General features: G+C 36.2%; 6 protein-coding genes, 3 long non-coding RNA genes and 1 pseudogene across 13 annotated transcripts; 8 read left to right on the forward strand and 2 right to left on the reverse strand.

Moving 5' to 3' along the window:
* The first annotated feature begins 15,871 nt into the window (after positions 1 to 15,871).
* Positions 15,872 to 19,456, forward strand: LOC125680111 (IgGFc-binding protein-like; annotated as a pseudogene).
* Positions 19,457 to 23,762: 4,306 nt separating this feature from the next.
* On the forward strand, positions 23,763 to 30,609 carry LOC125678355 (uncharacterized). The gene is made up of 5 exons (XM_048916778.2): positions 23,763 to 23,857; positions 24,573 to 25,870; positions 29,373 to 29,460; positions 29,752 to 29,802; positions 30,552 to 30,609. The coding sequence occupies exons 1-5, from the start codon at positions 23,806 to 23,808 to the stop codon at positions 30,572 to 30,574; spliced, it is 1,512 nt and encodes a 503-aa protein (XP_048772735.1). The 5' UTR covers positions 23,763 to 23,805; the 3' UTR covers positions 30,575 to 30,609.
* A 2,006-nt stretch (positions 30,610 to 32,615) lies between these two features.
* Positions 32,616 to 38,429, reverse strand: LOC125678363 (uncharacterized). Its single transcript, XR_007371473.2, has 2 exons — positions 38,106 to 38,429; positions 32,616 to 32,872 (listed from the first exon to the last, which is right to left on the reverse strand). It is a non-coding gene; the product is annotated as an uncharacterized LOC125678363 (long non-coding RNA).
* A 15,863-nt stretch (positions 38,430 to 54,292) lies between these two features.
* LOC125678354 (uncharacterized) lies at positions 54,293 to 58,786 on the forward strand. The gene is made up of 5 exons (XM_048916776.2): positions 54,293 to 54,368; positions 55,335 to 56,632; positions 57,082 to 57,169; positions 58,013 to 58,063; positions 58,729 to 58,786. Exons 1-5 carry the CDS (start codon positions 54,317 to 54,319, stop codon positions 58,749 to 58,751), a joined length of 1,512 nt encoding a protein of 503 aa, XP_048772733.1. The 5' UTR covers positions 54,293 to 54,316; the 3' UTR covers positions 58,752 to 58,786.
* Positions 58,787 to 65,892: 7,106 nt separating this feature from the next.
* Positions 65,893 to 72,025, forward strand: LOC125678356 (IgGFc-binding protein-like). Its single transcript, XM_048916779.2, has 5 exons — positions 65,893 to 66,012; positions 68,267 to 69,558; positions 70,578 to 70,665; positions 71,581 to 71,631; positions 71,852 to 72,025. Exons 1-5 carry the CDS (start codon positions 65,967 to 65,969, stop codon positions 71,863 to 71,865), a joined length of 1,491 nt encoding a protein of 496 aa, XP_048772736.2. The 5' UTR covers positions 65,893 to 65,966; the 3' UTR covers positions 71,866 to 72,025.
* A 6,791-nt stretch (positions 72,026 to 78,816) lies between these two features.
* LOC125678364 (uncharacterized) lies at positions 78,817 to 85,703 on the reverse strand. Its single transcript, XR_007371474.2, has 2 exons — positions 83,833 to 85,703; positions 78,817 to 79,153 (listed from the first exon to the last, which is right to left on the reverse strand). It is a non-coding gene; the product is annotated as an uncharacterized LOC125678364 (long non-coding RNA).
* LOC125678358 (innexin unc-9-like) lies at positions 83,226 to 88,512 on the forward strand. The gene is made up of 2 exons (XM_048916785.2): positions 83,226 to 83,774; positions 86,245 to 88,512. The coding sequence occupies exon 2, from the start codon at positions 86,246 to 86,248 to the stop codon at positions 87,476 to 87,478; it is 1,233 nt and encodes a 410-aa protein (XP_048772742.1). The 5' UTR covers positions 83,226 to 83,774; position 86,245; the 3' UTR covers positions 87,479 to 88,512.
* Positions 88,513 to 88,930: 418 nt separating this feature from the next.
* On the forward strand, positions 88,931 to 101,245 carry LOC125678357 (innexin unc-9-like). 5 transcript variants are annotated; one of them, XM_048916780.2, is made up of 3 exons: positions 88,931 to 88,963; positions 98,110 to 98,136; positions 99,241 to 101,245. In XM_048916780.2, exons 1-3 carry the CDS (start codon positions 88,953 to 88,955, stop codon positions 100,487 to 100,489), a joined length of 1,287 nt encoding a protein of 428 aa, XP_048772737.1. In that variant the 5' UTR covers positions 88,931 to 88,952; the 3' UTR covers positions 100,490 to 101,245. The 5 variants fall into 5 exon arrangements, with proteins under 5 accessions (XP_048772737.1, XP_048772741.1, XP_048772739.1 ...); XM_048916784.2 differs by lacking the exons at positions 88,931 to 88,963; positions 98,110 to 98,136 and adding an exon at positions 92,570 to 93,033; XM_048916782.2 differs by lacking the exons at positions 88,931 to 88,963; positions 98,110 to 98,136 and adding an exon at positions 94,916 to 97,676.
* Positions 101,246 to 106,129: 4,884 nt separating this feature from the next.
* On the forward strand, positions 106,130 to 114,175 carry LOC125678367 (uncharacterized). Its single transcript, XR_007371478.2, has 3 exons — positions 106,130 to 107,875; positions 108,738 to 108,863; positions 111,475 to 114,175. It is a non-coding gene; the product is annotated as an uncharacterized LOC125678367 (long non-coding RNA).
* A 20,539-nt stretch (positions 114,176 to 134,714) lies between these two features.
* LOC125678360 (innexin unc-9-like) lies at positions 134,715 to 140,838 on the forward strand. Its single transcript, XM_048916788.2, has 2 exons — positions 134,715 to 135,680; positions 138,299 to 140,838. The coding sequence occupies exons 1-2, from the start codon at positions 135,676 to 135,678 to the stop codon at positions 139,503 to 139,505; spliced, it is 1,212 nt and encodes a 403-aa protein (XP_048772745.1). The 5' UTR covers positions 134,715 to 135,675; the 3' UTR covers positions 139,506 to 140,838.
* Positions 140,839 to 144,179: the final 3,341 nt, after the last annotated feature.

Genomic DNA, 144,179 nt, shown 5'->3' on the forward strand with positions numbered 1-144,179 from the left:
ATTGGATGTACAGTAACATTCAAATCAACATCAAAATGTTGCAACGCTTATAACCAAGTAAGACACTATCTTTCAATGGTTGAATAATTCTGTTGACATTTTGTAAGTTTCTTTGAAAAATACGAAACAACTCCATCTACATTGTCACTTGTTCTTGAAACAAAGCAGCACCGATTGCTACATCACTAGCATCTACAGTAAGCTTAAATTGCTTAGAAAAAACAGGAGCTGAAAGAACTGGACTACTCATGAAAACAAATTTAATTTTACAGAATGATTCATCGCAGTCCTTTCTCTATACAAATCTAGTCCTCTTTCGCAATAAGTTGGTAAATGGACCAACATTTGAAGAAAAACTTGGACAAAATGGGGCTAAATCATATCCAAGCTTTGGCTTCTTTATGATAAGGATCCCAGACGTGACAAACACAAAATTTCAATGTGTTTCGTAAACACAGACTCGGAGATAGAAAGCACAGAACTCGTTGGATAAATGTAACTTCTTGCCAATAACAGGGGATGCTTACTCCTCCTAGGCACCTGATCCCACCTCTGGTGTGTCCAGGGGTCCGTGTTTGCCCAACTATCTATTTTGTTATTCCTTATAGGAGTTATGAGATTGATCACTGTTCGTTATCTTCACCTTGCATTCATACCCAACCACAAACCATGGGCTATTCTTTTTCTCACATATTTTATCCTAACAGACCATTAAATTTGCATTTCCAAGACATTCTGTTTTGTTTGCCTCAATCCCAACTACATTCGTAACGTTAACAAATAGTTCGTTAGGAAATATAAATAATCAAATGCCAAAAAAATCTCATTAACTCTTACTTGTTTGTAGGAATCGGGAACTTTGCAATACCCTCCACTTCAGCCATAATAGGTGTAACATAACCCTGACCTACTTTATGCCTTACATACTCTACAGTAGCATGACAAAAGTCACTCTTTGCAAGGTTCACTTTTAAATTTGCTTTTGTCAGAATGTCGAAGAATGCACGCATGATTTGAAGATGCTCCTTCCTTTGTGTTGCTGTAGATGATAGCATCATCAATGTAGACTTCACTTCGTTGAAGGTCATGTAAAAGGGAATGAATCATCAGCTAAAAGGTCGCTGGAGCATTTTTCATGCATGCCAAACGGCATCAATTGGTATTGAAAGAGGCCATCGGGGTTCACAAATGCAGATATTTCTTTGGTTCTCTCAGTCAATGGCTCTTGCCAGTAACAATTCAAAATGTCAAATTTACTGACAAAGGGATTCCCGATTTCGTCAATACAGTGATCAATTTAAGGAATTGGACAAGAGTCTGTTTTCGTGACATAATTCACTGTTCTAAAGTCAGTACATAATCGGTAGGTGCCATCGGGTTCGGCACTAAATTGCAAGGTGAGCTCCAGTCACTTTTACTTGGTTCGATAATGTCCTTGTCCACCATGTACTGTACTTCTTTCTTAAGTACTGTAATTCTAATGAATTTTAACGATAGGGATGCTGCTTGATGGGCAAAGCGTCACCAACCATAGCATCATGACAAGTAGCATTGGTCTTTGTGGAACATCCAAGAAGATTGAAGGATAATTAGGCATAAGACGTTGAACGTGTTCTCTTTGGTGAATATTCAAATGTCCAAGTTTGGTATCCAGATTGGCGAGTATTTTAGAGTTCTTTAAACGAATATTCTGGTTGAAGTCTTTTTTACAAGTTTCTACACTAATTTCATTCTACGTACAAATTTGTAATGTCTTAACATTGGCTAAAGTGGAAACTGGTTTTACAGAATTTCGGTCACATTTATAAAAAATACTCTTTCAACATGTTAATGTGACAAACTCGTTTTTCTTTACGCCGGCTAGGTGTCTTGACTACATAGTTCACATCACTAAGTTTGCTTTCAATTTCATAAGGACTTACCTGGACTGCAAAGAATGAACAGGAACAGGCAATTAAGGTAATTCCCCAGACCACATCAAATAACGTTAGAAACGTTATTCACGAGTCACGAACGTTATCACACATTCAACGAACCCGATGGCATTTTGGTGAATTTTGTAGACTATATTAAGACTGATTGTTTGAAAACAAACAACAAAATTAGAATTAAAAAACATTATACGAATCGCAATAATACAAACAAGCCGGTTTTATACAAGACAACGCTCGGGGGAGAAAATACTTATAGTTATATACATCGCGAAGTCGTAAACTCTCCATACACATTGCGTTATGACACACAGTCGTACAGTAATTCCCGTGAGATTTCTGCAAATATTACAGATTATGATGTTAAATCGTGTTGCCAACTTTCAATGTATCTATTGTAGCCCATTTGTTTTGTGTGGTTTCTGATCATTAATGATGGGTAGAAATATCGAATCTCCTATTCAACAAAATGCTAATTTTTGTGTGCTACATATACTGACAGTCACATATTTTTGTTATGTTTTTCCTATAATTTATTCAAACCTGAAAGAATACGATCGATGTTGTCATGATCTTAATAAAATATATGCACAATCTAAAGCTATACTGACATATTGTAACCCCCCTTGCAAATCATAGTTTTTATATTTATTTACACGACAAAAATCGCTTTCGAGGCCCTCCAAATTCATAATAAATGTGCATATACATGTACAATGTATATGTTTATATCTACTTGTGTCTAATGTATGTGCATGTCTTTGTTGTGTCTAATGATATCAGGGTGTTCAATTTAGATCATACGCTGACAGATTTGTCACATAGGCCTTGGTGTCGTATGTTTGTGTTCTTGTACTACAGTATGGATCATGGGTGTTGTAATGTTATTTTCTTTCATCTAAAACACTTTTCTGGCCGGACATGACCTTTACTGATGTTTTGATTAAAACGACTCGGAATGTACGAAGTATTTACATGTCGTTAAGACTCACATCGCATGGCTGTATCGTATTGTCAACAACTACCAGGAAATAAAAATTACAAAGGGGGCGGGTAATGCAGAAAAAATACATGTATTCGAATTTCCCAAAATTTGTAACTTGAGCATAGGTTAGCATTCTCTGATTGAGCGTTAAAATGTAAAAATCATTCTGATCTACATTACTTTGTTCCAACTAGATTTTATTTTTTTTTTCATCTATTGTGACGTCATGTCAGTGTTCATGTGACGTAGGCTATGGATTTAGTAAGCTCCATAAAGTTAGAATTTTTCTAACTTCAAGCCCGATCCCTAAAGCTTACGGCAATCAATGAAAGTGGTTTTTAGCTATTTGAAGCTTTAATGTTTTAAACTGTTTTTAAAAAACCACCTTGTAATATTTCTTGAAATGGTAATTTAGTAATGTAAATGATGAATGCAACATGTTTGCAGAGATAGGAATTTTAGACACCATTTTCCAATATGCGTTTTTTCAAGGTTTTTAACCTAAAGGGGGTCATTGGGCTCTCAAATTATCCGATACCCTATCTACTTCTTATGTCAAATGATTGCTGGAGTGTAAAGGTAAAACATATTGAAATGTTTCAAAAATCTGAAGGTTTTTGAAAACATAATTTTCGGATATGGTAGGCTATGATTAGTCAAAATTTGACTACTGCACGTGCATTTCATCACCTTGAAACCAAGAACATGGTTCAGTAGATGCAAAATTATTGAAAACAGTCAAATGTAATACATTTTCTTCAAATCATATGAAAGAAACATATTTCTATCGTTTAAATAAAGACAGTGCCTTAAAATGTATGTATATTAAAACTGCTTGTTTTAAAGTTATGTGTTCTATTTTTAGAAGTGGCTGTACTCTGTGAAAGGCCGCTAAACATATTTTTCTTCGGGAATTTGGTCAATACACATTCTCGACAAAATACATGCAAATTTTGATAGAAATCTGTCGGTTTTTCAATACTAAGATGTGGTATGGGGAATTACCTTAAAAACTCTGTTCCTAGCATCTTTGTCATACCAAACTTTCATTTTGGCTTGAGAACTCTTGACATTTTCTTCTGCAAAATTACTAGCAGTCGGTTGAGCATCACCGAAGAGACATTATTTGTCGAAATGTGCATCTGGTGCATCAAAATTGGTACCGTATAAGTTTTACATTATGAAGTATCTCTTTGAAATTAGATACATAGTCCAAAGGATTAAGAGCACTAGTTTCAGTTAGCCATTTCCCCCTCAACAATTTCCAAAGACCTCTAACTGTATGGCCAAACACTAATTCAATTGAACCGCCCCATTTAGTCGCCTCTGGCGACAAACATCCTAACGCGCCTCTCCACGGGATCCTATAATCGGATTGAGTCTACTTGAGATAGTTTTTCGATAACTCCAACATTCTATGAGTTTGAGAATTAGTGACTGAGAATTCCAGGACATCAGACAATTATTGAACAATGCGTCATTTCAAAACATTTTAAACACATAAAACCGATATCAAAATAAGACTAAGTCATGATTCATAATTTATTATCATACATGAGAGAAAATAAGATAAAAATTTACAGACAGTCAGGAACATACACCACTGAAATACAATGTGCTTTGACTGAGTCAAAATATTTTGAGAACATAAACATTCCTTTGCCGTTAAGATTATTTACTTTTCAGTAGTTTTAAGGTTTCTATGATTGAAACTATGCTTTAGAAAAGAAAATATATTTCATGAATTATTGAACAATTTGAGAGTTATTTGAACATATGAGAACTACATGTACTTGCAAATCCATGAACATGAAAAATATCTCAATGATTAAAGTAGTAGGAAATAATTTGAACCTATGAAAACTTTTGAGAGTTTGATAAATCTTGATTGAGATTACATGACTGAAATGTCATATGATTGAGAAGTAGATATCACATGTGTATGAAAGGTTAAGATAACGAACAGTGATCAATCTCATAACTCCTCCGAGCAATACAAAAGAGATAGTTGGGCAAACACGGACCCCTGGACACACCAGAGGTGTGATATATGAGATAATTTGATATCATATATACAGGAGCAAACATGACCAACACACTCTGACTGAGTCAAGATAACTTCTGAAAACTCGAGAATTCCATGAATGATTTTTCAAGGTGTAAGATTTTAAGATTGAGAATTCTAATACTTCAGTAATATTAGAATATACGAGATTTATTTTTTAACTTCATGATATTAATCAACATTTGAGAACTATTTCAACTATATGAGGTATATTTGAGATATCGTTTGAGAATTTCACGAATCTATCACAATTCATTTTGGAATAACATGACAGCTAGAGAACAATCCATGAGATTAAAAATCCATGTAAAAAAAATTGACCACACCATAAATGATCCATTTGAAATATCTTTTGAAAAACAGTATATAGATGTAATATTTGTTTGTCCACTCCATACATTTCGGTACACAATAAAATCCTACTTATCAGGTAATTAGATCATGAACAAACGTTTATTCTCTTGACCTGTGATAAGAAAAATTACATGTTTCTTCTGAGTTTAAAGTTTAAGTTTGGAGTGCCACATCATGCTAAAATGATATGGATATTTCCAAATAGAAAGGCCACAGACTAATGCCATTCTCCATTTTACACGGTAATCATTCTCAAAGTTCTGAAATATTCCCTATAAGCTCAACAGGAAAATAGTGCATGGATGAAAGATGAAGATAACAAACAGTGATCAATCTCATAACTCCTAAAATCAATACAAAATAGATAGTTGAGCAAACATGAACCCCTGTACACACCAGAGGTGGGATCAGGTGCCTAGGAGGAGTAAACATCCCCTGTCGACTGGTCACACCCGCCTTGAGCCCTATATCCTGATCAGGTAAACGGAGTTATCCGTAGTCAAAATCAGTGTGCCAAGAACGGCCTAAGAATCGGAATGAAACATGTCAGACAGCATTTGACCCAATGATAGGTTGTATTGACGAACTAAATCGTTATAACGACCATAGAATTTGCGAAATGCTCACTTAAATCGAAACTGTTGAAACCCCTGTACCATCAACTTGTTTGTCAGTAGCTTGCCTAAATTTAAAAACTGACTTTTCGCAGAACAAGCTCTTGTGTATCGAATCAGTTGAGATATAAACATCATATGCAGGTGATAATGGAATATTGCTACATAAATATGGGAAGTTGACGATGGAGAACCTGAAATCATCCCGTTTGTCAATATATATATAATTTATATATAATATGTAGTACAACCATACGGATGATAAATATTGTTAATCGTCATTTTTCTTTATACAATAGAATCAAACGGATGCTAAATCTTGGTGGTCGTCATTTTTTTTAATGAAAAAGTAAAGATAACGAAAAGTGATCTGTCTCATAATTCCTATAAAGAATATAAAATGAAGAGTAGGTAAAATACTTAGGACATCTGGCTTTGATTTCTCGGAAAAAAAATTATGTTTGAGATTTCTTTAATTTGTTCAGTAGACATTTAAGTAAATAATTCATTGTTTTATTGATTGAATATTGTTTTACGTCCCTCTCCAGAATATTTTACTCATATGGAGACGTCACCACTGCCGGTGAAGGGCTGCAAAATTTATGCCTATGCTCGGTTCTTATGATCATTGAACAGGGAGGGATCTTTATCGTGCCACACCTGCTGTGACACGGGAGCTCGGTTTTTGCGGTCTCATCCGAAGGACCGCCCCATTTAGTCGCCTCTTACGACAAGCAAAGGGGTGATCCCCACAATTAAGTAAAATACCAGACTTGGGTTCAAAGTTAGACTTAAGGAGGTCCTCTAAATAATCATTACGACAGACAACGCTTTGAAACATGAATGAAAATATAAATATCAGCAATATTTGTCTATCAAAGGTGAAGATGACAAATAATGATCAATCTCATAAATCCTATAAGCAATACAAAGTCGAGAGTTGGGCAAACACGGACCCCTTGATATCAAAGGTGGAATCAGGTGCCTAAGCGATGTAATCATCCCCTGTCGACCAGTCTTACCCATCATGAACCCTATATCACAACCAGGTAAACGGAATTATCTGTAGTCAAAATTAGTGTGCCAAGAAATATTTAACAACAGGTATGAAACAAGTCAAACAGTATTTCATCCAATGATAGGTTGTATTGGCAAACTAGATTGTTATATGAATCATAGGATGTGCGAAATGCTGACTTTAAATGGGACTGTTAAAACCCCAACAACATCAACTTATTAGTCATTAGCTTGCCTTCATTTAAAACCGATCATACGCAGATCAAACTCTAGCGTTTCGAATCACTTGATAATGGCATATTGCTACATAAATATGGGATATTGACAACGGAGAAGCTGAAATCATCCCGCTTATACATTTCAAATACCTTTGCCTAGCTGAATAGCTCAATAGGTTAGCACGTGAACTGCTGAACTATAGATCGCGGCTCGCATCCAGCGATGGTATTCAAATTTTCTGGATTCATTTCTACTAAAACTGCCATTTTTGACGAATTAAAGTGAATTTCAAAGTTTTCAATTCAAAATATTATTGTACATATCCTCCAAGTCTCATCCATATCAGATTTCTCTGATGTAGCATTTCTTCTTAAGTTTTTTATTCGTGAAATCCAGGCCTATATATACCAGAGGTGGGATCAGGTGCCTAGGACGAGTAAGCATCCCCTGTTACATGTAACCCGTCATACACTGTACTCGTCATGAGCCCTATATTTTCATCAGGTAAATGGAATAATCCGTAGTCAAAACCAGTGTGCCAAGAACGGTTGAACAATTGGTATAAAACAGGTTAGACAGTATTTGATCCAATGCCAGGTTCTATTTGTAAACTAGATTGTTATAACGACCATAGAATTTGCGAAATGCTGACTTTAAAATAGAGCGTAGAAACCCCTGTATATAAACTTATTTATAAATAACCTCCCTTGATTTAACAACTGATCATACACATTATTATTCTTTATTGCTGAAGACATACGTCTTATGGCATACACAGAATACCGGTATGATCTTGCGTATTTAATCAGTTGATACAATAAATACAAATGGATATTAAAAGTTGATCATCGTCATTTTTCTTCAAATTAAATAGGCTCCGTCCCATGTTTCTACCAGAAACACACACACACACACACACACACGGCAGGTCAAACCACTAGTCATGCACCTACTGATAGTGGAGTCTTTTCACGATAGATGATAAATTACTTGAGTTGCACTGAAGTTGTTTCGCATTGTCTTTACATTTGACGGAATCTGTCACACGTTGGAGCTTTGTATGCGGGTAAAACCATTTGACACGTTTACGTACCTGTATAGAGTACATTTAATAAAAGGGTGTGATTTTTGTTGTTGATAATTATTGTCATCAAATTTGTTTTTCTCATTTTCAGTATACATGAAATATTTGGCAAATGTCCGTCTACGCAATTTGAACAAATATAATGCATAGACATAAATCAATTTAATTAGAACTGCTACAAAACCCACATTTCGGTCTGGAAACTATAGTAACATAAATTTAGAAGATATTTAGGGGTATCATCTTAAACTTTGTCAAAAACATTCATTCTCTGCAATTACTGTTGGTCTTGAATTGCGTGAGTGTCTTAATGGGAATTGTGGCCAGATTTCAAAATGATTTATATATTTACATGACATGAGCACTAAATTAGTATAACAGCATATGAAATATGAGTATGTATGCTCAAATATAGTACTCAAGAACGGCTATGTAACATACATTTTTGTCTGGAAACTAAAGTAACAGAAATTTAGAACATCATTGGGGTATCATCACAAGCGTGGTCAAGAACATCGATTTTCTGCAATTACTGTTTGTATTAAATTTTGTGAATGCGTTAATGGAAAATATGGCCAGATTTAAACAAGATTCATATATTTTACGTGACATGACATGGATACTAAGTTTAAGGGAAAGGCAAACCTAACCACATTGTTGCCTTTATGAATAAAGTATTACTTACTGATATCGTTAATGACAGTCTTTAACAACAAAAATCCTTGCTTAAAGGGAAAGGCAACCCAAAAAAAGTTACAGGATAAATGATAGGATTAATTATATGATAAAAATTTGCCATACTATTCTGTTGGTATACGGCCTAGATAAGCTCCAGTACTAATTTGAATACGTTAAAAATTGAAATTCCCGCTATCTATACAGGCTACCACTTTAAGGTAGCCCCTATTGATGGCGGGGATTTCAATTTTTAACGTTTTAAAGTTAGTACTGAGGCTTATCTAGGTCATGTATCAACATAATAGTATGACAAATCGTTATCATATAATTAATCTTATTTATCATATAAAAATTTTTTGGTTGCCTATCCCTTTAATACGACAACATATGAAGTATGACAATGTATACTGGTACGTTTATGAGTCTTTGATCCAGTGAAGTGATATGAGGTTAAATTCTATAATTCTATCACAATCTATGTTTAATATTATTCCAAAAATAAATCAACCCTATCAATTCCTTTATCTTTAATTATTGTCCGCATCTCAATTTTGCTTTTACATCATTTTTAATAGTTGTAAGAAGAACTATTATCTACTTAGTATGTATGCAACACCGATTGAAAATATCTAAATCACTTCACAAACAGATGTGCTAACTACCAATGGTAAACACTGAGTAGATTGATCAATAAATTGGTACACCTTTCCTCTTCATTAATTTACACATACTACGCCTTCTTCTGTATTGTCAAACCATCACTTAGTGTGACATCAACTACTAAGTAGGTATAAATTCAAATCGGTTAGTTTTAATTTCATCCTTTGCTTCTTACCAGAAATTAGTTTTTATCTTCGAATGACTGCCTAAGTGACCATTCCTTTTTATTAAAGCGAGCGTTAACCAGATTTGAATCTAACGAGTTCAAATTTGCTAAAATTCTAGAACAGGAACGCAATTCTTCTTATCATGAATGGTAATGCAGAAAACGTTACCCTGGGTTCTTCTTCATCGCCCAGAACAGACATTCCTACTATTGTCATTGCCTTCACTTCACTACAGATGCTCATTTTCATGGTAGCCTGCACGGGAAATGGAATTGTTGCTGCAGTCTTTGTTCGTCATATCAAGCCTATGTCTACCACAACTAAGTTTATTCTTTGTCTTGTCGTAGCTGATTTCCGCGTGGGACTATCATCAGGGTCACAGGTCCTATACTTGTTCTTTCGAAAGTTGACCAAAAATGTGTACACTTGTTTATTGCGATATGAAGTTGTCCCCATGATGACTTTGGCATCCCAACTCGCTGCCGGCATCACCACTCTTGAACGATACATTGCTATTTGTCACAACGCGTACCACAGCCGTATTATGACACCTTCAGTTGTAAATTCCATAATTGCCTTTTTGTGGAGTTTTTCCTTCACATTTGCTGGACTACCCTTTATCTACTTTAACAATTGGGATCAAGGCGTTAGATGCAGCTATCCCTACCTTTTGCATGACTGGATTTATCTGGTATGTGGCACAATAGGATATTCATGCATGGCTTTCTCGATCTTTTTGTATGGTCTGATTTTGAAAACAGCTAGAAAAGTATATGCGAAATCTATAATGAGAGCCTCGGAGGGTTCCGACAACGAACGTAACAGAAAAAAAAGAACATCCAATCTATCACACACTGATGTAATTGTAAGAGTTATTACAACAGTGTGTTAGTATTCCATCTACTGCACTATAACCGAAAAGGGAAAACAGATACTGGATTATAAAGAAAAATTCTAAAGAACTTTTAATAAATTTTATATCGCAAAACGTTTCTCAAATCAACAACATCAAATTTTCAACACTTTACACGCCAATTCCTCACGAAAAATCAAAGACTAGATTTTCTGACATCATAGACAGTTGCTTCTTCAACAAAAATGGAAAAGCAAACATTCATATACAGTTATCAGTCATCCAAAAAATTACTTCCTTAAACGCCACTCTGATTCCACGCACATGTACTCTGAAGTTTAAATAAAATTAATATGCTGGAGTTCCTCATTGACAATATATTCGTGGTCTTTGGTGATCAGATCTTCCAACAGTCTGTTGGAATTTCCATGGGCACGAATTGTGTTCCTTTGTAATATGATCTGTGTTTAGAATCCTATGAAGCAGAATTTATTCAAAATTCTCTAAGTGAAAAGAAAACCTTTCAATTCGAAATTTAGATATTTCGACGGCGTATTATCTATTAACATTAACAATTTTTTTTCATATGTCGATTCGATATATCCCAGTGAACTCGAAATAAAAGACAGCACAGGGTTGTCCACTTCTGCTTCATACTTAGATATTTTATTGAAAGTAGATATTAACGGCAAACTAACAACACAACTTTATGACAAACGAGACGATTTCAGCTTCTCCATCGACAACTTCCAATATTTATGTAGCAATATTCCATTATCACCTACATGTGGTGTTTACATCTCTCAACTGATTCGATACACAAGAGCATCTTCTGCGTATGGTCAGTTTTTAAATAGCAGCACTCTACTGACAAACAAGTTGATGGCGCAGGGGTTCCAACAGTCTCCTTTAAAATCAGCATTTCGCAAATTCTATGGTCGTTATAACGATCTAGTTTGCAAATACAACCTATAATTGGGTCAAATGCAGTCTGATGGGTTCATTCCGATTGTTAGGCCGTTCTTGGCACACTGATTTTTACAACAGATAACTCCGTTTACCTGATCAATATATAGGGCTCACGACGGGTGTGACCGGTCGACAGGGGTGGTTTACTCATCCCAGGCACCTGATCCCACCTCAGGTATATCCAGGGGCCCGTGTTTGCCAAACTATCTATTTGTGTTGCTTAAAGAAGTTATGAGATTGATTACCGTTCGTTATCTTTCCCTTTCATTCATTCTCCCATTGACTGGGGTACTAAATGTGTTTAAAACTGAAGTATGATTTTGAAGAATTCCATCTCGTGAAAAGGTAGTTGAAGCATAAGTAGGATTACCACATGTCGAATTAATACCATGTTCGTTTAAAATATAGTTGTAATAATAAGCCTTACAAAGACAATGTTATTACAAGCTTTTTCAGCTGGAACCAAAACGTATTTCTGACCTCTGGCATGTCCAGATATCTGTATTTGTCCAACTCTTTATTTTGTATTCCTTGTGGTAGTTATGAGATTGATTAGTGTTTGGGTTTTTTTTTTTTTTTTTTTTTTTTGCCTTTCATGTAACCTATCTTATTCTTTTATCTACTTTGGTTTACTTAACACAGAAGGTCAGATGGTGCGCACTTTTGTTGGGATGTGTCTAATATTTTAAGATTTTAATAATCTCATACTTCTTCTCCATTCTGACAAGGTATCAAGTTCTCAGGTTTTGATATTTAACTCATCGTCTGTCATAGTTTGGCATAGTCTTCGACAGAAATCATAATAGAGATGAAGTTCTGTCGACAACTACAAGTTTTCTGAATTTAGAAGTTTTGAAAATATCCTCATTTTCAACTATATCAGAATTGCCAGTACTGACATGTCCAGCTGGACTATAATTGAAAGAAGACGAAAAACAAGAACAAGTAGATGGGTTATGTATAAGATGGTTGTATCTAGACACTGTATATGAAAGGTGAAGATAACGAACAGTGATCAATCTCATAACTCCTACATGCAATACAAAATAGATAGTTGGGCAAATATGAACCCCTGGACACACCAGAGGTGGGATCAGGTGCCTAGGAGGAGTAAGCATTCCCTGTCGACCAGTCACACCCGCCGTGAGCCCTATATCCTGTTCAGGTAAACGAAGTTATCCGCAGTCAAAATCAATGTGCCAAGAACGGCTTAACAATCAGTATGAAACACGTCAGACAGCATTTGACCCAATGATAGGTTGTATTGACGAACTAGATTGTTATAACGACCATAGAATTTGCGAAATGCTGACTTCAATCGAGACTGTTCAAACCCCTGTACCACCAACTTGTTTGTCAGTAGCTTACCTCGATTTAAAAAACTGACTATACGCAGAACAAGCTCTTGCATATAGAATCAGTTGAGATAGGGTTTATTTGTGATCAAAAACTTTTGATTCATGAGTAGAAGTATATTTGAAGGACATACAGGGTGTAGACTTGGACTTGAATTATGTTGCAATAAGACTTAACATTTTTATGTTACGAAGATTATATTGACGGAATTAATCCTTTTCTTCGTAAATTTAAGTTTAAGGAATTAACAGAATGATTGTCATCCATAACTCGGTTTAAAGAGTATGTGAGTGTTAACAACCATAATTATAAATTTCATTCTCTATTCTAGCTTCTTCAAGTAATGTGTTCAAAGTTCTCAATATCATTCTTCGAAAACGATTATTTAAAGTATATCAGCCTCAAACTGTCCATTCTGTGAGAGAAAGAACTGATCTCGGCCCTATGGACCTCGATCTGTTCTTTCTCTCACAGAATGGACAGTTTTTGGCTTATATACTAGCTCTTATCCTTGGACGAATTTGGCTACCCTTTTTTGGCACGCTGTTTTTGGCTATATTTAGTTCTAAAACTTCATAGTTATTTCGGATTTCAAACATTTCGGTTGAGCATCACTGAAGAGACATTATTTGTCGAAATGCGCATCTGGTGCATGAAAATTGGTACCGTATAAGTTTTACATACTTTACTTAAAACATTTTTGTTATGCAATCCTTTGTCTTTTATATACAAGAAAGTCCACTTGTAGTGAAAAGGTTACCTGTAGGTGTCCAATAAGTTGACAATTGCTGTCCATTATTTTTAAGAATGGGCAGATACTGTCTGTTCTTAAAAATAATGGACAGCAATTCTCAACTTATTGGACAGTGTCAGGTAAACCCAATAACTTACTACCGGTACACGTCTACAGGTAGGCTGAAAATAAGAGAAAGACAATACGTTTGTCAAGTAGATACAAATTCAATTTTAAATTCCCTACAAGTAAGAATCAAAACAGATATCGAAAAAATCACTGAAACACTTAAAACGATATTTTCCCCTAGTAGAATCTGTCCATTCTTAAAAATAATGGACAGCAATTGTCAATTTATTGGACACCTACAGGTAAACTTTTCACTACAAGTGGACTTTCTTGTATATAAAAGCCTAAAAAGACAAAGGATTGCATAACAAAAAAATTTTAAATAGAGTTACAAAATGCTCTAATTTATTAATGCACTAGTGCCTTTATGAAGGAAAACCGCGCTAAAACCATAACATTTTGTACAACATTAAATGCACATCTCGTGTTTTCAAAGTATACAAAATTATATGCATTTTGTCTTCCTTATGCTTATAGAAATTAATTGTAATAGTTCGTTTGCTGAAGTATTGCGATAATTAGCCACAATACGGACTTAAATCTAAGCCCTGATTTCAAAAAGCCTAGTTAATTAGATAGGTAGTCACGTGGTATAGTGATGTCATCTGCAACCTTCGTCGATCAAGTTGTTGTACAAGTAGTGTTAGATATTTTTAAAAACTCGGATTTTAGAGGCCTAATTAATTTACTATGGATAACATTTATTTCGATTTTGACAAATTCCCCAAGTCTTATATCTTTTAGCCGATCGTCTTTTTGTCAACGATTACGTATCATTGACAACTAGGCCTACTGTTACTGGTGCATTTCGGAAAAAAAATAATAATGAAAATTATCATATTTATACTAAATATCACAATACTTTTAAATTATTTTATTTGAGCAATTTTATTAATCATTATTTGTTATTAATCTACAGGTTGTTACTTGGGAAGTGGGACCGCGGCGTAGCCTACTGTTGTTGTTACGTACGCGTTCGTTTAAAAAAGGAAAGCATTATAATTCAATTCAAAGTTGGGAAATATCATATTTTATTATTCATAATTGAAAGTTCAATTATCTTTTATCTTTAAATTTCTTTTTTAAAACTACCAGTTGGTGGAATCTGCGAGCACAAGTTTTGCCTATATGTTGTTACAAAGTGAAGGTCAGTTGGTGCGAGTATGTATTGAATTTGAGAGCAGAACAGAAAGCATATGCCATAGGCCTATATGTAACAGTGCGTAGCTTCGATAGAACCATTTTCTCGCAGTTTATCTACGTCTTTATCCAAGTGCTTGTTTGAAAAAGTATTATAAAAATAATAAAAATAATGATTTTAAAACCACTAGACGAAGCAAAATCCGATACATTGGTAGCTCTAGAAGCAATTTGAACACGCTAAAGATATGATACATATCTCCGTATGTGTTGGTTTTGTTTACCTATATAGGAATATTTTATTTTGTTACACTTGTTTGAACACAATTCGTTTTTCAATAAAAATAGATTCATTAAAATTGTTTATCGGAACTGTCTGGATAATGCAAAGACCCACCTGTGTACTGCTAACGCTGCTATATTCTATGTAAATTCCAAGAATTTATTTTTACAACTACTGAGGTCTATTAATCCAAAAATTTGAAATTGACTGTTTTGACTTCTTATAGAAGGTGTGAAAATCGACCGGGGCAGTTTGAAAAATCACAAGAGCGGTGTTTATATTTCATGTCTTTCAAAACTGAATGCGTAATGTGCAAATAGTTTTCCTTAGGTTTAAAATTGAGTCAAATACAACAATGCCAGAAAGTACAATTACTAGAAATATGTTTTTAAAAACTGTATAAGGAATTAATTTTACGAGTTGTAAATAGCAATAGTAAATTAATCTGACTGATACTGCTCCAAAACATAGAAGTACGATTATATATACTAGCAGAAAAAAGAAACTGTGCATTATCAAATTTAGTATAATTTGCTATATTTATTGTTTATATTTATAAAATCTAAACAATCGATAAAGTTGATGTTTTTGAACAATATAGGATAGTATCCGATTCAGATGTACGGACGTTTTCATGGTTAGTGAACACATGTTGTTTATTGAAGTGTTCGTATGCACGAGTTTTACTGGCCAATACTGTTTGGAGTAAGAAGTGTAAACGGTTTGTTTGGACACTATTCTTAAGGAAAGCATTTTAGTTTTGACAAACTTTACCCTTCTGTCACGCCACGACTCAGCGAAAACCAACGTAATCGTGTTGTTGGGATGCTTCAAGCTGGAATAGCACAAAATATTGTAGCAAGACACTTTGGAGTTCATCGGAACACCAACCAGTCAATATGGAGACGTTTCCAACAATCAGGTAACACTCGGGATCGACCACGTTCTGGGCGTTCTCGTGTGACGTCGCGTCGACAGGACAACCACATTAGACTTGTGTACCTGAGAAATCGTTTCCAGACAGCAAGTTTGACTGCTCGTAGTATTCCTGGACTTCGACCAATCAGTCCAAGAATTGTGCGTAATCGTCTGTGCGGGCACATCAAACCAAAACGTCCAGCAGTACGCCCAATACTATTTCAACGTCATCGTATCGCTAGACTAGCGTGGTGCAGACGACATCTGCGATTCAGAATACAGGACTTGGCCAATATTCTGTTCACTGATGAATCCAGATTTCATTTGGATAGCAGTGACGGCCAATGTAGAGTATATCGTCGCGTTGGGGAGCGGTACCAGGACGCTTGTGTTGTGCAACGTCGACAATTCGGTGGATGTAGCGTTATAGTGTGGGGTGGAATAACAGCACGTGGAAGGACCCCTCTACAAATTGTCAATGAAAATCTCACCGGCGTACGCAATCGAGACGACATTTTTCAGCGCCATGTGATACCCTTCATACAGAGTCAGCAAAATCACATTACTCTGCAGCAAGACAACGCAAGGCCACATGTTGCACTTGTAGTCAGGGGCTTTTTTGTGCAACAGAATGTCGATGTCTTGCCTTGGTCAGCTGTTTCCCCCGATTTACCGCCAATCGAGCACGTCTGGGATGAAATGGAACGACGTCTACGCCGTTCACCAAATCAGCAAGTCACATTGGCTGATTTAGGCCAGGCTTTAACCAACATCAGGAACAACATCTCTCAAGCATTTCTGAACACTTTAGTGGCATCAATGAGGCGCCGTTGTCAAGCATGCGCGAATGCAAATGGTGGTCACACGCGTTATTAACTGTTAATTCAAGTTCGAATACCAGTGTCTTTCGAGTGTGCTGAAATTGACGTTATTTGACGTTAACATTAATGGACTATGAAATGTTACAACCAATCATTTGTTAACAGTATTACAAAAAATAAAATTTGTTCATTGTTATTTTTTTAATTATTTTTTCATATATTAAATAATGCACAGTTTCTTTTTTCCGCTAGTATATTTTAAATATTGTGTTTTGTTAAGAAAGTCCAAGGATTTCTATAACATCGTAGGATAATCTGTCGTACATAGATATTAGCGAACTGCAAGCAATGGATAAATGACTGACGAATAATCAAGGAAATTTCAGTAACATTAGATAGAAATTATATACTATCGTACGATAGAACGACTATCAGTATATCTTGTTGGATTCCAGGTGCCCCAGATAACAGAGGGACACACTTCCTCATTGCTTTCCTGGACAATCGAGCCATTAGGCTTCCACATATCAGTCCTGAGGTATTCATTACCACGGCCAGCAACAAACCGGTTCATGTCCACGTGACTTCACCCGGTACTTCTAAACCCCACGTCAACGAACTTTTTGTGATTACCCGTGGAGTGGTACATCGACTAGTGGTCAGCCCTGACTTCCGGTTAGATCACACGGATATGTCTCATAAGGCTATAGAGATAACGGCAGATGAGGAAATAGTTGTGTACGGGGTTAACAGAGAAGTCCATTCGGACAATGTCTACCTTGCTCTGCCTACTGACGTCATTGGGTTAGAATATTACACCATATCTTATGCTCCATCATATTACTATTGTGTCTTTGCCGTTATTGGTACCAAAACAACACTCGTGTCGCCTATAAGCTCCCAAATCATGAAAATGTCAGCGTTACTTACAGAAATCAAACCTATTATAAAAACCAGTGGATCAATGTCACCATGAATGCAAATGACACCTTTCAGATTAGTTCTGTTGGAGATCTAACCGGAAGTTACGTAATTTCTTATCATCCTGTAGGTGTCATCAGTGGGAATAAAACAAACAATAGTTGGTACTGGTAATATTGGAACTTCGTGTGATCATTTGACTGAGATGTTACTACCCGTTAGAGCGTGGGGCAAAAATTTGTCACTGTACCAATTCCTGAGAGAACCGTTGGAGATCTTTTCCAGTTCGTGGCCAGTCAAGACAACACTGAAGTCAATATCACTGGTAAAATTAACGGCACCATTTTCTCTGATCATTTTATCATCCCCCATGCTGGAAGTCACGTACAGAAGATGTACAGTTCGTTTCTATATTCCCACGTGGTCGCCAGTAAACCAATTGCCCTGTACGAATTCTCATTGACCCAGACGACGTACGAAATCGCTGACCCTTCCTTGATTACTGTCCCACCCATTGAGCAATACGCGACAAACTATACCTTCACTACTCCCAAATATTCCTTAGGACAGTATCAAAACTACTTCATGTTTGTCATTGACGCCAAACACAAAGGTGGTCTACTACTTGACGGACATCGATTGCCCCACAAACAGAAATACATACACATACCTGGAACCCATCTGGTGGGAGGGTATATCAATATTACCGTAGGGACTCACACCGTCACCCATATCAACCCTAACATCACCATAGGGGGGATCCTATTCGGCAAAGCCTATCTGGAATCTTATGGATTTCCCATCGGATTATTGGTGGCATCTATCAATTTTGTGAGGCTTTCTACATAACTATTTCACATTTGATCTAATCAATCAGGTGACAAAGAATATATCACTTCAACTCGCATGACGTTTAGAAGCAAAGTAACCATTGCACCAAGAAAGGAACACCAGTAATATGTAATTGAATTTTAACGAACCCATATTCTTGCTATGTTTTATTGATGATTATTCTCTCTGATCTTTATAATGAAGGGATGTGACGCTCCACGGATGATAAGAGGGGATGAAATCGACAATGATTGTGATGGGACGGTAGATGAAGAGGACTGCGACGGAAAAGGTAATAGAGTGTGACCTAATTAGAGTAACCGAGCTTGTGTGCTCTCTCAGAATTGTGTTTTCTGTTGGACATAACAAACTGAAGCAATCAATCAATGTGGGGTTTCAGATATTGTTTTCTCTTGGTTAAAGTAATAGGGGTGTGCTATGTATTGTATTCAATACGTGAGGAAATGTAACCTAAGTAGAAATTTCTGTTGTAAGTTTAAGCACATTATCATGATGATGATTATAATTTAAAGTGATAAAGTTTTCAAAGATTTCGTCACTGCTAGCAATGAAACGCAATAGTGGTGTTCCTGTAGTTTTGAATAGGAAACTAACCAATGAACATGTCTGTTACAGATAACGACGGCGATGGTGGAATAGATGAAGACTGCAGGGGTGATGAGATTAGTAAGGAAGAGTTGATCATGCTAGAATTCAGGAATTCTTAATGGAAAGAAAAATTAGATAGCCCTATCTCACAATATTAAATAATCTGTGTTCAGTCTGAAAAAGATAAGTCAATGATATTTCCGGTTCATTTTCTGTATATGTTCTTGATTGGTTTTGCTGATTATACATGACGCAAAGACGCAATCCGAAGGTTTAGTGCGAAAACCCATAACGTGAACTTACATATTGAATTAATCTATTTTCAGCTAGTAGTAAAATTGGATGAAGAGGACATTTTTACTTCTTTTCAAACAATATGAAATATGTAACTGTATTTGATGCAATGAAAACGCTGCCAATAATTTTTGTTTTTTGCAAATTTCACGAAAATACTCGTATGAACTGTATTGTGTTTGACAGTGTGAAAATAAATCATTATCAGATTGATCTATATGTACTTCCTTTGGAAATAAGTAACTTTTCATGGAAATTTTCAAAGGAAACCCCCCAATGTATGGAAGATCGTTTTGAAAATATATCTTCTGAATCATCGAGAGGTGACTCCTGCAATTTCCCACAATAGGTGTTGCTTGTCTAATTAGTCGTGTAATAAAAACTAAAACCGTTTTCCTAATTACAATTTTATATATAGTGAAATCAATAGGTATATCTAAGAAAGTATCTATAAATACTAATACACAAAAAACCCAGAAATGATTCGATTGTGACGTCGGTTGGTAGAAGTTGTATAACTCAACGACCCATTCATCTGACTTCCAGCGAAGTAAAGTGTAAATCATTCAACAAATATGACTGTTTTACGTGAAACATATGTCTCCCTCTAACGATGTCCCCATACTTTGTTGACGACTTCCGTCCACCGGCTTCCGGTAAAGTTAGAGAACATGAACTATAGTACATCCGGATACGTCATTACTGGTAAAGTTGATATAGTTGAAATGATGAAGTGAAGTCACTTATTTCAAAGGTCCTAAAAACATTGAGGCACCATATATTATCAACTACACCAGTTCAAAAATATGTACAGATAGGTATTTATTTGTTGAATTCAGTTTATTCATATTTGCAACTTACTTCAGAAATTATCTTTAGCTTTCGTTGAAAAATAAATAATTGCGTGTTATGATTTAATTATTTAAACGTCCGAATCTAACAAAACAATCCAATGTCAATTTTCAAATTTCAAAACCATACCTTAGCGATTTAGATACGAGAAAGTGTTCCCTGTCAGCTATAAGACGGTCTTCCTGTTACTTGGATAGTGCTTAAATCCACTATAACGCTCTTCGATGGTAAGAGATTTAATATGACCAACTCCTTTTCACTTCTCAATAAACTTATAGAAAATATTTTCTGATATCCCCCATCTTTGCTACTCAAAAAAATATCAACAGCTGTGAAGGAGAAACTTCATACCGAATAATACGTACTTTCCGACTACATATGCCAGACGTGTTGTAAATCAAATGTGGATTCTAAAGAAGTTTTAGTAAATTTGAAATCGTAAAACTTTTCTCAATTCAAGAACATCAAAACGTATGACTTTTCAACACTTTACACGACCATTTCTCACTATAAATTAAAGACCAGACTTTTTGACAGCATAGACAGCTGTTTCTTCAACAAAAATGGAAACTGCAAATATTCCTATCTAGAGATCAGTCATCAAAATTATTACTTTGTTAAACGCCACTCTCATTCCACGCACAAATACTCTGAAGTTGAAATAAAAAATATGCTGGAGTTCCTCATTGACAATATCATCGTGGTCTTTGGTGATCAGGTCTTCCAACAGTCTGTTGGAATTCCCATGGGCACGAATCATGCTCCTTTGCTACAATGTAGCAGACCTGTTATTTATATTCCTATGAAGCAGAATTTATTCAAAAACGTTTTAAGTGAGAAGAAAAAAATCTCTTGCTGTGGCCTTCAATTCAACATTTAGATATATCGACGATGTATTATCTATTAACAATAATAACTTTCATTCATATGTCGATTTAATATATCCCAGTGAATTCGAAATAAAAGACACCACAGAGTCGTCCACTTCTGCTTATTTTATTGAAAGTTGATATCAACGGCAAACCAACAACTCAAGATTTAGGTAGCAATATTCCATTATCACCTGAATAAGGTGTTTACATCTCTCAACTGATTCGATACGCATGAGCTTGTTCTGTGTATGGTCAGTTTTCAAATCGAAGCAGGCTACTGACAAACAAGTTGATGGTGCAATGGTTCCAGCAGTCTCGTTTAAAATCAGCATTTCGCAAATTCTATGGTCGTTATAACGATCTAGTTTGCCAATAAAACCTATCATTGGGTCAACTGCTGTCTGACGTGTTTGATGCCGATTGTTAGGCCGTTCTTGGCATACTGATTTTGATTATGGATAACTCCGTTTACCTGATCAAGATATAGGGCTTAAGGCGGGTGTCACCGGTCGACAGGGTATGTTTACTCATCCTAAGCACCTGACCCCACCTCTGGTATATCCAGGGGTCCGTGTTTGCCCAACTCTATATTTTGTATTGCTTACAGGAGATTGGTCACTGTTTGTTATTTTCGTCTTTCATACTAATGCTCTGGTTGCCATTTGCTCATCGCTAAGGGATTTGAGAACCCAACGGGCTGTTAGCTTGCGCATACCAAAACGATCATGTCAAATTGTGAAAACGCTACAATGTGAAATGCCTAATGCCTGCGCTATTTCATTCACCTGAATTCGCCTATCAGAGTATACCAGATCCCGAACTTTCTTACACATTTCTTCGTCGGTGGTTCTACCGCGTTTGAATTTAACCTGAGCATAAGATGGTGCAGAAGACCCATAAACATCAGCTAACTCGCCGTGTATTTCCTTGCCTGCTTTACCTTTTAAATAGAAGTACCGAATTATAGCAGTACGGTACTCAACGTTAGATGAATACCATGCCTTTGCATGACTAGCCATGTTTGACATTCAATATATTATCAAAGAATGACTTCATTCGCGTGCAATTTTGTACCAAGGTATAAAACATGTATTGAAACAAAGCATGAAAATCGTGACCGTCTCGGTCAATCGAAAATGAGATAGGTTTGTTACTTATTGACTCGCCCTCGTAGATATTTAGAAGGAATAGGAAGTCTTTTGAAAAAATTGTATTTTATGATCCTAGGGGTTAAGGGTTTGGTTCCATGGTGAAGACAAAATTATTGTAGTGATAATATTTTCTTTATCATTTGAAATCCTTCTTGAAGTTTGCTTATATGGTACGAAAACTAAATACATATTTAGGAAAAACTGAAAAGGATGTACTAAATTTGATTGTGAATTTCGCAACCCCAGGGTCGGGTTTAAAGTAGTTATATCATGTTAATGTTTCATATACTATATTTTGTGATACATTTGTATATACTAAATCATAATAATTAATTAATTAATTAATTAAATAATCTTCACTTTGAGAGCGGTATTCCCTTCAGTAATTGATTTTCTATAGTAATAAGCACAATTCTTGTGACACAGATTCTCATAGCATTTGTTAAAATCCGCTAGGCTTTTTTTCAGTGAAAACTTACGTGTCTGGCGAGAAAGAAAAATTGTAAATGATCGTCTGTTATCTTTAATTTTCCAGAGAAATAAAGGAAGGACGGGATGAAATTTGTTACATGAAATATTGCGGATTCGTCCGACATGTTGTATGTTTATCAATTGTTTTTACAACGATTTATCACCATTTGTAAGGAGAATCTAAGAAGTTTTGTAAATAAAAGTAAAATTAACACCTGCATATGGTGTTTATATCTCACAACTGATTCAATACCCGAGAGCTTTTGTGTATGTTCTGTTCTACGCATCATCAATATTTAAATAGAGAAGCGGCTACTAACAAATAAGTTGATTTTACAGGGGTTCAACAGTCTCGTTTAGAGTCTGTATTTGACTTTTTGTGTCCTTTAAATGATATATGCCATTAAGTCAAATGTTGTAAATGCGTTAGGTCATTCTTTTCACACCTATTTCAACAACATATTACTCCGTTTACCATCTATAGATATAGGGATCATGGCGGGTGTGAGCGGTCAATAGAAAATGTTTATTTCTACTAGATCCATGATTCTACCCCTTCTTCGTCCCGAGATCCGTGTTTCCATGCCGTGAACTTTGTATTCTTTATACGACTTATGAGATTGATCAATGTTCGCTATCTTCACTTTTCATGCACACCATTCAGTATACTAAACATGGTACATGGTTGGAAAGCAAGATCAAAATCTTCTAGAATAATGTCGCATGAATTAACTGTAGCGTCATAGCATGTTACCTAATTATGGTCGTTATCTATATAAGGCCCCAGAATGAGACAGCACCATTATCCATTATCTACTTTGTGCAGACATGACGAACAATATTGTGATCATTGGTTTGGTGTTGATTCCCCTTATCCACGGTAAGCTATTTTGTATCTGCGTTGGTGATTAATGTGAAACTCCTGCATCAAACCTATATCCCGCAGCACAGTTTAACGGTGCATTGGGGTGCCATAACAACATGTTTCGTAGCTCTACTATGTGGTTGTACGTCTATGTCTGGGTGATATGTTCCTCGAGCTTACTGATTTTTTCTGTTAGGCTACAGAAGTAGGCATCTATCCTGAAAATACGAAGCCCAGGTTACATGTCCTTTGTACTATATTAAGGATACGAATTTTGATGTTCAACAACTTTTTAATATAATAAGCAGCAAGCAGGGTTTCAAGCTGTCGATTTCGGTCAGATGAAGGATATTGGAATCTCTATTTTCAATCTATGTTTCGGGTAATATGTAAACGATAATATCTTCTAAAGTACAGGTTTTACTCTATATTTCTATTCTTATGCTGTCAAAACACGTTTGATTAGAAAGTACGTCCGAATTACGGTGTTCTTTATTGTCAATTGGAGAAACAAAGCTTGTTCACAAACTACTGTAAACATGCAGTAAATAGGTCTGAAAACAGTCGATCCTACATAGGATATCAGAATCTCCTTTTGTGTAAAACATGCCACAAGTAAATGTATTTGAAAAAAACACATTGCGATCAATAAATTGCTTTCTTTATATCAACATAAAGGGTCACATACAAACAAAATTATACTCATTTCAAATCAACTGCATATTTTCAGGAGCATTGGATAGTAAAGGGAAACACTTCATACTAACGTTCATGGAAAACAAGATACTGCAGCACACCGACATTAAGCCTGAGATCTTCATCACCACTCCTAGCACCAAGATTGTACACGTCAATGTGACGTCACCGGGTTCCCATAATCCAAACATAAATGAGCACTTTACCATTACACGCGGAACGGTTCATCGGGTTCAGGTGGATCCAAATTTCCGGTTGAGCCAAACTGAACTGAGCACCAAGGGGATATTGATCTCGGCAGATGAGGAGGTGGTGGTTTATGGAGTAAATAGGGAGGTTTGGTCAGACGATGCATACTTGGCACTACCCACAGACGTCCTGGGGAAGGAATATTACACCATATCCTACTCTCCGTCTTTCCTTTATTGTGAATTCGCTGTTATCGGTGTTCATGATCATACTCATGTCCACATCAAACTGGCCAATCATCCAAACATTTCTGTCAATTTTAGAGGTCACACTTACCACCAAAACCAGTGGATCAACGTGACTCTCAATCGTTTTAGTACACTTCAGATCAACTCCGTCGGAGATTTAACGGGGACTCACATCATATCCAGTAAAGAAGTAGGTGTTATCAGCGGAAACAAGAAGACTTCTGTGGGTGACACTGGAAAATCACGTGATCACCTCTCAGAAATGTTGTTGCCCGTCCAAGCTTGGGGTAAGAATTTTGCTACAGTACCGATCCCGGATAGGGGAGTTGGCGACATCTTCAGATTTGTCGCCAGTGAAGATAATACAAATGTCGACGTTAACGGAGTTATTGATGGTAAACCTTTCACGGACCACTTCGTAATGCGCCACGCTGGGGACTATGTCCAAAAGATGTACAGCTCTAAATTGTTCTCCCATGTGGTGTCAGATCATCCCATTGCTGTGTATCAATTCTCAATGACAGAAAATAAAGCATGGATGGATCTAGCAGACCCCTGCCTAATCATGATTCCTCCCATAGAACAATACGCAGCAGATTATACTTTCGCTACGCCGGAATACTCCCAGGGTCAGTATCAAAACTACTTCATGTTTGTGGTGGACTCCCGGCAGACGGGAGGAATAATTCTGGACGGAAAACCACTGCCACAAAACCAGACTTACGTACATATCCCAGGCACTAATCTAGCGGCAGGATACGTCCATATCTCTGTTGGGACTCACAGCGTTACGCACAGCAACCCGAACACGGTCATTGGCGGAATCATATTCGGTAAAGCGGCAATCGAGTCATATGGCTTCCCAATTGGATTGCTGACACAACCTGTCAATTCAGTAAGTATATACCGGGTACTCAAAATAATGAATCCTCAAGTCATCAGTACCCCCTTGCTTGTCGTAAGAGGCGACTATATGGGGCGGTCCTTCGGATGAGACCGCAAAAGCCGATGCCCCGTGTCACAGCAGGTGTGGCACGATAAAAATCCCACTCTGCTCAAAGGCCGTAAGCGACGAGTAAAGGCCTAAATTTTGCAGCCCTTCACAGGCAATGGTGACGCCTCCAGCTGAGTGAAAACTTCTCTCGAGGGCTGTTAAACAATATACAATCAATCAATCCAAAGGTTGATCACTCTTACTATTTAAGTCATAAGGTCAAAGACATGGAAAGGATGTAGAAACCTCATCATTTAGAGAGACTAGTAGGCAAGGACACGAGTCTTGAGAGCGGAATTTCTTTTTCAGTCATGATGGTTTTTGTGGATAGAAAACTTGTTTGTCTGAGCCTCAGTTAAAATACAGATACTCGTAGATAAATTACGTTGAATTCAGTTAGGATATTGCAGTGAGATTTCCCTGATATGGTTTGAGCGATTTAAGGTCACAAAGTTCGAATGTATAAATGAGCGTTCCGCGTAAAAATGGCCCTTGAATAATTTAGGGGCTAAAATATGAATTATAGAAAACATCCCCACAATATATTAGAGGAATATTGTTTGTCGGTAAGATATTACAGTTAATCAAAGATAACAACTAAATGGTATTTGGTAATCATGAAGTCATTCTTCACAAATATGCAAAAATGACGTCGCAGTTTTTTCTTTTAATTTCTTTTGAGGTATATGGCAAGCCCTTTTACTATTTATTCGTAAAATAAGATATCTCTTTAAATAAGAGAGATATCTTTATTGGTTAAAGAGATATCTCTGTAAGTTAGAGAGATATCTTTTTAAGCTAGGGAGATGTTTCTTTAAGCAAAAGAGATATCTCTTTAAACAAAAGAGATATCTCTTTTGTTTAAAGAGATATCTCTTTACACAAATGAGATATCTCTTTACGCTTGGGAGATATCTCTTTCTCTTTGAGGGATATCTCTCAAAGGTAGAGAGATATCTCTCATTGAGGAAGAGATATATCTCTAGCGTAAAGAGATATCTCTCTATCGATGTAAAAAGAGATATCTCTAAGTTAGAGAGATATCTCTTTAAATTTTCAAAAAGAGATATATCTTTAATTTAAAGAGATATCTCTTTAGATTTTCCCCCCGGTGATCATAATGACTTCTCCCTGTTGCATTGTCATTGAAATGATGTAACCTTACTTTTTAACCAAGCAAAATACTTCTAGTGTACAAATGGCGAGAAAGGTTGAAGAGGTGAATGGGGTAACATTGTCAAGTTAACGAGAGGCGAAATCTAGTCTAGCTCGCATATTTCATCAATTTATTGTCTTTGTTTTTTGTTACCTGTAAATGTATACATTTCACATGCAGTAAAAGGCAAAATCTTCCCACGGGATTGCAGCCATCAGGGTGTTGCTAAAACGCGGAACGGAAAACGAAATGGAATTTAAGAATTAGAATGATTAATGTAGATAAGATAACGGTAAAAATCGGAGGGGGGGGGTCATTTTGATTAAAATCAACAATTTGGGAATTGTTTACAAGCGATAAAACAACTTTATCTTAAAATTTTGCATCAGAAATTGATTAATCGAATTTAGTTAAACGTTAGTATAAGAATTTACAAGGCATTTTACAAGAATTTCGAAATTTCGGCAATGACAGGGGTGTTAGCGAGCAGTGACACCTATGGGTAGAGAATGAAAAGAACACACGTGGTTTATACCCCCCCCCCCCCACGGTGGCAAAAAAAAAACGTCATTAACGCACATGTACACGTATTTACACATAATACCTTGTATGTGTGTACTTACAACAAGGAGTGTGATTTGTATAAAACAATAATAATTCATTATCTTATTTAGTCAACAAGTTAAACATTTTTTGTTTGATTTATCATTTTTTAACTAACAGGAGAATTAGTAACCGCAACACTCCAATCCTAAATAGGGAGGACAACTGGCAGTTAATTTTTAAACTAAATACGTGTATAGCTTAACATTTGGATTAATAATGAGATGACTTTTAATTCCATTCAAGCATAAATTCTGTGTTAGCTATTTCATATATTATGAAATAAATCTGTTAATTCCTCTTACTACTGGTCGTAAACTTCACCCTAGTTAACATTGGTTTTGTTTCAATCTTTCTTTCCTGTTCTATCTCTTCAGTTTCAACACGACTCCGCAGGATATTGGTAAATGTACGAACATAATGATGCATTAGTATGAGGTATCAATATGAAATGGTGGATTCTGAGGATGACTTCCTGTTCTCTATGTAATTTCTGCATTCCTTATTCAAAATAAGCTCTTTGAATTTGCAAAATGTTGACCTGCTCATAACATTATTGCATAATATATTTTCCGTTCCGTCTTCCGTTCCATTATCCGTTCCGCGTTTTAGCAACACCCCAGCCATCATTGTAAGATTTGTTTTGGCGGGCTTCCGTTTTAGGGAGAATTACTTAAGTATTCAAACTAATAAAAATATTGGAAAGAGATATCTCTTTCTCTTTGAGAGATATATCTTTTTCAACGATTAAAGAGATATCTCTTATACTTTGAGAGATATCTCTCTAGGAATTCTTAGAGAGATGTCTCTTTAAGTGAAGGAGATATCTCTCAAAGTAAAAGAGATATCTCTTAAAGTGAAAGAGATATCTCTTTAAGTGTAAGAGATATCTCTAAAAGTAAAAGAGATATCTCTCTAAGTGAAAGAGATATCTCTCTAAGTGAAAGAGATATCTCTTATTTAGAGAGATATCTCTTAAGATTAAGAGATATATCTCATTGTAAAGACATATCTCTTTGAAATAAGAGATATCTCTTTAATCTAAAGAGATATCTTATTTTTCGAATAAATAGTAAAAGGGCTTGTCATAGAGGTAAATCGTTTTAAAACATTGTTGGACAAAATAATTGTCGTTTTCCTAGGAACGGCTCAAATGAAATATGTGAGAATCGGAGGCAATTGATTTAGTGGTTTGGTGTTTTCTCATTACAAGTTACCGCCGCATGCAAACGTTCGGGGTTCGAATATCGGCCGCGAGAGAGCTAAGTCGTTGAAACACGTAAGGACAGTTCCATCGACAAACGCTCGGCATCAGGTGTGAATGTCACAAGTCATCGGATATTACCTTAAAAACTTATGTCCCGTGTTACAGCAGGTGTGGCACGCTAAAGAACCCTCACTGCTCAATGGTCGTAAGCGTCGAGCATAGGCCTAAATTTGAAGCTGTTCTCCGATATTGGTGACGTCTCCATATGAGTGGAAAATTCTCGAGAGGGACGTGGAACAAGATACAATCAATCAATCTCATCACAAGTTTGTTACATAGCTCTTGTTTTGTTAGAAAAGGGTTGTCATGCATGTTAAACTTGGTATCCTTGACAAATGATCAGTTTTTATTCTAATGAAGATCATATGTTAATGAAGGGATGTCAGGCCAGGATGATGGCTCCAGGTGACGAAATCGACAACGACTGTGACGGCGAGGTGGATGAGGAGGACTGTGATGGACAAGGTTTAGTATACACTGAAATAATTCACCTCATGGTGTTAAATTTGTTATATCACTTGTACGCAATTTAATCAGAATTAGATGTTAGGCTAGCTCTCATCCATAGCATCCAACAACCACCCATAGAGGGTCATCTTAGCTATGCAAGTACATGTATGCGAGCGGATCTAACATCTGATTTTAATAATATTGACACACTGACATTGTGTTGAATTTGAAATCTCACTTGCGGTGTACTGTATAATACGTAGATAGTGAAGCAATAGTTGAAATCTTTTTTTAAAAATCCTTCAGATAACGATAATGATGGCAAGATAGACGAAGACTGCAGCGGGACACCCTTAAGTGAGTAGAATATAAAATCGGACATTATCTAGCTCTACTTCAGCCTAATGAATGCTATGTCTGCGAAATCCCTAATCATTTTCTATTGTAACTTTGTATTAATAATATAAATGTGTTTAGCTTACAGATGTGCAATAGGGGTTGGTTTTAGTAATTGCTCTATACTTTCCAGGTGCCCGAGTTAGATGTTTAAGGGCGGGTCCAATACTAAGTAACCATGTGTTCTAAAACAACGAAACTTACAAGATGTTTACATTTAAGGCTGTGCAATATGAAGCCTGATTCAGATGTTGTATCTAACTTATATTTTCCAGATGAGTGATCAATCTAATGTTTTGCTTGCAGGTTCAATTTCTAGTGCATGTAACCTGAATATTCTGCAATGATGTAACTTTTATGCATATTACTTGCATTGATACATTCAATCAGACTCTTTTCAGATGCTACGAGTGATCTAAATTCTTTAAATGAGCGACCCAGCTAAATCTTTTCGGACAACATCAATTCTCAGTAAATGTATATCCTTTACAAATTGAAACTTGCATGTATGACAAGTTGAAGCATAAATGCAATAAGACTTAGTACGAATATTGCGATTTACTAATATTTTACCAAGGAATGGTATTTCACGAAAAACATTTTTATACCTATGTAAGCAAACATTAGGGTGTTGTTATCAAGATGATATTATTTAATTTTCCTTGTCGTTGTTTGACAGTAAAACATTTTGTCTTTTTATTTATTTTCAGCTGTTATTGGAAGAAAAAAATAAATCCATATTATAAAAATAAATATCATAAAACTTTCCTTTGTTGTTTATAATTTTCAGCCAAAGGTCGAATGCTGTCTGACGTGTTTCATACCAGTAGTTAGACCGTTCTTTACATACTGATTTTGACTACGGATTACTCCGTTTACCTGAGCAAGATGTAGGGCTCACGGCGGGTGTTAACGGTCCTCCGGGGACTTACTCCTTCTAGGCACGTGATCCCACCTCAGGTGTTTCCGGGGGTACTTGTTTGCCCTACTCTCAATTTTGTATTCCTTTTAGGGTTTATAGATGGAAATGATTACTTTTCGTGATCTTTACTCTTTCATGGGTATTAGAGCAGATCTTTCTTGTGCTACAATGTAACAGCCCTGCATTTCCAGAGAATATAACGAAATAGCTTAAAACTTTGAAGGCAAAATTTTCTTGAAGCATGAATTGTTCTACGTGATGTAATAAGGGACCAGTGATTTGAACTGAAATTCATGCGTCTATGACCCTACAAATGGAGGCCCCGTGTCAAGGTAAGCATTGGCACGATAAAGATTCATCACTGATACATGTACGACTGTATGTGTCATATGTAAGTCAAAATTTGTGGTACTTCAACCTGTAGCAGATGACATACCGATATAAACATGAGTGAAGAAGTAATTCTCAAATGGAACATTAAACATGCACACACAATGCGAATTTCGTAGACATGGTTTCTTTTCCTGGATTCTACGCACTCCTGGTAATGTTAAGTATAATGCATCATTATTCAGCTGAGATGGCTCCACATATAAACGAACATCACAATAATCAATTAAGATATAAAAACCAAAACAAATTCTTTAAATGTGTAGTGGATGGACACCTGTTATAGAATGTAAAATCGTTAATTGTACACTTTTTCACATACACTTAATGAAAAACAAACGACTGACATTTCCGAAAGTGTCGTTTTACACATTTATAATGGAATTAAGATTTGCGTTGTATAACAGGGGTCTTCTTTCCTTAACCCAGAAGTGCTGTGTTCTCCTTTCTTGGATTTGTTTTCTTTTTTTCACCATTTTTTTTTTCTAATACTGGTTGCTATGGGGATTGAACTTAAATGATTTGTTATTCCATGAAGAGCGTTTTCAAAAACAAGAAACATTTTCAGCTTCTTTATTTTAGCAGTAATTATATTCTAGCGCTTTTCGTGTTAACCTTGTTATGCAAATTTATGTTTACTACTAATGACTAATTACATGCATGTGTTATTCTTAGAAGATGAATACATCAGGTTTCAAAATGCTCTAATTCATCAATGTGCTAATGTCGTTATAAAGGGGGAATGCGCTAAAATCATTATTATTAATTGCCAATTTAAAGACATGTAGGAGATTCGTCTTTCTGACATCTTTCTACTATGGATATATGTTAGGAATAACAAATCAGAATTTAATCATCAACCTTTTGTACTAAATAAACTACCAATTCCTGAAGTAGAAGTACACTCGAACACAGAGTTGACCTTTCTGATAGTGCAATCTTATCTTGTATCGGGTTCTTCATAGTGCCAACGACACGGTACCTCCGTTTCTAAGGTCAAATTCGAAAGAAACGAGATTTCTATGCACTTTTAAATACCAAGCGTTTGACGAAGGAGCAATTCTACCCATGTTTACATCTTAGATTTCGTGTGGACATGGCCCGAACTGGGCTCGAATTCACGACCTCCCAGTTATGAAACGAGGGTTCTACCACAGAGCTTCCGATCGGTCTCACCCAAAAGTTAACGCTCTGAAACTTATCTAAATAACGTCTGTGTATCTGGGTTCTGATGCATTGTAGATGTTGCGTGTATAGTTAAAAAAAACCCAAAGGGTTTCACTAACATTGTAGGTCATTTCTCGTACATATATATACCCGAACGGCAACCGGTGTATAATCAAGCATTGATGATTCATACCAGGGTCCCTCTTTCCTTAATCAAAGATACCTTGTGCTCCTTTCCTGGAATACTGTTACAAAATGATCTCATTTATCAATGCGCTAAAATCATGATTGCAACTGTTGATTAAAAACCATGTATGTTGTCCGTCTTACAACTACGAATAACAAATCAGAATTTTAAAATCAAAAACATATTGTATCAGATAAACAATGAATTCCTGCAAAACCAGTGGACTCCTACGCAGTGGTGACCCTTCTGATAGTGCCATCTTCTCTTGTAACAATATGATTGTATCATTCCTGCCATCAATTGTACGTCAAGGGTATTCACACTTCTTCCCCTGGCACACTGTAAGATGAATCTGTTTGTGATATCTGAAATATTACGTAAATTCTGAAGCACAGGCACTACTACAGTAGTAAAGTGTAAATAGAAAATTATACAGTTACATCCTTTAAACCTCAATTCAACTTAATTGTCTTTTTCTACAATGATTTTATACACATCTTTTATCATACATCTGCAATTAATGTCCTTACTGTCCTTGTCATAAACCCAATGATGGGCCTCGTATCGGCCCGAATTTTACGGAAAAGTCGGCATTCCTAAAGAATATCTAGCTATCCTGTGCACCGTAGGCTACATGCCGAATCGTATCTTCAGTTAACACAGAGTTGAAAGTATTCCGAATCAAATAGTCTTTGTTTTACGTCCCATCAAGATTTTATTTTTTCATTCACATTATTATACCCCCGAACGAAGTTCTGGGGGGGGGGGGGGGTATATAGGAATCACTCTGTCCGTCTGCCCGTCTCCAGATTCGTGTCCGAGCCATAACTTCTTTGTTCTTTGACATAGGCATACCATATTTGACACACAGGTGGATCACCATGAGACGATGTGTCGGGTACCTTCATGACCTCTATATGACCTTGACCTTAAGGTCAAAATTAAAAGGTTTTTTTACAATGGATTCGTGTCAGGGCCATAACTTCTTTGTTCTTTGACATAGGCATACTATATCTGACACATGAGTGTATCACCATGAGACGATGTGTCATGTACCTTCATGACCTCCATATGACCTTGACCTCAAGGTCAAAATTGAAGGTTTTTACAATGGATTCGTGTCAGGGCCATGACTTCTTTGTTCTTTGACATAGGCATACCATATTTGACACATGAGTGTATCACCATGAGACGATGTGTCAGGTACCTTCATTACCTCTATATGACATTGAACTTTGACCTCAAGGTCAAAATTGATTATAGAGTTTTGACATAGTCATACCATAAGACATGGGTGTATCACCATGAGACTATGTGTCATGTACATTCATGACCTCTTTATGACCATGACCTTTGATCTCAAGGTCAAAATTATAGGTTTATACCATGGATTTGTGTTCGGACTATATCTTCCATTTTCTTCTACAAAGGCATACTATATTTTTACACTTAGGAAAGAGGTCATTTATGCCTATTAACAACACCCTTTGGGATATTGGGGTAAGCGGGGGCTTTTCTTAGTGAGCATTGCTCACAGTACCTCTTGTTAATAATAATAATAATTGGTTTTACATAGCGCTTTTTCCAGCTGTTCAAAGGGCTTTACAATACATTATTACCTTGGCAGACCTTATATCAATCTAGAACTTTCTCAGCTTCATACAGTGTAAGCTGCCATTACAGGTGTTAGAGCACTAACATTCTAACAATATCTTTCACTGTCTGTAGCCAGGTCCCCTTTTACACTTGGGTAGAGTGAGGAAATTCATGTAAAGTGCCTTTCCCAAGGACACAACGTCGGTCCTGCCGCTGCCAGGACTCGGAACCCACGACCTTTCGATCGAGAGTCTGACAGCCTAACCAGTAGGCCATCGACACCACTATATTAAGATGTTACCAGTTGTAAAAATGAAGTACCACAAATTTAGACCTACGCTGAGCGCTCAGGGCTGTAGCCGTGAATGTTCTTTAACGTGCCAACACCTGTCGCGACATGGGATCTCCGTTTCTTAGGTCATATCCAAAAGACCCGCGATTCCCATGCACTTTAAAATACATGTACCGAGCGCTTGGCGAAGTTGTAATCGCTACCAATGTTTACATCTTAGATTTGATGTGGATATGGCACGAACTGGGCTCGAACTCACAACCTTCTGGTTACGAAGCGAACGCTCTCCCAGTGACATAAATATTGTGTTTCATAATTAAAATTAATTCAGTAAAGGGTCAAACAATATTTTGAAGCTTTGTTCGCGAAAGTTCCCCGGGAATGGAAGTCGGCAAAGAATATGAGATGCTGAGCAATATTGTATGTATATAGAAGGTCTTAAAATCACCTTTTAATACAATTGTTAATCTGTTTAATCGCGTTCTTTATTACATGCACTTTAGATCGTCGTGTATAACTTTATTCCGATGACTGTCACGGTTAAGTTACTCCCCTTTACGTGTACGGCGTGCCGTAAACACCACAAAATATCGATGGTTTACTAAAACATTTAAGTCTAAATTTGAAATATTTCCCATTGTCCGATTTTTTTTTATGTTGTTAACCACACTTTTGTTTATTAAATTCCATCGAGTCTGTTTCAATTGCAATTACTTTGAAGTGATTTGCTAGATTAACTAAACTATGAGCTACCGCGACCGGTCTCGGACAAAAGTTAACGTATAGTTATATCTAGCTATTGTCTGTGCATCTGGGTCCTAATGCATTTTGAAATTTGCCTGTGTAATAAAAAAAACAAACAAAGGGTTTCGCTAACATGGTAGGGTAATCAGCCATACATAAATATTACTGAACTGTAATCGGTGGATAAACGACCTGAAGTATAATCAGCATTGATTATGCATACCAGGGTTCCTCTTTGCTTAATGCAAATACATTCTGCTCCTTTCCTGGACATCGGCTTCTTTCAACCATTTTGTTCATGCTCTCATTTATTTTAAAATGCGCTAAAATAATTATTGCAATTGTTAATTAAAAGACATGTATGATATTCGTCAACCTCACATCTAACTACTACGAATCCATGTTAGGAATAACAGATCGAAATTTAATCATCAACATTTTGTACAACATAAACTACGAATTTCTTCAACAAAAGTGCCCTCCGACTCAGTGATGACCCTTCTGACTGTGCCATCTTATTTGGCATTGACATAATTGTGAATACGTATAAGTACACATGATATGTTATTCCTACCTCAAGTTTTCCGTCGAAGCGCCGTGATATTTGAAATATTACGTAAATTCTGAAGCACAGGCACAACTACAGTAGTAGAGTGTCAAGAGAAAAATATACAGTTACATCTTTTAAACCTCAATTCAACTTAATTGTCTTTTTATGCCCCCGAGATCGAAGATCGGGGGACATATTGTTTTTGTCCATTCTGTCTGAAACTTTAACCTTGCAAATAACTTATGAACAGTAAGTGATAAAGCTTTGATATTTCACATGAGTATTCCTTGTGACAAGACCTTTCCATGGGTACCAACATTTTTTTTCCCGTGACCTTGACCTTGGAGTTTGACCTACTTTTTGAAAACTTTAACCTTGCTAATAACTTTTGAACAATAAGTGATAGAGCTTTGATATTTCACATGAGTATTCCTTGTTACAAGACCTTTCCGTTGGTATTAATCCTTTTGACCTTGACATTTGACCTACTTTTAATAAATTTTTTTACATTGGTCACAACTTCTAAATGGTAAATATTAGAGCTTTCACATTGTACATGAGCATTTAATTTGACAAGATATTTCTACTGGTACCAAGATATTTGCCCTTGTGACCTTGGCCATCTTCGGAATTGGCCATTATCGGGGGCATTTGTGTTTCACAAACACATCTTTCTCTACAATGATTTTATACACATCTTTTATAATACATCCGAAATTATTGTCCTTAATGTCCTCGTCATAAACCCAATGATGGGCCTTGTATCGGCCCGATATTGACGTAGAATTGGTGAAGATTCCCAAAGAATACCTAGTTATTCTGTGCACCGTAGACTACATGCCGAATGGTGTCTTTAGTTAACACAGAGTTGGAAGTATTCCGAATCCTGTCGTACAAAAGTTGTTTCACGTCCCGTCGAGAATTTTTCACTCATATTAAGACGTTAGAGTTATACAAGTGAAGTACCACAAATTTAGACCTATGATTAGCATTTACCGCTGTAGTAGTGAGGGTTCCTTAACGTGCCAACGCCTGTCGCGACACGGGACCTCCGTTTGTTAGGTCATATCCGAAAAAAACGAGATTCCCATGAACTTCTAAATACCGAGCGTTTTGGCGACGGAGAAATCGTTACTATGTTTACATCTTAAATTTGATGTAAACATGGCTCGCACTCACGACCTCCCGGTTACGAAGCGAACGCTGTACCACTGAGCTACCACAACCGGTCTCGCTCCGAGACTATTAGTTATATTTCAAACTAACGTCTGTGCCTCTGGGTCCTGATGCACTGTAGATGTTTCATGTGTAGTTAAAAATTCTAAGGGTTTCACTAACATTGTAGGGTAATTCACCGTACATAGATATTACCGTACGGCAACAGGTTGATATGTGACTAAAGTATAATCAAGAATTGATGATGCATACCAGGATTTGCTTTTCTTGATAAAAGATACATTATGCTCCTTTCCTGGACCTGGGCTTCTTTCAACCATTTTGTTCAATACCGTTACAAAATGATCTCATATACTAATGCACTAGAATCATTTTTACAATTGCCAAGTTGACAAAACAGACATGCATCATAATCATCATCCTACAGATTGTTATTAGGAATAAGAAATCAAAATTTAATCATGACCATTGTGTACTATATCAACTACAAATTCCTCAAACAAAAGTACACACCTACACAGTGATGACCTACTCGATAACGCCATTTTATCTAACATTGACATCATTGTAAATACACGTAATGTACTTATTCCAGTCATGAATTTAGTCAATTTACTGTGGAAAGTGCTCATCTTTCTCCCCCTGACACACTGTAAGATGGGTCCACTTTCTGATATTTGAAATATTACGTAAATTCCGAACTACATAAACTACTACAGTAAATTCTCAGTTACGTGTCTTAAACCACGATTCAACATTATTATCTTTTTCTACAATTATTTTATACACAGGATCTCTTTTATCATGCATCCGAAATTATTGTCCTTCATGTCTTCGTCATATATCCACTGATTGTATCGAGTCGATTTTTATGAAGAATTGGTAAAATCTTTGGGCATCCCTAAAGAATATCTAGTTACCCTGTGCTTAGGCTACATGTCGAGTAGTAGGACGCATCGTTAGTTAACACATAGATTAAAGTATGCCAAATCCAATCTTACAAATGTTAACGCTTTAAAACTTTTAATTATATCTAACTAACGTCTGGACATCTGATGCATTGTTGATATTGTGTGTGATCTTAAAAACACATGGATTTCTTTAAACTCGTAGGGTAATAATCTCACGTACATAGATATTATTGTACTGCAATTGGTGGAAAAATGGCTGAAGCAACTTTTAGTTAACGGTAGATAGAGAGTATGTATATTTGTACGATAAAATGACTGTCAGTACATACGCTGTTGGATTTTATTTACGTGTCCTAGATAGCAGAGGGACACGCTTCCTCATTCCTTTCCTAGACAACTTCACTTAGCGTCCAGATATCAGTCCTGCGAATTCCATCACCACGGCCAGCAACACATCAGTTCATGTGCACATGACCTCATCCCGTACTTCCAAACTCCACGTCAACCAACGTTTTGTGGTTACCTGTGAAGTGGTACATCGACTAGCAGTCAACCCTGACTTCCGGTTAGATCACACTGAGATGTCTCACAAGGCTATAGAGATAACGGCAGATGAGGAAATAGTTGTGTACGGGGTTAACAGAGAAGTTCATTCGGACGATGGATACCTGGCTCTGCCTACTGACGTCCTAGGGTCAGAATATTACACCATATCTTATGCGCCATCATATTACTATTGTGTCTTTGCCGTTATTGCTACCAAAACAACACTCGTGTCGCCATTAAACTTCAAAATCATGAGAATATCAGCATCACTTAAAGATAGAGCACCTATTATAAATTAATTGATTGATTGTGTACTGTTTAATGTCCATATTGAGAATTTTTCACTCATATAGAGACGTCACCATTGCCGGTGAAGGGCTGCAAAATTTAAGCCTATGCTCGGTGCTTACGGACTTTAAGCAGGGAGGGATTTTTATCGTGCTACACCTGCTATGACACGGGGCCTCGGTTTATGCGGTCTCATCCGAAGGACCGTCCTATTTAGTCGCCTCTCACGACAAGCAAGGCATACTGGGGAAGACTATTCTAACTTGGATCCCCACGGGACATACCTATTATAAAAACCAGTGGCTTAATATCATCATGAATGCATATCATACCTTTGAAATTACTTCTGTTGACTATCTCACCGGAAGTCACGTCATTTCTAATAATCCGGAAGGTGTCATCAGCGGGAATAAAAAAAAGTTTACGTGACCATCTGACCGAGATATTACTATCCGTTCGAGCGTGGGGTTTGTCACTCTACAAATTCCTGAGAAAGCCGTTGGATATCTTTTCTGGTTGGTATCCAGTCAAGACAACACTGAAGTTAAATATCATGATCAGGGAATGGACGGCATTTTCATGCCTTGTATGGGACACAGAACGCGTACAAGGCAAATGGTTAACTGGCGACCACGTGGGAATACAGAAACGAACTGAACATCTTCTGTAAGTGACTTCCAGCATCAGGGATGATAAAGTGAGAAAAGGGTGGCGTTAAATTTACAAATGATATTGAAAGATAATGACTTGTGTTGTCTGTTTTACGTCGTAATTTGACGCAATCCAGGTGGAATCTTACAGATTGTTGTTGTTTTTTTCCTCGAACAATGTAATGGGAAAGGTGAAGATAACGAACAGTTAAGTGTTAAGTCGTATGTGTTTTTTAATCATTGTAGAAATATTTGTTGTAAATTTAAATACATTATCTTTTCAGTAATAATGGTATCGAGGATGTCGTCAATGCTAGCAATTTTAAAGAGAAGGCTAACGAATGAACAAACATGTTACAGATTACGACGGCGATGGTAGGATAGATGAAGACAGCAGGGGCGATGAAATTGGTGTGCAAGAGTTTATACTAGAATTTAAGAATTATTAATGGAAAGAAAATTATTTAGCCCAGTCTCACAATATTCATTAACCTGTCTGCAGTCTGAAGCATGTATTTCAATATTTGCGATTCAGTTTCCTTAAAAGATCTGTATTTGTTCTTGATTTATTATGCTGATTATACACGACGCAAAGACATAATCTGAAGGTTTAGTGCAAACACCCAAAACTCCAACTACACATTGCATTAATCTATTTTCAGCTAGTAGCATAATTGGATGAAGAGGACATTTTTTACGGCTGTTTAAACAATACAAAATATATTTCTCCATTCGATACAGTTAAACAATTGACAATAGCTGTAATATTTTGTTTGCTAATAAAACGAAAATATTAACTGTGTATTGTATTTGAGTGAAAATAAATCATTATCAGATTGATCTATATGTACTTTCTTAGTAAATGATTATTTTAGTGGAAATTGTTATAGAGGATAATATTTAATGAACGAAAGATGATTTTGAAAAAAAAATCATCGAGAGATGACTCCTCTGCAAGTTCCAACAATGGAGTATATGATGCTTGTACACTTATATACTTACGTAAAACTAATATATGCATTGATAGAAATATTTCTAAATACCAATACACAATAAAAAAAGACACGTTCATGAATCGATGGTGACCTCCGTCGCTACAAGTTGTAAAATTCAACGATGCCGCGTCCCGGTTCGCTAACTTCCAGCAAAGTAAAGTGTTGAACCATTCAGCAGACACAATTGTTTAATGTACAACACGGATCTCCCTCTAACTGTCCATCCATCTATCAGCTTCCTCTGAATTTAGAAAATATGAAGTAGGATATTTGAAAACGTCCAAATTAGTATGGATTTTCCAGCAGACGTTGTTGGAACCTTTAATTGATATAACATCTTGGATTTACTGTTACACATATAATCATAAAAATTGTTACTCTAGCTATAATGCTGGGGGAAATGAACTTGTCCTTCTGGAGATTGGCTACCGTAGAAATGAAAACTATCCACACATCATGCGGATCTTGAAAAACGCCGTGCTTTGGGAAGTCTTTCTGATTGGCCAGCACTACCTGCTTTAGAATAGACAATGAATGGAACAAGTGCTGTTATTGTCCAAAACATTGAGACACCTGATAAACTAAAAGAAGTAGCTTGCATGTTAAGAATATGTACACATCGGGAAAAGTTATATTTCATTCTATAGCTGTGCATTTAGCAACATCTATACTTATCTTTTATAACAAAACTTATACAGATTAAGGTAACAAACGTTTCACTGAAATTTATGCACTATCAGATTCCATCCATGTTTACGATCAGTGTGGTAGAATTGTGCAATTCACTATCAATCATAAGACATTCTTCCTGTTATTTGGGTAATGCTTAAATCCACTACAACGTAATTCGGTGTCAAGAGATTTGATAGCATGACCAACTGCTTTTCTCATTTCAAAAGAGATACAGAAAATATTTTCTTATACCTTAATTACTTCACACATGTATATATTACGTATAGAACTACGTTATCACCATTGCACGAGAGTTACATTTTCACCTCTGTGTGCTAGTTTTTTCCGCAAAATGTGAAGGTTCACTTCTACAAAAGATTAGCCTCTTTGGATGAGTAGTTTAAAGTACACTACTCACGGGTGTGTTTTCATTTTTTCATACAAATTTCAAATTCAAGAGAACTAATGAACTTGTCTTAGATGACACCCATTCAATTTCAACGTAGCTACTATTTCACAATAGCTGAAAAATTGAATTTTTATTCTAAATTTCAGAATCTACCATTTTATCCTCGTCTATAACTTTCGTTTCTTAGTAAAATCGCAAAGATATGGCAATTTTAAAAGCAACTAGTTCTAATTGTAACGGGGACCGTTACAGATGTTCCCCAAACCTCCCCCAATTAAAAAGTGATGTCCTTGTGAATATATAGCAAAAAATCATTTTATTTTAGCCTTTAATTACATGTAGTACGTTCAATATGGTCATTTCAATACCAAGAAATGAAAGAAAAAGTTGCACGTGCATACACGAGCACGCGTGTATGATTCCGAATTTTTGTTCATGTCGTTCAACAGGCATTTGTATCATATACCCACAGTATGAATTTCATAACCTGTCCACCAAATATAAGGAAGTTATAGCGATTTTAAAATCGTCCAATCAGAAATCAGCACACGTGCATGCACGTGCTGAGCAGTAATTCTAACCATAGCAATTTGTAAGGAGTACCAAGACACATCTAAACCCCTAATATCAATAGAATTTGATGAAAAACAAAAACGTTATTGTCCTTTAAAAATTTAACATTTGAAAAACGTTGCACGCGCATGCGCGTGTGCGTTGGTATTTTTTTGTTACACCAATATGTCGATAACCATATTGTCTACGTATGCTTTGAATAGCATCTCATTCGCTTCATAAATAAGATAGTTACAAACGTTTTAGTATTATCCAATCAAAATGAAGCGCACGTGCATGCGCGTGCAAATTGGTAATTTTGACCATGCAAATCAGTTAAGGGTCTCAATATCTACCTATGATATGAATATCAAGTCATTTCAATGAACAACAAAAAAGTTAGACTGATTCCAAAGTTAGTGTACAAATTTTGTAATGCACGTGCACGCGCATGCGTGCGCGTGCAGACAAAATAACTATTATTTTTCATATCTACAAATGATATACTACCATCCTATTTAGGTTTCATATCGATCCCTTTAATATTCTGAATTTCCATTTTTTGTACCAAAATTGCAGTGCACGTGCGCGCGCGTGCATGCACGTGCAGACAAAATGACTATCACTATGCACATCTACAAACGCTATACTATCATCCTGGAAAGTTTCATATCGATCCCTTTTGTAGTTTCTGAGAACACTACCGGACAAAATAGTACCGGAGAAAAAGAATAATAATAATAACTAGACACTCATTACTAGTAATGAGTAGGTCTTCCGTTAGACCACTTCCGGTAAAGAGCTTTCTGTTCCTACGAAAACCATTTAAATATATCAGAAAATGTGCCTTAACAATGAATGAGAAATGTATTATCGAATTTTTTACTCCTTTCTCGTAACTTCCGGTGACGACCGGAAGTACTATTCAGATGCTTTTTCCTATAAATGACAGCGACTCTTTACTGTCTATATTCCCTGAAAATTTCACGTCTCTATCTGAAAGAGTTCTCAAAAAAAGAAGTAAACCTAAGAAAGAAAAAGTAGTAGGTTACTACCGACCGGAAGTCAATTTTGAAAAACAAAATTATCAAAACTTTGGAAGTTTATACTTTTATTAAGACATGTGAAAATCATATGAAAGACTTCAAATATAAGCGAGATTTATAGAGACAAAGAGACGAAAATTAAAAAGGTATTTTATCAAGAAACCGGAAGTAGTCGTTTTGACTACCGACAGAGTCAATATTCTTTTGACACTTTGAAAGAGACTTAATAAACTAGTATAGGTTTCAATTTAAAGGAAAAAGTTTGAAATTTGCGATTCTTTTCATCACTTCCGGTGACGACAGGAAGTGACGGTCGACATGTTCAACCCACTACTGCACGCCTACAAACGGAGATTGATCATCCCTGAATGTTTGATGAACCTATATTTTACTTTTTCCAAGAAAAATGCTGGACAAAATTCCTTTTGAGAAACAGAAAATCGGCCATATTTTCCGACCGGAAGTGAATTTTGTAAAAACAAAAAGAATTATAGCAAGGTCATTTCATAAGACATTATACCTGAAAATTTCAGCCATCTCTGAGAAATCACTCGAAGAAATCGGTAAATCGACAATTATTCAAATACTTCCGGTATAGACCGGAAGTGACGGACAAAAAAATTGAATGTATGTGTACAATGGACTAATGTTAGTTGATCAACTCTACAAGTTTCAAGCCTCTATCTATATTCATTATTGAGAAACTGAAAAAACAAGGTTTGAATATGTCCACCCTATATCTCACGACCGGAAGTGAATTTTTTCAAAAATATTTAAATTTACTCTAGACATTTATAGTGTCTATAACATATGTAAAATTCAAATCATTGACTTGTTTTATGACCGAGATTTATGGCACTGAAAAATGAGAGAATGAATAGTCTTTCTTTGATATAACCGGAAGTTGGAGTTTCAACTTCCTGTGGGGTCAACATTTTTTTGAGAATTAGAACCAGACCTAGTAAACCGATATAGGTTTCAGTTTGAAAGAAAAAAGTTTGAAATATATGATTCATTTAATCACTTCCGGTGACAACCGGAAGTGACGGCCGACATTCTTAACCCTCTACTGCACGCCTACAAAGTGAGATCTATTAACTCTGAAAATTTGGTGACTCTATCTTTTACCGTTTCTGAGAAAAACGCTGGACAACAAAAACAGCTAATAAGCCGTATTTGCCGACCGGAAGTAAATTTTACAAAAATATTTGACGTTACTCTAGACATTTATAGTGACTATTATATATTTAAAACTCAAGTCATTAACTAGTTTCATGACCGAGATTTATGGCACTGAAAAATGAGAGAATGAATAGGCTTTCTTTGATATAACCGGAAGTTGAAGATTTAACTTCCGGTGGGGTCAACATTTTTCGAGAATTAGAACGAGATATAGTAAACCGAAATAGGTTTCAATTTGAAAGAAAAAAGTTTGAAATTCATGTTTCCTTTAATCACTTCCGGTGACGACCGGAAGTGACGGCCGACATTCTTAACCCCCTACTGCACGCCTACAAAGTGAGATCTATTAACTCTGAAAATTTGGTGACTCTATCTTTTACCGTTTCTGAGAAAAACGCTGGACAAAATATCTTGTAAAAAGAGGAAAATTGGACATATCTTGCGACCGGAAGTGAATTTTGAAAAAATGAAAAAAATGCCTCGAGGTACCATCGTTCTCTATAACCTGTGAAAGTTTCAGGAAAATCCACCCAACGGTCTCGGAGACGAAAGGGAAAAAAAAAAAAATAATAACTAGACACGATCTCGTTGCGAGCAACGAGTAGGTCTTCCGTCCGATTTGTTGATGCACTCGGAGTTAAAAAAAAAAAAAAAAAGACAAATGAGTCCCAATTTAGTTTCCGACTTTAAGACACTTTAGATATAATCAATTTTTCATATCATAAGCTTCTGAAGCAAAGTTGCGGTGAAATTCGTTTGAAATTCGACTCTCCAGGCGAGCCATAAGGCCCGCGGGCCTATTTCTTGATGTCATTTGTTAGCCCTCTATAGACTCAACAACTTTAGTTCTATATGTCTTTACAAAATATTTACCTGTAAAAAGTTATTGAGATCGACCGATATTGACAAAAAATCGACTCTACAGGCGAGCCATTAGGACCATAGACCTATTTCTTGATATCAATCGATAGATCTCGATAAACTGAACAACTTTTGTTCAATATGTCCTTACAAAATATTTACCAGTTACAAGTTTTTGAAATCGACTGATATCGACAAAAATCGACTTTACAGGCGAGCCATGAGGCCCACAGACCCATTTTTTGATATTGATCGATAGGTTATGACACATTGAACAACTTTTGTTCAATAATGCTTTTCAAAAAATATGTCGTTTTAAAGATATGAGGCGTCAAATATTTACGATTTTGGCCCTTAAAATCTCTAATTACGTAACATATGACCTACTTTTTGATTTGATAAGATCAAGCTCGTTGAGATGAACATTTCCGCTTCTACAACTTATTATAAAATATTAATAGTTTCTGAGATATTCTCAAAAACATTTGGACCCTTCTGAACCCCTAATATAAAGGGCCAGCCCGTTTTGCTTGATATCGTAAGAAAGGCCTTGTCATTTTAAACATTTTTTGCTCAACAATTATTTAGAAATTCTTTACCGTTCTCGAGTTATCTCTACAAGAAATATTTAGGGGCCAAACTGTAGCTCCCTAACGGGGCCACATAGGGAAAAAACGAAATGTACATATTGTTTAGATTATCATTCTGAACAACTTTTGTTCAATAATGCTTTTCAAAATATTTGTCGTTTTCAAGATATGAGGCGTCAATTATTTATGATTTTGGCCCTTAAAATCCCTTATTACGTAACATATGACCTACTTTTTGATTTCATAAGAACAAGCTCGTTTAGATGAACATTTCCGCTTCAATGACTTATTACAAAATATTAATAGTTTCTGAGATATTCTCATAAACCTTTGGACCCTTCTGGGCCCCTAATTTAAAGGGTCAGCCCCTTTTGCTTGATATCGTAAGAAAGGTCATGACATTTCAAACATTTTTTGTTCAACAAGTATTTAGAAATTCTTTACCGTTCTGGAGTTATTTCTAGAAGTAATTTTTAGGGGCCAAACTGTAGCTCCCTAACGGGGCCACATAGGGTAAAAACGAAATATGCATATTGTTCAGATCATCATTCTGAACAACTTTTGTTCTTTATTGCTTTTCAAAATATTTGTCGTTTTCGAGATACAAGGGGTAAAAAATTTATGGTTTTGGCCCTTAAAATCCCTTATTACGTAACATATGACCTAAATTTTTATATGAATAGATTTGGATAGTTGAGATGAACATTTTTTTTTCTTTGACTTATACCAAAATATTAACGATTTTTGAGATATTTGATCTAGAATTTGAGCCCTTCTAGATCCCTAATTTAAGGGGCTAGCCCCTAAATCTTGATATTTTCGAAAAGATCTTGTAAATGTGCACAACTTTTGTTCTACATGTCTTAACAAAATATTTGCAAGAAAAAAGATATTGGAGATGAAAGGTCAAAAATCGCCGAAATCGGCGAAAAATTTTGGCATCCATTTTTTCAGGTCCAGGCGAGCGTTTAGGCAAATCGCCTCCGGTAAAATCGAATCCCCCACAAATCTTCTAAAATGTTTACTCTATCTTGTGTAGAAATTTCAAGACTCTAGCTTCAAAACTAACGGAGGAGATGTGTGGACAACAAGGCCCTTCAAAAAGTCACTAAAAGAGAGATAACTCCTGACCGGAAGTGACGTCAAGCACGAAATTTTGCAAGCAAAGTCTCGTCACCAAAAGACATCTTTCCTGAAAATTTCGTGAAAATCGATCGAGAAATGGCTGAGAAAAACGCGTGTACTACCAAGGAAAATAATAATAATAATAATAATAATAAAAATAATAATAATAATGAAGAAGAAGAACGCGAACAATAATAGTAAGGTCTTCCGCAGGAGACGGAAGACCTTAATAATAATAACTAGAAACTCATTACTAGTAATGAGTAGGTCTTCCGTTAGATCACTTCCGGTAAAGAGCTTTCTGTTCCTACGAAAACCATTTAAATATATCAGAAAATGTGCCTTAACAATGAATGAGAAATGTATTATCGAATTTTTTACTCATTTCTCGTAACTTCCGGTGATGACCGGAAGTACTTTTATGATGCGTTTTCCTATAAATGACAGCGACTCTTTACTGTACTGTCTATATTCCCTGAAAATTTCAAGTCTCTATCTGAAAGAGTTCTCAACAAAAAGAAGTAGACTAAAGAAAGAAAAAGTAGTAGGTTACTACCGACCGGAAGTGACTGAGGAAAAAATTGAATGTATGTGTACAATGGACTAATGTTAGTTGATCAACTCTACAAGTTTCAAGCGTCTATCTATATTCATTATTGAGAAACTGAAAAAACAAGGTTTGAATATGTCCACCCCATATCTCACGACCGGAAGTGAATTTTACAAGAATATTTAAATTCACACTAGACATTTATAATGTCTATAACATATGTAAAATTCAAATCATTAACTTGTTTTATGACCGAGATTTATGGTACTGAAAAATGAGAGAATGAATAGGTTTTTTTCATATAACCGGAAGTTGGAGATTCAACTTCCGGTGGGGTCAATAGTTTTTTAGAATTAGAACGAGACCTAATAAACCGATATTGGTTTCAATTTGAATGAAAAAAGTTTGAAATTTATGATTTATTAATCACTTCCGGTGACGACTGGAAGTGACGGCCGACATTCTTACCCCCCTACTGCACCCCTACAAAGTGAGATCTATTAACTCTGAAATTTTGGTGACTCTATCTTTTACCGTTTCTGAGAAAAACGATTGACAACGAAAACAGCTCATAAGCCGTATTTGCCGACCGGAAGTGAGTTTTACAAAAATATTTGACGTTACTCTAGACATTTATAGTGACTATAATATATGTAAAACTCAACTCATTAACTAGTTTCATGACCGAGATTTATGGCACTGAAAAATGAGAGAATGAATAGTCTTTCTTTGATATAACCGGAAGTTGGAGATTCAACTTCCGGTGGGGTCAACATTTTTTGAGAATTAGAACGAGATATAGTAAACCAAAGTAGGTTTCAATTTGAAAGAAAAAAGTTTGAAATTGATGATTTATTTGATCACTTCCGGTGACGACCGGAAGTGACGGCGACAAAAAATATTACGTGCATGCACCATAGAGAAAATAGATCTATCATCCCTGAAAGTTTCATTCGATTATCTTTAGTGGTTTTCAAGTTTACCCCCGGACAAAGTTTCTTTCAAAAACCGGAAAATCGGACGTATCTGACGAACGGAAGTGAATTTTGAAAAAATGAAAAAAATGCCTCGAGGTACCATCGTTCCCTATAACCTGTGAAAGTTTCAGGAAAATCCACCCAACGGTCTCGGAGACGAAAGGGGAAAAAAATAATAATAATAATAACTAGACACGATCTCGTTGCGAGCAACGAGTAGGTCTTCCGTCCGATTTGTTGATGCACTCGGAGTTAAAAAAAAAAAAAGAAAAAAGACAAATGAGTCCCAATTTAGTTTCCGACTTTAAGACACTTTAGATATAATCAATTTTTCATATCATAAGCTTCTGAAACAAAGTTGCGGTGAAATTCGTTTGAAATTCGACTCTTCAGGCGAGCCATAAGGCCCGCGGGCCTATTTCTTGATGTCATTTGTTAGCCCTCTATAGACTCAACAACTTTAGTTCTATATGTCTTTACCAAATATTTACCTGTAAAAAGTTATTGAGATCGACCGATATGGACAAAAAATCGACTCTACAGGCGAGCCATTAGGACCATAGGCCTATTTCTTGATATCAATCGATAGATCTCGATAAACTGAACAACTTTTGTTCAATATGTCCTTACAAAATATTTACCAGTTACAAGTTTTTGAAATCGACTGATATCGACAAAAATCGACTCTACAGGCGAGCCATGAGGCCCACAGACCCATTTTTTGATATTGATCGATAGGTTATGACACATTGAACAACTTTTGTTCAATAATGCTTTTCAAAAAATATGTCGTTTTAAAGATATGAGGCATGAAATATTTACGATTTTGGCCCTTAAAATCTCTAATTACGTAACATATGACCTACTTTTTGATTTGATAAGATCAAGCTCGTTGAGATGAACATTTCCGCTTCTACAAGTTATTATGAAATATTAATAGTTTCTGAGATATTCTCAAAAACATTTGGACCCTTCTGAACCCCTAATTTAAAGGGCCAGCCCGTTTTGCTTGATATCGTAAGAAAGGCCTTGTCATTTTAAACATTTTTTGCTCAACAAGTATTTAGAAATTCTTTACCGTTCTCGAGTTATCTCTACAAGAAATATTTAGGGGCCAAACTGTAGCTCCCTAACGGGGCCACATAGGGAAAAAACGAAATGTACATATTGTTTAGATTATCATTCTGAACAACTTTTGTTCAATAATGCTTTTCAAAATATTTGTCGTTTTCAAGATATGAGGCGTCAATTATTTATGATTTTGGCCCTTAAAATCCCTTATTACGTAACATATGACCTACTTTTTGATTTCATAAGAACAAGCTCGTTTAGATGAACATTTCCGCTTCAATGACTTATTACAAAATATTAACAGTTTCTGAGATATTCTCATACACCTTTGGACCCTTCTGGGCCCCTAATTTAAAGGGTCAGCCCCTTTTGCTTGATATCGTAAGAAAGGTCATGACATTTCAAACATTTTTTGTTCAACAAGTATTTAGAAATTCTTTACCGTTCTCGAATTATTTCTAGAAGTAATTTTTAGGGGCCAAACTGTAGCTCCCTAACGGGGCCACATAGGGTAAAAACGAAATATGCATATTGTTCAGATCATCATTCTGAACAACTTTTGTTCTTTATTGCTTTTCAAAATATTTGTCGTTTTCGAGATACAAGGGGTAAAAAATTTATGGTTTTGGCCCTTAAAATCCCTTATTACGTAACATATGACCTAAATTTTTATATGAATAGATTTGGATTGTTGAGATGAACATTTTTTGTTCTTTGACTTATACCAAAATATTAACGATTTTTGAGATATTTGATCTAGACTTTGAGCCCTTCTAGATCCCTAATTTAAGGGGCTAGCCCCTAAATTTTGATATTTTCGAAAAGATCTCGTAAATGTGCACAACTTTTGTTCTACATGTCTTAACAAAATATTTGCAAGAAAAAAGATATTGGAGATGAAAGGTCAGAAATCGCCGAAATCGGCGAAAAATTTTGGCATCCATTTTTTCAGGTCCAGGCGAGCGTTTAGGCAAATCGCCTCCGGTAAAATCGAATCCCCCACAAATCTTCTAAAATGTTTACTCTATCTTGTGTAGAAATTTCAAGACTCTAGCTTCAAAACTAACGGAGGAGATGCGTGGACAACAAGGCCCTTCAAAAAGTCACTAAAAGAGAGATAACTCCTGACCGGAAGTGACGTCAAGCACGAAATTTTGCAAGCAAAGTCTCGTCACCAAAAGACATCTTTCCTGAAAATTTTGTGAAAATCGATCAAGAAATGGCTGAGAAAAACGCGTGTACTACCAAGGAAAATAATAATAATAATAATAATGAAGAAGAAGAACGCGAACAATAATAGTAAGGTCTTCCGCAGGAGACGAAAGACCTTAACTAGAAACTCATTACTAGTAATGAGTAGGTCTTCCGTTAGATCACTTCCGGTAAAGAGCTTTCTGTTCCTACGAAAACCATTTAAATATATCAGAAAATGTGCCTTAACAATGAATGAGAAATGTATTATCGAATTTTTTACTCATTTCTCGTAACTTCCGGTGATGACCTGAAGTACTTTTATGATGCGTTTTCCTATAAATGACAGCGACTCTTTACTGTCTATATTCCCTGAAAATTTCACGTCTCTATCTCAAAGAGTTCTCAACAAAAAGAAGTAGACTAAAGAAAGAAAAAGTAGTAGGTTACTACCGACCGGAAGTCAATTTTGAAAAACAAAATGATCCAAACTCTAGAAGTTGATACTTTTATTATGACATGTGAAAATCATATGAAAGACTTCAAATATACGCGAGATTTGGAGATTCAACTTCCGGTGGGGTCAACATTTTTTGAGAATTAGAACGAGATATAGTAAACCAAAGTAGGTTTCAATTTAAAAGAAAAAAGTTTGAAATTGATGATTTATTTGATCACTTCCGGTGACGACCGGAAGTGACGGCGACAAAAAATATTACGTGCATGCACCATAGAGAAAATAGATCTATCATCCCTGAAAGTTTCATTCGATTATCTTTAGTGGTTTTCAAGTTTACCCCCGGACAAAGTTTCTTTCAAAAACCGGAAAATCGGACGTATCTGACGAACGGAAGTGAATTTTGAAAAAATGAAAAAAATGCCTCGAGGTACCATCGTTCCCTATAACCTGTGAAAGTTTCAGGAAAATCCATCCAACGGTCTCGGAGACGAAAGGGAAAAAAAAAAATAATAATAATAATAATAATAAACAGTAGAATCACTAGAAGGTCTTCCGTTGGAGACGGAAGACCTTAATAATAAACAGTAGAATCACTAGAAGGTCTTCCGTTGGAAAACGGAAGACCTTAATAAGAAACAGAGTAAAAACAATATGTTCCCAAACTTTGTTTGGGGAACATAATAATAAGAAACAGAGTAAAAACAATATGTTCCCAAACTTTGTTTGGGGAACATAAAAATATCCATTTGTGTCGTTGAGGTCATTTTGGTGAAAAATATAATCGAAATTGGTCCCATGTTCTCTGATTTATTATGACAGAATAAAATAATATAGCCCCGAAAATATATCATAACGATAAACAACAAAATGTAACAATATAGCAAAAATATATACAAGCTGAGAAACATCAACAAAAAATGGGGGGGGGGGGGTCATTAAATTGCTGGATTTTCAATTTTCCTAGGATATGTTAAAGGGAAAGGCAACCCAAAAGATTTTTACATGATAAATGGTAGGATTAATTATATGATAAAGATTTGTCATACTATTCTGTTGATATACGGCCTAGATAAGCTTCAGTGCTAATTTGAAAACGCTAAAATTTGAAATTCCTGCTATTTATAGAGGCTGCCATGATGTGGAACTCTTTTGTATTCAAGACCACAAAAGTCAATGATTTTGACGTCACACCGTCTGTTCCGGTTTTGATGAGATTATAAAATCATCAAATATGCATGTGGTAGATTTTACGAATAAATAGGTTGATGCATTCCTGTCAAGCAGTTAATTACACTATTGTGAAGAGGAGGTGTGTGAAAAAAGGTGTTTTTTTTATCTCGAAATTCCCGACCAAACCAATTCATTTGAAAAGAAACGACTACGTAAACTGTGCATCCATCATTTCCGTAATGACAAAATGAGGTTCGTGACATTTGTATGAAGAAACGTTTACCGTCTGCCTGATCTGCGACTCGACTAAACGTCTTCTTTTCTTAATTTCTTCTTGCGAAAGAACGGACTCAAATCTATACGTCTCCAAACTTAACTGTTCGTGACTTGTCATGTTTACAGTTCAATTGATGAAATAAACCGGAACAGACGGTGTGACGTTATAAATTAAACATCAATGGCCACTCTCTTAGCGGCGGGTAATTCAAAATATTTGATAGATTAATATTGATTTAATCGTTAGGCAAGGATTTTTGTTGTTAAAGACTGTTATTTACGGTATCAGTAAGTAATACTTTATTCATAACAGCAACAATGTTGTTAGGGTTGCCTTTCCCCTTAAGGTGAAATGAGGTGCGTTGTGATATTTTTTCTGTACCTATAATTCCCCATAGAAACATCTATAGTAATCCCATATCAAAATTACGTCGTCATGTCGTTCATGTTTTACAATTTCTTTTAAAGAAAAATGAATTTCATCTATTTTCAATTACATTCTCTAGAACTCTTCAATATGTATTTTGGGATATTCCTGTTTACCATGTCTGAATTAAAATTCAACAAAACAAGACTTTTGTCGTCATCCTTTTGCGCTCAATGTAAAACTTATACGGTACCAATTTTGATGTACCAGATGCGCATTTCGACAAATAATGTCTCTTCAGTGATGCTCAACCGAAATGTTTGAAATCCGAAATAACAATGAAGTTTTAGAGCCAATATAGGGGAAAACAGTGTGTCAAAAAAGTGGAGTCAAATTCGTCTAAGGATAAGAGCTATGCGTGAGGGAGATAATCCTTAATTTTGAAATCAATTTCTAAATTTTATAACAGCAATTAAATATATAACAGCAATTAAATATACATCCGTATTTTCAAGCTAGTAACGAAGTACTTAGCTACTGGGCTGTAGAGACACTCGGGGACTAACAGTCCACCAGCAGAGGTCTCGATCCAGGGGTCATAATATCACACGGCCTCTCACCTCTGTCGTCGTGGGTTCGAATCCCGCTCGTGCCAGTAAGTGAGAAAGTTTCCCAGTTTACTTTCGGAAGGTCGGTGGTCTCTTCCCAGGTACATTGTATCTGGGTTCTCTCTTCCACCAATAAAATCTGGGTGCCACCATATAACTGAAAAATTGTTGAGTGTGGCGGAATACATCAATCAATCAATCAATTAATTTTTTTTAAATACCATTTGTATTTCTATAAAGTAGAGTTATAACATCAAACTCTAAATTCTTGAAAAATGGAGATTAAATTAGTACCAACATCTATAAATTGAAAATCCACACGTATGTTAATAATATTCAAAGGTTATATTGTAAAAAGTTTCTACACACCCGTATATTAAACATAAAAAGGTTGGTTCAGAAATTTCGGATGAAAGAGTTATCTTTCCTATCTCGGGAATACTCAAACAACCCGTTGCTTTTTGTGAGTAACTTGTTCAGCAATATTTTGAAATTGAAAACTTTTAAATTTACTTTATTTCGTCAAAAAATGCAGTTCTAGTAGAAAGCAATCGAGGGGGGGGGGATTAAAACCCCTGATGTTCTCGAACCCGCGATCTACAGTTCAGCAGTCGACGTGCTAACCTACTGAGCTACTCAGCTATGTGATGAATTTGAAAATGAATAGGCAAATATTGCTGATATTTATATTTTCATCCTTGTTTTAAAAGGAAGTCGGCCATTATGACGATGTAGAGTACTTCCTTAATTGGAATAATGAGATTACCTTGACTTTTTCATACACAACATCTAAGATAGTAAAAACTGTACAAGGTTCCAAAGCAAGATCGAAATCTTCTAGAATAATGTCGCATGAATTAACTGTAGCGTCATAGCATGTTACCTAATTATGGTCGTTATCTATAAAAGGCCCCTGAATGAGACACCATTATCCATTATCTGCTTTCTGCAGACATGACGAACAATATTGTGATCATTGGTTTGATGCTGATTCCCTTTGTCCACGGTAAGCTGTATTGTATCTGTGACTAATGGGAAACTGCTGCACCAAACCTATATCCCGCAGCACAGTTCCAGTTTAACTGTGCAGGGGAGTACCATCACAGCATATTTGGTGCTCTAGTCTGTAGTTATACGTCTACGTCTGGGGCAAATGTGATATGTTCCTGGAGTTTATAGTTTTTTCTGTTATGCTAAAACAGTAGGATTCTAATCCATAAGGAGTTTTCTGTCCCTTGTTGGTTGGTTAGTTTGTTTGTTTCGCGTCTTGTTAAGAATTTTTCACTTATATTTGGACTTCACCAGTTGAAGGTGATGTACCACAAATTCATACCTTCGTATATTTTTAGCTGTCAAGGCCGTAGCATTGAGGGATCTAACGCCAATCACTACACGAGATCACCGTTTTAGGTTATATCCGAAAGTGATTCTCACTTCTTAATGCCGAACGTTTGACGAAGGGACAATCACTGCCTATGTTTATGTCTAAGGTCATGGAAGAAGAGGGCCCGAACTCACGACCTCCTGGTCACGAAGCGAACGTTGTCACACTTAGCTACTGTGAGCGCTTTGTGTGTATAAGTAGTACAATTTCGATCAAATAAATGATATTGGAATCTCAATTTTCAATCTATGTCTTGCGAAATTTGTAAACAATATCTTGTGAGTTAATACCTCTTACTCTATTGTTTTCATTATGCTGTCAAAAAACGTTTAATTAGAAAGTACCTACACATTACTATCATTACTGTGTTCTTTATTGACTTTTGGAGAAACAAAGCTTGTTCAAAAGCAACATGGAGTGATTAGGTTTCAAACAGTCGATCCTACGGAGGATATCTTTATCTCCCTTTGTGTGAAGATGGCGTAAACAAAATACATTCGAAAGAAACATTACGATCAACCAATCGATTTGTTCAAATTCACATACACACGAAAATATACTAATTTGAGAGTAACTGCATATTTTCAGGAGCATTGGACAGTCAAGGGAAACGCTTCATAATAACATTCATGGATAACAAGATAATGCAGGACACCGACATCAAGCCCGAGATCTTCATCACCACTCCTAGCACCAAGATTGTACACGTCAATGTGACGTCACCGCGATCGCAAAATCCAAACATAAATGAGCACTTTACCATTACACGCGGAATGGTTCATCGGGTTCAGGTGGACCAAAACTTCCGGCTAAACCAAACTGAACTGAGCTACAAAGGGATAATGATCTCGGCAGATGAGGAGGTGGTGGTTTATGGAGTAAATAGGGAGGTTTGGTCAGACGATGCATACTTGGCACTACCCACGGACGTCTTGGGGAAGGAATATTACACCATATCCTACTCTCCATCTTATTATTACTGTGAATTTGCCGTTATCGGTGTTCAGAACCATACTCGTGTTCACATCAAACTGGCCAACCATCCAAACATTTCTGTCAATTTCAGAGGTCACACTTACCACAGAAACCAGTGGATCAATGTCACCCTCAATCGTTTTAGTACACTCCAGATCAGCTCCGTCGGAGACCTAACGGGGACTCACATTATATCGAGCAGACACGTAGGTGTTATCAGCGGGAACAAGAAGGCTGTAGTGGGTGACACTGGAAAATCACGTGATCATCTCACAGAAATGTTGTTGCCCGTCCAAGCTTGGGGTAAAAATTTTGCCACAGTACCGATCCCGGATAGGGTTGTAGGCGACATCTTCAAATTTGTCGCTAGTGAAGATAATACAAATGTCGACGTTAAAGGAGTTATTGATGGTAAACCTTTCACGGACCACTTCGTAATGCGCCACGCTGGGGACTATGTCCAAAAGATGTACAGCTCTAAATTGTTCTCCCATGTGGTGTCAGATCATCCCATTGCTGTGTATCAATTCTCAATGACACAAAATAAAACGATGGGTGACTATGCAGACCCCTCTCTTATTACGATTCCTCCCATTGAGCAGTATGCGGCAGACTATACTTTCGCTACGCCCGAATACTCCAAGGGTCAGTACCAAAACTACTTCATGTTTGTGGTGGACTCCCGGCAGACGGGAGGAATAATTCTGGACGGAAAACCACTGCCACAAAACCAGACTTATGTACATATCCCAGACACTAATCTGGCGGCAGGATACGTCCATATCTCTGTTGGGACTCACAGCGTTACGCACAGCAACCCGAACACGGTCATTGGCGGAATCATATTCGGTAAAGCGGCAATCGAGTCATATGGCTTCCCAATTGGGTTGCTGACACAACCTGTCAATTCAGTAAGTATATACCAGGTACTCCAAAGACTGATCACTATTGCCTTTTTATGTCAGAAGGTCAGACTTGACAGGATGTGGAACCTCCATCACTCATAGACACTAGTAATCAAGGACACATGATTGAACGTCGGGAATTTCTCGTCCAATGATGATTTCGTATGGAAAAAAATTTGTCTGGTTCAGCTTCATTTAAAATACAAATACCTAGATATAAATTACGTTGACTATCGTAAGGAATATGCAGTGGCATTTATCCTGATCCGGTTTGAGCGATTTAAGGTCACAAAATGAAATTCTCAGAATCAGATGCACATGCTCTCGTTGTTTGCTCATCAAATGTTTGTTACATAGCTCTTGTTTTGTTAGGAAGGGGTTGTCATGCATGTTAAACTTGGTATTCTTGACAAATGATCAGTTTTTATTCTAATGGAGATCATATGTTAATGAAGGGATGTCAGGCCAGGATGATGGCTCCCGGTGACGAAATCGACAACGACTGTGATGGCGAGGTTGATGAGGAGGACTGTGATGGACAAGGTTTAGTATACACTGAAATAATCCACCTCATGGTGTTAAATTTATTATATCACTTGTATGCAATTTAATTAAATTAGATGTTAGGTCCGCTCCGCTCTCATACATAGCATCTAACAGGGTCATTTTATCTATGTAAGTGCATTTATGCGAGCGGATTTAACACCTAATTCTAATTAGATTTGGCTCCACTTTTTTGGCACGATGTTTTTGGCTATATTTAGCTCTAAAACTTCATTGTTATTCGGATTTCACACATTTCGGTTGAGCATCACTGAAGAGACATTATTTGTCGAAATGCGCATCTGGTGCATCAAAATTGGTACCGTATAAGTTTTACACTGACACGCTAAGGACTTTGTGCTGAATTTGAAATCTCACTTATAGCGCATTATATAATATATAGATATATATAGAATACGGATGTATATTTAACTGCTGGGATAAATTTTAGAACTTCATTTCAAAATTAAGGATTATATCTTCCTCATGCATAGCTCTGATCCTTGGACTAATTTGGCTCCGGTTTTTGGCACTCTAGTTTTCCTTTTAGCTCTTACAAGTTTATTGTTATTTCGTTTTTCCAAAACAACACTGAAGAGACATTATTTGCCGAAATGCTATAATATATAGATATAGGGCTCACGGCGGGTGTGACCAGTCGACAGGGGATGCTTACTGCTCCTAGGCACATGATTCCACCTCTGGTATATCCATGGGTCCCTGTTTGTCCAACTCTCTCTCTTTTATATTGCTTATAGGGGGTTATGAGATTGATCACTGTTCGTTATCTTCATCTTTCATATTGAAGCGATAATCCAAATCTTAAAAAATACTTCGTTTCAGATAACGATGCTGATGGTAGGATAGATGAAGACTGCAGCGGGGTACCCTTGAGTGAGTAAAATATAAATCATTCTCTAGCACTATTTCATGTTATTGTACTACTAATAATGATAATAATAATAATAATAAGGGTTTGGTTGCTGCAATTGACATATACTTTCCAAGTGTCTGAGTTATATGTTTAAGGGCGGGTCCAATACTAAGTAGCCATGTGTTCTAAAACAACGAAACTTACAAGATGTTTACATTTAAGGCTGTGTCATATCGAGCTTGATTTAGATGTTGCATCTAACCTATATTTTCCAGAGTGATCAAGCTAATGTTTTGCAAGCAGGTTCAATTTCTAGTGCATATAACCTGAATATTCTAAAATGATGAAACTTTTATGCATATCACCTGCATTGATGCATACATTCAATTAGACTCTCTGCAGATGCTAGAAGGAATCTAACGTCTTTTGATGAGCGACCGAGTCAAATGTTTTGGGGCAGCATCAATTGTCAGTAATCTTAAAAAAGAAACTTGCATTGATGACACTTTTAAGAATAACAACACTAATAAGGCTTACTTTAGGTCTAGCGAGTTACCAATATTTTTCAATAAGTGACATTAAATCCCTAAGCAAACATCAGGGTATTGTTATAATAATGATATTATTCAATGTTCTCTTGAATTTATTTTACAATGAGACTTGTAATGATTTTGTCTATTTTCAGCTGTTATTGGAAGGAAAAGATAACTTTATAACGTAAAAATAAATACAATAAAAAAAATCTTCGTTTTTTAATACTTACCAGGTTAAGGTCGAATGCTATCTGACGTCATACCAATAGTTAGGGCGTTCTTTACATGATTTTTCGCTATTTACCTGAGCAAGACACAGGGCTCATGGCGGGTATAAACGTTCAAAAGGGGACCCTACTCTTCTTGCTAGGCACGTGATCCCACCTCTAGTGTTCCCAGGGGTCCGTTTTTGCCCTACTCTCAATTTTGCATATTTTATAGTTACTTATGGAATTGATTGCTTTTCGTTATCCTCACTCTTTCTTGTGCTACAATGTAACAGCCCTGTATTTCCAGAGAATATAAGGAAATAGCTTAAAACTTTGAAGGAAAAATATGCTTGAAGCGTGAATTGTTCTACATGATATAATAAGGGACCAGTGATTTGAATTGAAATCCATGCGTTTATGACCTTAAGAACGGAGGTCCCGTGTCAAGGCAAGCATTGGCACGATAAAGATTCCTCACTTATACAACGGTAAGCGCCATGTGTAAGTCAAAATTTGTGGCGCTTCAACCTGCAGCAGATGACATACCGATATAAACATGAGTGAACATTTTTCGAATGGAGCATAAAACATACAAACACACTTAGAATTTCGTATACACATGTACATGGTTTTGGATTTGAATTGACATTCATGGGTCTATAAAGATAAAGATTTCCCACTGATACGACCATAAGCGCCATTTGTAGGTCAAAATTTGTGGCACTTCAATCTGTAGCGGATGACGTTTGTGCATGAGTAAAACAATCTAGATTGGAGCCTAAAACATACAAACACAATGCGACTTTCGTTTATATGATTTGATTTCCAGCTTTATACTTTATTCCTCTTGCCGACGAAAACGGGGCGGAATGGGTAAGTAGTGACTTACTTCAAATCCTCCAGTCAAAAAGGTAAGAATTGCTATCTCTAGTGGGTTTTTTCCTGGCTGCATGTAAATGATAGTAGCCAGTCTTGATGTTCGATGGTCAATATTTTTTTGAAGTACAGAATAAGATAAGGGGTCCATCTAGCCCTCATATCCTTTTTATATATAGAAGTAAATCTATGAAAGCTAATAAACTTTTATTTAATTGGTTGATGCATCAGTTAAAATAATCATGGTCACGATCATTAATGTAAGTGTCTATAGCCACGTGATTGACACAGATTTGAGCAAATTTAGGGTTTCGAAAGATCTTTTTAACTTTACACACAGATTGCTTTTGAAAACATGGAGTATATCTTTGCCAATATGCCATTTCTATACCACAGTTGATACACGTGTACAAAATACGTAAGTTTGAGGTAGACAAGATATGCACTATATGTCCTGAAGCAATATATGCTTCAAAATTGACATTTTGTGCCAAAAATAAGGAAATTCGGATTTGGTTATCTTTCTGTCAACTTGGAATACGTCATATGTTAAAATTTAAGTAAACATTAACTGGGCTACAGAATAGTGACCTGCACTTCTGTCCATAATTACCTCTCATAATAGAGTCTGATATAACCCTCATCCTTCCTTTTCCTTTGAAAGAATAATTGTTCTTAAATTACATGAAGTAAGCTCTAGATTTAAATAATTAAAACATCATGGTTATTGATAAATTGAGAGAATTTAGCTTGATCCATATGTTTATTTATTGTAATCACAACATAGTAAATTCTATAGCAAATCTTCAGTATTACCAAATGTTCTTCATAGTATGCAGACTAGAGTTTTCATTTGTCAAAGTCCCTAACTATGACGATCCCTAACTATGACGATCCCTAACTATGACAATCCTTAACTGGGACTCGCCGCGACTATCAATTATATTTTTGAACTTTTGATAATTTGACTTGTAAATCTTCTAGCGTTGTCTACGCTATTGAGTGTAACCTATGTGGCTTAATTTATGTGGGAGAAACTAAGAATCCACTTAATAAAAGAATATCGGGGCACATATTTCAAATAAATAATGGTGGTAACCAACTTATTTACAAGCATTGTCCATGAAGGTAAATATTTTGGAAAAAAAATTACCATCACACAAACTACCTTAATTACCCCTTTTCGTAGACAACGAGAAGATCACTGGATATATACAAATTGACAACTAAAAACGGGATGTTGCTAAATACTGACTTTATATATATAAAATAATATAAAAACAATATTGGATGACAGGGTTTAAAAAAATATTCCTGAAATTATTGTACTGAAGGGGTGTTCTGGTCTTAAAGTCGAACCTCTTGGGAAAGGAATGGACAAGTTAGTGTTACGGAAATTTCGAGCAAAAGAATTATTTCCCTTCTCTTTAAAGCAATCATTCGTTATAGAGTAATGGCTGGACGTTGTAGAATACCTATTCCTTTAAGTAAATCATTCGTTATATAGAATAATGGCTGGGCGTTGTAGAATACCTATTCCTATAAGTAAATCATTCGTTATACATGTATAGTAATGGATGGGCGTTGTAGAATACCTATTCCTATAAGTAAATCATTCGTTATATAAAATAATGGCTGTGCGTTGTAGAATACCTATTCCTATAAGTAAATCATTCGTTATAGAGTAATGGCTGTGCGTTGTAGAATACCTATTCCTATAAGTAAATCATTCGTTATAGAGTAATGGCTGTGCGTTGTAGAATACCTATTCCTATAAGTAAATCATTCGTTATAGAGTAATGGCTGTGCGTTGTAGAATACCTATTCCTATAAGTAAATCATTCGTTATAGAGTAATGGCTGTGCGTTGTAGAATACCTACTCCTATAAGTAAATCATTCGTTATAGAGTAATGGCTGTGCGTTGTAGAATACCTACTCCTATAAGTAAATCATTCGTTATAGAGTAATGGCTGTGCGTTGTAGAATACCTATTCCTATAAGTAAATCATTCGTTATAGAGTAATGGCTGTGCGTTGTAGAATACCTATTCCTATAAGTAAATCATTCGTTATAGAGTAATGGCTGTGCGTTGTAGAATACCTATTCCTATAAGTAAATCATTCGTTATAGAGTAATGGCTGTGCGTTGTAGAATACCTATTCCTATAAGTAAATCATTCGTTATAGAGTAATGGCTGTGCGTTGTAGAATACCTATTCCTATAAGTAAGAGTCTCGGTTACTGTACATACGCGGATTATATACTTCTGATAAAAATTGTTCATTAGGTGGAAACAAAATATAAAATTGTCCCGAAAATAAAAAAAAAAACAACACGATAAAACAATACATGTATAGCAGCGAAACCTCTAGCTAGTAGCATCAAATAAAACAGCGTACTCGTGTGTAGCAGTTCCACAGCACTGTGTACAAGCCGATGACCAAGCTTTGTAGGATGATGACCGTAAGAAATATTTATGATGACCGTATATTCCGATTTTGAATTAGGATTCAAGATCATAATAACTCCTACGAAAAAGGTGCCGTTGCTGTTTGCTTCTCGGGGTTGTCATGATGCAAAACCTATTCAAAATGCATTTAAATTGATTTTGATACACAATAAGCAAATTCGTATGGCAAGCCCTTTTACTATTTATTCGTAAAATAAGATATCTCTTTAAATAAGAGAGATATCTTTATTGGTTAAAGAGATATCTCTGTAAGTTAGAGAGATATCTTTTTACGCTAGGGAGATATCTCTTTAAGCAAAAGAGACTACTCTTTAAACAAAAGAGATATCTCTTTTGTTGAAAGAGATATCTCTTTAAACAAATGAGATATCTCTTTACGCTTGGGAGATTTCTCTTTGAGAGATATCTCTCAAAGCTAGAGAGATATCTCTCAGAGAGAAAGAGATATCTCCCAAGCGTAAAGAGATATCTCTCTGTCGATGTTAAAAGAGATATCTCTTTAAGTTAGAGAGATGTCTCTTTAAATTTTCAAAAAGAGATATCTCTTTAATCTAAAGATATAGCTCTTTAGATCCCCCCCCCCCCCGGTGATCATAATGACTTCTCCCTGTTGCATTGTCATTGAAATGATGTAACCCTATTTTGTAACCAAGCAAAATACTTCTAGTGCACAAATGGCGGGAAAGGTTGAAGAGGTGGTTGGGGTAACATTGTCAAGTTGCCGAGAGGCGAAATCTAGTCTAGCTCGCATATTTCATCAATTTATTCACTTTGTTTTTTGTTACCTGTACATGTATACATTTCACATGCGGTAAAAGGCAAAATCTTCCCACGAGATTGCAGCCATCAGGGTGTTGATAAAACGCGGAACGGAAAACGAAACGGAACGGAATTTTAGAATTAGAATGATCAATATAGATAAGATATAAACAGTAAAAATCGGGGTGTGGGGGGTGATTCATTTTGATTAAAATCAACAATTTGGGAATGTTTACAAGCGATAAAACAACTTTATCTGAAAATGCATCATAAATTGATTAATCGAATTTAGTTAAACGTTAGTATAAGAATTTACAAGGCATTTTACAAGAATTTCGGCAACGACAGAGGTGTTAGCGAGCAGTGACACCTATGGGTAGAGAATAAAAAGAACACACTTGGTTTATACCCCCCCCCCCCCCCCCCCACAACCCCAGGTGGCAAAACGTCATTAACGCACATGTACACGTACACGTATTTACACATAATACCGTGTATGTGTGTACTTACAACAGGGAGTGTGATATGTATTAAACAATAATAATTCATGATCTTATTTAGTCAACAAGTTAAACATCTTTTGTTTGATTTATCATTTTTTAACTAACAAGAGACTTAGTAACCGCAGCACTCCAATCCTAAATAGGGAGGACTTCTGGCATGCAGTTAATTTTTAAACTAAATACTTGTAAAGCTTAACATTTGGATTAATAACGAGATGACTTATACAGCATAAATTCTGTGTTAGCTTTTTAGCTATTTCATATATTATGAAATAAATCTGTTAATTCCTCTTACTATTGGTCGTAAACTTCACCCTAGTTAACATTGGTTTTGTTTCAATCTTTCTTTCCTGCTGTATCTCTTCAGTTTCAACACTAATCCGCAGGATATCGGTAAATGTACGAACTTTCACATAGATTCATCACAAATAAGGCACTCGTTCGCTTTAAAATTTGATTTCATACATAAATGTATATTGTACCAGGTGTAGAACTAAATTCAAATTCAATTATTTTAAACATATGTAGTTCAATTAAAAGCACGCTCGATTTAAAAAGGCTATGTTTGGGGAAAATTTTTCAAAAAATTATTTTATCTTTTACAATGTTGTTTTCGGAGGGAGGAGGTGTGCCTTTTATTCATTGGATGGGCTCATAAAATCTTTTCTTACCATACCAGCCAGAATAAAGTAATAGAATTTGAAAGGGGTTGAATTATAATTCAAGTCTTTTTCAGTATGTTACCTTATTTATTTTTTCTTTATTTGTGAAACAACATACTGTCAAAATCGGGGGGGGGGGTGATGACAAAGCCAGGAAAAAAGATGGTGCCAACAGGAGCTTGCTTAATATTTTTATTAAAATTTACTATGCAAAATATTAAGCTAGCGCCTGTTGGTACATTCATCCACAAAACACACCGATTAAAAATACATAATAATGCATTAGTATGAGGTATCAATATGAAATGGTGGATTCTGAGGATGACTTCCTGTTCTATATGTAATTTCTGCATTCCTTGTTCAAAATAAGCCTTTTGATTTTGCAAAATGTTGACCTCCTCATAACATTATTGCATAATATATTTTCCGTTTTCCGTTCCGTCTTCTGTTCCATTTTCCGTTCCGCGTTTTAGCAACACCCCAGCCATCATGGTAAGATTTACTTTGGCGGGCTTCCGTTTTAGGGAGAATTAAGTATTCAAACTAATAAAAGTATTGGAAAGAGATATCTCTTTCTCTTTGAGAGATATCTCTTTTTCAACGATTAAAGAGATTTCTCTTATACTTTGAGAGATATCTCTCTAGGAATTCTTAGAGAGATATCTCTTTAAGTGAAGGAGATATCTCTCAAAGTAAAAGATATATATCTCCGAGTAAAAGAGATATCTCTTTAAGTGAAAGAGATATCTCTCTAAGTGAAAGAGATATCTCTTAAAGTATCAGGGATATATCTCTAAGTGAAAGAGATACCTCTTAAAGTGAAAGAGATATCTCTTTAAGTGTAAGAGATATCTATCTAAGTGTAAGAGATATCTATCTAAGTGTAAGAGATATCTAAGTGAAAGAGATATATCTCAAAGTAAAAGAGACATCTCTCTACATATGTAAGTGAAAGAGATATCTCTCTAAGTGAAAGAGATATCTCTTATTCAGAGAGATATATCTTAAGATTAAGAGATATCTCTCATTTAGAAGAGATATCTCTTTAAAATAAGAGATATCTCTTTGATTTAAAGGATGTCTTATTTTTCGAATAAATAGTAAAAGGGCTTACCATAAATTCGATATGTAGTATACGGTCATCAAATCCATAATTTACGGCCTTCGTTAAAACGATAAACATTGTTTGCTACGGTCATCACACTACAAAACTTGGAAGTCGTTTTATCGATAAATAAGCTCGCTTTGGAGAAAACTAACATTAATAATACTCCACTGGATTCTGATAATTATTGTAAAATTATGCAAATGAATAATCAATTGTTTAAAATCGTGATTATAAAATTCTTATCGATGAGGTCAGCTGCCATTTTTTGATGACCGTAATATATGATACGGTCATCGGCATGTACACAGTGCATAGGAACTATTTTCATTGGAAATAAAGTTCTTGCAAGCATGATCGGATTAGTATCTTTTAGCTATTTTGTAAACAAGATAAAGAAATACTGTGAGATTCCCTATTTTAGATATACATTAATTCCATTCTAGCATTTTTCGTACTAGTCTTCTTACACTAATTTCTGCTTCTCCTAGTGACTTTGCAAGTACCGAGTATTTCCTCTTTACAAAATATACAGTACCTTCTGACATGCTGTAATTTTCTGACGCGCAGTGTAACGCGCAGACTTATGATTCCAACAATAAAGAGTTCACATGCAAGTTGCTATGGATTAATGTCAATTGTTTATGAATTAACAAATCATACTTTGACCATAAACATTTTGTATTAGATAAACAACGGATTTCTCAAACACAAGCACACTCCTACGCAGTGGTGGCCCTTCTGATAGCGTCATTTTATCTTACATCGACGTGACTGTGAATAGAGGCAGTATATTTATTCCTACCATGAATTCATTGTGGAGGGTGATCATATTGCTGCCCCTGGCACACTGTAAGATGAGTTTAGTTTCTGATATTTGAAAGAACTATATATTCCGTTTGTTATGAAGATTCTGGGGTTATATGTACTACAGAAATAGTACAATGCTATCATACACATTTCAAACCTCGATTTGATGCTTTCCTCAATCATTTAATATCATCTTTTTCTACAATGATTTTATATACACTTTTTATGATGTATCCGAAGGTGTTGTTCTTAACGTCTCTGGTCAATATCCACTGATGGTCTCCGCATCCGTCCAAAGTTTAAGGAAAACTGGAAAAATCTTTGAGCACCCCTTGCACTTGTAGGCTACATACCGAGTCTTACGACGCATCGTTAGTTATAGCACGTTAAATGTAACATCGTTAGTTATAGCACGTTAAATGTAACATCGTTAGTTATAGCACAAAAGTTGGTTAAATGTAACATCGTTAGTTATAGCACGGACGTTGGTTAAATGTAACATCGTTAGTTATTACACGAACGTTGGTTAAATGTAACATCGTTAGTTATAGCACGAAAGTTGGTTAAATGTAACATCGTTAGTTATAGCACGTTACATGTAACATCGTTAGTTATTACACGAACGTTGGTTAAATGTAACATCGTTAGTTATTACACGAACGTTGGTTAAATGTAACATCGTTAGTTATAGCACGAAAGTTGGTTAAATGTAACATCGTTAGTTATAGCACGAAAGTTGGTTAAATGTAACATCGTTAGTTATAGCACGAAAGTTGGTTAAATGTAACATCGTTAGTTATAGCACGAAAGTTGGTTAAATGTAACATCGTTAGTTATAGCACGAAAGTTGGTTAAATGTAACAGCCATTTCTTACGATGCCATGTTGGTTTTTTTTATCTAACTAACATCTTTACAACTGGCTCCTTGTGTATTGCATTCAGCATTGAATGACTGCGGCTGTCATGTGGATGCCTTTAGACTTTTAGAACGGAAAGTCTGGTCGCTGAAGTTGTCCAGTACCCGAACTATTTCTAAGAACAACTCGAGTGTATTTCATCGACCTCACGAGTCACTCTTTAGTCCGTATCACGTAAAATTTCCTGTAAGTGTTTTGCGGTGTCACGTGAAAGGTGAAGATAACGAACAATGATCAATCTCAACTCCTATAAGCAAAACAAAATAGATAGTTGGGCAAACACGGATCTATGGATATACCAGAGGTGGGATCAGGTGTCAAAAAGGAGTAAGCATTCCCTGTCCGCCGGTCACACCCGCCGTGAGCCCTATATCATGATAAGGTAAACGGAGTTATCCGTAGTCAAAATCAGTTGCCATGAACGGCCTAACAATCGATATGAAACACGTCGGACAGAATTTGACCCAATGATATGTTGTATTGGCATACTAGATCGTTATACGACCATATAATTTGCGAAATGCTAAATTTAAACGAGGGTGTTGAAACCCTGCACCATCAACCTGTTTGACAGTAGCCTGCTTCGATTCAAAAACTGATCATACGCAGATCGAGTTCTTCCGTATCGAATCAGTTGAGATATATAGACACCATGTGTAGGTGATAATGGGATATTGCTACATGTACATAAATGTGGGAAGTTAACGATAGAGAAGCTGAAATCATCTCGTTTGTCATACAGTTGAGTTGTTAGTTTGCTGTTAATATATACTTTCAATAAAATATCTAAGTATGAAGCAGAAGTGAACGACTCTCAGGTTTATTTTATTTCGAGTTGCAAATAAAAAAAATCAATCACCTTGAGAGAAGCATCTTCATTGATATTTCATTGTAAAGGCTCCATACTCGAGTTTCAGAAAAGAAACCGTGCGGGATCCGTAGTACTTATCGTAGCTGTTGCCTAACCACCGGCACTTTATCATAAGAGTGGATATGTATATAAGAGGTACCACGTGTCTCAATATATGTAAGCAGTAGATGGTTGTAGCGGAAGAATTGTAATGTCAAGGGTTTCTCTAAAATAAGTATAGTTTTCTGTCGTAGACAGAAATTAGGGGACTGCAATCGTTGGATACATACATGACTGTGGCATAACCATGGTACTTTTAGGTAACATTGAATAGATATTATACTGAATGTCGGGTAATTTTCACGCATTATAAATCTTCGCTCTTTGGAGGATGAAGAAAATTCGCTAAAAATGAAAACACCTAAATTCTTAAATTGCTATTCAAAAGCAAAAAACGAAACTCCAATATTTCAAAATACATTTTTAGAAAAATCTGCTTAATATTACCCGATATCCTGTCGGATTTCAGGTGCCCTAGATAGCAGAGGGACACACTTCCTCATTGCTTTCCTAGACAACTTGGCCACCAAGCATCAAGATATCAGTCCTGAGATATTCATCACCACGGCCAGCAACACACCGGTTCATGTCCACGTGACTTCACCCGGTAGTTCCAATCCTCATGTCAACGAACGTTTTGTGATCATCCGCGGAGTGGTTCATCGACTAGCAGTCAACCCTGACTTCCGGTTAGATCACACTGAGATGTCTCACAAGGCTATAGAGATAACGGCAGATGAGGAAATAGTTGTGTACGGGGTTAACAGAGAAGTTCATTCGGACGATGGATACCTTGCTCTGCCTACTGACGTCCTAGGGTCAGAATATTACACCATATCTTATGCGCCATCATATTACTATTGTGTCTTTGCCGTTATTGCTACCAAAAACAACACTCATGTCGCCATTAAACTTCCAAATCACAAGAATGTCACCGTTCATTACAAACATCACACTTATCACAGAAACCAGTGGATTAATGTCACCATGAATAGATATGATACCTTTCAGATTAGTTCTGTTGGAGATCTAACCGGAAGTCACGTCATTTCCGATAATCCCATAGGTGTCATCAGCGGAAACAAAAAAGCAATCGTTGCCAATACTGGAAATTCGCGTGACCATCTGACTGAGATGTTGCTACCCGTTCGAGCGTGGGGCAAAAACTTTGCCACAGTACCAATTCCTGAGAGAACCGTGGGAGATCTTTTCCGGTTCGTAGCCAGTCAAGACAACACTGAAGTCAATATCACTGGTAAAATTAACGGTACCCTTTTCTCTGATCACTTTGTCATCCCCCATGCTGGAGGTCACGTACAGAAGATGTACAGTTCGTTTCTGTATTCCCACGTGGTCGCCAGTAAACCAATTGCCCTGTACGAATTCTCAGTGACCCAGACCAGGAATGAAAGTGCCGACCCTTCCCTGATCACTGTCCCACCCATTGAGCAATACGCGGCTGACTATACCTTCACTACTCCCAAATATTCCTTAGGACAGTATCAAAATTACCTCATGTTTGTTATTGACGCCAAACACAAAGGCGGTCTACTACTTGACGGACATCAATTACCCCACAACCAGAAATACGTACACATACCTGGAACCCATCTGGTCGGAGGGTACATCAATATCACCGTAGGTACTCACACCGTCACCCATACCAACCCTAACATCACCATAGGGGGAATCCTATTCGGCAAAGCCAAACTGGAATCTTATGGATTTCCCATCGGATTATTGGTGGAACCTGTCAATACTGTACGGCTTTCTACATTACTATTTCCCACTTGGTCTTATCAATCAGGTAACGAAGATATATCGCGTCAGCGCTCATGGTCGTTATGAACAACGTAACCACTACACCGGGGAAAATCCACCAACAATGTCTTATCAAATATTAACTAACCAATGATTTCGCTAGTTTAATTATTCTCTCTGATCGTTATACTCCCATGGGGATCCGGGTTAAAATAGGTCATCAATACCCCTTGCTTGTCGTAAGAGGGGACTTAATAGGGTGGTCCTTCGGATGAGACAGAAAAAACGAAGTCCCTTGTCACAGCAGGTGTAGCACGATGAAGACTCCGCCCTGCTTAAAGGCCATAAGCGCCGAACATAGGCCTAAATTTTACAGCCCTTCACCGGCAATGGTAACGTCTCCATATGAGGGAAAACTTTTCTTTCGGGACGTTAAGGAATATACAAGCAACCAAGCTTATCTTAAGGAAGGGATTGCTTTCTATATTACTATTTCACTTGTGGTAGCTCAGTTTTGAGAGCGTTTGCGTCATGACCGAGAGGTTGATGGTTCAAGCCTTGTTCGCATCTTGGCTGCATCAAACTTAAGCCATAGGAATGGACAATGTTTGTTCCTATGTAAAACGCTCGGAATCGCAGGTATTTTGGATGAGACCTTAAAATTTATATTCATTTTCTCGGCAGACGTTGCCACGTTAAGGAACGCTTACTGCTTCGGTCCTAGGAATCATACAATTACGGAGATATAAATTTTGTCGCTTCATCTGATGACGTCTTGATATGGGTGAAAAATTCTGAAGGGGACGTAAAGCAAAACCATTACTACTATTTCACACTTTACCATAACGACCAGACTGCAAAACTATAATTTTCTGAGAAATTTCAATACTCGTGACGTTGAGAAGCAAAGTAATCATTGCATCGAGAGAAAACACCAGTAATATGTAATCCAATTTTAACGAACCCATATTCTTGCTTTGTTGTATTGATGATTATTATGTCTGATCTTTATGATGAAGGGATGTGACGCCCCACCGATGATCAGAGGGGATGAAATCGACAATGACTGTGATGGGGAGGTAGATGAAGAGGACTGTGACGGAAAAGGTAATAGAGTGTGACCTAAGTAAAACGAAGATTGTGTCCTCTGTCGGAAAAGGTAACAGATTGTGTTTTCAGTGTAGAGCTTATCCTTTTTCTGTCTGACATGGCAATTTTTTAGAGATCCATGTGGTGCTTCACAAATGATTTCCTGCCGGATAAGATAATAGGGGTAGTTGATACGTGTTTTGTCAGACATGTACGAAAATATGATCTACTGCGTCATTATTTCAATTCGTGGGGACCCATCGTCGAAAACCCACGGTTGATTACACTTCGATCTTCTCTCAATCACCTGTGAGTCCATTCATTCCTACTCGCTCTTTCTCATGAATAAATATTTAAAGATATAGTCCAATCAAAGTAATCGTTATAGTAACGGAACTCTTCTGTTTTTAAAGGTAGCATAACTTAGCTTTGCTATCACAATGATTATATACTGAAATTGGGCTGAAAGCGTCTTGTTGATTGCACAAATTCGCTCAGGGTGTACTATGAACGCCCAATCAAATTGCCTTAATAATTATTCATGAGAACGAGCAAGTAGGAATGAATGAATCCACGGGTGATGGAGAGAGGAACCGAGCGTAATCAACCGTGGGTTTCCGACTATGGTTGGGACCAATCTACGTGAATTGTTGAGATTTTACAGTTTCGTTCGGATGCAGTATCGTGGATACGGCTTTTGTACATTGAAATATGAAATAAATTGTGTATTTTCGTTGTGTTTTGAAATTCGTGGGATGAAGTACCCACGAAATATGAGCCCCTAAGAATCTAATGATTCTACGTTGTATAAAAAATCACCTTCTAGGTTTTACATTACATTTTAAGCAATATCATTGTGCAAACTTTCGTTAATGTTCTGGTTAGATTTGATTTTATAAATGGAAGATTCACCAATGAAAATGTCTGTTACAGATAACGATGGCGACGGAAGGATAGATGAAGACTGCAGCGGCGAAGAACTAAGTAAGGTGGAGTTTGTTAATCTAACATTTTGAAATTCTGAATGGAAAGAAAAACATATCGCCCATACATCAGTAACTTGTATTCAGTCTGATGCAGATATCAATGATTCATGCATTTCATTATTATTTTCAAAGATCGTTACCACGATTACGTTTTTAAAACTATACATGACACAAAAATTCGAACCTTTATCCTACTCATTGCATCATTTTCTTTTCAGCTATAATTGGATGAAATGGATATCATGTCAAACGAAACAATGCAAGATAATAATATGGACTTCATTTTGTTTAAAATAAATTCACAATAATTGAAAAAAAAAATGCTGTAAATTTTACGAAGATATTAAGTGTATAGTATTTTTACACTAACAAAGTAAAGAATCGTTAAGGTGTTCTGCTTATTCTTACTCGGGAAGTTATTTCCTGGTTATTGATATTGTTGGAGAATAACCCTCAATCTTCAACAATATTTTCCATATCACGAAATTGAGTAGTGACTCGTTGACAATTTGCGACAACGTGGTAAGATTTCATATTTTATTCCAAACGGTAAATTTAGTAACATTCGTACAAACATTCTGTACAAGATTCATAAAATTATGACGTCATAGTCTCTATTACAATTGTGTTCCTTTAGCTCTTTGGGGGTTTTTTTTTGGGGGGGGGTGCAATAAGAGTGGTGGAATAGTGTATCTTACGTTAAAACATATGTACCATCTATCCTTCTAGGAGTAGTAATCCAGAAGTGAATAAAGAATTTACACGAAGAATATGTACTGGTTCCAGCCGACAAAGCTTGTCACAACGTGTATACGACTCATTAACTCAACTGTACAGAAGAACTTCGCTTTAATTCCTATTTTGGTAATCTACCTAGTTCTCCATTTTAAAACACGAATTTTTCAAAATCACGTTTCAATTTTCAACATATTTACTGTAATGGGCTTTAATTTCACGGGATTAAAATTTCGTGGTTTTCATCGCTCGGTATTTCGCTATGGTTTAATTTTCGCTGACAAACTTCTTCGAATATTTTGTGCTTCATATATTTAATTGAGGTTTCCCCGTAAGCTATTAAAATAAATACTGCCACTTAATCGCAAAAAGAGCGAAAATAATACCCACACGATTTTCCCCTTTACAGTATTATTCCAGTTAACGAGACGACCTTAGCCATACTGAATTCCAAAACCTCACAAAAAACAAAGATACACGGCAGGATCAGTAAATGTTCTACCAAGCACCTAATTTACTCATCGCGAAGGCATTATCTGCTGTGAAGGAGAAGATTTAGGCGTATTGTGCCACAACATATGCGAAAAGCGGTGTAAATTAAATGTGATATTTCAAAATTAACTTTTAGTAAATTTGAACTTTTAAAACTTTTCTAAAAATGAACAGCATGAAAATGTACAATATTTAAACACTGTACACTGATTTTGACTACGGATTGCTCCGTTTAAGTGATCAAGATATAGTGATCACGGCGGGTGTGACCGGTTGACAGGGGATACTTACCTGATCCCACTTCTGATATATCCAGGGTCCGTGTTTACCCAACTTTTTATTTTGTATTCCTTAAGGAGTTATGAGATTGATCGCTAATCGTTATCTTCGCCTTTCATTTACACCACCGTTCCTCAAGATAAACGATGTTTTAACATTATTGACGGCTGTTTCTCGGAAATTTTCATATCATTTGATGTCATCCAAATACCGGTAATGATTTTGTCAAACATCATTCTGATTTTACCCACAATTCCTCTGAATTTGATATTTAAGAGATGTTGGAGTTCCTTATTGACAATATATACATATATGTAAAACTTATACGGTACCAATTTTGATGCACCAGATGCGCATTTCGACAAATAATGTCTCTATATATGGGCACATATAATTCTTTATTTGCTGACCTGTATTTTTATTCTTATACAAATGTAATGGAACATGATTGCCCTTATCTTCCGATGATCCACATTTAACTCTCAAAGTGCATGTCATTATACATAATCAACTCGCTGTAGGTATGGCGTCGTGTGTTAACAATTGAACATTTTTAACTTCTTGATAACTTCTATTCAAATTCTTTTTAAATTTGATATGAAGCATCTTTGGGACAAGGGGGACATAAATTGTAAATTTTCAGGACTCCTGCATCCCCTGGGCCCTAGGGGCAGTGCAAAAACTGTCCAAAATTGATCAATTTTCAAAAATCTTTGTCTCTAGAACCGCACTTATGTAAGAAAAACTAAACGCATAGCGATGTAGAGCAGAGAGGCCTCTATCGAAATTGCAAATGATCCCCGATAGGGGTTTTGACCCCAGGGCGGGGACAAACTTAGTGTAAATAGTGTTTATATGTAAAACACTTAGATGGCGCATCTTCTTTAGTGCTATTGATACTAAATTGAAACTAAATGGGTATTTAGGAAGAGCAAGTAATCCTTTACAAAAATTGCAAATTTGGTGACCCCTGGGGTAGGGGTTTTGGTATTAAGGTGGAACCAAACTGGTCACTTATAATTATTTTAATGTGTGAAGAATAGAAATTTTTAACTTCTTGATGACTATCATTCCAATTCTTTTCAAATTTGATATGAAGTATCTTTGAATCAAGGGGGACATAACAATTGTAAATTTCAGGATTCCTGCACTCCTGGGGCCTTATAGGGACGGGGCAAAACCTGCCCAAAGTTGGCAAATTTTCAAAAATCTTCTTCTCTAGAACCGCACATGTGTGAGAAAAACTAAATGCATAGTGATGTAGAGCAGGATATCCTCTACCAAAATTGTAACTTTCATTATCCCCAGGGTAGGGGTTTTGACACCAGGGCGGGGCCAAAATTAGTATATAGTGTTTAAGCGTAAAACACTTAAATAATATCTTCTTTAGTGCTATTAATACTAAATTGAAACTGGATGGATATTTAGAAAGAGCAGTTAGTCCTTTCCCAGGGGTAGGGGTTCTAACCCCAGGGTGGGCCCAAACTTAGTATATAATATTTTTGTGTAAGTTTGCGGATACTGTATAAAATCTAAATACATACTTAGGAATAGCAGAAAAGGATGTACAAAAAATGGTGATATCACAACCCAGGGTTTTGACTGTAGGATGCCGGTCCAAATTAGTCATGTCTTTTAATGTTAATGTTAATGCACCTATTATATTATGTAAAGCCTTTCATCAGTGTATGCACGCATTGCAGTTTTAAGAACATATCTTGTTTTATACTGTTGCTGCACACTAGAATTTAGCTTAGATATTCAGAACAGGAATTTTTTCCTATAGATTGCATAGCCCTTGGGAGTAGTGATACTTTTTCACTAGTACTCAGGTGACCGATAAGGCCTGTGGGCCTCTTGTTCATTTATTCAGTGTTACCGTGGAATCGTCATTGTTCGTGGGGATTGATTGATTGATTGATTGATTGATTGGGTCACTCTTACCCACGAATTTACGTTTCCCCGAGCATTTTTTAAACTAAGAAGAGTTATCTCTTCTAGTGACATCATATCGCTTACCCACGAAATTACATCCCCACGAACCAGCAAAATTTTGCTTACCAACGAACATTGGCCTCCACAAATTAAAATGATTCCTTTACCAGCCTTCTTAGTTAATTTACCTAGACAGTCACGTGATATGGTGACGTTATAGGCGGAATTTCCTTTTTTAAAAACCTTGCGGTATCATAATCAATTAATATGATATAGACCTATCAAAAAGTATTGTAAAACCAACGTTAGTCTTTGGACCTAAATATAAAACCAAGTCTATGAACTTTATACATTTACGATAGCCAAGTATAAATTTGATACTGTAAATACAAATGAATAATGACTTATTAAACGACTTTGCGCAGAGTAAATGACGGTAGAAAATTTCACATTACCATTGCCATTACTCCTATTTTGAAATGTAATGCATTACATTACTTGAGAGTGCATTTACATTACACATTTACATATCATACTGATACTAAAGAAATGTCAGAAAAATTATTTCTGTATTATGATATTTAGTTATACAGTAACACAAGTACACAAAATATTCATCAATGTTGGGAAACACATCTATTAAGTTATCCATTGCATTTGATTGTCATCAATGTTTCAAATGTTTCAGTCAATCACTAATATAATGAATTATTCTAAATCTTCAAAATATCATCAAATATTTGAAGTATTGTAAATGTAATGGAAAATAATGTGCATTGCAGTATATTTTCTACAAGTAATGCATTGCATTACCATTACTTGTAATGCAAAATTGGTCCATTACACCCCCATTACATTGAAACTGGCTATCATTTAATTACCATTACCCCAGGCCTGGTTCTATCGAGAGGTATTGAACTTGTCTGTGGAGGCTTTGTCTCGGGAATTGGCCGAGATGGATTGTGACAATTTTGTTGGATGTGAATTTACTGACACATTTCTACACTTGCTACACAATATATCACGTGGTGGTTTCAACAAGAAAGTTCTTACTCGGGAAATGACGAATAGCTAATGGATTCACATTTTTTTCTGACTTTTCTTCTGCACATTAGATGCATTGGAAAAACGTTTTCCTTTCCATTATCTTTTACTGGTTCATACTTTGAAATAAAATCAACTCCGAAAATAGTTTTTTTTTCTATGAATTTTTGCAGAGAAATCTTGATACGTCGCGATGGTATAAAGATTATATTATCAAATGATAACAATTTTATTTCAGTTCATTCTACTTTATTTTTTAACACACCACAGGGCCGATATAGCTAAATATGGTCTTTGTCCGTTGTCTGTCGGCGGCGGCGGCGGTGTCGTAAACTTTTCACATTTTCATCTTCTTCTCAAGAACCACTGGGCTAATTTCAACCAAACTTGCCACAAAGCATCCTTGGATGAAGGGCTTTCCAGTTTGTTCAAATGAAGGGCCATGTCCTTTTCAAAAGGAAAATAATCACAAAATTGCAAAAATAGGGTGGGGTCATTTAAAAATCTTCTCAAGAACCATTGGGCCAGAAAAGCTGAAATTTTCATGAAAGCTTCCTGACATAGTGCAGATATAAGTTTGTTCAAATCATGGCCCCCGGGGGGTTGGATGGGGCCACAATAGGGGATCAAAGTTTTCCATACTAATATATAGGATAAATCTTTAAAAATCTTCTCAAGAACCACTGAGCCAGAAAAACTTATATTTACATGAAAGCTTCCTGACATAATGCAGATTCAAGTTTGTTCAAATCATGGCCCCCGGGGGGTTGGATGGGGCCACAATAGGGGATCAAAGTTTTACATGCAAATATATAGGAAAAATCTTCTTAAGAACAACTGGGCCAGAAAAGCTGAGATTTACATGAAAGCTTTTTGATATAGTGCAGATTCAAGTTTGTTCAAATCATGGCCCCCAGGGGTTGGATGGGGCCACAATAGGGGATCAAAGTTTTACATGCAAATATATAGGAAAAATCTTTAAAAATCTCTTCTCAAGAACCACTGAGCCAGAAAAGCTGAGATTTACATGAAAACTTCCTGACATAATGCAAATTCAAGTTTGTTCAAATCATGGCCCCTGGGGTTTGGATGGGGCCACAATAGGGGATAAAACTTTTACATGCAAATATATAGGAAAAATCTTCTTAAGAACAACTGGGTCAGAAAAGCTGAGATTTACATGAAAGCTTTTTGATATAGTGCAGATTCAAGTTTGTTCAAATCATGGTCCCCGGGGGTTGGATGGGGCCACAATAGGGGATCAAAGTTTTCCATACTAATATATAGGATAAATCCTTAAAACTCTTCTTCTCAAGAACCACTGAGCCAGAAAAGCTGAGATTTACATGAAAGCTTCCTGACATAATGCAGATTCAAGTTTGTTCAAATCATGGCCCCCGGGGGTTGGATGGGGCCACAATAGGGGATCAAAGTTATATATAAGGAACATCTTTAAAAATCTTCTCAAGAACCACTAAGCCAGAAAAGCTGAGATTTACATGAAAGCTTTCTGACATATTTCAGATTTCAGTTTGTTAAAATCATGGCCCCCAGGGGAGGATGGGGTCACAAGGGGGGAATCAAAATTTTGCATACAAATATATAGGGAAAATCTTTAAATATGAGCCAAGTGACTCATGTGAGCGATGTGGCCCTTGAGCCTCTTGGTTTTTTGTTGTTGTTGTTTTTTTTTGGGGTGGTGGTGGGTTTTTTTTAGTTTATTTATATTTCAAAGTGCCCTTACAATGTTCAAGACATTCGTGCGCATGTCTTGATGTCTGCAGCCTGTTTTGCTATGTAAACGTTAGTCCGAAATATCTGACATTTTCCTGGCTTTTTATTAATTAATTATGAGTTTAACATTGAATTCGACTCCAAAGTATTTAAAATCGGCTCGAGAATGCCGCCTCCAGTTGGAGGCGGTGAATTTCCAGTTTACGTAACGGCACCGGTTCTGACGTTTTCCTGGCACGGTAGATATCAAAATCATTAAAAAAAAAAAAGGCAGGAAAACGTCAGATATTTTTTTAAACAATATTTTATTATGTAAACGTCTGCAGCCTGTGTTACTATGTAAACGTCTGCAGCCTGTGTTACTATGTAAACGTCTGCAGCCTGTGTTACTATGTAAACGTCTGCAGCCTGTGTTACTATGTAAACGTCTGCAGCCTGTGTTACTATGTAAACGTCTGCAGTCTGTGTTACTATGTAAACGTCTGCAGCCTGTGCTACTATGTAAACGTCTGCAGTCTGTGTTACTATGTAAACGTCTGCAGTCTGTGTTACTATGTAAACGTCTGCAGTCTGTGTTACTATGTTAGTACCTTTATTGCATCAGCATAGGCAAAGCAACGGATTCTTTTTTTTCACCAGGACACTGCGCGTTCACATTGCAAGATTGATTCAATATTTCCTTTCGACGAACGGCATCAACGCTCGATTGGCTTGTTATGTCCCCGGAATTAAACCAAATTGGCTTTTGGTAGGGCGAGCGAAGTAGACGTGTGCGCAGCCGCCAGTCTCAGCCTTAGAATCAGCAAGAAGTCGGAAGGGCACTATTGGAAGATTGGCAGAACATTCCCTAGTGTTAGCCATATCCGGTATTAGTTACCTAAACCACATCTTTGAAGCACCCATCTTGACTTCCAAGTAGCCTCTCATGGAACAACAATGACGTTTAAAACAATGGATAATAAACTTTTATCATAGAAGACACTTTTTATTGAATTAATAAATAACAGAAAGTTATCCACTGTTGTGTTTTTAAAGTCCGTCAGTATGAAAGGGATCTAAATCTTAAACATCAAGAATACATATTGTCAAACAAGTACACAATAATCCTCATTCATAAAAATTCAATTTCGTTTAAGCCATTATCCCCAGAGCTATGTACAAGAACCACATAGGTTAAAGTGGGTGAAGTGCATCAGGAATTGCAAACGTTCAGGCGATTCATTTTTGTCCTCCATTGGGATCAAAAAATTGTTCCAACATCACAAAATCCTCCAAACAAGACAAGGCCAACTCCCGATGTCCTAAAATAGAATTTATCCAACATGAGTCAAATTTCAATCTAAAGAAAGGTATCCATTATTATGAACCCATATGTTTCGCAGATATAACAGATAGACTTATTTCTATATACACATATAAAGTCTAAAAATGCACATTTAAAAATATTTTTGGAAGAATGAGATTAATGTCTGTTATGGTCAATTTTCAATATTAAAGAAAAAATGTGACTGTAAATTTCCTCCATCAATTAATATTGAAAAGGATAGACACAAGGGCATTAATCTTAACTCAGAATGTGCACTTTGCTGAAAAGTTTAACATGAGATTAATTTCATATTGGAACGTTCGAAATTTTAAATTGAAAGGTTACTACAATTCTTAAAAACTATATAACAGATTTAATCTGCTGCTGGTATACATGATTTCCATGTTGAAGGACACTTGATACAAACAAAAAATTGCACACATATTTGTATATATATGTATATTTTTGTCTGATTCTGGTTGCTTCCTTTCTAATATTTGCCTTTTGTATATGTTCTGATTTGAACATATTTTATTGTCTGGATGTTATAACAAACGGATTGAGCACAAGTTCTTAAAACTTAGAACGCCCTCTCCTATATGACAATTGATTACATACATGATTATGTTCCAAAAATGAAACACAAAGGTATCAAAGGTAAAAAAAAAAAAATGATTAGCTTTTATATTACATATATTATTACTACAGTAACTTGATCCGATGAGTCGGATCACGTCGAGTTGACAGGCGCGGATCATCAGATCACACGAGACGCGAAGCGTCGAGTTTGATCTGATGATCCGCGCCTGTCAACGAGACGTGATCCAACTCTTCGGATCAAGTTACTGTAGTAATGATAAATTTATTATATACCCCCTTGTGCATTTTAAATCCACATTTATAAGATAATAAATGTAATCCAAATTATCAAAAACACAGACATACCATGAAATTATGTTTTGTGTACGCGGTTTCGTTTGTGACGCGGTCAATATTTTCCACAAATAACGTTGCATTAATGCATTGTGACGGCATCAGTTTCAGAGGATACTGATACGGAATCAGAAAACCACAGTGTGGTGATCCGGAAAACCGGATCACACGCTGTGAAATCCACAGTATCAACAAACGATACATTGATGGGTATATAATAAAATAAATTATATCTGTAGATATATAAGTACAATTGATTAATATATGTATATGTAGTACGTACAAAGTAAATGCTTTGCAAATTCCATCAACTAAAAACGACCAGATCTCTTTATAAATAACTGAACAAAGGAAAATAATTCTTCATTTTCTGTGGTACTGATTGCATTATCTCCCCATAATAATACATGCGTGTCTACTATATGCAAATTATCCATTCTAAAAATAGCATTAAAAAGGTCATTTTCTGGGGCGGTGTATTTTGCACATGAGAAAAAGAAATGGTAAGCATCTTCTACTTTACCACAAGTACACAAAGGACTGTCAATGATGCTGCATCTAAATAAATCTATATTCAATACACAGTTGTGTCTGAGTCTCGTATGGATTACGTTCCAATAGCGTTCTCCGAAAGAAAAAGAGGATGGAAGGTGCTATTTTTGGAGGCGTAAACAATTTTTAAACGAGCTTTGTGTCGTAGATTGCCTTGTTCCTAGGGGCAAGGAATTCCATTCACGTACCCCTCTTGCTACAAAAGATGATTTATAGATGTTTAATCTGCATTTAGGAATGCCATAATTTTGCGATTGTCTTGTAACGTAATTTGATTCATGTGAACGAATATTTGGTAAAATTTCTTTCAGATACTCGGGTACCATATTGTACCAAATTTTGTACATAGTTATTCTTAATTTTGTCAATCTTCTAACAATAAGTGGTTCCCACCCAGTTTCAAAATATAGAGATTCCCCTGATGCCAATGACGTTAGTCCAGTAACCAATCTTGCTGCTGCTAACTGTAGTTTTTAAAGTTTTTCAGAATCTTGGTTTGAACATCCACTCCATACTTCAGATGCACATTCTAGAGGAGGTCTAATGAAAGTAGTATATAAAATAGCTAACGTTTTCGAACTGACCTTGAACTGTAATTTTTTAAGTAGCCCAAGTTTTTTTTTTATGGCTAACAGCGAATCAATGTAAGCTGACCATGTGAGATCATGTGAAAAAGTGATACCAAGGTGTTTATGTGTTGATACAAAATCTAAATTGCAATTTTCAAAATGTAGACAAGGGAAACATGTATTTTTCTTTGTACAAAAGAAGACGGCTTTTGTTTTCGAAGGATTAAAATTTAACAGCCATTGTTTAGACCATCGTTCAAGCCGAAGTAAATCATTATTCAGCACGCATTGGATATCATAGATGTTGGTAGAACAGTTCTGAATATGTTCTGTACTTGTTGAAAATGACGTACACATTGATATTTAGTATAAGTACGCGATTTTTCAATTTCTGTAAATTATTCATATGAATCTATTTTTGATAATGTCAAGCTCCTGTGCATGAATTCTACGAATTAGTAATCATTTATTATAATTATGTAAAAAGTTCTCAATGGTCCCCTTCAAATCCTTGCTATGCACAACACTTTATCGCAGAATTAATCTATTATACAATAATTAATTTTAGTCATGTTTTCCATGCCATGGATGTGAAAAAATTCCCATTAGATACTTTCTTGTTGAACTCATTCTGTAATGAAACACTTGTCTGGTCACATCTACGATAAAGTCACATGATGAGAGCATCAATACAATAACGGACAAAGAGTTGTCAGCGTCCGCAAGCCACGGCTGAAATATACGCTCCTGTTCACGTGAAATGGGAGAGCAACGTACATTTCAATCAATGAACAGTTGTTGACTTTTTACATCAAGTACGAGTTAGTACCATAAAGTATAACTCCTGCCAAGCTGACTTGGAACTGTTTTTAGAGTTATTGCCCTTTGATCACGCACGATGCGCACGGTGAAGGGACCGGGGGTTTATACTGCATGTATATCAAGTGACATGGGCGTGTCCTTAGAATAGGAAGCATTTGTAATATATGATAAGGTATGGAATTCTCTCGGTAACATTGCAATCTAAGATATGATAAGAGGGCAGTGTTTTACATAACTATTCATATAGAAAGTCCTTCATTAGTCAGTCAACACTGTGTAATTTACAATATTGTCTGGTGTTGTCCATTCCCTGATCCACTCCAGAACAACCCTAGCCCTTGATCCGCTCCAGAACAACCCTAGCCCTTGATCCGCACCAGCACAACCCTAGCCCATGATCCGCTCCAGAACAACCCAAGTCCTTGATCCGCTGCAACAAACTTGCGGTCCTTTGATACCATCACATTTGGTGCTAAGTTATATAATATATGTATTTTTCATGTTGATGATTTCGAGATGGGTTATATATAAGTCAAAGCATACAATTTCAGGATGTGAAATATACACGAAGGGTTGGTACAGGATAGGAGAAACAAAAATAATTAAAGTGCATGACATATAGATCTACCCGTGTATTGCATGCCGCAGAAAAGGCTACGCGTATACAATTGTATTATATTGCTTAATGTCATAGATATCCATAGAGATGAAATGATAGTATGTGTATTCAAGAGAAAAAGAATTGTTTTTATTCAATAGTTTTTATTTCTTACGATTCCAAAGCAAATGGTAATACAGTAATGATATAAGTTAGAGCTAAAAATGTTATTGCAAAAGTTTCTTCTTTCATACTTTCAAGCATCGCAAACTGAATGTTGAAATACGTAAAATCCAATTTCACTTCTCTAAATTTTATCAAAATTGAACGAATAAAAAACAAAGGATAAAAACATTCGGTCTTTCTATATTGTCTGTAGAATTTCTATGAATGTCCCGGGTACTTTTCCTAACTTCCTTGAACTGCCCATGCAATCTTCGACCATCGTGGAATTTTTTTTAGAACCAAGCCCATGTTTTAATTTTCTTTTAATTATTTGAGAATGACAATTTCATGCACGTATTACGAAATGGTAACTTTAATTTTCGTCACTCTACCGATAAGCTTGGGGAATTCAAAAATGGGAGGAGCTAGGAGTTACATGCCTGTCAACACGTTAGGTTTATGGGGATCAATGGGGGGGTGTCCGACCTGCTCAATTATATCAGTCTCAAAAAGGAAAGGCTATTTGTTTATGTTGATGAAAAGTTGAAACATTGATTTAGTGATACATAGGTCCCAATCAATCGACAGCTGCACATAATTCCCAACTTCAAAGTTTGTTTATCTATTTATTGAGGGGTTTTTTTTGTTGGTTTTTTTATTTGGTGGGTTTTTTCATCTATTTTGTCAGCATATAAAGTATAAGAAATAATATTAACATGAAGTTTTATTTTATAATGAAATGAAATAGAAAAAATGACAGATCACGTAATCTCAACAACTTTTAAAATGCTATATCCGATCACCGAAAAAGCGTCATCTGAATGCCCCCATGGGGGTACCCCAGATTTGTAATTCGGTGGTCCTCTATGGGCACCTAGTCAACCGTATCGTGGACGGAAAGAAGGCACGAAGTTTTTACTTCGGAACACACTTTCGATAGAGGGAATATAATTAAACAGGAGATTTTGAAGACGAACGTAAGTTTACCTCTCGTTTTTTCAGATAGATATAATTCACAGAGTAAAGAAATCTCACATTTTGGGGGAGTTGTCTCAGCCCCACTCCACATGTTTGTACATCAACCGATAGCGATCCTCGCTGCTTAGCTTCACAGTTGTAAACAACTTCTCAAATTGTTGAACGGGCTTCGCATATGTTGACAATTTTATCATAAGCAAAAAACGTACAAATACTGTATCTTGATTACTTTCCGGGGTACTTAAAGTCACTGTCATTTATTGTTAATAGTCTCCCAGCTCTGTGTCATTGTTATATGTTTCCTATTGTACATATTTTTTTTGTTGTGTACAGTTTGTTTGGCTTACTTCTTATCTAGACTTTATATGTCTTCACAAACTTGTATATGCCCTGGTCAGCAGTCGATGATTTACAACCGCTTTTAATAAGCAGTCCTAAAGATATTATCTAAATAATTTCTTTTAGTATCTAAATTGAATTATGGAAATAAAGTTAACTTGTGACTTGTCAGTGGGTGTACTATCTGTGCAGACATTTTTCGTACTTGCAATTTCACCTGCCTATTATACCTGATGTTAAGAAAATTATGTATGTAGGAGTTGTCTGCCCTTGGACCATGGCGAATGAACTCTCACCAAATTGTACAATAACTGCATGTTTTGAATTCTCGTGCCAAAATATTACGGAGGCTGTGTTCAATTGTATGACATTATTTTATAAATACTTCAAACCCACCTGTCTACCGGGGGCTTCCCCAAACGTGCATGTTGGAGATTAACTCCGAATACCGCTTAACAAGTATAATCCACTGGCCTAAAAGCACTTTAAATTGACATTTCGTTTTACTTATTTTCATATCATTATCTTTTCTCAGTCTTAAGGAGTTAAAATACTTCTCTTTTTGACTTAACACTCTTTAAGTACTTGTTATTCTAGGGATATTTTACTGCTTATTACCTTAGTTTTAATTATGGTCTTTAGATCCTCGAGCCTGCGAGTTGTAATTTATCTTACGTTAAGTATTCATTTACATGGCAGCAATCTAATGACAGTCTTTCTTAATTAGATATCATTATCTTCTCTTGAATTGATATTTCATGGACCAAGGTCTAATGTAGTATTTGATTAGCTGCGCATTCAATGGAAAAACTGCAAGTTGACTCGGAAATAAACAAATCAGATTTATATTTGCAAAGAGAAAAGAATAGATCTCCATAGAGAGGTATTCGGGTATTACATAGTGACGCTTCACGCCAGCATCCATTACGAAGTCCGGTAACGCTTCAGACAGTCTCACGGTCACCATTTTCTCCAAGTGTCTTGCACTTGTGGCAGTTTTATGAAATTGACACTTTGATCTTCAGATAAACTTGATGAGTGAATTGTTTTATGATTGGTAACAATGGTTTTTCGTATGTATAAATAATGACTAGCTAGCTATTGTTGTCAGTAATAAAAGGCCCTAAGTTACTATGAATTTCATCCCGTGGTGAGCCCCAGTCCTTTCACACTATATACACAGATAAGTTTGTAGATGGCTTGCCGCTGGCGAAATTGGAGATAAAAATGTACAACACTAAACTAAATCATATGGCTTGTGTGTATATACTGGGCTTCCTTAAACGAGACGAAGTTCAAAGAGACTCATTATATAGCATGCCACGTGATTAAATAATAACACTGAATATCACCGTTAATAACGCATCTAGATTAACTAAAACTGTTCTATTGTCGTTTCCTGGATTACTTCTCCCAATGATAATCTTCAAAGACGTTCAGATCATTTGACAATTCAGAAATAATTCCAAAAACTGAAAAACTGGTGGTTGGGGTAATCGACACAGTTCAGTTCCTTTTATTCACTCACACTTTGTAAGTATATAACTTTACAAATTGTAATGATAGCCATTTTATCATGAATGCGCTGCAGGTGTGAACACTGCGCGTATGAATCTTGATAAATATAGTATGTCTATTTTAACGGCTGGGAATCCCAATATAAATGAAAGTAGAATGTAAATATAAGAAATAAATTTCATTTTTGAAAAGACATTAGGGTATGAACTGCAACGCTTCAGACCGGCGTACTTTTCATGAAGCGCTAGGTAGTACCATACTTCAGGAAGGATGTCGGTGTGAGGCGTCGCAATTCACACCCTCATGTATTTTCAAAATTGACGTTTATTTCTTAATTGAAGAACATGGGTAATGATATAAAGATCAGGGGTAAAAATAAAAGGGTCCATGTAAATAGATAAATCATGGAGGACGGACCAAAGTTTTACATTTCTGAAAATATACTTACAGAGTTAATGCAACTGTAAATTTCATGTAGAAATTTCCAGTCCTTAATATTCTAAGTTATGAAAGGAAATTTATACCCCTGTTTTTCTTATGCAAAGTTCTTGTTTTGAAATAAAAGTGACATCAGATATATGAATTACCTCGACCATTTTCGTTTCTCTTCAGAATGTCTGAACTATTGGGACACGTCCCAAACTTTAAGAAGCTTCGAGGGAAGCCAAATGACGATGGTCTGGACCGAATGAGTCACGTGGTCACAGTAGTCATTCTCATCATTTTCACTGTGGCCATAAGCTCAGGTCAGTTTTTCAAAGACCCGATAGTATGCTGGAATCCGGCGGAATTCAAAGACCACATGGAGTCGTATACAAAATGGAACTGTTGGGTGAAGAATACTTACTATGTGCCCATGACAGAGGAAATTCCGCTCAATATCGACCAGCGACAGTCGGCCGAACTGACGTATTATCAATGGGTACCAATTATATTACTTTTTATGGCATTTTTGTTCAAACTACCCAACATGATTTGGAGAATTTTCAATAGTGGATCGGGCTTGAACATGGATAAGTGTATTTATTTCGCGGAGAAGGCGCAGTACGATAGTCCCGAAGACAGACAGAAATCGCTCCATGCTCTAGCGAGATTCATGGACAAATGGCTAGACACCAATAAAGAATACAAATGGAACGTGTTCGTCCGCACCAAACACCAGGCTTCCCGCTTCCTCTGTTTCTTCTGCAATAAACGCGCTGGCAGATACCTGACCGCCATGTACCTGTTTGTCAAAGTCTTGTATCTTGCTAACGCTATCGGACAACTCTTCCTGCTGAACGCCTTCCTGTCTACATCGTACAACTTTTATGGGTTTGAATTCATGGACAACATGGCGCAGAATGGCCCATGGAGAGAGAGTCCGAGATTCCCGCGCATCACCCTCTGTGACGTTCGTATTCGTCAACTCCAGAATCTACAGCGCTTTACCGTACAATGCGTGCTCCCTATCAACCTCTTCAACGAGAAAATCTTCATCTTCATTTGGTTTTGGTTGATTTTCATTGCGTGCATCTCGGCCTTTAACCTTTTCCATTGGACATATCTTATCATGTTAACCAAAAACAAAGTCGATTACGTCAAGAAGTTTCTGAAGATTAACAACGAACTGCACACAAATTTCGACAAGAAACTGGCCGCCAAATTCGGCGAAAGTTACCTTAGGGATGACGGCGTCTTCCTACTGCGAATCATTGCCAGAAACACCACCGATCTGGTGGTGACGGACCTCGTCAAAGAATTATGGGAAATCTTCAAAGACAAACAAAATACAAAAAAGAACAGGGAGTTGGAACCGGAAATGGACACTAACATGCTTGACGAGGCCAAGGAACCACTCACGTGATCAACTTTGACTGTAGATTTTTTTCCAAGCGTTTCATGTGATGCCTCGGTTGTTGGGACCAAGTGCCTTTCGAGTTTTTGCCGGCTGCATTTTATAGGCCTTTCATGTCAAATCTGAATTAGTCTCAGGCCAGTCTTTAATGTCACCACTCAGACCTGGTGCTTTATCATGTTTCACGATTTAGTTCAGTAGTCATAAATGTGTTCCTCTTTTTTTTTTTTTTGTTCTTTTTTTTTTGTAATTGGTATGTTAACAACTAAGTTGAACTAACCCTTATAATGCATTACAGAATCTAGTCTCGTTAAACATGATTATCTAAGTAATGGTATTTACATGTATGTGTTACTACCATCATCTCCATAGATAGTTATAGAACTGTTGCTCTCGCCGGGGGGGGGGGGGGGGGGGGACCTATATTTCCCCCCACAGAGAGAGTAGCCTACAGTTCTGTAGCTAGTCTGTGGTTTAAAACAATGTGTTACTAACCAAGAAAAGTTTCGGAAGTTAGATGCGAGATATTGGTTGTGAGAATTAGTAGACATTTATATGCTTGAGTTTCCTTGTTTTATTGTATGAAATGAATGCCTTCAGTTTCTGAAAGGTTAAACAACGAATCCCTGTCTTCCTATGTATAGATCGTGATGTACTATACATAATAGCTAGCTTTGTAAATAACGCCAGGAACAAACATTGTCATTTGAGGTATTAGGTAGAGAAGTCTCTTTTTTTCTCTTTGCTGTAAGCGGACATAATTTTCCTTCATGTATCGTACACATATATTTTGTTCCCGTAATATGAATGTGATCTCAGTCACGTGACACGCAAATTTTGGTATATATATATGGCATTTTATTAATGATGTTTTTATTGCATTGCCTTTTGTTTAAACTGTGACATAGCAAAGTTGGGCACTATGGTAATTTATAATGATTGTCAATGAAGCATTCCTTGTAAAGAATAACTTCAGATTATTATTTTTGTAAATCAGAAGAAACTTTTTATTGCTCTGTAGATATATAAAAAATGAAAATGCATATATATTTTGTTTGTTTTTGGTGATGAAAGATGAATGGTCAGGTCATTTCATTTCCAGAAGACACCGGATACTGTTATGGACGGGGACCCACGTATGAAATAATTGACACGTGCACGCACATGTACATCTAAAAATGCACCAAGGACTTTAACAGAAATTCCATAGATGAGTATGCATACATTTAACATTAGTGTACATTTCTTTTTAATTAGACGGCAAATTTAAACATTCGCCAGGTTCGCGATGACCCGTGGGTGTATTTTAGCACAGTCCGTTAGGGACAGTCATGCGTAAGGCCAGGTAAATCTGACAATTCCTGACGCAGGTTGAGGGTCGGTAAATCACCCGTGGTTGATTATCGCTGATGTTATCGTAAAGATTATTAAATTTACGTGTTTTATTGCAAAACACAGTCCGGATTACGAGAGTTGGACAAGGATGGGAGAAGGGTAGGTGTTGTGAATTTTCTATAATAACGGTGAAATGTTTTAATGAATATTATCAGGACCCAGGTATACAAAAGATATTAAGATTTAACTAATAATTAACCTATAATTAGCGCTATAAATGTAAGTATTAATGGGAAGTTGATTCTAAGAAACTAACTTAAATGCAACTGGATTCAGATACATGTATTTATAATTGAGACGGACTCGCGTTAAGGTGCATTCCATGTATAAAAGTGAGACTGAGAACAAAAGTGACTTATGGCCCCGGAGTTGGATGTTTATCATTTCTTGGTTGAAAATTTGAACAAAGTAAAGTATTTGAACAAAATGACGATGGTTGTTTGATATATATACACGTGTGTAACCAAATTACGATGGTTGTTTGATATATATACACGTGTGTAACCAAATTACGATGGTTGTTTGATATATATACACGTGTGTAACCAAATGACGATGGTTGTTTGATATATATACACGTGTGTAACCAAATTGTTTCCGACATATGTTTACAACCTCGAGCGAGTTGGTCCGTTTGATGGATGTGATGACCAAACCTTTCTGAACGTTCCCTACTTTTACTAACAGCTGGTTTTAAGCGGACACAAGAAAAATTAAGATACTTTTAATACATGGTGGTGTGACAGAACGGAATCTTCCAATCCTGTTAACGTTCTGAAAGCCCTTGGTCAACTTATTTTGACCACTTTTATTTACTTCTTTTCATCGCATCTGTGACAGAAATTTGATTGATGTTTGAGACTTAAGTTGGGTTTATTTTGACAGGGGAAGATTTTGTTTTCATAGACGTATCATTTCGGCATAGCGTGGATTTGCTGTTTTTATAAACTCCATCAAAATCTATCATTTGTATGCATAAATTACGTGTAAGTTTATCTTGCGTTGCACTTTCTTTGTAAGATAACGGGTTGATAAATTTATTTATTTTTCAAGAATGCTTAATATTTTTAAATATTTATTAAGGAGAAATTCATTATTATTGCCATTCGTACGTGTACGTTACTTGGTTTCTGACAGGAAGCTTTTTAAATATGTTAAATTCGCATGCATGTGACTAGAACTTAAATCCTGTATATTACAGACAAAACAATAAACAATAAAACATAAGTTTTTGTTATTTACGGAAAGGGCTTTTCTATTGCAATTCAAAACGCAAAGATCGTATTGATTTTCATGAAATTTTTACATCTACTGTACAAAGTAGTTTGTTGAAATAGAATGCGCGTATATGTGTCTCTAGAAATGAATACTTTTGGAAGGCCTCCGTACATTGATCCCTAGTCGTTTCAAATGGGGACCAGTTGATACGAAACTAAGCTTTTTAGCTCCCAGAATGCTCTACCATGAAAATTTGTATTTACATGGAGATTCTTGGCAAACTTTAAATTTGCTATTTTTTCAAGTACACACCCCTCCCCTAATTTTGAATTTTTGCTACCTAAACATGACTTATTTCTCTATATTACTAATATGTATACAGTGAGACCGTTGGACCGAGCGAAGCATACAATGGTCATTGGAGTGTCCCAAGTGGTAATCATAATTCCGTTAAGTACGTTAGATTATGATTCATTTAAAAATATATATTTTGAATGAAATTTTCCTTGCACTAAACACCCAGTAACATCTCAATATTAAAGGGCTTTAGATGGGGACAACAGTTTTACAGGATCCGCCTATTCATTGAACGCGGGAAATAAAACGCAAGGCGACGTAAACTGCATTGTCACATTTAGCCTCGACTTTTTTCTCTTTTTCAAAGCAAACAATTATAAACAACAATAATATATTCCGTATGCAATGAAAAAGGCCGTTAAAACTAAACAAAATTAACCAATAAATTCAAAATCGTATAAAAGTAACCGTAATTTTATCGTATATATTCTTATTCAAAGAAACTCATGAACTAGTTCTTCTATTTAGTCGTATTACGGTTTTATATGTATTTATTTGCTAAAACCTGTTACAATGATAATTATACTATTCACTTTGAACAAACTGAGTGTTTAAATTACGAATTGCACGTCAGAGTCTTCTATTATTGTCATTCAAAATAAAACTCCAATAACTGTTGAAGCAGGTAATGAAAAAATAAATGGCGGCGCCCATATGGATCACGAAAATTTCGGTGAACGTATATAGAGATTATCTCTTTTTCTTTTGCTGATTTTGACTTTTTTCTTTTATATACGTGTTACCTTTAGAGCCTTGCTTCGCGGACGGGCCTTCGGCCCGCCCGAGCTTCGCTCGGTATAAAGTAGGCGATGCCAATAGTGCGATAAAGATTACACGATGGTGCGACAGCGATGATGCGATGCAAAATTCTTTATTGTGTCATCAAATTATTTCGTCATCATCATCGAACTATTGTGTCGTCATCATCATCGCACTATCACCTCATCATCATTGTATGGTGTCCGGATAGGGCCATTTGCAAAAGCGTGACTGCGCGTTAGTCACAACACGCCGTCACATCAACAAGCAACGCGCCTTCGCGCTCTCACGCCAACAAGCAACGCGCCTTCGCGCAGACAAGCAACACGCCTTCGCGCTCTCACGCCAACAAGCAACACACCTTCGCGCCGTCACGCCAACAAGCAATACGCCTTTGCGCCGTGTTTGATGGTGCATTGCTTGTCTGCGCGTTGCTTGTTGTCGTGAGAGCGCGAAGGCGCGTTGCTTGTCTACGCGAAGGCGCGTTGCTTGTTGGCGTAAGAGCGCGAAAGCGCGTTGCTTGTCTGCGCGAAGGTGCGTTGCTTGTTGGCGTGAGAGCGCGAAGGCGCGTTGCTTGTTGGCGTGACGGCGTGTTGTGACTAACGTGCAGTCACGCTTTTGCAAATGGCCCTATCCGGACACTATACCATTGCACAATCCACTTACAAGTGGACAATCGCACATTCTCGAGCCTTTCCAGCAAGCGGAAAACAACAGTCTCGAATATGACGGTAATCTACATATTTATATCAAATCAAAATACGACGATAAAAAAAAATATGCATTGTCTTTCATAAAACACATTTGCTAGAAACCATGAGATCTCCCGATATTAATTTAGTAATTCTAAAAACATGTTCATAATCACCAAATAGTGATCTACACAATGGTTAGAATTTTTTATTTTGTACAAATTTCGTACTTCCGGTGAACGTATTTACATTCGAGGCACCTTTCCCGAGCTTGTCATAAAGATCCGAGAAGTTGCGATTAACAAGTGGATGAAAGGATAGCGCGATAGGACTCCAAAAATTGACACCCCCCCCCCCCCCCCTCTAAGTTATCGTGTTATAGATAAATCTTAAGAACAAAACAAAGAGCGTAAACTTTTCACCCCATGCAGTTTACATTTTACACGACATTGATCAACGGGACTGATACACAATTTCAAAAACACACCGTCGATTTACTTTGTGACTTGTTGAAGAATAATGGTCAAAATAGGTGGTAAAATTATCATGATAAATTGGATACTAACCTCCGACGCCGGGTTATTAATTTGTAAAGGTTACGATTTATATGTGGAAAAGCAACCAGTAATTTGTCCAATGGGCAGGGGGAGGGTCATGCAGCCTATTATAGTAGGTTTTTTTTTTGTTTACTATTGGTTTTTTATAACTAAACCTGCATAAGAATTTCCAGATTGATATTTTTAAAACTGATATGAAACCGCTCCTCTGGATCCGCGCTTCTATTTTAGTTTTAAAATACACAAACTACAAATCATGACAACAGCAGTTGAATACAGGTGTCTCGAAATTGTTTTATATATGATTCCATGAAGTGTCCCTCTTTTACATTAATTACTTCATTACATGGGCTTTATGACTATTTTAAAATTACAATGCTTTCAAATTGGATTTTCACTTGCTGTGACGGTGTATAGATAACGATTCGGAATTGACCCAGTGCGTCCATCTTTCGGCGATATAATGCGAGAGTTCCCGCTCTGTGGCACCAAACAAACAACCAGATAGAGGCAAAATTTGCCCTAACCGACCGGTTCTCTCTAGACAAGAGTCCGATTAACGTTACCGGAAAGACGGAACAGAAATGTAAGTTTGACTTTTAACAGCTTGGTGAAAAAAAAAGTTTCTTTGATCAATTATATTTAGTTTCTTTTCCTGAAGAGGTTCATATTTATCCCCAGAAGTAATCGCGGTTTTGGAGAACGTAATATTAGCGATCATACTTTGGTATAAAGATTACGTGTATATATTCTTAGATTTTTTCATGCCGTTGGTGGTGTATCGATTCATAATCTCATCTTGTTTCATAGCACTGATAATTTCTTATCTGAAAACACAATGCGTTAATCTTCTAACTTTAGCACTATGCGCCCGTACGTGATAAGTAATCTAATTAAACATTTAATCATAATGGGATTTTTGGTACATCTTAGCTAATTAATAGATCTGACAGTTAGATAACTATTAAAGAATTACCAAAAGGCCAGATCAAACCATATCACGTAACTATCTACCCACGAAAAATGGACTTGTCATGTTAACCTAAAACAAACCCAATTAATGGTGTCCCTTGCTGAACCACCGCGATTACCTTCTTAATATTATCTACAGATCAAAGTTTATATCGAATACCGATTAACTTGGATCGTGACTTAAATAGATGGAATCCGTAGAATTGATTTAAATGCATTTCCTCTGCATCCAAACTTTTGTTATCCCTTTGTTTGGTGTTCTGAATACCGCCGTGTTTGTTTCTGCATCCACGTCTGTCATGTGTGAAAACGACACCTTGAGTAGCTCGTTGACCCACATAAACCAAAACAAACAAAAGATAATAAGCATAGTATTTTCAGACCTTGAAAATTTAGACGAAACTACTTACTGCTTTGAAAAGTCATTGAATGATTGAATTCCAATCAAATAATATTGGATTTCTTTTTAAGTCTGCATGGGGGACAAAAAGTCGGCAGACACAACAGAGTTAGTACACAACAAGTTTTAACCTCGTATGAACATTTAAACCACGATGTCATGAATACAACAAAGGCCCCTTATATAATCATTGCATGTCCAAATTGTATGTTTAGGATCAGTTAATACAGACTTGTCACAGCAACTTCCTATTCTACCCTTATTTCGTCTCCATGGTAACCAAATTTATGATTTACAAGAGGTTTTGGGTCCTTTTGTGTTCGGTCGTTATCCTGTTGTTTATAGTGGACAATTAAACTGTTATTACCAAAGTTACGACACCAACCATTAAAGAGGATAAGAAAGACACTGGAAAGTTTGTTTAATAGTTATAGCACTGGCCATTCTCAGTCGTCGGTCATTCAATATTACGCAATCGAGTCCACTTCATAAAATTTTAATAATATAGTCTTGGATGATCCACGATTACCTGTCGGTCATCCGATACTGGACATAAGGTATTTGAACACCCCATTGTCCAAACACGGTTACCATGGAACATGGACAAACAATCAATATGAACAAGATACCGAGGTTTACAGAGCTGACGCGAGTTGTGTAATCATCGAATAGACAATGCCCGGGACCCAACACCAACAGGTTAAAACCAAAACCGTTATTCGAATTCCTCACTATCCACATGAAACCATGTTGATAGCATTGTGGTTTTGAAGTCGTCCTAACCTCCAGTGAAGAATTAATTATAATATTCCTGTTGCCTGAATATTTAAGACTTGGTATTATTCATTCTGTGGAAGAGGGTATAACATTTGATATGAAATGTCAAAATCTGAATAAGTCTAACTTGTGCGGGTATTTACCTATTGTTGTCGGGCGCTTTACAATGTGTTAAACTACCAAATCCAATACAGATCCATTATGAACAACATCCCCCATTTCTATAGCACTACCTGCAAACTTCCACCATAATCCTCTGTCAGAACGTTCACATCTAAAATACCAGGCTTAGTAAATGAAATTGACTTTCACTATTGTTTGAATTTTTAAAATATCAATTTCCGATTAAATCATGACAACATTTTTATGTCGTTCGAATGGACCTCTAAACTTTACATATAAGTTATCAGTTGACATGGACTTCCAGAATTTTGCTTCAATTTACACAAACTTCACGAATTTGCATGGACTTCTTGAATTTCGTATCAGTTTGCATAGAATTTAAGACTTGAGAATTAGTTTACGTGGAGTTGCAGACTCTAGTACCAGCTGACAGCTATGTAGTGCTATGAAACTGAAAGACCATCTAGGCAGCGCTATGTAGTGATAACAGGCGTCAATTCACGGAGTACGTTCAATAGACTTAGATATTGAGCCTAGCAGCTAGGCTAGCCGCTACGACCTCGGACGCAACCCAGGTTAGGACGTTCGCTTTGCAACCGGAAAACACAGGTTCGAACCTAGATCTCGGCATCATGTCAAAAGTTTAACATAGTAAGCTATTGTATAAGTTATTGTTCCTTCGACAAATATTCATCATTGGAAATGAGAGTCACGAGTATTCCAGATTTGACCTTAAAGACGGAGGTTTCGCGTCACACTCAGCATAGGTCAAACATTTCTTATTAAAAAGCTGGTGACATCTATTTCTCCAATGGGACGAAGAATAACAAATACTTGATTTTCGGTTTGCATGGATTTCCAGTCTCTGCAGTTATACTTGTGGATTTAAACATTGTGTTCTGTTCCCTCTTAGACCAGTTGTCTAAAGGCACGGTATAGCGTTCAGTCATGATGTAAAGAAGCCACCTTACAGATCAAGAAAGCCGATGCTCATTTACTAAAAGCCCAATCCGTAGTACTTTTTCGTCGAGATTTTTTCTCCTGACTATTTATGTAACCATTCAAGTAGTCGATGTGTTCTTGACCTGTTGCAGAATTTGCTGATAGTGAAAATTCGTCTGAGGGACATATACTTATCAATTTCAAGTGTGATTGCAGTAAAAGCTGTACTGAATATGAAGTTGTGAAACACTAGGCTTTTTTTCGAGTACTAATACTTATAGATCTCTCTAAAACTTCCCCAAATCAGTGAAGTGGTTCTAACAGAACACAGGTCTTTTAATACTTCAACTTCAGAGAAGTGTTCACCGAAGGATTGGCGCTTGAAATAGGATCTTAATTGTCCTCGGAACAACCCGGAGACATAAGGATCTATGACATATAGACGGACGAAGTGACCACTGTTATAAGACCTATTTTTGGTCATTGACCATTTGACAAACCAAGGCAATGACACCCGATTATTGGATTTTCTTTGTCTGTTGTCTACACGTAACAGGGGTTAACGAACCATCATATCATTGTCCCCCCAAAAAAGAAATAGAACTAAAGAAGAGATAAGAAAAACAAACGAGGGGTGACGAATATTATGATGAGAATTTGATACTTGATAGGAGAATATATTTGACAAGTTATTCATGACGTAATTAAGTGAATCACCCCCGCAAGAATTTTGACAAAACCCGTTCACAAGCAAAGACAAACCTATAACTCCTGACGACAAAACTTAGCTGTTGGCTTATCACTAGAAGATAAAAGTTCTGGGGTTTAGAATGAGGAGGATATTGCTAGACTTTTAAATAGTTTAGACAGCAAACATTTTTTCTTGAATGCACTATTTTCCGGTGTGACACGCCAAGCGTGAATGCGTGGTGGGTGTGGGATGTTTACACTTTACCTCTCGCTTTTCGTCATTTTAAGTGTTTTGTGATCGAAGGGACTTTTGGGGACTCTTTTCTGGACAATTTCACTTCAGGAACCGATCTATTATCGGGAGGAGAGTTTGTAACCCGGGACAGACCAGGATATCTTGACTGTAAACCATGTAGGTATTTAGCGGGAACTCAGGTTGTTGGCTTGTAACTTTATAGGTTTGTTTGATGACAAATCGGTAAATTTCATTCAGTCAGAATGTAGAGAATCTGAATATGTTATATAATCATTGTTACATGTATTTTTGATTTTTATTATCTGCAAATGTGTTATTATATACTATGTAATAATAACTTACATATAAGTATATCTGGTTCCTTGTGGTGGGTGATCAGAAATATATGCATTTATCATGTACCAGCAGCTGTTATTATGAGATTAAACTCATTTGGATAAAAAAGATAAAGGAGGAAAATTTAATCATAAAAACCTTCTAGGTAACTATAGCTTTAAAAATTTGCAAATATGAACACATTTTGCAAGACGATAGCGGAATGCCCCTATTCGTGTTCCTTGTGTGAGGGTATATATACATGTGTAGGTAAGTTTTATGGGCAAGAATAGCAAACTTTTATCAGAGACACATTTGATGGAGCACCATTTAATATTCGAACTACATTATCTTGAGTCGCATATCCTCTGCTTTTTGGTGATTTACTACGTGAATTTAGGGCACTGTAAAAATCGTGACGCATACAACATACACACCACTAAACACACGGTAAATAACTTGTGTTTAGGCAGTCAGGTGTAGAATTATTACATCCACGATGTAAGTATATGTATATATAGAGAGAGAGAGAGATAGTTACTTTAATTTCAGAGACTTGCCTCTTATTATTACAGACATACATATATCATATGTAACGCCTTTCTGAACATATTAGTTTAAATGGATTTTCCTGTCCACGAGGAACATGCGCTTAATAGATATTGCGAAATAGTCATGCTTTCACAATACACCAGAGTTCTTTAATCATTTCATTTTCCTACCAGAGCAGCATTATATAGGGCGTGTTTTCCATGTAAGTAAAAACATGATAATTTATTGTAACAAGAACCTTTCTCCCAGAAATGTAAAAATATTGCAAGGTGTTGCTAAAGCACTAACCGTTACCCACCCCTGCTAAAATACCAAAAGTAAAAAGGGCGGGGATGGGGGTAGAGGGGTTAGAAAACTTGAAGCCCGATAATCAGTTTGATGTAAAATGACCAAAAATTGTTAAAACTATTTCCGCCGGTTTCCATAGACACAAGATATACGATATTGGGGGAGAACCAACGGCGTGAGTATATAGAAAAGTGAACAGACTAACCAACCGCTCACTACCAGCTTGCAGCTTTTTACTGAGTGTCGGTGTAACCCGTGTGTACATTAATACTGTACAGAACTTTTGTATGTTAGGTTATTGGCTGAATCTTCATCTTTTTCTGAATTTAATTTTGTCCGTCCTATAGCTTTTTCCCTCTGGTGTCGCCCACAGCGTGAGTATTGGTAGATCCGCTCCTTTTTGGCAACTTACATGCGAGTGTGTTCTAAACTATGTTTGCTGGGCTGTGTGAAAATTGAATTTTAATAATGATGTGATCATTCATTAACATTTACATGTTTGATCGTTTAATGATGATCTATTGATATCTTAAATACGTATTTTGTGAGACCAGCAGGTGTAACTTTTAATTTTCAGAAAGTCACTACTATAGTTTTTATGTTTTGTCATAATATTTTTGTAAGAATAGAAAATATTATCGTCACTGCATAAGTTTATATTTATATTTAGTATTAATGTTGAACTAAAAAACTGTGCAGCGACATACATATTAGAAAATGTCCAATCTTCTTTAGAAATCCATATGCATTCGAGTAGCAATCAATAGAAATTTAAAATAGGAGTCATTTATTCTCGGTTAAGAAGGATAAAGACCATTCAATCGACAGATGTTCGAATCTTTGGTTAACCTTCATATCATGATATTTAAAATATGAATTTAAAAGGAGCGACAAGTTAAGGAGCTATAATGATATCTACACCTACAATGTACGTACGGAAGTCGACTCTAGACATTTTGAAAGGTCTGGGTTTCTTGTGCAAGAAAAAACGCCACAAACCAAACAAACAACCCTTACGTAAATATGCATGAATTATAGTTTGATTTTGAGATTAGTGGTTTGTGTGCAGGAAATCTTGATTGTTAAGTACCGGTATCAAGTTAGAAACAATATGCAAGGTATTTTAATGTAAAATAAAAACTTTTATATTCTTGGGCGTCGGCTAACAAGTGGTGTAATTCTTTGAAACCCAAATGAATTAAGCATAAAATACATAGGTATATGTATTTTAAAAAAAAAACCAATATAAATCTATAGAAAATGTCATTTCATTATGTGGAAATCTGTTTTAATTTAAATAGCTCTGAAGCACTGACAAAAAGAATAAAATAATTTGATTTCTTCAGTCAAATTTCTTTAGCTGACTACTCTTTATAACTCTGAAAGACAGCGGATTTAGTACAAAGTCGATACAACATATACTGTGTAGACAAATGTAATCGAGTGATATCTGTAGCCCTGTGTGGTATATTTTTTAGGGTTGAAGGTATTCTAGGAGCCGTCCCTTCTATCTCCAAACTCCGGGGAAACAACAACGATGACTGGATCGACCGCCTTAATCATCGATATACCGTCCTCCTCCTCATCATTTTCGCAGTCGTCGTTAGCACGGGTCAATTCGTGGGGGAACCAATTCAATGCTGGTGCCCTGCCGAGTTCACAGACGCCTACGAAGCCTACACTACATATATCTGCTGGATTTCTAATACCTACTACATTCCTATGGAAGAAACCATTCCGATAGATATCAGACAGCGACAGGAAGCGGAAATCACCTACTACCAATGGGTGCCAATTATTCTACTTTTTCAGGCGCTTTTATTCAAAATACCCAACCTTTTCTGGCGATTCACTCATGGCGCTTCTGGTGTGAATCTGGATAAGATTGTGGCTATGTCGGAAGACACCCAATTGGGGTCTCCTGAAGACAGAGCCGAGGCGATCAAGAATCTTGCTCAGTACGTCGATAAGTGGTTAGGAGCTTACCAAGAATACAAAAACAACATCTTTATCCGCGCCAAGAAAAAAGCACAGACGTTTTGCTTCTTTATGTGCGACCGTCGAGGTGGGACTTACCTAGTGGGACTTTTCATTACCATTAAGATTCTATACATGGCTAATGTTATCGGCCAATTTTTCCTTCTTAACGCCTTCATGGCCACAAAATACAACATGTACGGTTTTGAGGTAATTCAGAGCTTGATTGACAACGAGCCGATGATGGAGTCCCCAAGATTTCCTCGAGTGACCCTTTGCGACTTCCAGATCCGACAACTGCAAAACCTTCAGCGTTGGACCGTGCAGTGCGTGCTTCCGGTCAATCTCTTCAACGAAAAGATCTTTATTTTCTTGTGGTTTTGGTTTTTCTTGATTGCTTTTCTGACAGCTGTGAACCTGGTCAAGTGGATTTTTTATCAGTTCTACCAAAACAACAAGGTGCAATATGTCAAAAAGTACTTGAAAACAAACAATGCATTTAACTCTGGTTTCGACAAGAAGTTGTGTGTCAAATTCTCAAGAGAATACCTCAGAAATGACGGTATTTTCCTTATGTATGTGATATCTAAAAACTCAACAAATCTGGTGGTAACAGATTTGTTGCAAGAACTTTGGAAAATCTTTAAGGATAAGCACAAACCACATTCCAATAACATCGACGACGAACCTTTACTGAACAGTGAAAAAGAACCTCTCGGTGGTAGCCATCTAACCAACAGCATGGCATAGACCTGCCAAACCAGTAACATCTACCATTAGAGCGCGGGACCAATATCTCGTTACAAATGTTCTCTTTCGATTTCCGGAAGTGACGTGACCACGACCACTGGATCGTTAACACCCAGTCTTGCTTATCGAGAAGATAAAGCGTTTTGCTTTAGATCATTGATAGTGAGACTTGGACATTAGGTGCTATATATACTCCGGTTAATGTCTCATGTGCCACCTTGCGTATCACGTGACATTAAATGATGTGTACATTAAAAACATCTCACAACTATTGAGTATTACGTAACAATTGCACATCATTGTCATCTGTCGCAAAAACAACGGTTGTGTATTTTGTATTATTGTACGTATGTTTGTAAAATATTTCGTAGAAGACATTGTAATTATCATAATTTGTAAATCACTGCGATCACGCATGCAATGACTCGACCTAATTACATGCTGTACTGGTGCTGTTGCATCCAATCAGTGTCCATTATCGTTGGTTGTGGTGTTTGACGGATTATTAGTTAGGAATGTTGGTTTTGAAAGTAACATGGAATGTTAAAATAAAAAGGTTTGCTGCTGAAACAGTGCTCTACATATCGCCAAATTGACCGGTCTCTTCAGTTTACCATGATATATGTTGCCAATTTCTTGGAGTGTATCACCGATTGTTTTTGATTGTTTTATCTAACCAACCAAAGTTGAGTGTACATTTTGTGAAGTAACAAAGTGTATATATTTATCATTGTATAAAATATACTAAAATGAGAATGGTTTTGTGTTCATTTTATAAAAACAATACACAAGACATCTTTGTTCCTCACTGTCTTAAAGGACATTTATTATTCAACTTTGCATGCCTTGTCAACTTGATCACACCAGCGTAATCTCTACATCACAGGAACACAACAAAGAATATATATCTAGAGAGACCTTCCCTTATCAGTTTAAGTTTTGCTGTGAGCTGTTTACCTAGGTAAAAAGAATGTTCGTGAGATGATAAACGCTGCTATTACTGTCAATTTACAACTGTCACGCCGTGGTAGCATGCACGGATATACACTATGAAATCCCGAGTCTATAAAGCCCTGCATAGAATACGATCTCTGGAAAAAACAAGCACTCTGGAATATTTTGGATATAGAAATTATGCATCCCAACATTGATGCAGTCAATTTAACTCGGAATTGGAATATGTATATTCTGGGTTATGAGAGAAAAGAAATGTTCCAAATAAACGAGCTGCTCGCCACTTTAGGAGCATTTGGCCTATTTTAGATACTTTGGCCCTGGTTTAAACACCATTATCGTGCTATTAAAAAGATTCAAAACGCGACAAAATGATATGACAGAAAACATAATTTGAAATACGATAACTGGGAAATAGGGCAAAACCAGACACTTTTTAACGACGGGAGATTAGGACCAGATGGTACTTTGTCTGCACCGATTCCAGCCCCCAAAATAGTATTTGATTTATTATGAAGATTTCACACAAAAGAAGATGGGGAATTTTGTAATGAATCCTCTTCATCTAAGTTAACGATTCCTTCGACATTTCGGTATAAAACGGAATGCATTTCGTAAATATTTTGTCAGCAGTAAACCAATGTTGTGTAATGTATTTCATTTCTCAATAAAACTGACATTTTAACTTGACATAAAAAGACCTTTATATTCATAAAAAGAAACAAGATTAATTGCAAAATATGAATATGAGGAATAAATGTCTACTTAGCATCAAAGAAAATAAACTCCACCCCATAATACATTCCAAAACTTTAATTTAGCTTCTTGCCACACACCTTGAATCTCGGAAACGAGTATGAACGAGGTTACATATAATGTACTAGCTATCTCTGGGAAGGAGAAAGAGAACTACTGAACACAGCGAAAATTTTGCGACAAGATTCAAGTGCTATAATTTGGTTTTTTTAGCTCACCTGAGCTGAAAGCTCAAGTGAGCTTTTCTCATCACCCGTAGTCCGGCGTCCGTCCGTTCGTCTGTCTGTCCGTCTGTAAACTTTTAACATTTTTGACTTCTCGAAAACCACTGGGCCAATTTCAACCAAAGTTGGCACAAAGCATCCTTAGGTAAAGGGAATTCTAAATTGTTAAAATAAAGGACCAGACCACCTTCCAAGGGGAGATAATCAAGAAAAGGTAAAAATAGAGTAGGGTCATTAAAAAATCTTCTTCTCAAGAACCACTGGGCTAGAAAAGCTGAGATTTATATGAAAGCTTCCTTATATAGTGCAGATTCAAGTTTGTTAAAATCATAGCCCCCAGGGGTTGGATGGGGCCACAATATGGGATCAAAGTTTTACATGCAAATATATAGGAAAAATCTTTAAAAATCTTCTTCTCAAGAACCACTGAGCCAGAAAAGCTGATATTTACATGAAAACTTTCTGACATATTTCAGATTTCAGTTTGTTAAAATCATGGCCCCCAGGGGAGGATGGGGTCGCAAGGGGGTATCAAAGTTTTGCATACAAATATATAGGGAAAATCATTAAATATGAGCCAAGTGACTCAGGTGAGCGATGTGGCCGTTGGACCTCTTGTTTGTTAGGTTACCTGGGCCGAAGGCTTAAGTGAGCTTTTCAGATCAAAATTTATCCATTGTCTGTCGTCGTCGGTATGGTCGTTGTCGTTGTAAACTTTTCACAATTCCGTCTTCTTCTCCAGAACCATTGGGCCAATTTCAACCAAACTTGGCATAAAGCATTCTTAGGTAAAGTGCTTTCAAATTTGTTCAAATGAAGGGCCGTGCCCCCTTCAAAGGGGAAATAATCACAACAAGAGATGTTTTTTCAAATATTTATGCCCCCATGGTGCAAAATTGAAAAGGGTTATACACATGCATCATTTAATTGATAGTAGTATCATCAATTCAAAATATTGAGCAGAAAATATCTTCCTATGTCAGGAGTGGATTGACCATGTGACCTAAAATTAATAGGGTTCATTTACTCCTTATACTGTACCAATGTACCAAGTTTAGTGTCAATCAAGCAAATAATTCTTAAAATATAGGGGACAATGTTTTACTATGTCAAGTTTAACCCTTGACCTTTGACTATGTGACCTCAAAATCAATAGGGGTTATTTTCTCCTAAACATGTACAAGTGTACCAACTTTTGTGTCTGTCAAGCTAAGGGTTCTCAAGATATTGGGCGGAGAATATATTCCTGTCTAGTTTGACCTTTGACCATGTGACCTTAAAATCAATAGGGGTCATCTTCTCCTGAAAATGTACCAGTGTACCAAGATTGAGGTCTGTCAAACAAAGGGTTCTCAAGATATTTAGCGGACAGTATATTCCTATGTCCAGTTTGACCATCTAACCAAAAAATCAATAGGGGTCATTTTCTCCTGAAGATGTACCAGTGTACTAAGTTTCATGTTTGTCAAACAAAGGGTTCTCAAGATATTGAGCGGACAGTATATTCCTATGTCCAGTTTGACACTTGACCTTTGATCATACGACCAAAATATCAATAGGGGTCATCTTTTCCTGAAGATGTACCAGTGTACCACATTTTATGTCTGGCAAGCAAAGGGTTCTCAAGATATTGAGCGGACAATATATTCCTATGTCCAGTTTGACCCTTGACCTTTAACTATGTGACCTCAAAATCAAGACGGGTCATCTTCTCCTGATGATGTACCAGTGTACCAAGTTTGATGTATGTCAAGCAAAGGGTTCTCTAGACATTGAGTAGTCAGTATATTCCTATGTCCAGTTTGACCCTTGACCTTTGACTATGTGACCTCAAAATCAATAGATTTCATCTTCTCGTTGGGATGTACAAATGTATCAAGTTTAATGTCTGTCAAGCAAAGGGTTCTCAAGATATTGAGCGGATATAATCTTCCTAAATCTAGAGTAGATTGACCCTTGACCCTTCACCTGTTGACCTGAAAAAAACAAATGGGGTCTTCTCCTACTCATAACTAACCCACATATAAAATATCATGACAATCAAGTGAACGGTTCTAAAGATATTGAGCGGACAACATGTGGTCTACCGACCAACTGACCGACCGACAGTGAAAAGCAATATGCCCCTCTTCTTTGAAGGGGGGGGGGGGCATGAACATGCAAAATAGGGTGGGGTCATTTAAAAATCTTCTCAAGAACCACTGGGTCAGTGGAGCTGAAATTAACATGAAAGCTTCCTGACATCAATGTTTTACATGGGAATGAAAAGGGAAAATCTTTAAAAATCTTCTTCTCAAGAACCACTGGACTAGGAAAGTACAAATTTACACGAAAGCTTCCTGACATAGCGCAGATTCAAGTTTCTTAAAATGATGGCCCCCGAGGGTAGGATGGGACCACAATAGGGGATCAAAATTTCACATACTTATATACATGTACAGAGAAAATCTTTACAAATCTTCTTCCCAAGGGACCAAAGTTTGTACATGCAAATATATATGGAAAATCTTTAGATATGGGCCAAGGTGACTCAGTTGAGCGATGTGGCCCATTGGCCTCTTGTATTTATACCTTAATACCGCCTTGGGATTACTCCCTTACATATTATCGTTCCAATAAGAGCGTGCCACTTCGCTTGTTCGAGCATGCAAATTTTTCTCACTGATTGGCCGTATGGTTTAAATAAAAGTGAGTACGGATGACCACACTATCCTATTCTTTCAATGGGATTGGTCAACGAAAACAAGTTCATTTATTTCACTCACACCATCAACCAGTGGTACATGAGGTACAATAAAATTTATAATAAATGATAATGATAAGTCGTCTTAATGAATCATGAATAAAATAAAACATTAAATAAAAAATACAAGAGATGTATACACTATAACTACAAACAAAAGAAAAGAAAAAGAGATATAAGTTAGGGAGGACAGACTGCATCATAAATGTTAGTTATGAAGAAAGAGATTTTTCAACGATAAAACTGAGAACAAAAGTTAAACCCGTTTCATTGCAATCTATGAGAAGCACGAAATCTGCACGCTTGATCACGGAAGTGACATGCTGTTATTAGAACGATAGTGTTTTACTATTATACTAATTTTGAATATTCATTGAAACCCATTCAAACTGACTCAGTAAATTCCACCTGCTTACGTAGCCATATTGAATTATAAAAATACGGTCAAAAAGAATGTCAGATCATTGATTTCGCCAGACGATTGAAAACATACGCCTGAGGAAGAAATACAATTCGATATATTGACTTCTTAATATTGATGAATGATAAACGGGATGATTTCAGCTTCTCCATCGTCAACTTCCCATACTTATGTAGCAATATTTCATTATCACCTGCATATGGTGTTTATATCTCTCAACTGATTCGATATGCAAGAGCTTGTTCTGCGTATGGTCAGTTTTTAAATCGAGGTAGACTACTGACAAACAAGTTAATGGTGCAGGTGTTTCAACAGTCTCGTTTAAAGTGAGCATTTTGCAAATTCTATGGTCGTTATAACGATCTAGTTTGCCAATACAACCTATAATTGGGTGAAATGCTGTTTGACGTGTTTCAGACCGATTGTTAAACCGTTCTTGACACACTGATATTGACTACGGATAACTCCGTTTACGTGATCAAGATATAGGGTTCACGGCGGGTGTGACCGGTCGACAGGGGATGCTTACTCCCCTAGGCACTTGATCCCACCTCTGGTGTGACTAGGGGTCCGTGTTTGTCCAACTCTATATTTTGTATTGCTTACATGAGTTATGAGATAGATCACTGTTCGTTATCTTCGCCTTCTTTTTTTATTTATTTCCCAGAAAACTTGATCATTCAATAATGTGTGTATTTTATGGACTTGTGTTTCTCTAAAATCAAGAGAAAGCGATATTCCAATGGTGAGGTGATCGAGACAAAATTATGAAGAATTCTATCATAGGAAATGCGAATCAACACGATATGATATATTTATTGGCTGCAGTGTTATGTCGGACATGTTTTTATTTGTTTTAGCAATATAAGAAAATATTGTGAAAACTGTTGTAAAATCTCCGATCATTTGATAAAGCAGTTATTGACTTTCGATTCGGTCCACTCACGACTATACGATCCTGGTCAAGTCCATGTAGTCAATAGCTAATAAACCTCACATTGAAAGAATGAATTAAAGTGGTCATCTAAACTCACTTTTATTTTAACCATACGACCAATCAGCGAGTGAAATTTGCATGCTCGATCAAGCGAAATGACATGCTGTTGTTGGAACGATAATATTTGTTGCCATTATCTTTTATTACTTATTGTACCTAATGTACCACTGATGGATGGTGTGAGTGAATAAATGAACTTGAATTACTGTCACTTCGCGTGATCAAGCGTGCAGATTTTTTGGGCGAACCTTCTTATAGATTTCAATAATGAAACAATTTTTCTTTTGTTCTCAGTGATCAATCACATTGATTGATTGTTGTTTAACGTCCCTCTCGAGAATATCTTACTCACATGGAGACGTCACCACTGCCGGTGAAGGGCTGCAAAATTTAGGCCTATGCTCGGTGCTTATGGTCTTTGAGCAGGGAGGGATCTTTATCGTGCCAAGCGTGCTATGACACGGGACCTCGGTTTTTTGCGATCTCATCCGAAGGACTGCTCCATTTAATCGCCTTCTACGACAAGCAAAGGGTACTGAGGACCTATTCTAACCCGGATCCCCACGGGACCCAATCACATAGCGTAATCACCCAGACTCACTTTTATTGAAACCACACGACCAAACAGTGAGTGAAATCTGCATGCTCGAACAACCTAAGTAACACTGTTATTGGAACGATGTTTGAGGTCAAGCCTTATTTTCCTTGGTCTAGATTGAATCGTTGTGGGGTAAAGAGCACCAATAATCGCACACGTAATTTGCCTCAATTCGTGATCATAAATAAAAATGATATAATTTCATTACACATAGAAAGGCCGACATCAAATTTCATTTCACGTAGATCTTTTAAGAAAGCTTATTGTAGGTAGGGAACACAAGAATCCGATATGGCCTCGGACTTTGTATCGTAGGGCTCCGATAAAACGTGGCGTGATTGCTGTGCATTCTGTAACTAAATATGTGTTTCTGCAGTTACCTTGGTCTTTTCTCGCAACATAACACACATCAGGTATATATACAAGCAGGTAAATACGGGTAGATATGTTGACTGTCAATTCTATCCCTCTGCACAGCGGGCGTGCAGATTAGGAAGTAGATTAGGTCATGGGCGGCTACAAGTAGTTAGTACGTGGCTGTGAACTGACTGTTCTCATCTCGCAAGTATAGACAACATTGCCTGATTTGGGACGAATTTATTCTGTCCTGTAAAAAGGGTAATTGTTCAGAAGGTTGGGCTTCACTCCTCCAAAGTTGACAAACAACCAAACAAAGAGTCATTAGTGACCTCGGTGAGCGAAGCTAATCAATGATAAAATGTCATTTTATCTGAATTTATCAGCATTGAAATATTTACTAAGCCCATTATATAGATTATATATGTGTGTGTGTGTGTGTGTGTGTGTGTGTATATATATATATATATATATATATATATATATATAATGTTCTACTTTATGAAACTACCGGGTGGTGGTAAATTAGAACATTTGTTTGCACACAGATCACATGAGCAATGGGATGGCGTCACGTCAGGGGCGGTGTCACCCTAGCTGTATTTAGGGCAATAGAATATAGATGACAGACATATAACAATAGAGGTATAATGGTGGTAAATGTTTGCAACAAATTTTCTCGCTCTATGGTAGGTGGACATACCGCCCACTAATACCTAATGATATCAAAGTACTTCCGCCCCCAGGCTCTCATGGTGATAACCAGTGTTTTCAATTGGTCAAATTTGTTTCCATGTGATGCAATTTTTATTTCATTTATCTAATAACATGATTATGAAAATATAGGTAATGTGCTAATTTTTCTTGTATATTTTGATTTATCATGTATATCCATCGGAAAAAGACCACCGTTGAATATTGTATCAGCAAATGTGCATTGCATAGACCCTTTTCGTTAAACAAGTTTAATCAACCGGTATTTCGTAGTGAAATTTGGCATTAGTTTTGATATCATATTATTGCCGAGTCTAAAAACAGTTTTGATATCAGCATTTTTTTTTCAAAATCATATATATTCATTGATTCTCTTGAGGGAATTTTCGGTAGAAAAAAGGCAAAGTGTTTTCTGTCCTATACATTGGGAATCATAGCAATTGCCAACAAAGAAATTGAACATGTTTATTAAACTTTTCCTCAGAAAATTTCAAACGAATCCAGGAACCAAATCTGCAGTGCACTGAAGGACGCTATATAAAGCCACAAAGACTGATTGGTGAAACGTTAAGCGCCATCATTTAGCGTATCTAGCAAATAGGCCCTAAAGGTAAAACAAATACCACTCAACGAAATACGGGGTCCCATACAGGGATGAAAAACCATTAATATTTCTCTTAATCGTCATCATCATTATTATGATAATATCGTTTTATTATCATTAACCGATAGTACAGTGTATGTACATTCATTCTTCTCCAAACAAATATCATGTTACATAAGGTACAAAAATATAAATGAATAGAAAATAAGTTGTTGGTTTTTTTTTAAAAGCAGGATTGGTATAAATGAGTATTATACGTTTACTTGTGAGAGCCGACCATATCGTGGATTTAAAACTAATAATAAATAAATGAATTTGGTTCCTTTTCATTTCATTATCTAGATGGGCGTTATTATATATATCATCTCTCTGTGTACAAGAAATTGCTTAACACGTTCAATTAACACGCAAATGCTAAGTCGCAAGTATTGTTACCCGTCTACCAAATTTCACATCGAAAGAATCTCTATATTCAGAAACAGGTTGAGCTCTTGTTAATCGACGTAACACCGCTAAACTAAATCCTATGTTCAACGTCCACACTATTCAAGTAGCAGACTTATCAGCATCATTCCTCCTAACCCCAAAAAAGGTTTCACTATATAATACCCGTAGCCGTGAAGATTACAGGGTTCCGATCAATAGACTTTGAACTATACAGACAATCTTTTGTACCTGACACTTTTCGGCAATGGAATTCATTTACATTAGAAGACAGGGAGGCCATCTTCTTAAGTACATACAAGAAAGAGTACTAAATTATATCCAAGGTTCCAAATACTTCTCAATTGAAACGCGTAGAATCAAAATTATTTACTCTAAACTAAGGCATTACTATAACTTCCCTGGGTATATTCAGGAATACTTTTCGTTTGGAAAGCACAGTTTACTAGATAGGCGAAATATCATAGACTCCCACTACTGAACTTGTGATATGAATAAAGATATATATCATTTTCCTTTGTAGGTAAAAGATACTCCAATGTTAGAAATAATTTCTTTAAAAAAAAAACACCATTTAGACGTAAACTAGTAATTACTACCTACTAATTGTGATACCCGGTCTATACAAAAGAATTTATTATCACTATTAATAGGCACGCATCTTATAATGTAGAGTATTGATATCATTTTCTCAGCAGTGCAAGAACCTGGTAGATTCATCATATTGATGTTTTTTATACGTGTAGCATTTGGCTATGCATGTATTATTTGTTGTGCAATTCTATGGCAATTGTATTAGTTAACAACGTAAAGAGGGAATTTGTAGGTTGTTAGAACTTGATTCCAATCCTTTTGTATATCAATTATATATACACTAAGATATGTTCAATTCAGCTATTCGTTACACGGATTTTCCAGCATGTATATTAACATGGACTTGATGCATGCCCACTTGGAGCCATGTCCCCGGCGTATAATTCTGTAATATATATTGGTCACCAATTGAGCGTCCTTGCATAACTGTAATCAGTTCCATCAATCGTTTGCTCGATGAAGCAGAAAGGATTTTAATGGCCTGACCATAGCAAGTGCCCCTTTGGGCCTACCGTTACGTCACTAGGACAGAACTGGTATAGACCACGACAGGATGGCGAAAAGCTGTGACAACAGAGTTACTATAACAAACTGACACAACTTTTATTTGTTTGGGAAATAAATTTTAGCAAGTTTGTTTGTTTTTCTCCATTATACAATACAATTTAAGACGTATTTATGGGTTACCTCACGGAAAAAGAACTTCCACTGACCCTTGGACTAGTTCCCCTGAAAAATGCTAACGACCGCATTTTTCTCAGTGGGCAAGGGTTAATGACAGATTTTTTTCATCCTAATGACTCATTCATGAAGTATATATTTATCACAAAGAACTATTAAAGTCTCTTGTGAGTAAAAAAGAGTTTCTTTATTTCTATTCACTGATAAAAGAGAACGAAAGCAACGTTTATCAAGTGTGGGTTTTTTTTGGGAAGGGAGGGGGGGTTGACAATATTTTTATTTATTAGCATTGTCCATTGCACAAATAGAAACTAAGTGCATCATATTATATACTTTCATAGATAAGATGTACAATGGATATATAATCACTCTTACCAACCATTCATACTCCACTCATACATTTCAAAATTAACTGAAATTATACCAAAAAAATAATTATTGAGGTTGCTATAATAGTATCAAAAAATATATAAATTTATACAAAAAATGGGTTCGAATATATTGTTCCACAAATTCCATTGTTTTTCAAAAGATAATTGATTGGAATTGTAAATAGATATACACCTTTCAATACTGTATTTTATTTTCAAATGGTTCAAAAGACCTAAAATGTTTAGTGTTTTACCTTGTAATGAGGTATTGAAAATATACTGTTTGGTATACAAAATAATATAGTTAATTTTCATGCTGTCTTTAGTAAGTGGTAATTCTCCTAAAATTATATTTTAAAAATTAAAACCAATCCTTTTTGAAGTAGTCCTGTAAATATGCAAACTTAAAGCTCTCCAAAGATCCAATACCTCATTACAACTCACAAACATATGTTGAATAGTTTCTGTTTCTTTTTTACACAATACAAGTTACAAACATCTGATGTTTTGATTTGAATTTTTTTTAGATAGTAGCCGACAGGAAGAATTCTGTGAAGAAGTCGATACTGTAGCCACTGTACAGAGGAATCTGATGTAGTTTTAAAACAAACTTGAAAACATCCTTTATGCATATATCATTGACACCATGGGGAGATAACTCTACATTCCACTTTGGTATTGAAGTGGGAGTTACCTCATTTGTGTTTGTACAATTATAAATAATATTTGTACATCTGACATTTGGCAGAATATTTTCAAAATAAAATGGTAAATAAGGAAGACAAATTTTCAACATACAGGTCCTCTCAATTGTCAAAATCTTGAAGCATTTTGAAAGAGCACAAATAACACTATTATATTGCATCACATCTATATCAGGGATATGAAACTTCTGTTCAAAAATCATTTTTGATAAGAATGTATATTCATCAGACAAAAAATCTCCAACAACTTAAAACACCTTGTTGGTACCAATTCTTTATAAAAATACATTTACCACCAAAGTTTATGTTTGAATTATACCATACTGGAATAGTGAATGTTTTATTTTTCATATTCTTATCTTGATCTATTTTCTTCATAACATGCTGCCATGAGCTAAAAACATCATTCCAAAAAATATTATTTTTGTTCATTAGAACATTTGAAATATACAAATCTCCAAAATCAAGTGTTTGTCATCTTCATGTGTTTTCGTAATTTTGATCCTAGAAATGACACTATAAAACCATGGCGTGTAAGTATTGATATATTAACTCTGTCGAGCTACTTGTGCTAACTTGGAAGGCTCGGGTGATGACACGCGGTAATTATGCTAATGGCGGAGATGACACAATCATGGCCATGTTATATCACATTGCAGATGTCTCTTAGCAATCGACATGTTCTTGATAGATTATTACCGTATATAATAACCATCTTGCTTGCCGAAGGACTCGTTATCTATTATTTGACCACATGGAATACATATGAGCATACAGTTACGTCACAATGAGTATCAACAGGCTACCATATCGAGAACAAACGCCCCAAGGATGACGTATTTATATATTAATATCTGCTCTACACCATTCCTAATACATCTAAAATCCATCTGAAAACTTCGCTGATGACTTTCATTGGTTGATAAATGCTGAGATATGCTTGGATGTGCTCTGATTCATTCGAACGAGTATATTATTTTAATTTTAATAGTTTCGGTCCGGGAAACACATCTACAACAGTGTCAAGGCTCGTTATATTTAGAAAGAAGAAATATCTTGTGAAAGTTTTCTACAGTGTCAATCCTTGCAAAACAATATTGCATTTTCCTACCGTTTGAATAAATTTTGATTGTCTGTGCTGTGTTTTGTGACACTCGAGTAATTAAATGCCAGGGAACCCAATGCACAAGTATGACAAAATTTAAACAGGTGCCTTAATTTAAGAAATTGTCTAATTATTCGATTTCTCAAATTTCTAATTAAAAAATCGCATTTGTAATTAATCTTCATTTACATACTTTGGTAGGTATTCATTTGGCGTATAGTGTCACCGATATTGAATATTTTGATGGTCTTTTTTAAAATGTTGTTTCCCCAATTCTGTTAAATAAAGTGACTAAGACAAAACTAATTTGACAGTCTTCTCGTCCTCTAATCAAAGATGACCCGCTGTCACAGGAGGGTTTCGTGTTACTGACTCAAGACCACCAAACAGTTCGTGTTTAAGGAGGGACCTGATTGTATTTATTCTACATATCCCCCCAATATGGCTGTCTACATGGTTGCGTTCAACACGTCAAGTGTAGGCTTGCAGTAAGGACATCTCCCTGATTTGTTTGTTTTATATAAGAGGAATGTTAGATATGGAAATATAAGTCAATTTGCTTTGTCATAAACTTCGCCTTTTATCTGAAGTGTTGGACGTGTACTTTACATACCATTACGTTAAGGAGGTATGCTACACCAGAGAAATTTGATGTAGATGAAAAGTGTAGGATATGTACAACAATATTTTGAATTTGAAAATTTTCAAATTTACTTTATTTTGTCAAAAAATACAGTTTTAGTAGAAGGTAATCTGAAAAAAATTTAAAACCCCTGCTGGACTCGAACCTGCAACCTACAGTTCAGCAGTCGGTATTCTTTTTTTTTCCCTCTATTTTTCGGTATTCTAACCTACTGAGCTACTCGGCTAGGTATTTAAATGGAAAAGGAAAAGTCAAATATTGCTGATATCGATTTTGTCATCCATGTTTTTAAAGGAAGTCAGCCATTATGACGATGTAGAGTACTACCTTAATGCGATACAACGGGTCACTTAATGATGCAACTAAAATTACAAGATTGATTACTTTAATCCCTTTACATAGTTCCTTCTAGCAGTGTTTTAGTATTTTACATAGTCTTACAAATGTACCGTTACTTAGAATTACGGTACTGAGCGGTACTGAGGGACTGAAGACGATTTGTACCAATGTATTGGAAGTTGTATTTCCACCGAATGGGTCCTCACATGTTTAAAAGATTTCTCCTTTTGAAACCAAGCCTCGCCTGTTTACATATCTGTGACTTCCGCCATGTCAGGATGTTGGGGTCTTTCAGAACATGACAACGACTTCAAACCATGGACAATCCCGTTATAGATTTTTTATGTCTCCCCGATAACTTGTTTCGAGTTTGTAGAATTTGTTTGTCATGTCCTTATTACATAATCGTGAGGAATCTTTGTACGTCTTCATTTTGCAAAAACAAGATGACACGTTTTTTGAACACCTTACATTTCATTTCATTTAACGACTTATGTCAAAACATTATAAAAATAAAAGATGATCTTATTTTGATGTCATGCGTGGGTTTTTCTTTTTCCTGGCGCCCTCAAGGTTAAAGATGTATATATATATATATATATATATATATATATATATATATATATATATCATTTATGAGTACATGTGTAAAGGTTATTGGGTTATAACACATCTCGAGATCGTGGCAGTCCATTGTCGTTTTGTTATTAGACCATGTTGTGGAAGGTGACGCTTACACCCAAATAGCCATCAACAGCAAAACCTGACCAAGTCAAGAAAACACCGTCGCAAACGACAGCTTTCCATTCCAGTTGGAAGGATCGGGAATATGGTCACGGTGACAAAAGAGAAGCGGTACTGCTTGTGTTTAGCGAAAGGAACACCACCTTAAAACTGTTGTGGCAAACAGAGCCCAGAAGCGAAATGTATCACGAACCGACCATGTGCAAGTTACAATGTGTTGGCAAAGCAGTAATGTAACGCTACATAATGTATTTTAATACATGCGTCGACTCCGAGGGTCAATACCCCACCCATTTCTATTTCATTACTTTTTCGATAACCTATAAAGAACTTGTTTCATTTCAATCCCATTTCTAATCAATCATGCCGATAAAATACTCGGTCAATAGCTAAATTTGGTGATAAGGAAACCTTTACTTACATCTACTCAGGCTACAATGATAAGCGGGATTTCGCCTTTTATCGCAGCTTTAATAATATTCGCAATAAATAAATATATTACACTATTACGGGAGAAAAGGGGCACCTTGATTCAAACTGAATCATTGCCCGTGCACGGTTTGTTGCTATATACGGTCAACATCTTCCTCACTCCCCGCTGAGAAATTTTCACACTGGTTTAAGTAGGAATGGCGTGATATGATGTGTTTACGTCATAAGTCTACAACATATTAATCATGCACTTCAATGTGGTATTTTTGCACTATATGCATAATGCGGGGAAAATTTCAAGTGCTACGCTGTGATAACGAAAAGACGTGTATGACCATATAGACACTGCATATCCATCATACTTTAAACTGAGAAAATACAACCATGCATTATGCAGTGTACATGTATATCAAATAAAAAATTTGCATAAAGGTATTTGTGTCTGCTTATATAGATGAAACGATATTTTCAAAAGCAAACTTTGAAAATGTAGATCAGGCGCCCACTTTTATAATGTATCGAATCCCCAAATGAAAAAGCGGATTACTTTTGATTGGAAAAAGCTTTAACTTATGTCACTAGAGTGATGAATGATTTGTACTTGACTTCGATGGAGGTAAACAGGGTCGATAAGTTTGGCCAAGGCCCAGAACTCGATCATGGTGCTTAATAAATTAGACCGGGTCTTTTCTTTTATTCTTGTTTTATTTTCCGCAATGTTTAGAAAGAGTGGAGGAGTCCCTCATAAAAAACTCCGTACTTGACAACATCCAAATCTGTATATCTTCTCGTTTAAAGAGTAATGTCTAGATGTGTGTTGTCCGGCATTCTTTTTATGGATCCAAGAATATTTATAGGCAGTACATGACGAAGTTTGTCCAAATGAGACAGAGTAATAAAATCCATATTACATACTTAATGTACATGTTTATCTATCTGTGGTTTTCCCTTCACCGAACCTCTCCTGAAACTCAATACCTTTTTAGGAATAAGAAAACTAACGATTTGCATGGCAATTGTATTCTATTGATTTACATATTTAAAACAGAATAAATATAGACAAAGCAATCAAAATGAGCAGAATGCCAAAAGAAATCATCATGCGTTGCATCAAAAATTCGATTCTTTCGTACATGTATCTATAATGGGATGTGCTGTCTTATATGTTGACTTGATTTTGAACAATATTGTTATTTACATGTGTGTCGTATCTTGAGAGGTGATTTTAATATATAGGTTATTTTGCTTATGGAGAATAATCTTTCTATTTCAAGTCGATATTACAAAGATTCGATGTGATATACAATTTATACGAAAAGTCAAAATACTGTACACGTTATAAATTAAGGTACCCCGTGTTAATGACATGAACTCATAATTATAGTGCAGAAGATGTCGATAAATGGACCCTTTATTTGTTATGTTGAAGAATGTAATTCACCGAGAAATTTAAAAAATATCAATATGTACATATTGTAATTACATGTATACGATTTCGCTTACTTTTTGTCAATAAATCCAATATTGTAATAAACACGCATTCTGTCTCAATGCAACGTATTTCATAGGTAAATAGATAATTATCATTTAAAAAAAAACAAACATATAGCGCATAGGAAAAGTTTGATCAAATGACCATGAATGCCATTTCTTAGATAAGATAAAACTTTAATACACTAGGGTAAATCACGAAGTTTGTACTCATACTTCAGTTACAATTCAGCAATAATTCATTACATCTGGTTGACAGATGAAACTTCTGAAAACAGTTCCATTTAGTTCTGGATTGTAAACGGCATACTCGGTAAACAGTGGTAGACCCTTGGGTATTGGGGGGTTATCCCAGTTTTCGAACAAATTCAAATGGAGGCCGGGCCACTTTGGAGTTGACATGCACTCATTTGCTGTCGCATGCACTTACTTTATTCCGTTGAGTGGTTGAGATTTTTTTCATTGTTTGTCCTTTTTTCCGTACGTTATCGACATGGTAAATTGCCAAGCACTCCTTTTACGACAAATAACTTTCTGATGAAAGACTCTTTGGGGTGTAGTTTGCACGTACAACTTCTGATGAAATTCAGCCCGGAATTTAACAGTCTTTAAAATCACCATGGTTATATAATTATCGCTTGAGGATGTATTATGATAAAGGTTCTTGAAGGTCCTTTTAAAGACTTTTTCTGTCGAAACGTGGTGTGAAATAAATCTAGAAATCACATATGTATACCGTTCTAGAAGGAAAAGCACGTATAATTATGAACCCGTGAAATTACGTAATTCATACTTTTTGAAAATAAGCATTGACGCATGCATGCACATTTGAAAAATGATGCAAATAAGGAATGGCATTTTATGATACGTACTTACAATGTATTCTATATAAACATGATATGCTACAAGATGATGTTTAATAAATAACATCACAGTATTGCCGTCCATACTGTGGTTTTTGTGGGGTTTTTTATTTGTACGACTGAAGATGGCAGTACATATCGGGAGCGTGCTTTGACCATAAGCAATAACATGGTCATGTATATGAAATAGTTTTAAAACGTGAATTCGCAGATTCCAGTAAAATGTTAAGTATATACATACACGTACGTCACGCCATCGGCAAACAATGACGACGAACGTGCTGACACTCTGCACGGCAATAGGTGAGTAAAAACGAGATATGCTGTCCCAAATATTAGTCAATCTCAACCACACCGTGAAGAAAAATGCTTACAATTAGTCAAGAGCAATGTCCCTCACGTAGTAAGCTTTTTTTTAACAACTGCAATTAAATGTATCTAAGATATTCTTGGGTTCAACCTTTTCAGTAGATTGAAGGCATATATCGTTGAAAGCCATCTATAGGTACATATGTTCAAGACTTTTAAAGTTAGACGCATACATGAGAATAGGAGGACGTTCTAAATGCAGTATCGAGATCCTGTAATGAAAACAGTTTAATATGAAGGTCAATATTTAACTTTTGACAGGAACTGTCAGACGTTTTAATCATTGTCAAGATTCAGGTGCTTAAAAAATCATCAACAGAGAATTAAAAATCAAAAGCTATGTTTGCATTTTATTGACATATCTACATTATACCTACATGCAGTTTAATACGGGTAATTTTCTCTGGCGAAAAAACCTACTTGGAATTTACAAAGGGTCAATTTTCAATATTTGACATTCAATAGAGACCCTCGAACTGCCGCCAGGAATCAAAATGTACTCGAAACAATTTTGGCCATGCAGCTACGAGTTCTCAACGTCAGTCCTGCGAGATTTCAATTGGTCCATCAAAGTATCTAACGAAAAGCAAAATCAATTCCAACAAACAAATTCAATAAATTTCTTTAATACTCAAGACTTCCATCTTAAGACAGGACATTAGATTGTCATGGAAAAGACAAAAAAAACAAAAAACAAGTGGTATGTCTCTGCATAAATACCATACCATTATTGATATTTATGAGATTAATATGATATATGTTTTAGCTCCTGAGAAGTAAATTATTCGCAGAGTCCGGAGAGCGAGATGACTATTATACTTCGAGCGTGGCTACAGCATCGTATTGACATTGTTTTACTGTATGATCGAATAATTCAAAATATTGAAACTGAAAACCAGAGCCCATGAAACGATATTTGATTGGCCATTTTTGTATACAGTTAATCTGCAAGACCTTGTCGAAAGTGATTAGAGACTCTGAGACCAGCTTTTAAAACATTTTTATTATATTGATAAATGGTTCAAAATATCAAAACCGGTTACTAAAACATGTAGAATGTATGAACGATACCTGATTGGTTATCTTTAGATCGGATTCGTTGCTGCTCCGGCAAACTTCCGCCAGAGTTCGCTTGCACATAAACTTAACTCTTCCATGCAGACATTGTGAGATAGGGAAATCCCACGAACTACTTTTCATAAAGCTGGCGATGGGGTCATCAGAAAGAAATAATATCAGCTGAAAAATGATACTTTTTTCATAGCCATTTGATAGTAAGCACACAATGTCTCTTGTCTCTACAACGACATGAAAAGCAGCGACTTGTTCAGACTTTAATTCATAATTGATTCTCAATCTCTAATTCGCACGTGTTTTATGAAAGGTGAAGATAACGAACAGTGATGAATCTCATAACTCCTATAAGAAATACAAAATAAAGAGTTGGGCAAACATGGATCCCTGGACACACCAGAGGTGGGATCAGATGCCTAGGAGGAGTAAGCATCCCCTGTCGACCGGTCACACCCATCGTGAGCCCTGTATCTTGATCAGGTAAACGGAGATATCCGTAGTTAAATCAGTGTGCTAAAAACGGCCTAACAATCGGTATCAACCACGTCAGAAAGCATATGACCCAATGGTAGGTTGTATTAGCAAACTAGATCGTTATAATGATCATAGAATTTGCGAAATGCTGACTTTAAACGAGACTGTTGAAACCCCTATAACATCAACTTGTTTGTCAGTAGCCTGCTTCGATTTTGAAAACTGATCATAAGCAGAACAAGCTCTTTCGTATCGAATCAGTTGAGAGATGTAAACACCATATATCTGAATCCATGTTTTTCTTGAGGTGAATATTTATTGCGTTTACTTTTTTGTTTTATTGAACTTTTTCTTTTGTATACTCCAATTTCGTACTTCGTAAATTCATTTCTGAAACCTTTAGCTTTTATCAAATTAAAACACCTTGTGATAAATGAGCACTTTTTGCGCTCTTTAATTAGGCCGTGTTGTAATCGTGGACGTACATTATCCCAAATTGGTATATGTATTATAGGATACCCGGTAGTGTCTCTGTGTGCGGAGACACAAAGAACTATGGGTAAAGTCAACCGTTCTTTTCAATGATTAATGCAAGATCTTTGAACTAAAGTAGAGACGCGAATTTAATTTTTATTCAACGAGCAAACAATAATAGTCAGTCTTATCAATTTTGTTTTATTCACCTCGAAAGCACGTGCAAGTGCAAGTATTTTTCTTAGGTTGATGGATCTCAACCAATCGGAAAGACGAATTAGTTGATCATATGATAAAAGAAACTAACAATGTAGAGTGTAATGTACATATTACTAGAAACAAAGAATGACAATTATAATGATTCTGTTATCATATGTCAAACTTGGGGGGGGGGGGGGTAGTTAAAAATCCTTAGAAATGTATCTACTAAGATTAAACATTGTTTAACATTGTTGAATCTTAACAATTGTATGAATATAATCATTCAGAATTTGTAACAGTATTAAGAATAAAAACAGAGTATGGCATGCCCAAATGGAATTTTACTTTAGGTAGATTTTGAAGATTGTTATTTTAATGGTGTGAGAAGAACAGATCAACCCACTTTTCTCCGCCGGACATTCACCTTTTCTGAGCTAACCTCTTTGTGTACAGTATACACACCGTTAATAATAAGCATTTTGTGACCATACACAATTGTGTCATATCTTATGAAATCATCAATGACATTTTGTTTTATCCTCAAAGGACATTAAACCACATTGTGCTCGGTCAAAAAAATATTTACTAAATTTTCAAACATACCGTACATGGAGGGATTTCTCAATCAAAATTAGGTCAAACTAGAATAACGAACACGTGTACAAAGTCCTCATCAATCAAATATAAAATTATGAAATATAGAATGCATGGTTCTTATATTCATATATTCATTTAATTATATATGCTCTCTCTCTTTCCCCCCCCCTCTCTCTCTCTCTCTCTCTCTCTCTCTCATTTACCTGTACATCTTTGCTTTCAAGCAGCAAGTTAAAATATATGTAATGCAATGACGAAATAACATTTAAGTATGTCTGCTTGTATATATTTATGTTTTGTATATGTTTATGGACAGAAGACCCTGGGGAAGAACAATGCTTACACTAACTGGGTCACCTGTAAATAAAGTATTATTATTATTTATTATTATTCAGTCTGGTGAAGATGCCATTACAACACCATTTTCGTGTAGGCATCCCTGAGATGATAGGTATCTAAAAACTATCGTATTTCATATACATACAACTATAGGGAACAATTTGCACTGTTATCGCCTTTTGAAGTACTAGTATTTAGCCATATAGATAAAATCAGAATCTTTTACTAATTTAGAATTTTGGGAATTCAGAATGTGCTCGTATTTGAAATTTCTTGAACAGTCTATGCATGCACATTACAATGAACTGACCTGAAGAACTGTGTACACGTACTCACTATTGTACAACATAAGTGGAGGAGAACGATCTCAATCTCACAGTTTGTTGACCATATTTGGGAGGAGCATTTTTTTTTTTTTGACAATGACGCTGCGTGTAAATCTGTAAATGAAATATTTCACCCTCAAGAAATGAAAAAGTAGGTGTCGATTTCATATTTTCTCGTATGACAAGCGATTTCAGTTTTTAATGAGTGGGTGTACTTGAAACTTGAAACACGTATAACAGTAATGAAAGAAGTATGAATAACATATATGAATCCTACCAACATCAATTTTATAAGCTTATATGTTGTATATTCAAAACATTATAAATGTTCAGATCAAAGTAAAACGAGAAGAAAGTCCCGGTCTATTTAATTAGATTAGTCAACAGTCGGGCGAAAACTATCATTTTTGGCCTAGTATCTATTTGTTGCTAATAATTTTTAAAAGTGCTTTCAGACATAAAATTCAAATGGTAAGATTTTTAAATGTATTTGAATAGATACAGACACCATTGGATATAATTTAAAGGAAAAGTGCACAATTTAATCGACTATCATTTTCCTCGGAATTCAGATCACTATAGCGGATAAACCTTTTAAAGAATTTTATTGCGCAATATCATGAGCACATAGGATTTTCAATTTTCCTTTCACTAATCAGGGATTGTTGACAAGGATCACACCTCGATTTTAAAAGGTACACCTCGATTTCAAAAGGTTTAAATTCGGGATTTGTCTGATGTAAATGGGACAATATTGTTATAAAACCTGTCAAACATGTTCTGGTGTGTTCGAACCCGGAAAATAAATTCGTCTTTGAAAAAAATAACAATTCTAAAGAAATATTTCCAAAACAAGTTGTCTCCTACACAAGGTATAGAGGTCGAGTTTGTTCGCTGCTTCTTTTGGCGTTCCTGGGTTGGTACGATTTCACACGATATAGATCAATATTGTTATGGTCATTTCCACGCGGGATACTCAATCTGACCTCATTATTCTTCCATATAGAGGGGAGCAGAGGACACTTTTATTTGTTTTGAACCTCATTGATATGTGAAGTATTTCAAACTTCAATTATTCCCAGACATCAAAGTTCATACTACAGGCCCCATATATAGTCCAGCGTCGATTGGCCTATAACCGATACATGTGGTATATTATTCACCCCCAAATGACACTAATTTATATGTGGACTTTGACTCCAGTGCACAATGGTGTAAGAATATCCTCAACCAAAAAATAAGACTACATGGAAAATTTAACATTTCTTCTTTAATTTCAAATGGCAGGAAACAAAAACTGTTTTCATGCAAAGCCTCATTAGAAATTTTAGCATCAATCTATCGGGCGATGAACTTTTCTTGATAATCTACGGAAATAGTAGAAAGTTTGTATCACATGGGGGTTAAATGTACAATACCTAGGGCCATTGACTACACAGAACCCCTGTTATTACAAACTCTAACATAAATCTTTCCCAGGTTTCAATAATTTTTGGGCTCTACTTAAACACGTGCTTAATTTTCGTCTGCACATGCGCATTAAAGACTGACGAGGGAATCGGTCACTTCAGGCGGAATGAGGCGTAACAAAAGGTTGTCTGGGGAGGGAGATGTCGGGGGGATTTGGGTGCGAGTTGCAATTTTCCGCTTGATAATGTCGCTGTAAAAATAAAACGCGAACAAAAAGATGACTGTCTGTGCTCAACAGATTCAAAAGACCCTGCGACGGAATGATGGCTTGAACTTAAAAAATCAGCGCTGACTGCATATATCATATAATTCTTGTAAAGATAGGATCACACAAATGTTGTCTAGTAGATTGCATATGATAAAAAGGTATCATCTGTTTCTCTGAAGTATGTGCCATGTCAACGCCTTTCACTATATTATAATATTTTATTTGTTTTAAATTAACTAAGTTGATATACATGTATTCCTATTGGATTTCAACGAAGGACATTGGCCGCAATCGAATTTAGACTTCAACAATATACATAGCAAGGTATGATGTTCCTAGCTTTTAGGACAACCAAATTCGACAATTGATGCAAATTTTCGATGTTCGCTTATGCAGAAATTTCCACTAATTAGGGTAATTACAACACCAAGTGTGACGAGATACTTATCAAAGTTAGGGGGTTGGAACAAATCATATTCAGTACATTTAGTGTACCAAAGCCCCGAGTCAGTGAAAATGTCAGGGATGACAACAATGCGACCTCTTGGTCCATGGTCGTGGAAGGCATCCTGAAGGGAAAACTAAGCGCCTATCTGTATATCTAGTTTTACCGTTCCTATATCTGCTAGTTTGTAATGAATATTAAATAAGACCTGGCACATTTATGGGGACGGGACTTGGGATGTTCCTTTGTCGTGATTTGACCAGGTCATTGGCGAACAGGCCACGGGGATAGGTACGGAGAAGTACTGTAATATCGACAAAACTGATCTAAAGATATACCAATAAAGGTTGTGCTGAGTCAGTAAATGATTAAATCTGCTAATGTATTTCTATATATAGAACACCCTCGGGGGAAAGGACTGGTCCGAACCGGCCCAGTAACAGCGATCACCAAGTGCGTGTAAAGTCCGTGGTCAGCTCTCAGAACAGTAGTGATATTCATTTAGTTAATTAGTGTCATTTACGAGCATAGAGTGGGAGAAATAGAGGAGTTGAAATGGGGCATTTTGTTTACTGCAAGATCACCAATAAACCGTGTTATTTTTTGTTCCAAATTATACCCACATTCATGAAATAAATATCCACTGCATTTGCCGGATCTAATCAGAAATAATAAAAAAAAAAACCACGTCATAATCACAACTATTAAAAGACCAAGACAGGTTTTCATATATTGCTTTCCACAGTACGATAGTTTAATTCTGCATTATAACGCCTCCAAAGGTTTCACTTTAAGAATGATTAAGACTTTTGAATAAAAACTGAGTGAACTTTTCCGTATCGTACAGACAATATGTCATGCATCACTTTTGTGGAGATGGAGTTCTAGAATATGGCTCTTTAAAATTTTGGCTCGACCTTTTTTCATTTATTTTTGCTGTTGTTGTCAATAACATTTATGATTTAGCAAGAAGGTATTTCATTTCTGAAGCGAAAACGACAGACATTGTCATTTTAAGGCAGGACTAAGACTTGGATTTCAGCATGTTATTTATTCTCAGAATTAGTTTAGAACAATCCAAGGTCGGTCGTTCGTCTCTATGGGTCCTCAAACTCATTAACATTCATGACGCTGAATTCACCTGTGTTGAAAATCTCACCTGGACATGCGATTCATGCAGGCAGAAGTTGACTTTTGACTTTGATATGAACACTTGTTTAAGGTGTCCCTTTCAAGCTTAGGGGGTTTAATCTCTCTCTCAGCGGTGTTTCTTTTTATCTAGGTTTCAGAGTCTGTTTAGCCATGTGCTTGTCTCACAGCAATTGACCCCAGTCCAGGCCACGCTACATTTCAATTCTGACGAAGTTCACCTCAATCTGAACTTCAAAAATGCATGATGAATAATTTTCAAAAATGAGAAATTCAAATTCACATTAATATGATAAAATTTTATCTGAACCCAACTCTTGACCGAGCAAGATTAAAATAAGTTTGAAAGTTTGTATATGATTGTAATCTGAAGGCCAAAGGCTTATTCTAATACACATCACAGCAGATCATTGTTCCGAATTCGTCAAACCAGAACACCGGCTGACATGGCAATTCCTATCGAGACATCTTCCCAGAGGCGACCATTTCGTTAGGAACCACAACCTGCTGGGTCAGTAGTTTGATATGGAGCTCTGAGGCATACGACCTCAATCGACGGAGAAGTCATTGGCTTTTTTCCCTCCCCTTTCTCTGTTTTATCGACATTAAAACTTATATATTGTTTGTTTCCTCTTTTTGACCAACCCGGGAAATGCTCCAAATAAATGAATTATTGCTACTTCTCCAAATGAAAATAGTTGTTTTTCGTTTTTTTCTAAAAGAACATGAAACTTGGTGGTGGTGGTGGTGGTGGTAGTGGGTTAACGGGAGGGGGGGGGGGGGTGGTGGTGGTGGTAAACGATAACATTAGTTATAGATCATGTGTGGCAAAACGCATAAGTGACTGACTTACTAAATTGTAAACCCCCACCCCCATAAAGCATATTTTTCTTACTTCTTGCCTGTAGGTCAAATTGCCGGATCAGAAAGGGAAAACCACCTATATTCTAAATTAGACCCCATATATTTGCATAAAGCAGTTGTATCCTATATATAGAGTGCAAAATCCGCATTAACCTCGCTCATGAGGCCTTTCCAGCGTGCAACTTGTGCTTGCAGTATCGGTAGACTCCGAGAACCAACTTAAGTCTGTCTGAATATCAGCGTATTGATACATGCGTTTGCGTATGTCGAATTTATTCCACACAAAATAGTATCAATTTCGAACTTGTTCTGTAAACTTTCCTTTGTTTTTCAAGCCAAATCTAAATTGTAATTGAACTAGAACTGGTTTGGGGTTTTTTCTCACCCCTAACCAAACTACATGTAGTTCTTCAAGCCATGTACAAGTCGATTCCTGACATACTTTGGTCAGCGCCTAGGAAACAACATGGCGACGATATTTATTTGTTATATTGCAAGACAACAGAATTATTTGCAGAATCGGTTTGAAACTGAAAACCTAAACTAATTTATATGTAATTGCAACAACGTCGCCCATAAATTGGTATATTGTGAGGTGTCTGCCTGTTGACAGCTACCTTTAATCGCATGTACAGTGATACAGATATGTTTGATATAATAAACAGTCAAATTCCATTTCAATACTCTGACGTTATCAAGTGGGAGAAAGATTACAGATTAATGTCAATACACATCCCACGTTCATACCCAGCATATTTAACTTAAATTGACTGTAGAGAGCGTTACATTATTGCACCTTTTGTATGGATGGTGTGCCTTTATCATTGACTATGCATTTGGGTGTCCTATTAAACTTGTGCAACATGATGCTTCGTTGAACTGGGTGTGTGAGACTACACGTCTGATCCACATGATGGAGGTTAAGACACTCACTGACAACAAGCAAACATGCAGGACAACAAAACGAGATTATCAAACAAAACACCATACTCGTACCAAAAAAATTATATCATAACTACATTGTGCACAATTAAAGTAAAAAGTCCACTTGAAGACTTTTTAGAAGTAATCATACATACCCGGTCCCACTTATATCCGGCTTCTTTAATTAGAACAAATGAGAGTCATGGACTTCTTTAATTAGAACAAATGAGAGTCATGGACTTCTTTAATTAGAACAAATGAGAGTCATGGACTTCTTTAATTAGAACAAATGAGAGTCATGGACTTCTTTAATTAGAACAAATGAGAGTCATGGACTTCTTTAGTTAGAACAAATGAGAGTCATGGACTTCTTTAATTAGAACAAATGAGAGTCATGGACTTCTTTAATTAGAACAAATGAGAGTCATGGACTTCTTTAATTAGAACAAATGAGAGTCATGGACTTCTTTAGTTAGAACAAATGAGAGTCATGGACTTCTTTAATTAGAACAAATGAGAGTCATGGACTTCTTTAATTAGAACAAATGAGAGTCATGGACTTCTTTAATTAGAACAAATGAGAGTCATGGACTTCTTTAATTAGAACAAATGAGAGTCATGGACTTCTAGAACAAATGAGAGTCATGGACTTCTTTAATTAGAAAAAATGAGAGTCATGGACTTCTTTAATTAGAACAAATGAGAGTCATGGACTTCTAGAACAAATGAGAGTCATGGACTTCTTTAATTAGAACAAATGAGAGTCATGGACTTCTTTAATTAGAACAAATGAGAGTCATGGACTTCTTTAATTAGAACAAATGAGAGTCATGGACTTCTTTAGTTAGAACAAATGAGAGTCATGGACTTCTTTAATTAGAACAAATGAGAGTCATGGACTTCTTTAATTAGAACAAATGAGAGTCATGGACTTCTTTAATTAGAACAAATGAGAGTCATGGACTTCTTTAATTAGAACAAATGAGAGTCATGGACTTCTTTAGTTAGGACAGATAAAAAGCATAGACTCCTTTAGTTAGGATAGATAAAAAGCACGTCCTTCTTTAGTTAGCATAGATAAAAAGCATGGACTTCTAGAACAAATGAGAGTCGTGGACTTCTTAGTTACAACAAATGAAAGTCGTGGACTTCTATAGTTATAACAAATGAGAGTCATGGACTTCTTAGTTATAACAGATGAAAGTCATGGACTTCTTAAATCAAAAGAGATAAGAATCATGGACTTATCTAGTTATAACAAATAACAGTCATCGACTTCTTTATAAGAGATCCGAACAATGGACTTCTTTAGTTGTAACAAATGAAAGGCATGAATTTCTTTAGTTATGGAAGATAGGAATCATAAACTTTTTTTTATCTATAACAGATAAGAATCATGGACTTCTTTACATTGATTGATTGATTGATTGTACATGTATATTGCTTAACGTCCCTCTCGAGAATTTTTTCACTCATATGGAAACGTCACCATTGCCGGCGAAGGGCTGCAAAATTCCTGCTTCTTTATATATATCAGATGATAATCATGGACTTCTTTAGTTATAACAGATGAGAGTCATGGACTTTTTTAGTTATGATTGATAGAGACATGGACTTCTTTAGTTAAAACAGATAAGAATTATAGATGTCTTTAGATAAAAGAGACACGAATCACGGACTTCTTTAGTTATAACAGATGAGAGTAATGGAATTTTTTAAATGTAACAAATGAAAATCATGGATTTCGTTAATTATAACAAATGAAAATCATGGATTTCGTTAATTATAACAAATGAAAATCATGGATTTCGTAAATCATAACAAATGGGAGTCATGGAGTTTTTAAAAAAAATTATAGTTATAACCATGAAGGTCATGAACTCCCATGATTTAAACAATCATCAATGTAAAGTTCAACCAAGGACAAATCCAATATTCGATGCAATTTAGAGGATGCATCTTGTCCTAGTATATAACACCCAATATCAAGTTCGGATTAGAATATGGGACATTTGACAGTCTAAACCAAGTACATGTACACCTCGGAACCTCGATGCATTTTCTAAATAAAACTAATGAGCATAATTTTACATCTACTACACGAAGTGGGTCCCCCCTGTCCTCTACCTCACCGCCTTATCCAAGAAATGTGAAACTGTACCGAGAAAGTCTGTTTAATGCAATACTATTTAATTAACAGAAACAATCAGACCGCAAGGTGAGAGACCGGGGTACTGATGAAAAACCTGACACCTGGCGGGGAAAAACCGAAACACTGAAACTTTATATACGACAGTCTTTGTAAAATAACTTGTGCGTTATCAAAAGTAAAGATACATTTCACAAGTGTTGCATACACCCGGATATCTGATAAGACATTCTACATAGTAAATCAATGGAAATCCGAGATAACATTACAACCCGTTTTCTTACGGAAACTTGTAAGGGGGAGAGTGATGTGATAAATACTATTCTGAAATTGTTGACCACAATCGTGCAAAAACGCTTACTCGGTGATGAAATTTTACTCAACTGTCATTCAATGCACATATTTATGTAAAATGGGCGATATCATCTTGGCCCACGTTCAAAGTATGCCCTGTCCTGCACGTAGGGAGCCGACCTTTGGAATGACGGGACTGTTATACAGGACAGGTACTTGTATATAGATCTAACCTATATATAATTCAATACTAGTAACTGTATGAAATTCACGAGCGAATCAAATGACACTTGGAAGAACGACTTGGGTGTTTGTGCTGATTTGAGATTTCATCACTTCATAGATATCCGAATTCGTTTTAAATTTTAAATCTCTATGATTACATACCTCTTGAAAACGAGAAAAATAAAAACTGCAAACATGTGTTTCAGTTTTCTCGACATAAAGTTTCATATTTCTAAAATTAAAAAGAAAGCATACTAGAGTCAGTTTCAATGGCTTCAAGTTGAATGGAGGTAATTGTGGTGTTTGCTAAATAGCGTGAAAGTAGCTGGAGTAATGAGGCCATTGCCCCAGTCTCTGGATTCCTCATTAAGCGGGGTTTCTGTCCAGAAAAACAACCGTCACGGCGATCGGATAAAACTGGAGGAAGCACTACCCACGAACATTCCCTAACAAGCTAACTATGAAATGAAAAAGAGGCAAGAAGGGGAGTGTCTTCGTAGTTTTAGTCTATATCGAGTTTTTATGACTTAACTCAATTTTAAAGGCAGCATCATTTATGTCTTAGTTTACCCCTAGAACAAGAGGCCCGTGAGTCACCTTGGCTCAAAAAGATTTTTCCTATATATTCGCATGTAAAACTTTGATCCCTATTGTGGCCCCAACCTACTCCCCGGGGGGGGGGGGGGGCATGATTTTACAAAATTTGCACTATGTCAGGAAGCTTTCATGTAAATGTAAACTTTTCTGGTCCAGTGATTTTTCAGAAGATTTTTAATGATTTTCCCGATATATTCCCAATATTTTTGTATGTAAAATTTTGATCCCCTACTGTGGCCCCATCTTACCCCCAGGGACCATGATTTTTACAAATGTAAATCTACACTATGTCAGGAAGCTTTCATGCAAATGTAAACTTCTTTGGCACAATGGTTCTTAAGGAGAATTTTTTTCTATTTATTAGTTATGTAAAACTTTGGTCCCCTATTGTGGCCCCATCCTACCCGCAGGAGCCATGATTTTAACAAACTTTAATTTGCACTATGTCAGGAAGCTTCCATGTAAATCTCAGCTTTTCTTGCTTAGTGGTTCTTGAGAAGAAGATTTTTAAAGATTTTCCCCATATATTTGTATGTAAAACTTGGATCCCCTATTGTGGCCCCATCCTACCCTAGGAGCCATGATTTTAACAAACTTGAATCTGCACTATGTCAGAAAGCTTTTGTGTAAATCTCAGCTTTTCTGGCTCAGTGGTTCTTGAGAAAAAAGATTTTTCAAGATTCTCCCTATATGTAAAACTTTGATCCCCAATTGTCGCCTCAGCTTACCCCCGGTGACCATGATTTTAACAAACTTGAATCTGCACTGTGACAGGAAGCTTTCATGTAAGTTTCCTGGCCCAGTAGTTTTTGAGAAGATTTTTAAAGATTATCCCTATATATTTGGAAGTAAAACTTTGATCTCCTATTGTCGCCCCATCCTACCCACAGGATTTTAACAAACTTGAATCTGCATTATGTCAGGAAGCTTTCATGTAAATCTCATCTCTTCTGGTCCAGTGGTTCTTGAGAAGAACATTTTTAAATGACCCCACCCTATTTTTTGCATTTATCTCCCCTTTGAAAGGAACATGGTCCTTCATTTGAAAAAAACTTGAAAGCCCTTCACTCAAGGAAGCTTTTGGCCAAGTTTGAATATAATTGACCCAATGGTTCTGGAGAAGAAGTCAAAAATGTAAAAAGTTTACAGACAGCTCAGTTGAGCTAAAAACACTAGCCTCTCATACGTCATGTAGCAATTTTCGAGGAATCCTGTATACATGTCATTTTTCTTATCAATTTCACAAGCTTACATTTTAAAAGAAGCATATTTTTACAAAATGCGAGAGGCACAAATATACTTGTACTCCGTCCCCACTTACAGACACTATAAAAGTCTGTGCTCTAGATGCCGATCCTCTACCTGTAGAATGATCCAAGACAAAATATCAATCGATCGGTCATATCTTTTACAAATGTATATCAGAATAGAAATAAGCTCAAAGAAGTAACAGTTTATTTATATCTTATACAGATCAACAAAGGCGTAAATGCATTTAATAAATCATATAAATGTAGACCAACAGCATAATATCAATATGCACTTCGAAAAATGCAAAGTTCAACGAAACTCCACCTTTAGTAAAGTTTAACAAATGCTAGTGACAATCTGAAGTTAACATACTATACTTTCTCCTTAAAATCACCCAAAATTCAGATTTTAATTTCAAGAAAGATATTTCACGCGATTACAAAATGAACGGATCTCAAAGCTGCGCGGTCACAATAATATCCTTTGCTAATTCGGAATTAGGGACTCCAAAACTAGGCATCTACAGCAATTCTGTCCACCACGCGCAATTTCCTGAATTCTATACTAATATGTATATTAGTATATGACGTATAAGAATAACATCATCGCATGTGCACCTAACTAAATACCCTAAAAATTCAATTCATAATGCCCTTTAATAAAGCCAGTGGCTGCTGAAGATTTATATAGTATATCGTTATAATTTCGCAAAATCTAACTAAAATCCAAGTTTTACGTTTCTCCGTATGATCCTATATTTCTTCAAGGTCGTTGTCTAACATATTTGTTTAAAAATTGGCTTACCATCAATTCTAATATCATGTTGAACATCTTTGAACTTACTGTCTGTCCAAATATAGATAATAGTGCGGCAAAAAACAGCCTGTGAACATTGTGATGACGGATAACTCATAGAAAAAGTACAACATATCTACACTCATCAAAGTCAGTCATGGGTTTAAAGTGTTTGTGTTGATAAATCAACAAATCTATACGAATTTTGCACGTTATCCCTTCCAAAATACAGGATTTTGTCAACACAATTATCATTTGGTTATACATCTAAAGTTGAGAAAAATGTTCGGCCCTTCCCTCCCCATTCCTAACACCCAAATAGTATGACCCCTATTTTTTGGAATGTTTTTCTTTCAGTTGGAAGAGCCGATCGCGGGAGATGTTGACTTTCTTTAGGATTTCGTCCGCTTTGTGGAATTCGTTGGTGCTCTGGTATTTCTCCAGCAGACTTTTGTACAGAACTAGGTTGTTATGCGTCTCCTCAGCTTCCTTTTTGTCGCGATGAGCAGTAATCATCTTCACGCGGTAGGCCTCCTGCAAGTCTCGGATGATCTCCCCTTTGATTTCGTCCACGTGATCAGTCATGTCCATGACTGCCTTCTCCAACTCTTTCAGAGTAATCACTTTTCTATGACGCTGTTCAATGTCACTTCTCTTTTTCAGGGCCTTCATAATCTCCCTAAAGGCTTTGCTGACGTGGCGGACATCAAACTTCTCGTGATCGATTTCACTTTCCGCGTCTCTCATGATGTAAGGAAGGAGGAAGTTGACCTCGGTCTGAAACCGAATCTCTTCTTCTTGCTCCGCGGTGGTATATTTCTCTAGATCTCTTTCACATCTCTTAATCATGGCTCGGAGTTGGAGTTTCTCTGGCGAGTTCTTGTGGTCTATCTTTTGTCTGACTCCATCGTATTTGACTACAGCAGTCTCTTGAGCTTCCTGTTCAATTTGCTCCACATCATCTTCACACTCACTATCATCGTTCTCCTCCGTCTCCTCGTCTGAAGACTCATCCATAGGGTCCGACTTAAATTTATCCCCAAAAACTTCAGACATTTTGTATATAGGTGAGTTTGTACAATTAACAAATTCCTTTACCCCCCATGTATTTTCTTCTTCTTTATTTGTATTCTTCAGCTTTTTTCTATTTTTTCTTAATTTTTTTCCGGAAACACTTTGGTTATCAAGTTTAGTTTTCTCATTAAGAGTTCGCATGAGAGCAAACTGGGCTCTAGTGCGGTAGTGAAACAAACGCTGTTGAAACAAAGGCATTTCTTCAACCAATTTCATTAAAATGTTCGCCTCTAAAATGTATTTATCGGCGGATCTAACCCCTTTCTTTCCTTGTACATTGCACTGTGCGCACACCTCTGCCGGAACAGTGTAGTCATCTGGATTAATAAGTAGGTCATTAGTAACTTTCGACCCAGTTACAGTAATAGTGATATCATCAAACGACGCCGCGTCCACCGCTAATTTCTTTATTATCGATTCATTGTACCGATGCCTGTGATTGTCCAGTATTTTATGCATACTACTGACAGTCTGCGTCATCAATTTCAATATATAAGTATAAACATGGTAGTACTTCTTGAATTCGTCCTCCATAAAATCTGGGTCACTTACGTTCATTTCCTTGAGACGGCGCTGTTCCTCAATGAGGGGGCGAAAACGATTCGAAACGACGTCCCCAATATAAGAATCCTTTTCCTCTGGGGGAACGTCCCGAAAATCCTCGTGACTTAGCTCCCTCGTTTTTTTACACTTGGTACACGTTAAAACATGGCTTCCGTCGTGTCTCTTCTCACCAAAATAAGGCGATAAACATCCTCGGCAAAACAAAGGTGGTACCATCTTTTCTCGTAAGGGTAGCTCCATATTATCCCAGTCTTGGTCTTCATCGAAGTCATCATCATCGGAAGAAACATCACTGATATCTAGTTTTGCTGTAATAATATCAATCATCATCTCTTGTTCTGCTGTTGATTCCGCCATCTTGAATTTAATAACACAGACGGGTCACGCTCGGGATCATGCAGTTCGATGTTTTATTTATTAATTGTACACTATGTCCTAGGGATAACGAGTATAAGTTATGTGTTTTAACGTTTTACCAAAATATTTTCTTTAAAAAATATATGCATAATTTCAGAAGTTGCTAGTGAATATGAATTTTTTTTTATTGAAAAGATATTTTTTTTCCGAGGAGTTACGTAATGATTTTATAACAGTAACATACCATTATAAAATATTAGTACAAAAACTAGTATTTAGACCTTGTGTTCACGGAGGAATTTGCTTCGGAGCAGCTTTCAGAACGTGCGAGAAAACTTAAATCATTATCTTAATTTAAACATTACAGGAAATACACATCTTTATTATATAAGATATGAATATGAAATTTGAACCACGGAGGATAAATTTGATATTAAATCCCTAGAGCTCTTCCCATTATACAAACACAAAAACAACGTATGGGGAAAATATCTCAGGCAGTGTACAACAAAGCATCGAGTTATATAGTGCTAAACATAGAGGGTTTACACTCTACCACTTCTGTTATTGAAATATGTATAAATATTCCCTTAGATTAAGAGATATGAAATCAACATCCAAGTACATAATTAATAATGCAATAGTAGTGGTAGATTTCAAGGAGGACTAAGAATTAGCACCCTGCAAAAGTTTCCCCTTGTGGCAATTTAAATTCTAAAAAAAAAAAAAAAAAAAAAAAAATTAAATTCGGCCCCCTTAAAGATCTTAAAACACAATTTAAATAACCCATTTGTGAAAACTGACTTGTGAACTTTTATTGTATAGCTTTGATTTTGGTTATTTGTAATCTCTCACATCTTTTGAATGGAAATTTTATGGATAATATTGTAATTCGTAAAGGTATCACAAACCAGTGCTATATAAATGGATTTTTTAGGAGTTAGATGATAGTTATTTATTATATGATAGAAACAGGCAGATACTAGCTGTTGACCAATAATGCACAGAAATATACATCTGTAAACACATTTTTATTTTCATGATTTCTTTTGTTCAAGTTATAATAAATTTCACTTAAAATCATGACAGTGTATTCAATGACCTGTGGTAGTAACTCCTAATGCTTTTTTAAAAAAAGAATTATGTGTGTACCTAATCCCACCTAATTGAAATTTACATGCGCAAACCATGTGTGTACCCTTTGCAAGACTGAATTACTCTGATTGATGTCTTGCATGTTAGTGATTAATGATGTTGATAGTTTGTTTCTCATTATTTTGGCAGCATACTAATATCGTGATGTCAAGAAATAAATTCAATTGAAAAATAAAAGGTAATTTATTGTATTTTGGGAACTCATTTTCCATTTGTTAATGTCAGCTGATAGGAATTACATACGTTGAGCGAACAGAAATGTATAAAAAGTGCTACTAAAATTCAAGAGTACATGTAATGCAACATTTATTCATTTAAAAAAATCCTCAATGTTAACCCAATGAAATAAGCCTTTAAAAAGCAGCCCTATCGCGATTTTAAAAGAGTTGAACATATATGTGAGTGATCAGCACTAGATCAATTCTAAATAAAAGTTCAGAATTATTATTATATATAAGATAAAAGACAAAGAGTTTTTATTGACGTTGTTTTATTGACAAAGTTCTACTGGAAGATGATTGTTAACATTTTTTTTAATTATTATTATTATTAAGATATATGTATAGAACCCTTTGTCTCAATAAACTGAAAATCTCTCTAAATCTCTCTCTCTCTCTCTCTCTCTCTCTCTCTCTCTCTCTCTCTCTTTAATTCTTATATTTTATTTTATTATCATTCTCTTTTTTCATTCTTGATATATAAAATTTACATCTAGAACATTCGTTCTTACGACATAATCTTCAGCACTTAGTCAATATGTTGCATCACTTTTATATTACAGAGTTGCCTTTCCTTTTGAATTTGGCTATATCACCTTTGAACTTCTTAGTGCGTTCTGATTGGTCAATCACTAGATATTTGGAAATGAGTGACACCCATGTAAGTTCCATTAAGCCCTTCCCATAAACTATCATTTTCACACAAGGTAGAGAAGTTCCGACATTACAATAGTTCACAGAGGGACATTTTCTACAACTTTCGATAAACAAGACCAAAGAAACTCAGAGGTCCAGAGAGTGACCAAGAGAAGCCATGTCGTAAGTTTCTTTACGTATTTTGTCTTCACTGTAAACAACAGCTTGTGTTGAAAGCTCCATGTTGTCCATCTTGTGTGATTTCATGTTTAGTACACTTCATGAACGAGATGGTCTTTGGAATACTAATGCACAAGTCAATCAATTAAAGTCAATGTATTTGGACTTTCATTATGATCATATGCCATTATCAATCTTAGTGGATTTCGTTTTCATCGCATGATCACAACAACAACTGTATATTGCGAGTTTTCTCTGTTTCGTTTTCACATATTTTTTCTCTCTCCTTACGACAACGATGTGTTTATAGTACTTACTACCAGCCATTTGCGTGTGTTTCTCACGAAGGAACCCCCCTTTATTTACATAGTACATACCATATTTCCCATGCATGCAGTACGAAAGAACCTTGTATTATCTATGTAATAGCCGAGAGCGATTTGGAAAAGATGATTTTTAAATGTCAACTTTTGTGTTTCACGTGTCGTCATTAAAATGTCATAATTACACTTGTATCACACGCGGTGTATCTAACAGGCATGGCGGCTCTGTGTCAACACGAAAGACATGCATAACAGCGATGCCTAGGGCTAAAATCACGGGTCTTGCTTTACCTATCTAAGCACTATCTCCCTCAGTGAGCCCCTTAACGAATTATGCGCGTGAGACGGATCAAAAATGTATGTAATACTTATCATCAGTGAAGATATCGGATTTTGAAAATCAATAGACCTGTCAAACTTTTTAATTTAGTAAAAATTATTTGAAATCATCGTGTTTGTACAAATTTTTAAAACTTTAACAAACCATCATCAACACCACTCATTAGATCGTAAAAACTGAATGTTCTAGAGTTTCCCTGCAATGGGCTGAATAATGTCATTGTGATGAGTGTCATGTTGATGAATTATTTTAAATATAAATATTTGTAGTTAATTACTGTGAAGCTGTACAGAAATTTATATACATCGTTGAACACTGTGTTTTGGAAAATTGTGTGGATCTTCATACGAATATATGGAAATGCGAAGTTTATATAGTGGATGGATTAAATATTTTGTTCATAATTATTGATAATTTTTTTTTTTTTAATCCATTTTATGCACAAAATTTGTTTGAAATTGTTATTTTATGTGTGCGCGTGTGCGTACGTTAGACACATGAACATCCCCAGAACTCAAACATTGGACCAGGTATATATTTTTGGTACTTTTAAAGTTTTATTTATTTTCTCTGTGGTTTCTTAGTATGAGAAGGGAGATAACTTCTTATCATTATAACTTCTTGTCATTCCATGCATGTAAAACTGAGTGGTGATATAGGATCATTTACAACAAGTCAAATCGATCTGGTAGTTTAACCTCTGTATTTTGTGTTTCCTTTATGTCTGATTTCATCGATCAAATTATACAAGATAAATGCTATGAACCCGTCTTCTTTGTCTAATGTTAATTACATCTTATCTGATTAAATAAAACAAGATTAGGTCTAGAAACATGTCATTTTAATTACCAGGTTTTAACCTGTGGGTTATTTTATTGTCGGCAATAAAATAGCAAAGACACGTTGTCAAACGTTCGAGTTATTTATAGCAGGGGTTCAACAACTTTCACTTTTATTATGATAGATATAGAATTGTAAATTTCAGTATCAAAGAAATTGCAACCGTGGATTTCAAATATTCGTCCACTTAACAGAAATATGTCTGCTTCCACGCTTCAGTGAAAAAATGTTCAGGAAAACTTTTTATATTTAAATAATGCACAAGGAAGAGCATACAGCAATCCGTCTTCAAGTTCAGCTCTTGTTCAGAAATCACACATACATTGACTGTTGTTTTGAACCCTTTACCAAAACAAGTTGTCTAAAAGTAATTTTTTTTCCTCTTAATATCTTTAACATTTTTCCAGAAGCCCTTTTATGTGGCCTCTGGCCTCGTCTTGTCTGAGGTGATAAGCGAGGGTTAGAATGTAAATATTATGGTTTCAGTGATTGCATGGTCTGGTAAATTCTGACCATCAACTATCCAATAATCTGGGACCAGGGCCCAAAATTTAGCCTTACTTGTCATAACCTTACGTACTGTAACTTGTTAATTACTATTGTACAAACTAACTGCTAAACCCCACGCTATTTTACAAGCCTTTGTCTGTCCAGGAATCTCCTGGCTACTTGTCGTAGTCTTGGTCAAAATTACGCAATATTACAGAGGTTTTAGAATTATCTTCACGGCAACAACCTTTGTAAATACTTTAATCACACACGCCATTTGCCCAGTGTTCACAGTCCGAGCACCTGCAATAAAGTATAGCTAGATAATGATGGATGATAGCAGAGCAAAATAGTTCGACCTATTTTTCTTCTTCTTACTTTTATTGTCAAATATCTGAAGGTCTCTGTGTGAAATCTTGCGCATAAAAGGAATTTGAGTGAAAGGGGGGAAAATTAACATCATGGACCCATATACAAGCTTTATTGACAATAATTTGTACCCCAAACAAAACAAATATGATATAGATTGACTCAAACAAGAAATTTTTCTCTGTATTTTCACTCCAACTTCATAGCGAAGGTTTGATTTTACGAATTTTTTCTTATATCATAATTGTTGTATTTTGAAGGGTTGTGTGGATTTTCGGGAGTTGGGCGAGCTGGAACAAGCTCCGAGGAAATGACGACGATGATTGGGTGGACCGAGTCAATCACATCTACACCGTGGTCCTATTGTGCATCTTCGCCGTGTTCACGGGAGGCGGACAATACGTAGGAAACCCCATTGAATGCTGGTGCCCCGCGCAGTTTACGGGGTCGTATGTATCGTATACGAAATCCTACTGCTGGATTAAAAATACGTACTATGTTCCTCTTGAGGAAGCTATCCCCTTGGACCATGGGACCCGTCGTCAAGAAGAACTGACCTACTACCAGTGGGTTCCTATCATCCTCGTCTTCATGGCTTTCTTATTTAAGGTGCCCTGTCTCGTATGGAGGATGCTGAACAGCTACTCGGGACTAAATCTAGAGAAAATTGTCAATATGTCCGCCGGGACACAGACAGCTGAGCCAAAGAAGAGAGACGAAACTGTTAAACACATCGCCGTTTACATCGACCGCTGGTTGGAGACCCACCGTCAGTACAACTACAACTTTATGGTCCGAATGAAACAAAAGGCGTCCAAGATCTGCTGCATCATGTGTAACAAGCGCGAAGGCACATACCTTACAGGCCTGTACATGTTTGTCAAAATCTTGTACTGCGTCAACGTCATCTGTCAATTTTTTATCTTGAATGCATTTATGGGACACGGGTTCTATTCCGCTTACGGTCTCGAAGTTCTCCAAGGATTGGCCAACAATTGGGAGATCAATGAAAGTCCTCGTTTCCCGCGCGTCACTCTCTGTGATTTTGACATCCGTCAGCTTCAGAACCTGCAGAGGTGGACCGTCCAGTGTGTACTACCCATTAACCTCTTCAACGAGAAAATCTTCATATTCCTTTGGTTCTGGTTCGTGTTAGTTGCCATCGTCACGTGCGGCAACTTCCTGTTCTGGGTCTGGCGTGTGCTTGTGAAGCAAAACCGCGTTGCCTACATCAAGAAGTTCTTGAAGGTCCGCGATGAACTCCATGGAGAGGATGACAAGAAGGTTTGCCGTCAGTTCGCGGACCAATATCTTCGTGATGATGGTCTCTTCGTTCTGAGAATCATAGCTAGGAACACTAACGCCATCTTGTTGACTGATTTGGTATTGAACTTGTGGGGTATATACAAGGAAAAACCCTTAGTGAAAAAAGCCCTAAGTGATGATTATGGCGAAACGCATGCCTAAGCGAGACTGTCTTTGTAAAAGCTAGTTATGTTCAAATGGGGAGAGTGCAAGAGACATTCCAGGTAGCGCGAGGTGACACAAATAAATGTATGCCATCAGTGTTGGTTTGAAGGGGTGCTTAAATTTCGTAGTCGACCTGCTTTTGACGTCAGATTTCGCCACTGTTCCCGCCTTTGGTGCTAAGCGTGTCAGGGAGAGAGAGGGATACTAGTCCTAGTCATACCATTTGGGCATTGGCAGTTCCAACTATGCAGTAGAATAACTACATTCACAATTTTTTTTGTTCGAATTTGTTTTTTTCTCTCGATTTTCCAGCAAACATCTTGATTTTATTTCGAAACAAAATGTCCATCGAATCTCAAACATTCCAGATCCATTGTCTTCCAGTTGGACATTAACTACGGCAAACCAGGATTCCATTTCCATGACATCATGTATTACTGATTTTTTTGTTATGTAGTGAAATATTGCAGTGTCTAAGGAAGTGTGAATTTTTTTTTTACCGACTCATTTAATTTAAAATTTGTCTCGTGATATCTGTTACTTTGATGATATTTGTAATCATTAATAATTGGCCAGTGATTGTGTCTTTATCATGTTCATTATGATATTATCTAATTTAAAAGAATTACAACTTTAGAATGAGAATCACGAATCAACGAATTGTTGTCAAGATAAAGAAAACTGTGATACAAACTAACCGCATTCTCATGATATTAATTTTTTTCCAGAGATATATTTTTCTATTTTGAAAAATGTTTCCATATACCACAATTTTTTTTTTGTTTGTTTGACATTTAGGAATGGGTATGTGATTATTTTGGATTTGATGCTGTTAGTCATTTCATGTTCAATTGTAACAGGTCAAGGCCCTTAATTATGTTGATCTCTGTTATTCAGCATGTGTTCATAATTTTGTAATCACCATGTCATATCGTTGCCGGCTATATTAATCGGAGGACCAAATGAACATTCGCTTTTGTTAGATGTATGATAGAAAGATAACACTGATGTATGGATGCCTATGTTGTGTTAAATATGGGCATTTCTCTGTTGTGAAATATCTTTTAAAAAGGTTGTATCAATTTTAATGTAATTGGATTTGCAAATTTCGCGTGCCTTATAACCAGGACTCAGCACAAGGGAATGTATATTTTGTAAAATAAATGTTCAGATAGCATTTATATTTTTTATGATGTACAATGTAGTGATTGCATATACCCTTATTTTATTACCAATAATTCAAACTGCAATATATAGTGGCATAAGTTGTTTTAAATAAAAGTTTAACTATTTAGTTCAGAAATAGAAATAATAAAGAGTTATTAAAATGTGTGGATTTGAATTTTTTGATATGCGGTGACAATATGTTGACGTTCGCAGTGATAAAAATTCTTGTTTTCATGAATTTTCATGAGGATTGCTCACATAAAACAGATAAAGGTCAAAGTCTGCTCGCTTGACGTTAAAAACCGAAAGAGAAGCATTTCCCTTACACTGTGATACAGAGAGATTAAATTGTCACCTGACTTCAATAAGTTCTTTCATGTTGACTGTTAGATAAGACGCACAACATGCGTGGTCCTGTTTGTAGGTCAGTGTCGCTTTATGAAGGGAACACATCCATTTTATGTATAGATATGAGACTGGAGAGCCCTTGAAAATGTCTAAAATTTCATGTACAGTAATACCATTAAATATCTGTCTTTACAAGCAAACAGTCCATAAGTGTAGTCTGCTGACAAGAAAATAAATACCACTTCAACACTCACGAGTGAACTACTATTGCGTCTAGCATCGAATAGACTGAGTGGTGCATTATTTAGCTGCTGAACTGGAGCTGTCTGAAAAAATATTGGGACAGATCAGAGAGCTACAGATCCACCCCTTTTAAAAGTCTTCAATTTACAGCACACAAAATTTTTTAAGGATATACAAGAGCAGATGAATCACTACACCAGAAATTTGTTCAAACTGTATGATCCCTGGGTAGAGATGCACTATAGAGCTTTTATTCGCCCGTCGAAGACGGGACGTATTATGGTGTGGCGTCGTCCGTCTGTCTGTCTGGACCTTGTGGGCAGGATACAGACCGAACCGTAAGCTCCAGGATTTACAACTTGGTACATTTGATTATCATGATGAGAGGACTGAATGTGTTTAACGTCCCTCTTGTTAATATATCACTCATATGGAGACGTCACTACTGCCGGTGAAGGGCTGCAAAATTTAGGCCTATGCTCGGCGCTTATGGCCATTGAGCAGGGAGGGGTCTTTATCGTGCCACACCTGCTATGACACGGGACCTAAGTTTTTGCGGTCTCCTCCAAAGGACCGCCCCATTTAATCACCTCTTACGATAAGCAAGGGGTACTGAGGACCTATCTAACCCGGATCATGCCTATTGTTTACCAATGTCAAGATCATAGTATCACTTAGCAGGAAAACCCTTGTGGGCAGGATACAAACCGAACCGTATATTTGATCACCATAATGAGAAGAAGATGCCTATTGTTTTTCAAGGTCAAAGGTCATAGTATCATTTAGAAGGAAAACCTTGTAGGCAGGATACAAACCGAACCGTAAGCTTCAGGATATTGAAACTTGATCACCATGATGAGAGGAAGATGCCTATTATTTTTGGAGGTCAAGGTCACAGTATCACTTAGTAGGAAAACCTTGTAGACAGTATACAAACCGAACTGTTGGTGCTAGGATCGTCAAACTTTGTACACATACACTTTATGCCAAGTGGAGGATGCCTATTGTTTCTTAAGGTTAAAGGTCAAGGTCGTAGTAGCAGGATGCAGACCGATTCGTTGGGGCAAGGACCATTAAACTTGGTGCACATACATTTTATGCCAAGTGAAAATATTACATTGAGAGTATATGATTTGTCTTGTTTTTTTCGATGCAAAGAAAGTATGTCACACTCTGATGATTGCCGATACTACTTGAAGGCAAGTTCTACAAATCATGTAAGAAAAACACCCTATATTAGATTTTCACGGGCGTATTATATACCGTTGGCGGTACTCTTGTTAAGTTTTGCAAAACCAAGAATAGACGGAGAATTGGTCCCTGTTATCTATTTAGTGTAGATACAAGTTTGTTTAAACTGATCCCTGGGAATAGACCAGGGATAACAACAGAAATTAGTTATACAGGACAGTGGCGGATCCAGGATTTCCAAAAAAAAATGGGAGGACGTGTATACAGGTCAAGTATTTGCCAAAATTCTCAGGGTGCCAAATCCGTAGTTTTACTCTGATTTTAATATGTTCTATGTAGGGTTTGTAATCTTTCAACCTTATCTATATTATATGCTAGTAGTGCCTTGTAAATGTGGCGAGCCCCCCCCCCCCCTCCCCCCCCCCCTCTCTCTCTCTCTCTCTCTGAATCCGCCACTGAGAAGGTTTTTCTTTTTAATATCTTCTCAACACACAAAAGGTTGAATGTGTCATATCAATATGCAAGCATGACATAGGTAGTTGAGGTCTTGAGAAGGAAGGATACACATGAAGATAGTGTGTGGATAAAGCAGCTTAAATGATGACCCCAACGTTAGGAGAGGTTAGGATAGGTTAGACGCTTTTCTATATAGGAATATGAATGGTCCGATCTATGCAAGACTGATGGGTATTATATGTATATATGAAACTGTATAGGAATAATAAAAATTTATGTCTAGATTTTACCAATCAGGGGGAGATGTCTGAAACTTGCTCTTGTTCCCAAAAATGCCCTCTATAGATATAATTGTGTCAGTATCAAAATTACATGTCATTTTATTTCACACAAACCATGCATATGGAAAGGTACATGAGGTGCATGAAACATATTTACATATATACAATAACAGAGGTCAAACAGATGAAAAATCGGGAAAACAGACAATATTGATTTTCAAAATAAACATATACACAGCTTTCTTAGAGATACCGAATCTTTAGAAGACGTGTTCACAAAAATGTTTAGTGTTTGGGGTAGAACAATATTCTATATCTTAAACATCTCTACGTAATTTGCACAATGCTTCACATTCCAGAATATAATGAAATCCATCTCCAATTTGGTTATACAGTTGCATAACATTCCTGTAAATGCCTCCAATGGGGTTTGAAGTTAGCAACTTCCGGGTTGGAATAGGGTCGCTATAACAGTTTCAACGTGTGATATTGGTTTACATTGGAATAGTTATTGTGAAAATTCTTTTAAACGTAAATGTAAAACGAGAAGAACATTCAGTGCTGGGATGAGCGATGTGGCCCTGGTTTGACGCTAATAAAAACTATATTTCACCACTAAACTTCTGTGTAATGGATTTGTACCAAATTACCATTCTGATTACCCTTTACTACAGTAATATTTTCACTAAAGTTTCATTCCTTTAAAAAATGTTTTTTGATTGTGTGGGTACTTTCATACTTCAGGCCTTTATTCTAAGTTCGTACAATGCTGTCAATTGTGTTTAATTGAAAAATCACCCCTCGTGTTTTTCGGGCATTTTCTTGTAAGGGCGAGATCAAATGTTCAATGTCTGACAAAAAAACTAAATTTACATAGTTTTCACCAAGACCCCCTCCCCTCCCCTTAAAACTAAATATGATGAATGTTGAAACTAATCGTAAGAACAAGCAAAAGCATAAATGCATAAAAAACTCTCTGTATACC

Source organism: Ostrea edulis, chromosome 2 (assembly GCF_947568905.1).
Source record: "Ostrea edulis chromosome 2, xbOstEdul1.1, whole genome shotgun sequence".
Lineage (NCBI taxonomy): Eukaryota > Metazoa > Mollusca > Bivalvia > Ostreida > Ostreidae > Ostrea > Ostrea edulis.

Bases quoted from the DNA above. Each gene is read 5' to 3' on its own strand.
- LOC125678354 (XM_048916776.2), top strand. From the start codon at position 54,317: ATGACGAACAATATTGTGATCATTGGTTTGATGCTGATTCCCTTTGTC. The intron at 54,369-55,334 runs GTAAGCTGTATT...GCATATTTTCAG, and splicing joins GCTGATTCCCTTTGTCCACG to GAGCATTGGACAGTCAAGGG. The intron at 56,633-57,081 runs GTAAGTATATAC...ATGTTAATGAAG, and splicing joins TGACACAACCTGTCAATTCA to GGATGTCAGGCCAGGATGAT.
- LOC125678355 (XM_048916778.2), top strand. From the start codon at position 23,806: ATGACGAACAATATTGTGATCATTGGTTTGGTGTTGATTCCCCTTATC. The intron at 29,461-29,751 runs GTTTAGTATACA...AAAATCCTTCAG, and splicing joins GGAGGACTGTGATGGACAAG to ATAACGATAATGATGGCAAG. The intron at 29,803-30,551 runs GTGAGTAGAATA...ATTTATTTTCAG, and splicing joins CTGCAGCGGGACACCCTTAA to CTGTTATTGGAAGAAAAAAA.
- LOC125678357 (XM_048916780.2), top strand. The intron at 98,137-99,240 runs GTGAGTATTGGT...TATATTTTTTAG, and splicing joins CCTCTGGTGTCGCCCACAGC to GGTTGAAGGTATTCTAGGAG.
- LOC125678358 (XM_048916785.2), top strand. From the start codon at position 86,246: ATGTCTGAACTATTGGGACACGTCCCAAACTTTAAGAAGCTTCGAGGG.
- LOC125678356 (XM_048916779.2), top strand. From the start codon at position 65,967: ATGAATTCATTGTGGAGGGTGATCATATTGCTGCCCCTGGCACACT. The intron at 66,013-68,266 runs GTAAGATGAGTT...GTCGGATTTCAG, and splicing joins ATTGCTGCCCCTGGCACACT to GTGCCCTAGATAGCAGAGGG. The intron at 70,666-71,580 runs GTAATAGAGTGT...TGTCTGTTACAG, and splicing joins AGAGGACTGTGACGGAAAAG to ATAACGATGGCGACGGAAGG.